This window comes from Telopea speciosissima, chromosome 2, assembly GCF_018873765.1.
Source record: "Telopea speciosissima isolate NSW1024214 ecotype Mountain lineage chromosome 2, Tspe_v1, whole genome shotgun sequence".
Taxonomy (NCBI): Eukaryota; Viridiplantae; Streptophyta; class Magnoliopsida; order Proteales; family Proteaceae; genus Telopea; species Telopea speciosissima.
In genome coordinates, this window is record NC_057917.1 from 24,270,073 (window position 1) to 24,414,251 (window position 144,179).

At 40.3% G+C, this 144,179-nt stretch overlaps 1 protein-coding gene across 1 annotated transcript; it reads right to left on the minus strand.

Moving 5' to 3' along the window:
- Positions 1 to 21,021: 21,021 nt before the first annotated feature.
- Positions 21,022 to 98,635, minus strand: LOC122651875 (protein transport protein SEC24-1). Its single transcript, XM_043845437.1, has 14 exons — positions 98,186 to 98,635; positions 98,026 to 98,091; positions 85,613 to 85,666; positions 85,348 to 85,520; positions 78,132 to 78,318; positions 77,821 to 77,966; positions 77,590 to 77,744; positions 77,311 to 77,392; positions 77,066 to 77,181; positions 57,061 to 57,159; positions 47,243 to 47,366; positions 22,637 to 22,914; positions 21,720 to 21,934; positions 21,022 to 21,612 (listed from the first exon to the last, which is right to left on the minus strand). Exons 1-14 carry the CDS (start codon positions 98,511 to 98,513, stop codon positions 21,398 to 21,400), a joined length of 2,238 nt encoding a protein of 745 aa, XP_043701372.1. The 5' UTR covers positions 98,514 to 98,635; the 3' UTR covers positions 21,022 to 21,397.
- Positions 98,636 to 144,179: the final 45,544 nt, after the last annotated feature.

The following is a 144,179-nucleotide window of genomic DNA, read 5'->3' on the forward strand; positions in this document are numbered from 1 at the left end:
TCAGCATAGCAATTTCAATTACACAAGTTCATCAAGCAAAGGCCTACAATAAAGCAAGCATGTACACAATGTAAGCAAATACCAAAATCTGAGCATGAGGAGCCTAATTCTTACCCTGGGTGGTTTCCATGCATTGCTACATATATGTGTGGGTGTGTTTCTGAGGAGATGGCCCTTGTACCACAAAGCCCTTGACGTCTCCCCACAGTCACTCAACACATCCTCATTCGGATCGATCTCCTAACAATGAGCGGAGTTGTCTCCCTCTCGCAACACGATGCCCTAACTCCTCCGTCTCTTGGGAAGAGGTGTATCCTCAGACAACATGGGCCTCTTGCCCCTATCTTGGCCAAACATGATCAAAAGGAGAACAAGGAAAACTCACAAGATTGGGGTTTCTCTTAAAATCCACACGGATAGAAATGAAGAGGAAGAGAATGTGATCGTTTCAAGCCCAAAAAGGGAGGATTTGGTGCACAAATGGTCACACGACCTCAAATCCCCAAAAATTTGCAAGGAAACCCTTAGAGCTTGAAAATGGAAAGAAGAGAAATGAAATCAAAAGGTACCCCCCAATATCGATGCACTATCGATGGTAATACCTTGATGTCGGCACTAGCTCTCACTATCGAATGAGACATTTTCACTGTTGAATTGCACATTCTGCCACCAAATTCAAAATTCGAACAAGTAGGTCCACCCCCATAGTGACTTGGCACCCCTAGCACGCCAATATGCCTTCCACGTGGCCCACGACCGTAATCAAGCAAGATTCCCAATCCCCAATCACACTAGCACAGTTGGCGATTACCAACTTGGGATCTCAATCAGCATATCCCGCACGCCCTTACATTGGTAAAATTCCCAGTCTGCCTTCACCATGGCCAGAGCTGTTCAAGCTACTTGTGGCAATTACAAAATTATCCCTACACTAAGCCCTATTAACGGTGAATTACCTAAAGCGCCCATATTATTGGCGATCTTCAACTGCACCATGCCCTATCAACGGCAATATTCTCAATACACCCGTACCATGGCGGCTACTATTTACAACCTCGATGGAAGAGCCCATACTATTGGCCAATCTCATCACCAAGCCAGTGCAACCCATACTATTGGCCGCCAAAGTATTACTACTAGTTCAACCGATGGAGCCACCTGCATAGGTACACCTCTATCTCCTGCACTCTAGTGTCTCTAAGTAAGGCACTAACAGGTTTTTGCTCAACCCAACGAAATGAAGTTTTCACAAAATTACTTCTTGGGTAATTTACACATACCACCCCTGAGGTTTGACGAAAGGATGATTTTACCCCCAGTTTTGGAAAATTCTGCGTACCCTCTGAGGTTTACAAACAGTAACAAATAAACCCATTCCGTTAGTTTATGACTAACACTGTTAAAATCAAGAGGTAAAGTGACAAAAATGCCCCTTTAAGGGGAAAAAAAAAACCCTGCAACTCATCTTCCCCAAATCGATTGGGGAAGATGAGTTACAGGTATCCCCATCGATTGCTCCATCCATGGCTTCTAATGGAACATCTCCAGTGAGCTTCCGGTGTTAATTTGGATTAACAAAATCAGGGTTTTCTTGGTTTTTAGCATATTTCCAATGATTCAAGGCAGATTCCAATCTGGATCTGATTCATGGGTTTTAAACCTAATGAGATGCAACTATTTTCGGTCAAGGGAGGGGAAGGAAATTTCTGTGGTCCTGTATCAAAAGCAACAATCCAAACAATGAAAGAAGAGAAGAGAAAAGTAGATATCACCATCACCGTCATTGTCATGAATCATAGTGGGGAGTTTCCAAAAGAAGCGGCTGGTTTATGCGGTCTTTGCATTTATGTCTGAAGACAACAAAGATGGGTTCATTCGGTGAACGGTGACTTGATGAGAGCAAAATATGTATATGTATATATGTGTATATATATATATATATATATATATATATATATATATATATATATATATATATATATATATATATATATATATATATGCATATTTAATATTTGTGGGTTTTCTAGGATTCTTATCAACTCTTTATCATAAATCTAAAAGAAGTCTTACTATCTTATCGAATCCAATTACATCTATAGCATGCCCAGAAAACAGAGATTCCTCTTTTTCCTTTGGTGGGTGGTTGAGAATTGAGGCTTTCTTCTTCCTACTTTTCCTTCTCATAACGATTTCAATTTCTTTAGGAACAAAAAAAGGAAAGATGAAAGAGCATGAGTGGAATCTAAATTTTGAAATGTCACTGTGCAGAGGCTTTTGCAGCAAGGGTAATAAGGGTCTCAGCATCGACGTTTCCGGTCACTGTAACTTTCTATTGAGGGGAATCAATCGTCGTTGTATAAACCCCTAAAAAAGTAGTATAACCATAGTGTAACAGCAAAAAAATCCGAGTTATGCTTAATTTAGGAGAGAATATAGAAAACCCAGATGGAAGAAGTTAAAAAAGTGAAATTTTGAGTTGAAATTGGACTGCAATACGAAACAAACTGTAGATTGAAAAAAGGGTTTCGTCGTTCGTACCATCGATACCCTGAAGCACCTTCTTCACCTTTCTCTTGCAGCGTTCATAGTGGATCGATACTTTCAACACCCATGTCTAGAAAAAAAAAAAAAAAAAACTCAAGCAGTGTTTAAGAAACAGAGACGTTGAGATTGGTGAACATGAAAAAGCATGAATGAGAGCTCTCAGTGCATCAGCCATGGCTGTGTTGGTGCAGGTTGAAAGAGAGTTGCAGGTTTTTTTTCTATTCAAAGAGAGATTGAGATGATACCTATTGCTCATCTTCCCCAATCGATTTGGGGAAGATGAGTTGCAGGGTTTTTTTTTTCTTTTTTGTTTTTCTTTGCAAGGGCAATTTTGTCATTTCAGCCCATATTTTTAACACCGTTAGTCATGAACTAACGGAATGGACTTATTTGTTACCATTTGCAAACCTCAGGGGGTACGCAGAATTTTCCAAAACTGGGGGGTAAAGTTATCCTTTTGTCAAACCTCAGGGGTGGTATGTGTAAATTAACCTTACTTCTTTGACCTACAACTGTTGCACAGTTTCAGTTAAAGAGGGGCACTCTGTAGACACATCATTTTGTCCTTTCCACTAGAGGTTTCCCGTAACGATGATGAGCACCTTCTAAGGCCTAGAGGCAATGTATTTGTGAATGTAGCGTCAATGTGCACTGTCCGATTTCATTCACCGATCATCGATTCCCTTTGCGGAGCCCAAACTAGAGCCTCCAAGCCTTCCAAGAACCCCTAGAAAGCCTGGCCCTGACCCAGACCCCTTGGAACTAGCTTGGACCAACACAGAACCTGGCCCAAATAGCCCAAACCATCCCTGTCGACATCGAAACTAAAGTCGACACTCAAAGACCCCTAGTCAACATTGACCCAACCTTCCATCGACATCGAGCCATGCCCTTTGACTGTCGAGCAGAACATCCCTACTATTTAACTTGCCTCAACATTCAGAAATTTAACATTGACATCCAAGCCATTTCCCCTGATGTCGAGTATTTTTCATCGACAGCCACTCGATGTCAACCTGACCCCTCCTAGATGTCGACTCGACCCTAGTCCACTGTAGAATCTGTGCAAATCCGAGAAGCTAAAACTTACCATGTTTAGCTCTGATTTCGATTTCGTTTGCAACCAAGCCTATTTTTGGCACCTTGAATGTGTATTATGGCTTCCTTAGACCCCAATAAACGTTGCCTAAGGCAACTAACCACTTTCTATCATCCCATTGACCAGGAGTTTGTTTTTGAGTCTTTTATATAAAGGTTGAAGGGAAGCAAGTATTGAATATGAATTTTTATATTAGTGAAAAGCTTTTTGTTGCTCTTCTTCTCCATTGAAGATTTTTGTCATGTGTTTGATCAAGGGCTGGTAGGATTGGTGTTTGATCCAATCAACACTTTGCTGTGTGAAGCCTGGGTGGTTCGCTCAAGTTCTCTTTGTTCTTTTGAAGTCCTACTTTCAAGTTCAATTCAAGTTTTGATTTTTATTCAACATCTACAATCAAACAAGCTGCTACCAAGTAAATTCTGCAACAACAGTGAGTTTGAATCATCCCCATCCCCAACAATTCTTCTAATCCTCTCACAACCCAAACCCTAAATTCTCCTTTTTTGTTTTCAATTTTCCGAAGACCTAAATTCTGCCAGACCTAACCAACTAGCCAAATCACACCAAACTTTGATCGAATTCTCCTCTCATACTAGGGAAATCTCAGTCCAAGTTACTCCTCATCTGACTATTATAAACCCTAAAAATCCATATTTTCTCCTCTTTTCAAAAACCCCAAACTCTAACCCTAATCCTAACCCTAACCCTAACCCTAACCTTGCTGCCGATTCTAATTAAAATGCATAGACTTGTTAAAACTTAACAAGACCTTCACTGGAAGACTCCCGTATGTCAACTTAGCATAACCCTACCATCAAACCCTAGGTCCCAATAAATCCTAACCCTAATTTAACCAAAACAGATATTTTGACCTATTCAAACTACCCTGTTCATGGTAGATCCTGGTTATTGGCTTCTAGTTGGTTTCCTACCAATCTAGAACTACATTAAGGAGCATGCACTGGAGATTTGTGTTTGATTAAAGAAAATAGTACAATCTTTCAATTAATGTCTCCAGTTTAGGGGTTTTCCTTTTAGTAATTTTTATACTTGTATTTATTTTCATAGTGGTGTACAATTGTTAAGCTTTAGAGGGATAAACAATGTTGTAGCCACACAAACTTGGTAGGAAGATGAATATCCAATTGAGAGAAGAAAATTGCAGGGCCTGGTTTTTCTTATGGCATTGCTGCACTGTGTTCAAGAGATGATATTTTTGAGAGGGGAGGGGGGGGGAAGTAAAATTCCCAAGTAATAGCAAAGAGATTTACCATAACCAGGGGCTTTGCAGGGGTTTGATTGTCAATCCTTTCCTTAATAGACTACCCAGTGAAGTTAAAATTGAAGAGTTAGATAGACAGTTAAAACCATATCCATTATCTATGTCATGAGCTGCTATTGTCATTATTTATTCACTCCTTTCTTGCTTGCTTCTTTTCCTTTTTTGTAACTCATGTTCTTGTTTCTCTACTTTTAATTCATGAATTATGTCTTGTTTTGATAATTTAAGTAACACCTCATGTTTTTCTAAATAATTTGGTTGTTTCAATAATTCTATTTCTGTTCATGGTTGTAAACAGGGATTAAAAAAAGGGCGTACCTAGTGCACGAGGCTCCCGCCATTGCGGGGTCTGGGGAGGGTCATAGTGTATGCAACCTTACCCCCGCTTCGTATGGGCCTGCCACTCAGGGGGCAGGATGGTCATTGCGCCCACCCGCATGTGCCTGGGTGCAGCCTGTGCTGCGGCACAGAGAATAGCGCCCCTATATATATATATATATATAGAAAAAGTTCTCTGTCCGGGAGTGTGGCCTACACCAACACTCCCATGAGTCTATCTCTCTCCTCCCCATGTGAAAAGACACCTTTGCCCCCTTGATTTAAGGAGGAGAGAGATAGGCACATGGGAGTGCTAGTAATTTTAGTTTTTGTAGTTGTTTTAAGTTTGTGGGTTTAGACCCTCTGTAGCATGCAATTTTTGTAATCCTCTCACAGACTGCATCAGTGAGTGGTCCTCATGTCCCAAGAGATGTTATTTCATAGGAAATTCACAAAAGTTGTGGGGTTTAGGAATTAATGGTCCTTAGTTTGTCTATGATATCATGTTTTCCCAATTTACCTACAATTAAAAACGGTTGGTATGAGCAACTGAGATCAAACCTAAAAAATGGATTTGCTTGTTGTTATTCCTGGTTGAGGATTCTCAAAGTGAGCTCATGTTTGTGCATTTCATCTTGGTCTTAGTATTTATCACCTGAGTTAAATTAACTTGTTTTTCTTGTTGTCAAATTATCATGGCACTAACTTTTGAATGTTAAATACAGTGTTATTAGATGCAGTGGAAAACAACTAAAGGCATTATAGTACATGATTAATTGATAAAATTTTCTCTTTACCTTGTCTTTCTCCAGATTAATGGATCATTGGCACATAGAGCTATTAAGGATTTGATGGCATGAGGTTCCATCAGGATGATCTCTTCACACTCTAGCCAGCAGATCTACACAAGAGCTACGAATACCTAAAAGCCCATATGTGTCTTTTAGCCAACCAACAGATGAATGGATGAGCTAATTTTTTATCCACTGAAGGACCTTTAATTTTGATGTTGATTATATTTTCAGTTTTCTCTGCCCATACGGTTCAAGTAATCTATTAATATTGTTAGTGTAGGTGGTTTGCAGGTTTTAATGTGGTCTCAGGATAGATACCAAGTTTACAGTCTCTTGCCCTTTGGATCCTCTCCTCACTCCTCTATTCTTGTGATAGCATCTATTTGAAGAGTTGTAATATGGTACTGGATTATAAGTAAATCTATGGGGGAAAATAGGGATTCTTTAGAAAAAGGAATGGAGAAGGCCTATGCATGATTTGTTGTATGGTAGATAATTGAGATATGCCCTTGAATTTGACATGCGACGTACAAACTTTGCAAGTTTACTTAACAAGGTTTTTGAATTCACAAGTAGTCTTACTGTATATCTAGGATATCAATGTTGGAGGCACTGAGATCTGACCTAAAGATGTAGTGTGGCCATATTGACAAAGAAAGTTGTTTTGCATCTTTTTTCCTTGAGGCTGGCTCAGGTTCTCACACGAGGACCATTCTCATACGGGCCTGAGCCGCACCACTCTTTGATTCCACCTGTGTAGCTCAGGCCATTCTCCTTTTCCTTGCCTTGCAATAATTACTTGCATGCCCCTATTTCAAAATTCAAAGCAAACAGTTCAATGAGCACAGTTTCGGATGTGAAATACAGGAATGGCCACTACAAGAAAAATGATCTATACCGGCGTTTCTTAAACGCCGCTCAAGGGTAAAAATGTGCCGCTATTTTGTTTTCCAGTGTTTATAGTAAATGCCGCTAAAATGTCGTGATATGTAATGCCGCAAATATACAGCGGCGTTTATACCATATGCCCGAGTATATATATTTTTCACGACGTTTCCATGGAAACGTCGTAATATGGTAATTTACAACGACGTTTAACATAATGTCGCTATAGTATAAAAGTCCTTGTTTATTAACGACGTTTATACATAAATGCCGAGGGTAAATATACTTCATCGGCGTTTAGTTAATGTCGGTATATTGTTTGGAATTCTGCCGTTTCGTGGCATTTGTAGATAAACGCCGCTAACATTAGTTTTTTATTTTTTTAAAATTGGTTTCATATACTACTCCATCCACATTAAGCCTATCACCTGTTTCATATATAATATACATCCATCCACTTAAAATAGTACTTTAAATAATGCCCAACATTCACTAAATATGAAATGCACGTATCAAAAGTACTTAAAGGAAGTTCAAAGTACGTAGTACATCCATTAAATAGGAAATAAAGAACAGTATCAAAAGCACTAAAAGGAAGTTCAAAGTACTAGCTACAAGCACTAAACGTAAAATAACGAACAATAACAAAAGTACTAAAAGGAACTTCAAGGTACTACATCCACAAAATATGTTCAACATCAATTTCAGCCTTGACTTGACAAGAGAAAAGATAAGCCTCAAAAAGCTTCATCAACACCACCACCCATTTGGGACCACACCAATTCAACTGCATGTTGTCAATTTCTGCATATGAAGTTCTCTGCATCTCATTATTTCAAGTCCGACTGCTATCCCAAGAATGAAAACTGCAATAGGCACTGCAAGAGACAAAACAAGTAAAATCATAATCTTTAATCTCATGGTAAGTAACAAATATAGCATACAATCGTTTGACATCACTACTGCTCAAGTCCTAGTGGGACTAAGACAGATCAAACCCCGCCAAAATGGGAATCATATGGACGAACAGAAAATAGTTCAAAATGGCCTACAGGAAATTAAATTATGTGGTCAATCTCAAGCCAAATTGATCAGTAAAATATGCATATCCATTTCATTAAATTATGTGGTCAATCTCAAGCAACCTGTCTAGCGATACGTGTCAGAGTGCTTTTGAGAGCCGGGAACCTTTTGAGCAAATAGACCTTAGCCAAGGTGAGTGGATATGAATCATTCTAGTAGGTGTAATGCTGCAAAACATTGTAAAGATAATTAAATGCTTTTTCTTTCTATTAAATTGCTATGAACTCATGAAATCAATGATATAAATATGAAAATGATTATGTTATGATTGAAATGCTGCAATATGATGAAATGAATGATATTGAACTACTAGACTAGATGCCATAGTCGGTTTGAAAATGAGGAGTGTGGTGGCCCGTAGAATGGGATGCGGACGACACCACTAAACTCATACGATGTCATATAGAAACATGCGGCTAGGGCTTATCACTACCCGTACTATGAACCCTTACCAACAGGGGTTAAGGTGTTGAATACCACAAATGTGCAAGGCCAATGTCCTAAGGGGCATTGCTCGGTCGGTTGCGTCATCGGGTCACTAGGACAGGTGATGTCTGTTTGCCCATCAGTTAATAGGGTTGGTGGTACCACAGTGGTAACATAGGGGGCTGGTTGGGCTGACCTTAGGAAGGGATGCCGGAGCCAACTTGTAATACCCTAATTTTGGACTAGGGGTAATTTGGTTTTTTACCTAATGTAGGATTAGGGCAAGCTGAAGTGTAAGAACTTGGACTAGCTGGAGGTACACACATGCATGCATGGTAAATAGTGTGCCCTAGTGTAACACCCTCATTTTGAGTTTATTCCTTGCCTAAATGTAGAAATAGGATTTTATTTATAATATATATAATTTGATTTAAAAAATAATTCATAGTTAGTAATCTAGCCTAGTGCTTAGGCATTTTATTCAATTTGTTAAAGGTCTAAGGTTCTATTCTTTATAAGTGCAATTAAATATTTTATTTTTTTTATAATTTTATAGGGCTTAGAAGGAGCTTCCACGATTCTAACTTGGGAGGTCTTAGATTTTAACTAGGGAAGAATTATGGATTGATAAGGAAGGTGAGGTGGCAATCTCCAATTGACTAGAAACCCAAACTTGGAGAAAGAAAGTCTTCATAAAATAAAATCCTAACAAAAAAGGAATTTTAACTAAAATTAAATTACCTAATCTAAAATTTTAAGTCAAAAATCTTAAGTCAAGATTCTTTTTGAAATATTTTCATTGGAGGACAAGTAAATAGATGTAGTTAGAGATAAAATTGGATTCTTCCCACCTTCTTTCTTTTAGGATTAAATCACCATAACTAAATCACAATCCTCATTCCCTTTATCATAAATTGGAAAGAGAGAGAGAGGGAGATAGGAAAATTCGTACACTATAGAGAGGAAGAGAAGAAGAAGAAGAGGGAAAAAGAAGAAGGAAGGAGAAGAAGGAGAAGAAGGAGAAGGAGGAGATTCGGACTATGCAAGACCTGCAACTTAGCGTCCAATTTTGATCAATTTTAGAACTGAATTGGAAAATCTTATTTCACAATAAAACGTAGCCTCATCTTTTATCTTCGCAACCCAACTTGAATCAGCACAAACGGAGATCAGAGCAGAGAGATATCTCTAATTTACTGAAGGTAGGTTATTCTGTCAAAAATCTGTGTTTCCCAAATCCGAGTTTATGCAATATATTGATGTTGATTTTATCATTACCTTAATCATAGGACTCCATTAGAGTGGTTCTGAATTAGGAAGACATATATCAATATTATTGAAGTATTGATTTGAGGTCACTTATAGAAACCCTAATTGCTTTACACAAGGTGAGTAGATCTTCAACCATTATACTTGATATTTGCTCTTCATATAAAATTTGTTTTAAAATAATTTTTAAATCTGAAATTTAATTTTAGATTGAGATTTATCATATCAAAAATATATTTCCTTCATACGTTCTACTCAATTAAAGTGTCACACATGATTGTTTGCAAGGAATGGTGATTTCCTTATGATTTAATTTACATATGTGTGAGCAGAATTTTAATAAGGTCATGTTTATAGACTAATGAATCCAATGTTTGATTGTTGATAGTATGAGGAAGGTCTATTAATTATTCTTCATGATTATAACTTAATGCATGATATTTTTGGATGATGCATTTAAATCTGATTCTTTATTGGATTTATCGATTTATGTTCTATTGAAATTGAAGATGCTTGATGACAACTTTGTGCGAAAATTTTGCCAAATCTTCTCGATTTATGTATTACAATCTATGCCATGATATATTGATGAAACTCGATTTATTTCTAAATTCTTTTTACAATTTTTGATTAAACGTTTTAGTGTTTGGAATATAGGGAGTTGCAAACCCTAAGTTCTGGACTTGTTGTATAGCTTTATGTATAAGCATGGATGTTCTTCTCTATTACCTTACCGACATGGGTTAAAGTGTTGGGGTAAAGATAAGTCAGCGGGTTTTTGAGCTACAGGCTTACCCTTATTGGAGGTATATGGGCTACTAGAAAGAGGAGTGATGATCAAAAAACTCTCCAGGAGGGTTGGGGCAAGTTTGGTCACTAGTTTCTTGATGTTGAGAGGGGATAGTGGTGTTGTAGTTGATCATAGATGGAGTTCATACGCCGCTATCATGAGGGCATTGACCAGTATATGGTAACTAGCTCACACTAGTCCATTAGGGAGTGATGTGTTTGTTATTTTACGTTCTTTCGATATATCTTTCATTGATTGTTGTCTTATAGACTTTTCATTACAGTAGTGGTGATAAGCATATATGGTTATGATCATTTTGTTTTGTTTTTCGGATTTATATATACATATTATTGTATGTCTTTACATTTTGTATTACTTGTGCATGTTTTCACACCTGTATAGTTGTTGTGGATTTACTTGCTAAGCTTTTTCCGAAGCTTACCCTCACCGCTTTTCAAATGAACAACTTTATGAATACGAACCTGGATGTGGGGATGTAATAGAGGAGGAGGTCCAAGAGGACGAAGCATTTAGAGTAGAAGATGACAACTACTATTTAAAACTTTACAATTTCTTTCAATTTTAGAAGAACTTATAGTTTGTTTGAGTTTAATTAATTTTGGAGATTGTAACCTTTATTTTAGAATTTTAAGTTTAATTTGGAATTTGTAATAGTTTTGTTTAATTACTCTACTTTATTTGAAGTCTTAATCTATATTTTTTTAGACATGTGTTTGTGTTTTGGTTCTACTCCGATTCATATCTCCTTGACATAAACGATCTTGTGGACCGTCAATGTTCCTAAACTGCTAGGGTGGTTTTGGGGGCAGTACACGACTGGTCTTCTCCGACAACCAATGGATGTATCACGGGAAGAGGTTAAAAACTCGCACCAGGGATACATGTATTGGGGATTGTAATACTACTTATTTACCTAGTGACTTAGTTTTATTGGTAGGTGGACTAGAGAATAAAACTGAATGCCATGCATATAGGATCATGTTGTGTTACATCTGCATGCATGATTTATTATTCATTTGTTGGGCTCAGTGGAGTTCATCCCTCATGAAATCTTTCTTTTTAAGTGATTTTGCAGGTACTGGTTTACATATGAGCGATGAAGTTGTTGATGGAAATGTTGACCTTCCATACTCTACGATCTTGTGAAGACCTTATGATTATATAAGCTTTCTTCTGTTAGATATGTAATTATCTGGATATTGTACTTTGAGCATAAATAGATATGTATATAGTATAACATAGGCACTTGGGATTTTATTGTAATTAATATTATCCATCTATGGGTAGTTGTTGCCTTTCGTTGCTCTTTGATAAACTTTCTTTATATATCTACCCTTATTGGTGGTTTGTGACATGTAAGTACTGTTTCTGGATCCTGGAGGATTGGCAGATATCGTGGGATATCCGGATCGTCAGCTCAAACTTCCTAGGGTGTGGTTTGGGATGTGACATAGTGGTATCAGAGCGAGAAGTTTTATTTACATTCACAAATAGCAAAAGTAGGATGCTGGGTAGTCTAGAGACAAGGAAACAAAAATTTTAAATAAACATACAAATAAAGAAATAAAAGAACATAGTAGGAGACTAACTAGGTGCTAAAGCCGATAACCTCATAATTTAAAGGGCATAAATTATTACATTCAAAGAAAGTGGAAGTATTACTTCCAAACACAACATAAAAGAAGAGTGCTACTGATAAACAGAATCAAACATGAACATAAACCGAGAAATTCTAAATTTTAGAAAACATTAAGACCTAGGCCTACTCTTGAGCTGAACTAAGAGCTTGAAATGATGATCAACAACTATAGATACCTACAGACCCAATTATACCAAAATTGAACCTTGATAGCCAAGGATTTCTATGTAATTGAAGGGAGAATAGATTACCTCCAAGACCAAACCACCAATATTGAGAAGTTACTCAATCAATGGTCGAACCAAATCCAGTGCTTAAATTAAGACACACAGATGCATGTTTTACTAACTCTATCTCATGATCACTGCACCCATGCATTTCAAACTTCTTGTTCCAAATTATTTCATTCAAATATTTCACGTACGTAAATGTTGTCTCAATATATGAAATATGTTGAATCTTCCTATTGCATCCAATTAATCATATTTATTTAATCTCAAATCTTTCAGAAAGTAAACATGGTCCGAACTCGAGCCAATAGTAATGTTCCTCATGAAACATGTCTTCCTATTATCCCTCTAATTGATCCGCTCAATGAACCTGTAACTCAAAACATAGAAGTTCCACCGGTACAAGTACCTGAGGCTCCTATTGGGGTATTCTAACTCCACCTCCATAAATATTTTGATGATAACAAACATGTAGACATGGCCTTGTAAGTGTTCTTATGTCAACAGGAAAATAAGTCACACAACTAGAAGGCACAAAGTAAAAGAAATTCAAGAGATCATTAAAGTTCAAGACCTTGACGATGTGACAAAGCTTGACAAGCATAGAAAACATCTAAAAAACTTTTGAAGGTTGAAGAACGTCACGTGAAGCAAGAAAGACAAGATGCTCGTGTGCACATACTTAGAACACTCACACTGCATACTTGTATTGCATTTGCATAAATTAAATGAAAAATCACTTGCATCATTTACGGACTTTAGGAGGTTATAAATGAACCCCGTGTGACCTTAGAATAGGTTAAAATTGGTTGAAAAAAGTCCCCGACCAATCCCCTCGGTCAAACGGTCAAAATCATGCCTTGACTGTGATCCCGTCTGAGCATCCGGTCGATCGGATCTCAGGGTACACATCGACCGGGTCTCACAGTGGGCTCTTGGGTACGTTCCCATAAGTGATCCGGTGGACCGGATCAAGTGGGACGATGATCCAATCGACCGAACATCGACCGGATGCCTATACTGCCTTCAAACAGCTAGTTTTTAATGGCTAGTTTTTCCAACAGTTAGGATCCGGTCGACCAGATCAATCTTCAGGTCGATCGGATTGGTAAAAAATAGATCCGTTAGAGTACATTTTGCACATGTTCTAAAGGCCATTAATGAGCTTATAAAGAGAGAACATGTCAGTCCTTTTCACCTATCCACTACAGTCCAAATTAGCAATTTTGTGAAAAGTAAAAAGTCAATTTAAGCTCTCATTTATTGAAGTTTTCTTGTTCTCATCAAGTCTATTCCAAGGTTGACTTCAAAGCTTTAAAGACCTTCATATCTTTACACTCTAAAGAATAGTCTTGAAGAAGGTCATCATTACAAGCATTCTTGCATTATTTTGACACTTGCAAGGAGTACACATCACACTCCTTGCCTAGGTAACTCTTACCTTTATTCTCTTTGTATTAGTTTATGCTTTTAAGTTTATAAAGCATTGTTTGCATTGGCCTAGACTGTAATTAGGTATTGCAAGGATTCTCTTATCCTTAGAAGATTGGGATCATCTTATCCCGTGGAAAAATATTGTAAAGGTGTTCTTCCCACCTACTGTACTGAAAGGAAGTAACTAGTGAAATTCTCTAAAGGTTGAGAGGAGTAGATGTAGGCTAGTTTAGTCGAACCACTATAAATTATGTGTGTCCTCTATTTGCGTAATTTCTCTCTCTATCTTGTTTTAATTTAAAGAAAATTTTAAAAGGATAACATTTCATTAGTGGTAACCTATTCACCCCCCGCTAAGTTATCCCATAGCTCCTCCAACTCATACAGCTGCACCTCCCTCCGTTATGACTGCTGGAGAAGTGGTTGCCACCGTGGCTAATATGGTACAACCCATGCAACAGGAACAGCAAACCTTCATACAAACCATAAATGCTCAATCCAATCTGTGGTGTGAGATAGGGAGTCAACCATGACAATTGGTCAGAAATGGGTCAAACCTTTCAGCCTCCTCACCCAGCACTAAATCAAGTAGGCCAGGCTTCTTCTCAGTCTATCCATCCTGTACCTGCCTACCCACCTCCTGGACCTGGTCACTGCTATATGTGCAAACTGCCCGGACACATGTTTAGAGATTGTCCTCATTGCAGTTCCAATACACCTCCACAATTCCAATTTGCTGGTCAGCCTTCCAGCCCCACAGAGGCAAAGTCCAAGGGCAAGTATATGCCTTGACCACAGAGGACGTTGATGCAAATTTGGATGTGATGAAAGGTACTCTATCTGTATCATCCTCCCTAGTTCGAGTGTTATTTGAATTCAGTGCATCACACCCTTTTATTTTTACTACTTTTTGTGATTAGATGAATTGTGTTATCGAAGAACTTAGAACACAAATTAGGGGTTAGAACTCCTATTGAAAATATTGTGAATTTAAACGAAGTATGGAAACCTTATTCAGTGGAAATATGTAGGTGAAACATGATAGCTCGTTTGACCTAGTTGGACATGAAAGACTTCGATGTGATCCTAGGCAGGGATTGGTTGTCCGCCTACGGAGCTAATGTCATGCGAGCGGAGAAATAAGTTTTGTTTAGGCTAAAAGAAGATGATGAACCCACTTGTAAGAATCTGTAACCGATAGAAGAATGGAATCGAAACTGAAGGATTTGACAAAACCTTGCTCAATGAAAGGTATGGGTGAAGTAATGGATCCCTGAATGTCCCCTCCGTTATTGGTAGCGAACAATAAGGAACCCAAAGTGAAAGTTTTCATTGGACTGAGTCGTGTAAGCTCAAATAGTTCAGATTTATGCCTTACAACCAAATACTATAGAAGTATACGGTACTGGACGAAATGCACAGAGATAATTGGATCGTTAGATTTCTTGAGGGTTTATGTATGAGGTTCGATTCCCTTTGGACCTTTATATTAAGCAGAGCCTTAGATCAACCAAACCCGGAAGTGATTTAGATCACCTGTTATTAGGTGGATATGTTTGAGAACCAAACCTTGATAGCTCAATCGAAGCAATGAGTTGTGCTGGTACAAGACGGGACTTGAAGTACACCTTGGGCAATTAGGTATTTCGTTGGGTATCACCAACCAAAGGGGTGATGTGGTTCAATAAGAAAGGGAAATTGAATTCAAGAATCACGAACAGAGACGTACTGATTGGCAGAAGTCCATGACGTATTCCATATATCGGTGTTAAAGAAGTACCTCCCGAACTCGACTGATGCCTTGACTCAGGAACCACCTGGGTCGCTGCCGCCATGACCTATGAAAAGAAACCCGAAGGGATTGTGGGGTGTAAGGAGCACAATCTCCACAACTGGATTATCTTATTGTAAAGGTACTGTGGAGTAGTTGCCCCGAACAAAGAACGTCTGGTTGACGAGAAGATGAAAGGCGATAGTATCCCCATCTACTTGAATCCCCAGACACGTCAAATTTTGAGGACGAAATTCTGATTGAATCCCCTAATTTATCTCTTAGAGATGAGGTAGGCTTCCTCACTCAAGCCATAAGCCCTTGATTCGTCCGTAAAGCATATTCTCTCTCTCTCTCTCTCCCCCCCTATTATTTCTCTATTTTATTTTATTTTTAGATTACTTTGCACATAACAAATAAATGTTAGGTACTTGATCGATATGCCAAAAGCTCCAGAGCTGATGGAACACGTTAAATCAATCCCTTTAACCTATCTCATACTAGGCTGGTAACGCCCATACACTAGAGTGGGCCCCATTAGGTACATAACAGACCAGCATGTTTGCATAGTTATCGTCCTCGGTGGGTCTCACTCTAGACAGCTTTCACTCTAGTGATAGGTAACCCTTTCTAAACGGCTCCACTCTGCTCCAGGGTTTTTAGCCTAGCGGCAGGTAGCATTTTCTTGATGGCTTTCACGCTACTCCAGGTAGCCCTCTCCTAGGTAGTCATTTCCATGACTCGAACCCGTGACGTGATGCCCAGCTCTGATACCAAATGTTAAGTACTTGAGCAATACGCCAAAAGCTCTAGAGCTGATGGAACACATTAAATCAAGCCTTTTAACCTATCTTATACTAGGCTGGCCCAATCTAGCACCCATACACTAGAGTGGGCCCCATTAGGCACGTAACACCATATCAAGCTTCAGTTCCTTAATCTTTCCCTCTATGCTACCCACTTTGAATTTCCATGTTTTAATATGTACAGAAGTAACTTTGTTTTTTTCTTGTAAGAGAAATTTTATCGAGGATAATGTGAGAAACTCATGGTTGAGATGAACATAGATCTCGTAACCATGGATTGGAAATAGGCCACACCATTGTACACGTCACCGATAAGGCCCTCTTTGCAAGGGAGTCAGCCAAGCTGTTAATCTCCTTTAGAACATAAGTGAAAATACAACTAACAAAATAGTTAGTGTCACACCCCTATCCCAATAAGGAATATAATACAATAGAAGGGGTGACTAGGACGACACACATCATCCTAAGCTACTAGGATCATAGATACAGTATCCCAATACACAGTCATTAAACGGAGAAGGAAATATAACATCTCACATTGATCAGAATGTAAGTGGACGCGTAATAATTAATAGTTTCAAGATGTTCACTAGCTAAATGATAATAAGAACTGTAGTTATACATTTTTCTATGACCATCAAGTAATTACAAAAGCAATAACATAAATGTTTATACAAGGGCATCAAGCCCCAAAATAATCAAAAGAGGGAACAAGTCCCAAGTATCAATACGGCCCGTAGGCACAGTCGTCACAAGGACATCTATCGTCGTGCTCCTCAGTCATAATCTTAGGGTCCTCGGTGCTGCTATCATCATACTCCGACGCCTGAACCTTGAGTCCAGCAAAATAGGCATTACCTGCAACCACATTTAAAAGAATGTGCACAAAGGGGGTTAGCTCCACTGAGCCAGTGAGGGGATTGGGATGCACATACACACAAAATCACTGATAGTCCATGGTGCACAATATTTTTAACCATTTGCCACCTAACATACAGTTCTAAGTCAAGGGTATATGCTACTACAATAACTCAAGAGATACTGTGGGTCCTTCCATTCTCACCACAGGGAAACCCCAGTTATTACCTTGGGGCCCGTGCCACCCGTAGCCTCATACCACCCAAAGGCAGACATCGATAACCATTATTACCCCTAGCCTGACCTCTCAAACTCTCCACAGACGACAAGTGCTCTGGCTGCCCAACACCTAAACCCATTTTGGTAAAGGTCGTAGCATAGGGAATTGATCCTAACCACAGATATACTACATGAATCCTATCGTGTTGAGAGGTATTCCAGGTGTATCAACGTCTCATTCCATCTAACACCCGGGTACCAGCACAACATGGCGCATACAGGCAAGAATGACATACAATTTACAAGTTCACATAATCCTGGGGTTCCGGCACCGGTACATCCCATCACCGTAACCCGACACAATCCACATAATCATTATCATCATCATCATATAAGAAGAAAATGCAATATGCAATCATGCTTGAATGATAATGCAATTATCATGATATATATGAGTAAACAATAGTAAACAAACCCAAACAGTCACCTAAACCCACTCACCAAAGATTCGCACATCGTTCGAAGTGTCTAGAAGAGGTTGCTTTGGTACATGTTCCCCCGTACTAGTTAGACTACCTAGGGATGCGTGAATAAGGTGTTAACAGGTATAGGTGGGTCCCATAAAGGGTCCCCTAGGTTTACTATTCAATTTAGCAAAACAGAACATGAACGGATTTACGGAATTAACCCACACTCGGTTAATCCTTCTGTGGTTCCGTCCTTAGTTAAGAGAAGCAGAAGCTTCAACATTTGGGACGGATTATCGAAAGTAACCCACTCCCGTGGTTCCATCCGTAAATCCGTCCAAGCCAAGCCTTAAGGGATCGAGTAAGTATATGGAACAGATTCTCGAATGTAAGCCCCGATACTTGGGCCCATCCGTAAATCCATTCGAGGCAGAACATGTGTTCCTTAAGCCCTCGATTTCCAACTTAGTTCCTTGTATGTTTTAAGGTCTTAGGGCTTAGGGAAGATCATTCCAAGGTCCCTTAAGGTCACTATGACCTAGTCTAAGCTTGGTCTTAGGGATTCAAGTATTGGTTTCTCCCAAGGTTCCATTTCTAGGTTAAGTTTGCAAATGGTTAAGAGTCCAACAGGGAAGTATGAATAGGGTGTTTAGTTGTCCAAGGATGAGCATCAACCCACCCATGAGCTAAGGTAGGTGTCCCATTAACAACACCCTTGGGTTCCAAGTGGAACCCTAGGCTAGGACCGAACTCCATAGAAGGGTCCTTAAGAACCAAAGGTAGAGAAAGGAGAGAGAGGATATATGCTTACCTACCCCAATAGAGGTCCTCCAAATCAGCAAGCCCCAAAGCCTCCACCTTCTTCTCCACCTTCAACAATCTCTTTACTCCTTCTTCTCCTAATCGGTTGTTAGGTTAGGATAGTAATGACCAATAAATGGTCTCCAAGGTGTATTTATAACTAGTTGCTCCCTTAAGGTCTGTTTGGCTAGGTCCCTGAGTCATAACCCATTTTAGTATAGTTTAAGCCTTGTGGGCCCGCCCAGTTGCATAGCCCAACAACACATGGGGTAGGTAAGGGTGGGGTCCACCATGTCCGGAGACATAGCCATTATATTTGGAACACGGGTATGTGGGTCCCACACAAAAAAACATACACAAAGCACATAATAGCACAAATGGATTTACGGATGTAACCCACCCTTGTGGGTCTGTCCATAAATCCGTTCTAGCCAAAAGGGCTGAAACAGCAAAAGAAAAGGTCTCGGACCTTGGCCCCCACTTCAAGGACTAAGGAGAGGGTAAACAAGCAAAACAAGAGGTTAGTAACTTACCCCTTGTCCATCACGTTGTGTCCTCCACGATCCCGAAGAATTTCCCCACTGTGATGCCGACCTCATCAGTGAGCGAAGTGTCTAAATGGGGCGATATAGGGTATTTTCTCCGGTACTCCTCACTCCTAGGGCTTGTACTAGGAGAATGGTCGACACAATCGCCATCGATAAATTTCCCCCACTCCTGGTTGAGGAACCTTTCCTCGACGGGCAAACCCGTGCCAAAGTCAATGATCTTGTAACTGGGCTTAACCATCATTGTGAACAGCTCACGTCATACATGGCAACACCATCTACACGTCACAAGGATAACAATAAAATATTAAGATCTCGGGTGTGGGTATAACAGTTAGACAGATGTTTGATATCCTCTGAAATAGATCTTAGATATGAAGGAGAAGTACCAACTCCGTTCTGTAGGTAAGAAACCACATCCTTACAATTTGACTCAATAACCAACTTCTCAAAATCTTTAGATAGTGCATCTAAAAGAGCACCACGGAGGGCCATGGCCTCACTTGCTGCTACAATAGAGAACTTTTCTGGAATTGATACAACAAGGAGAGGACCTTTAAATCCCGACAAATCAATCCTAAACCACCGGTTGAAGTATTGAGAATCAAACTTGCATCACAATTTATCTTTATGTACTTGGTTCCGAAGCAATCCATCCAGTAATACTCGGTGGCTGGAAAGGTTGGGAAGAGTGTTGCAATCCCGGTGAAGATAAGGAAACCATAAACTCCAGGAAGCTTTGTTTGAGGCAGCAATAACCTCTTCAGGAGTATCTAATCACATCTTAAAATAGACCTGGATGGGCTTATGGCATTTTATACCACTGCCACTTTCAGCTTATTGCTATGGGGTTTTTGTTGAATAAAAAACAAATAGATGATGTCGCTAAGGGTCTTTTGAATAGCTTGTCTAGGGGATGGTCGATTGTGGAAATTTGATCAGATGTGCAAGAGTTGACGCAAGAGTTGACGCAATGGTTACTAGAGCCGAGTATTGAGGTATGGCCTTGGGATTTGGTTCTTTTTTTTTTTTGATTTATTTCAGAGTATGCTAAAGGAATTGTTTTTTATTTCTTTTTTTTTTTTTGGTGATAAATCTGATGATGTTGTTAAGATGTTCAAGTGGCTGACTAGCAAAGTATTGCTTTAGAAGTTAAATTTCATTGTCTCTGGGGATGATGTAAATATTAACAGTTTACTTTCTTAATGGATGATTTTCATTTCATAAAAAATAATAAGAGCTGCAAAAGATATGTATAAGCAAGCATTTGAATTGCATTTTAGTAAGTAAAGCAATTGGATTGCAATGTCTACATGATACGATAAGGCCAAACTTAAGTGATCAGGCTCAACCAACTGGAATCTGACAATTTCAAATGGATCTGCTTGTGATATACTGGGCATGATTCCAACTTGAGGTAGAGTTGGACCACTTCTAAGCTTCCAACTGCAAAGAGTATAAACAAGTAGTATACGCCAAAGTCATTCCCTAAATGTCCATTGTCCATGTAAACTCATGTCTAAGATAGTTTCTGAAATCAAGGTATTTCAACAAAGTGAATTGTGACATCCTAGTCCTATCAAATGGTTGTGAGCTAGAATTAAAACTCTTTGTACTATCACAGCACTTGCCCAACTCAATTCAGCTGAATTCAATTAACAAATATAGTATTATACCAACTAATGGGGTCAATTACTATCCCACCATTCTATAACTAATTGGACCAATATCAAATTCGCTCTAATGCCTCATCCAATGTGACTGGTCACATTAAGTTAACATTGATGCAATAACGTTGACTGATCCAGACTCTGCCCCAATTTGCCACACCAAGAATGTTCTCACTAAAACTTTTGTCCTTACGCCAACAAGCATGCTATGATAATATCATAAAAACTTCTGCCCAGAAATGCATCTGGTGTATCAGAATACGCTCTTGTTCTCTATCCAACTCTCTAAATGCGGAATTTCTCAATATCTATCAAGTTACATTGCTACATATGATTGTTCCTATCAAAGGCCCTCCAATCTCTTCCATGTCTTGGCACTGTAATAGGTTAATAAGTTGTATTTTTCTTTCTAAGTTATGTTGAGGTTTGATTATGTGACATCAAGTCTTCATGTATTCCAAAACATTCTGGCTGATATCTTCAAGGAAGGAAACGAAACCCATGGCACTAGTGAGACCACTCCCATCAACATCTTGCTCTTCAATAAGGTAGTTTTCAAATGGAGAGGCATCATCGTGTCCTCCCCGGATAAATATAAGCTTTGGTGTGATACTTCTCTCCTGCTTCAGTTTGTTAATTGTAGTCCGAAGTAGGCCTGAACAGATGACATCATCTTAGCAAAATTAGTATAACTTTACTTTCTTAGTCATGAACACCAAACATACACTCGAAGATTAAAAAAAGACAAACACAAGGGCTTACAATCATGTGGAGGAGGAAAAGGAATGGTTGGGTCTGCAGTTGAAGAATAATAAACAATGAGAGTGGTGAAGGCATCCAGAAAAAATATTGGACTTCCGCTAGTTATAAGGGCAGCATGACTCAATGAGTGGCGAGGATATGCTTGCTTATCTGGGGTAGCATATGATGTCAGTACAGGATACACCGCACAGTGAAGAGAACTCGGTTCCAAGGCACTGCATGGAAACATCAATCAGTCATATTGCTCACATAATTTTCTTTCCAAGACTCAAAAAAAAAAAAAAAAAAAAAAAAAAAAAATAGAAAGTGAATGGTGCATACATGATATTATACTGTGAACCAATTAACCAAACCAAACCAAAGCCCCACCCCACCCCACACCCAAAAGGGGGGGGGGGGCACAAAAAATGTGCACACGCAGGGAGTGGGGAGGAAAGATGAGGCAAAGCTCAGCCAGCAAAAAGGAGCCAAGTGTGCAGAAGTGGAAAATGAGGGTGATGAAATTTGCCAGCTAATATAACAATGACACAGATCCATAAGCTATGGTAGTAGTGAGGTGAGTTAAGAAGGCAACCTGCCTCATATCATTCTTACAGTCTTACCCTAACAAACTCCTCCCCCTACCTACCCTTTTTCCATGCCATATCAAGTTTTATTCAATTCTGGGTTCCATCAGGATGGATTTCACTCCCCAAAGTATAGACACAGAACAGGAAAGATAGTGAGAAAAATGAGCTCTGTTTCTAAACCTGACCACCCGCTGCCATCCTTACCTCCGCAGTTAACCAGACACAAAAGAAATAGGCAATAGGTTCTTAGTTAGTAGGGTAAAAAAACTTGCATCTACATTGCATAATATTGTATGACATGATCCTATGCAAAAGACGCATAGTGCTACCTACTGAAGTATCAAATACCTGAAAAGGCATTGCAGGTATATACGATAGTCTGGATGAACACCTTCTTCATGGAACCGAAGAAGGGGATTTCTGAGCAAAGCAAATACAAGGCGGGGTAAAGGTTGCAGTTGTGGACATTGTGCGAGTGTGACATCAATCGGAGAACTTGCTACGCTTTCATTCCCATACTGAACAACTTTGCAAACATCATTGTATTGAGCTGTGAGAATTACTAGCCAGTCATGGAGCAACATCCTCCCTTCCCGGACTCCTTGCTCCAAAGATGCTGAAATAACCTGGACAATTTTGAATGCTATCAGACACATAAGTTGAATATTTAGCCACACAAAGTACACAAAAACACACAAAACCTGTGATGCAGTTGCATTTGCGTGGCTGGACCAGACCCAATCTGGAAGCACAGACTGAGGCAAACTCAGCACAAAAAAAGATTCTGATCCAATGAGGGCTGGTAGGGTTTGATATTGTAATCTTTTATTTTATTCTGTTTTATTTTGGAAGATACGTGACATTAAGATAGTTTCCCAGTTTTTGTTAAATTCAGTTTCTATTAGAAGTCTTCTTTTTATATATATGTCTAAGCAATAAGCAACCATCGATTAGCCTTGAATATGGAATGAATGGGAATGACGGCGCTCCCGGGTTCGGAAACATAATTCGGAATCATTATGGGCCCACAAGAAGAGTAAAAAGCTCAAATCAAAGGATTAGTGGCAAAACAGTAAATAAATTGAAGTTTATAAGAGTGGCAGGGCTGCAAAGGAAAAAATTCTTAAAGGGTACATTAGTAGTTAGATTGGGGAAAGTATTAGAAGGGAATTAAAATAAAAGGGGCAAGGACAACCTTGGAAGTAAAGTTAATTAAAGGGTAATACAGAAGAAAGGGAAAAGAAGGGTAATTTGGGAAACAAGGGAAAAAAAAGAAATAAAGAGACAAAAGGGGAATCATGGGAGGGGATATCGTCTCCTACCTCACAACACCAAAACCAAGCGACTGCAAAGGAGAAATCTCCTACACGATATATCGGATCACGCCCTAGAGTTTTGGGACTGGATTCTCTGCTACGGATCCTCTAAAAACCAGGCATGTGCGAACTCAATCTTCAACCTAGCAACTAAATTGGGGTTTTCGAAACTTGCTGGCGGATGTTGCAGAACCAGGTAGAGATTCTGTTTAAATCTCACAGAAGGGAGAGTATTAGGTTCGAGGATCTAAGGATGGAATCACCAAGGAGATGTGATTCAACCCTTAGTTCATGGAGTGCCTTGGTCACGCTAGCGTTTAGCAGATGAGGAAGAAGAGAAACAGGAAAGAGTAAAAAATAATGAACAGCAAGGATGAGAGAGAGAGATTAATGGGGAGGGGAAATTGGAAAACGGAACAGCAGTTGACCAACTCGACATGAACACTCATGACTCAACAACGTAAAAGAACTCTCGATTTCATTCCATATCTCAAATCTGTAGAAATATATAAAGGGAAAACAAACACTTCTATTCAAACTCTACAATTGTGATAGAATATGAGGTAAACTCCACTCTTTACCCATGACATGCTACCAATAATTTAAATGAAAAAATAAACTACTGCTGCCAGCCCTAATTAGACAAAAAACTCAGGTGGGACTGGTTAAGTCTGGGCTTTGGTTTCCAAACCCGATTGTGTTGGTCCAACCACTCTTAAGGCCACAACATCAATTCTCCTCCTTAGAAAAGAACTCGACTCTGTTGAGTTTGGACAAGGGCCAAGGAGGCCATTTAGATCAACACACTGGAGGAGAAATGATCCTGTTGTCCATAAAAGATTGATCGCCAAAAAGTCCTTAGCTGGAAGGAACTTCATCTCAAGTCCACCGTGTTCATAGTACAAAAACTCGTTATATCTCGGTCGAGATTTCGAAAATTTCGAGTATCTTGACCTTCTCGAAATGAAATGCTAGTTTTTTTTTTTTTGGTAGAAAACGAAATGCTAGTTCAATATGAAAAAATGCAATATTTCGACTGAGATTTCGGTCATCTCGGGAGATTTTGAGCCATTGTAACATCTCACCAAAATATCGGCAAGATGTTACAAACACACCTTATAAAAAGACCGAGTCTCGAGACTCTCGGTCGAAATTCGAGCTCACAAGACTGCTATTTTTCGAGTTTTGGTCCTATTTCTTCATTCTTCACTCTTTTGGTGATTTTTAGTTTGTTCTTCGAATCTTCGCCCCATCTTTTGTGAATGACATCTTCTCCTACTCAACCCACCAACCGTACCCGTACATACTCCCAGAATCGTCATATCCAAGTGGATCAATGGGTAGTCGTGGTTCTTCATACTTTGGTGACCCATATCCTAGGATAGGTTACCTTCCGCACGTTGATGATGCAATTTACATGGCAACTGTGGATGACTACACTCATTTCTTCACCCAGACTATGACAAGGCATTCATATGTCCAATAGTCGGAGAACAATGCACATCAGCTCCATCGGACTATGAGTGGGGTCCTGGACGACGGAGTAATTATTATTAGTACACATTTGAGTCACTGGATGTCGATGACTACTTTGACTTGTATTGGGAATTTGGGATATTGATGTCATCCTGTTATTGACTTATTGTACTTAATATTATGACTTAAGTTATGAGTCATTGACTTTATGTTTCCAAGTGAATTACTTGTTTAAATTGCTTATTAATTATTCATTTATTATGTCGTCTAGTACTTAAAGTCTTAAACAATGTGTATGTGTAACTAACTAAGTTATACATTAGGATTCGACTGTATATTGCCAATCAAGGGTGCAAATCCAAAACACCACTTTGGGTGACTATTTTTACAGTTTGAACATATATAGGTGTTTATATAGCCTAAAATAGGGTTTCCATAAAATTTCAGGCCTTAATTTGGCCTGACACCTACCGAAATGACCTACCGAAATCTACCAGAAAAATACAATATTTCGACTGAAATACCGAAACGAAACGAGATTTTAAACCTTGACCATGTTTAAAGGAATAAGTGTTCTCATAACCACAATGTTATGCCTTCTTATCAAATAATCATGGTCCCAGGAGGATGTAATACCCCAAATTTTAGTTTTAGAAATTTGAAGTTATTGTGAATGTCCTGATGATTTTGCTTAATGGTGGATGCTCATTGATGTCTTACTCCCAATTAAGTGACAAATGTATTAATTTAATTAAGAGTGGCATTTTCGTAAATTCGATCATGGCCAACCATATAACTTACCCTTACGTCAAGTATTATAAAATTCTATTGTTTACTTCACAAGTTTTGTAAGTATAGGATTTAAATATAGTATTTGACATATATATGTATATATAGTGAATTAGACTAAAGGTCCTAAGGTTGGTAAAGTAATGTGATTTATGAGTTGAGTCAATTTGGTTCAACATGAGGGTTCACATAAGGGACTGAGTTGGGTCTATGTTGAGTCATGGGTTGGGTCAACATGGCTCATGGTTGGGTCTGCATAAAGACATATGTTGGGGCTAAGTTGAGACTTACTCAACATTCCTTTTGAGAGAAAAGAGAGAGGTGAAGAAAAAGAGAAAGAAGAAAGAGTGAAAAACAACCCCAGCAAGTTGAAGGTCCATGGAGGACTAAAGTTGAGTTGGGATTCAAAAGGTAAAATGAAATCTAAGTCTTGGCGAGTGATTTGAGCACCACAACTTCACCTATTTCAAGCTTGAAGGAAATTTAGAGGTAAAACTACCCTAGAATTTAATTGGTTTCTAACCTAGGTGTTAGATAACGAGTTTGATGTTTGTATAGAGTGATTTAGTAAGTATTGCATCATGTTTCAGCTTTTCATTTGAGGAAAACGAAATGGGTTTGTAGATTCTCGGATTTGAACCTGGAAGAAAAGGGGAAAACATGGTAAATGTCTCAAATCATAAAATAGAGTTTAATTTCTTGTGTGATTTGAGTTATAAAATATTATGGGTGATGGATTTTAATGTTAAAGGTGTTCAATCTCTGTGCATGAAGGTTTGACTGTAAGGCCCCTTGAAAACCCCTATATCCTTTGACCAAAACTGCTCTCGAGCAGGCACTGTAGCACAACTGGATCACCGGAAAAACTAACCAGTGACCTGGCAGAATAACCAGAGGGCTCCGGTTGCCTCCATAGTTGTCACGGCGTCTAGGTGCCCCAAGGCATCGGAGAGGGTCCAAAATTAAGGCGAAGCAAATTTGGCGATCAAGGCGCCTGGACGCCTAGGCAACGCTTTGACAACTATGGTTGCCTCCAGAGTTTTATGTCTGTTTTTATTTTGCTTGGCAGAGACAACCGGCGAGCATGCCTTCGACCTGGCAGTGGATCCGGCTGGTATCCGATGAGTCCGGCGGGGATACGAGTCTGGATAACCCCAGTTTACTCATTTTGCCTATTTTGGCAGGCTTGACCAAATGAGGATGAAATAATTGGCTCTTTTAAGTGTTATACCAAATGTTTGGTGATTGTTTGACGACAGGTTATTAGTGGTTTGAAAACCCCGAGCATTCAAGTGTGAGCAATCAATCCTTGATTGTTAGGGTTTATGTAATAAGGGTAGTTTGGGCACTAGTCTAGTATCTTATTTTCTTCTGTTGTATTTATCTTGTTTTACCGTGTACCTCCCTAGAGAAATGGCTGTAATTATTATTTCATATTAGTAAATCAAATAAGGGGGAGAAATCATCTCTCTCCATCATTCGGTTGCCATCTCTTTCTCTCTTCTTCTATTCTTCTTCCTACCTTCTCCTCTTATCTCTTGGATTAATCTTTACACCATTTCCAACTTGGTATCAGAGCACTCTCCGATTCTGGTTTGAGAGTCGTTCTACAAGCTCACTGCCTTCTCTCTCTCTCTTTGGATCCCTAGGTTACAAAGGGGTTCCAAGGAAGGGGCTGCTATGTGAAAACATTGAAGGAATCATGCCATATGTCTTGATAAAGACCATGGAAGCACCAAGATAGGTATTCAGGTGAAGATTTGACTATTTGAATCTCAAAATCTGAAATCAACAAAGGAATGCTCAGACTTGGTTACTGCCAGCCCCTGAGTTTGTAGCTTGTCTCTCCTTCATCCTACATTTGTTGGAGTTCAATCTTGGCTCATTGAAGTCGTCCTACGCTCCCCTTTCAAGCCCCCAAAAGCCTGGTTGCAAAAGAAGAAAACTCAAGGCCTGCAATTCATGTTTATGCTGCTGCTACACTACCACCAACTTCTCCCTCCTTTTTTCGATTCTCCCTTATTCCACCATATTTTGCAGTGGGGGCAGGCTCATTAGAATCGCCCAGAGGCACCCTTTAAAGTCCCTAGGGACTTGGTTGGTGATATGAAATGGTTGAAGAACATAGCTCACTTCTTTACAGCTTCACAAGTACCGCCAGCTTCTGGTTTACTTCTCTGTTTCATCTTTACAGCCTTTGTAGTGTGTTGAATAGTTGATGTTGGTTGAAGGAGTACCTTATTTGAGTATTATTGATTATTATGGAATGAAGCTAAGGTGCAAATGGTGCATTTGATTCAGCTATTTTCAAGAAACTGTTGCTTGTTTGTGTATTGGTGGTGGATTTGATTACTGTTTTGTTTTCACTCTTGGGCTGAGTATACTACCCATTTGGTTTGGGTATCATCCCCACTTTCTACGTGTGGTCTTACATTATATCAGAAGTCAGAAGAAGGGCCAAGGGCCACCCCGGGGGAATGACAAAGATAAATTCAGTTGTGATCACTGCGGGAAATCTGGGCACACTAGAGAGAGTTGTTGGATGCTTTATGGTTGTCCCCCTGGTATGCATGGCTGCAGGAGGGGGGGAGCCATAGCACATACTATGATGACTGAGGTTGAACCCATGGGATATCTATCTGGACTACAGACAAACACCAGTTCTTTCACTCAGGATGATATTGCAGGGTTTAAAAGGGTTATGTCATACTTGGATAGCTCTTCTTCTACACCTACAGTGCAAGATTCTTCAACTTCCACCTTACAAGCTTCGACATCTACTTCTTCCACTACTCCTTCGTGGGTCATTGACTCTGGAGCCACTGACCATATGACCGGCATATCCCAGTGTTATGACTCCTACTCTATTTGTTCAGGTAAGGAAAAGGTTAGGGTCGCTGATAGTTCTCTTTCTTCTATCTCTGGTATGGGTCGTGTCCATGTTACTTCTTCTATTTCCCTTGACTCTGTTCTTCATGTTCCTAAGTTCAACACTAACCTCTTATCTGTGAGCTACCTAACCAAATCCTTGAATTGTTGTCACTTTTTTTTCATCTCATTGTGTTTTTCACAGGATTTGGTGACGAAGAGGATTATTGGTAGTGGACGTTAGGAACAGGGACTCTATCTTCTTGATCCAGGGACATCCCCCTTACCTACTGCTCAGTCTTATGCATGTGGGCATAATGATAACAGTACTGTTGACTCTGTGATGTTGTGACATCAATGTTTGGGCCGCCCTTCTTTCGGTGTTATGAGGTCAAAATTACCACACTTGTTTTCTTCTATTCCTTCTTCCCATGTGTTTCAGTGTGGACCATAATTCAAGATCTCATCTCGTCTCGTCTCGTCTCACCATTTCGGGCAAGTCAAGATTTCCGAAATATCCGAAATTTACCAAAATTTTGCCGAAATATGGTATTTTTCTGCCATATTTCGGCAGTCCATCTCGGTGGGTTTTTGGTCATATTAACGCCCGATACTTTATGTACACCCTTATTTAAGCTAAATAAACACATTTAAACCTTCATTTTGCAAAAAAAATGAACTCAAAGTGGTGTTTTGGGTTTGCACCCTTGATTGATAGTATATGGTCGACCCTGAAGTATAAATAGTTAAATACACATTGTTTCAGTAATATACCGAAATTTAATTTCACGAAATATACCGAAACTTGGACTTTTTTCATTTCGTATGGTCATCTCGTCTCGACAGTGTCGAGCTATCCGAAATATCGGCCATATATCGCGAGATTTTGAACCATGGTGTGAACCATGTTTGTTTGCCAAACATTGTCGTTCTCTTTATCCTTATCATGGTAATAAATCCAATGTTCCTTTCCATATTGTGCACTCTGATGTTTTGGGGCCTTCTCCCACTACTTCTTTGTTTGGTTATCATTATTTTGTTTCCTTTGTTGATGACTATTCCTGGTCAACTTGGACTTTTTTGATGAAACAAAAAAGTGATGTCTATGATGCCTTTAAAAAATTTTATCAGCTCATTTGTACCCAATTTGGTACTCACATTCAAATTGTTCGTTCTGATAAAGGGGGAGAGTATATGTATGGGGGGACTTCAACAATTTTTTACTAATCATGGCATTATCCATCAAGTTGCTTGTGTTGACACCCCTCAACAGAATGGGGTGGTTGAAAGGAAAAATCGCCATTTGTTGGAAGTCACTAGGAGTCTCCTATTTGGCATGCATATTCCCAAGACTTTTTGGTCTGAAGCCCTTCTTATTGTTGCATTTTTAATCAATCGCATGCCCACTAAACTTCTTGGCTCCAAACCCCCTTTAGACATATTGTCTCCTCAAACTTCTGCTTTCTCTCTTCCTCCCAAGGTGTTTGGGTGTGTCTGCTATGTCCATGTCATTAAATGTGCTAGGACTAAGCTTGACCCCAAGGCACTCAAATGTATTTTCCTTGGATATTCCTCCTCTACCAAGGGATATAAGTGCTACCATCCCTCTTCCCGAAGGCAACTCCTCTCCCAAGATGTCACCTTCTTTGAAGCTATACCTTTCTTTACTCCTTCTCCACATCCTCTTCAGGAGGAGGATAGTGGAAATGAAGAGGCTGTTGATATCCCTTTCCTCCCACCAATTAGTGGAAATGAAGAGGCTGTTGATATCCCTATCCTCCCACCTTTTCCTACTTCTCCATTTCTATTTGAAATTGGGAAACACAAAGAAGGGGCTGTTGTTGTTGATATTGATACTCATTCAGGTGTTGATGCTAGCAATGAAAAAGAGTTAGTTGCGTACAAAAGAGGTGAATGCTTGAAGGGAAAGGGAAAGAGGACCTGCCAAGAGTCCTCTTTGGATCCACATCCTGAGATACATCCTCCTTAGTCAACTAACATCCCTTTCGTTCCTTCTGATTTAGACCTTCCTATTGCTGCTAGAAAAGGAAAAGAGCTCGCACTAATCCTGTAGCCCAGTTTGTTTCCTATGATGCACTTTCTTCTACAGGTGTTGCTTTCACTACTGCCCTCTCTTCTATTTCCATTCCCAAAAATGTCAGTGAGGCTATGTCTGATCCAAAGTGGAAGCAAGCCATGTCTAAGAAAATGATGGCACTTGAGAAGAACTGTACTTGGAAACTGGTTGATCTTCCCAGGAGGAGAGTTCCAATTGGATGCAGATGGGTCTACATAGTTAAGTACCGATCAAATGGTACAGTCGAGAGATACAAGGCCAGGTTAGTGGCCAAAGGATATAGTTAGGTGTACGGGAATGATTATCAGGAGACATTTGCTCCTATGGTGAAGCACAACTCAATAAGAGTTCTTTTATCATTGGCGGATAATAAAGATTGGCCATTGTATCAGTTGGATGTGAAGAACGCTTTCTTTCATGGTGATCTAGAAGAGGAAGTTTACATGCAGACTCCCCCTGGCTTCAAGTTTCCCTCAGCTGAAGGGCAAGTATGCCTGCTCAAGAAGGCACTATATGGTCTCAAACAATCCCTGAAGGCTTGGTTTGAGAGGTTTAGACAGGCAATTTTGAAGAATGGGTATTCCCAGAGCCAAGCTGACCACACTTTATTTACCCGGCGAGGCAATGGTACCATCACAACCCTTATTGTATATGTCGATAATATTATAGTAACTGGAGATGACAGGGCTGAGATAGCTACGCTGAAGACCTATTTGGCTAAACAGTTTGAGACTAAAGATTTGAGTCCCTTAAAGTATTTCTTAGGGATTGAAGTGTCAAGGTCTAAGAAGGGAATAAATATATATCAAAGGAAGTTTGTCCTAGACTTGATGGAAGAGACAGGGATGTTGGGTTGCAAACCAGCAAACTCTCCCATTGATCAGAATCATAAGCTAGGAGAAGACTGTAGACCTTCCCTTGTTGATGCAGGGAAATATCAAAGGCTTGTAGGGAAGTTGATTTATGTCTCTTTGACTCGTCCAGTTATCATCTATGCAGTTGGGGTGGTGAGTCAGTTTATGCATGCCCCCAAGAGAGGACACTTGGATGCTGTATACCGGATCCTCAGATACTTGAAGTCCTCTCTAGGAAAAGGTCTTCTATATGACAAGTACAACCATTTGAGAATTGAAGGCTACACTAATGCCGATTGGGCTGGTTCAGTTTCTGACAAGCGATCTACATCTGGTTATTGTTCTTTTGTGGGTGGTAATATGGTCACATGGAGGAGTAAAAAACAACCAGTTGTGGCTTGATCAAGTGCAGAGGTAGAATTTAGAGCTATGGCTCTATGGAGTATGTGAACTCCTATGGTTGAGACGGCTGGCCCAAGAGTTGGGATTTGATACTGAGGCACCTATGAGACTCTATTGTGGTAACAAGGCTGCCATTAGTATAGCACACAACCCTGTGCAACATGACAGAACAAAGCACATTGAAGTGGACCGACATTTCATTAAGGAAACGATTGACTCCGGCTACATTTGTACTATTGTTAAGACAGGCGATCAATTGGCTGACATCTTTACCAAGGGGCTCATCCCTCATCAGTTTAGTACCTTGTTATGCAAGTTGGGAATGTATGACATTTAGTCTCCAACTTGAGGGGGGAGTATTAGAATTTATGTAATAAGGGTAGTTTGGGCACTAGCTTAGTATCTTCTTTTCTTCTGTTGTATTTATCTTGTTTTACCTTTTACCTCCCTAGGGAGATGGCTGTAATTATTATTTCATATTAGTAAATCAAATAGGGGAGAGAAATCATCTCTCCATCATTCGGTTGCCATCTCTTTCTCTTCTTCTCGTCTTCTTCCTACCTTCTCCTCTTATCTCTTGGATTAATCTTTACATCATTTCCAACTGTACCGTGGTGTATGCTCTAAGTCGATGATATCGTTTTGGTAGATGAGACAAAAACAAGAATTACCACTAAGTTAGAGTTGTGTAGATCAACCTTGGAAACAAGAGGATTTAAGATCAGTAGATCAAAGACAGAGTATATGATGCGTAACTTTAGTCACACTATACGGGATGATGACATCATGAAAATTGAGGAGAGAGAGAGAGAGAGAGAGAGATACCGCCAAGTGACTATTTCAGATATCTGCGGTCTATCATACACATAGAAGGTGACATCATAGTTGTCAAGGCGGTAAAGCAACCCAAGGCATTGGAGGGGTGTCTAAGCGCTTAGGCAACAAGGCGCCCCCAAGTGTTTTTTTTTTATTTCCCCCTTTTCTAACATTATTTAGTATGCTAGAAATATTTTAGTATGCTACAATATATACCTTATATCATCACAAATCAACATTAAGCCTTCTCAAGTCATCAAAAATCAACATTAAGCCACATTAAGTCATCAAAAATCAATATTAAGCCACATCAAGTCATCAAAAATCAACATAGAACCATATTTATCAAGGCATTGCCTTGGGCGCCATGGCGGTGTCGCCTAGCTTTTTTACCCTCTAAAAAGTCATGGTCGCCTACCCGCCCTGATAACTATGCATAGAACTAGAAGACAATAGAACTGAAGAAGCAAGCTATTGGAAGTTTGAAACAATCAAACATACATCTGGTTTATACCAGTCTCACATTTCGTTTATACTGTTCTTAGAAAATATGATCTTATATAAAAAGTAATTAAATTGTTCTTGATTTAGAAACATGTTCTTGTTCTCCAAGAAGTTTGATTAGTCAGATGATTTTAATTTTACATGAGACTTTTAGTATTAGGTAGAGCACAAAACCAGCTTTCCAACAAATCCAAAATTGCTTAAATCTGATTTATATTGAAGAAGTTATGTTCCGGTCAAACCTTATTTGGTATGCGTGAATGCTGTCAAAATCGCTTAGAATGAAACTATTTGAGATATCAAAACAAATGAATATTTTACTATTCTTTTGGATTTTAGCAATGTCTTACCATATTAAGATTTATAGAATTTTTAGATTTGAGAAAAACCCCAGCATTAGAAAGTTGAAAATTTTACCTATCATCAAAAATCCAATTTTTGTTCTTGAACTTGAGGGTTGACTTTTTAGCGTTTTGGAATTTTATTTTTTACCAATTTTTATTGGATTCAAATAGGGGGGTATTTGCTTATTTATGAATAATATCTTAAGTACTTAAATGATATTTGGGACAAATAAGGGTCAATACCGGGTTCGATACCAATTAAAACCAGTGCAAGGCGCCTTGCAATAAGGCAAAGGTCGCCTAGACGGCTAAGCCCCAACAAAACAGCCTGGGTGCATTCCCCTAAAGCTTAAAAGAAAGCTCTATAGGACTGTTGTCCGACTTGCTATGATGTATGGGGCAGAATATTGGGCAGTTAAGAAGTGCCATAAAACGAAGTTTTGTGTTGCAGAGATGACGATGTTAAGATGGATGTGTGGAAAAACTAGGAGGGATAAAGTGAGGAACGAATGTATTAGAGCTGATGAGGGAGTTGCCCCGATCAGCGACAAGCTCCGAGAATAAGCTCCGAGAATGTCGTCTGAGGTGGTTTGGCCATGTACAATGGTGGCCTGGGACGCCTCAGTAAGGAGTAATGATCTAATTCCGATTGAAGGAGCTAAAAGAGCTAGGGGCAGGCCTAAAATAACAATAGGTGAGGTTATGAAGAACGACATGCATATTCTGGCTCTTATGCCAAGTATGACCTCAGATAGAGCCTATTGGACGGCAAGGATCCCCGTTGTCGACACCATGTAGCTGAGATTCTCCTGATTTCCTAGGCTATCCTCTTGCCTCTTATTTTTATCTTTCATCTTTTATTTTTCATTTTCCATTACTCACTTTTTTTTTCTCTCATTTCTTCATTTTTATTCTTCATTCCTCTTACTTTCCTTTTCTTTTTGTGGATCTTTGTTTTACTTAATTTGTTCTGAATGGATCCATGTAACCGACCCCATTTAATTGGGATAAGGCTGAGTTTGTTGTTGTAGTGAAATGACTTGAGTGACCTTTGGTCATGTAAGTAATGGGATTGGGCTTGGCTGGGTTCACTTGAGCCGTAGGTTGGACCCATGGTTGGACCAGCTTGTCCCAAGGGGTGGTCTATAAAAGACAATGAGTAGGATTAAGTGGACACTATTCACATCACCAATTGGGAAGAATGAGAGAGGAGAAGAAGAAAAAGAGGAAGGGGGGGAAGGCCTTCACCGACCAAGCTTGGGAGACCGATCATGACATGCTCGGAATGGGTGGCATCGGAAAGAGTCGAAGCTCAATCGACCTTGAAGGATGGTGGGGAAATCTTCATTTGTGAACTGACTTGGTTTTCCCAAGTCAAAACTAAATTAGGAGTTTCAAAACTTCACTGGTGGATGTTGCAGAACCAGGTAGAGGTTCTGTTTAACTCTCATAGCAGGGAGAGTATTAGGTTCGAGAATCTAAGGATGATAACCAGGGAGATGCGAATCAACACTTTGTTCACAGAGTGGCCTGAGTTGTTCTATTGAAACCCACGAAACCAATTAGGTCACGCTAGGGTTTAACAAATGGGGAAGAAGAGACAGGAAAGAGGAGAAAACAATGAACAGAAAGGAAGAAAGAAAAAAAAAAGAGAGAGGAGAGGTCGTACCTTGGCGGAAGAGAGAGATTGATGGGGAAGGGAGATTAAGAAGGGGAACAGCGGTCAACCAACGCGATACGAACACTCACAGCGTATACCAACTCACAATTTCATTCCATATCTCAAATCTTACTTCCCATTGTTGGGTACAAATATTGATGCAGATAAGTCACTTGGGGCTTATTTTATTGAAATAAGCCTTAGGTTGGGCTATGTATGTGTTGGGCCTTTGATCCCATGGGTTTACTTTGTAAACTCCGCCAGTGTTTGCTGCCGGTCCTAAGCCTGGATAAAGGAGGAGGGCTGGTATGTCAGGTTGGCAGTCGGTACCGAAAAAAAATCCAGCCAAACCTTTTTACATAGATTCTACAACCTTATATGATAAAAGTTATGCTAGGGCGTTCCCCGACAAAATAAGTGGCGTGCTACATTATGACCCGGGAGTAGTGAAAAGTGAGCAAGGGTTAGCTAGGGCGTCCCCTCTAAGTGACACACTGCATTGGCGCCCGGATTCGGTGACAAGTAGGTAAGGATTCTCGCGCAGTGGACAAGTGCGGGTAAAGAAGCTAGTCCAAAAGCGTAGGATTAGATTAGCATCTTGAAACATTGGATCTTTAACAGGTAAGAGTATAGAATTGATAGATGTTATGAGGAGAAGCAGAATTAACATAGCCTGTATACAAGAGACTTGATGGATCGTAAAGGATATGAAGGTGTACATGGAGGATATGATTTTGGAGAAAGGAATGAGGGGATTTCAATTTTAGATTTTGTCGTGGCTTATGATTTATCCATTGTAAACACTTGCTTTGAAGAGAGAGAGTAGCATTTATTTACCTTCAAAAGTGGACATCAGTGTAGCCAAATAGATTTCTTCCTAACTAGAAGGTCAGATAGATTGCTATGTAAAGACTGTAAGGTTATACCAGGGGAGAGCCTAATCACACAACATAAATTAGTGGTTATGGATATGTACCTCACTACACAAAATTGTAAGAAAAGTGAGCTTATTTGCCCTAGGGTAAGGTGGTGGAGCTTAAAGGAGAAACTTTGAAATCATTTACTAAAGAAGTGGTTAAACAAGGAAAGTGTAATGCAAAAGTTGACCTCGAACCAGGGTGATGCAGATTCATCATCAAATAGGGCTTGTTTCATTGGGAATAAGTGTAGGGTTGGGATATATATATGTTGGGCCTTTGTTCCCAAGGGTTTTCTATGTATTAGGCCACTTTAGTGAGCCTGAAATAGGGGTATATAGGTTGCATATGGGATTAGCCCAATACTTAGTTTTTATTTTGTGTTTTTAATTGAACCGGTTTAAATTGGTTGCATCCAATTGGTTCAATTGGTCTAATTTAAGTGAAGTGATCCTATTGGCTAAAAGGTTCTTATATCCTATTGGCTACTAGGGAATCTTCTTTATTTTAAGTAGTTTAAGCTGTTTTAAGTCATTAGGACTCTATTTTGAGTCTATTTGAGTTTCCTAGTCAGTTTAAGTTGCCTAATAGGTTAGGGATAAGGTTAGGCCATTCCTTTTTAGTGTCTAAGTCTATTTTTGAGTCTTCTATATAAGTTTGTAAGGGAGGCCAGCATTAGATACGAATTTGATTAATAAAAATTAGCTTTATGCTTGCTGCCTTTGTTGCTGCCTTTGCTCCATTGTGAGTGTGCCTTGTGAGTAATATCAAGGTTGCTTTGTGAGTAATATCAAGGTTGAAGGGATTGGTGGATCTCCAATCGACTCCTTGCATTGTGAAGATTGGGAGGGCTGCTACTTAGCTCCTTGCATTGTGAAGATCGGGAGACCCCATTGTTCATCTTCAAAGTTGTTGCCATTGAAGACCTGGAACAAGTAAGAAATTCTGCAACTATTCTTCTTCCTTCTAGAAGGTCACATACAAGGTGATTTTCGTGAGAATTCTGCCCAGCCAAATCTAACCATTAGAATCTGCTAAAAATTTGATCAAGTCTTCCTCAAACCCTAAGAGAGACTCGATTCAAATTTCAGCACCATCCACCCAGCCGATTGTCTGAAATTACAGTTTTACCCCTCTCTCCTACTTCTACTAGGAAACCTCCATAACTCCAAATCTGTCCATCAGTTTCAAACCAAACTTTCAGCATACATCCCTTACATCATTGTTGACACTCGATCCAAGTTTCAGCCCCAAACTCCCACTCTAACCCCTTCATCTCCTTGCTCCATTAAAACCCAAACCCAAAACCCTAAAATTCAATTCTGCCCAAAATTACAGAATTTCAAAACTCATCCAAATCCTAACCTTTTTATACCATATTAACCCCCTAGACCTGCCCATTAATACCCTATAAACCCCTTTCCCAATATCCAACCCAAACCCTAGGAATTGACCTAAATCCTAGTGATGTCCATTCGAACCAGCAGCCCCTTTTGTTATTTGATCCTGTTGTTTGGCTCCTAGTAGGTCTCCTACCTATATAGGACTACATTACAGGGAAACCAGCAGGAGATCGATTGCACCCAGGATCAACATGATAAGGAACAAAATAACTAAAACTCTCTTTTTTCTTTTTTGGGAAGTTTTCATGTACCTCTCCTGAGATTTGCCTTAATTACACTTTTACCCGTGAGGTTTAGAAAATTTCATTTACCACACCTGTTCTAATTGACAAAAAAGCCTAGTCCGTTATTGCAGCTGAGTACATTACATTTTCTTGGGTCATGCCTGGTTTATTGGTTTAGTAAGAAACAGAATTGTGTTGCACTCTCTACTACCGAAGCTGAGTATATTGCAACTGGTAGATGTTGTGCCCAAATCCTTTGGATACAACAAACTCTTACTGACTATGGGGTAAAATTCAAAACCTCTAAAATCTTTTGTGATTGCAGTAGCGCTATCAATCTCAGTAAAAACCCTATTCTTCACTCAAGAGCTAAACATATATCGACACTGCTAAGCACATCGTAGACATTTTCACTAAACTACTACCCGAAGAAAGGTTTTCACCCTACAGCGTGAGTTGGGCATTTGCAATCCATTTGAGTGATCATTAAACACTTTGAGGATCATGAGAAATGAAAACAAATTGATCCCTAGTTGGCCAGATTTAAAATTCAAATTTCAAATCTACCGATCAACTGGAAGGCGGAAAGTCAGTTTTTTTAAACCCAACTATGTGTCATTTTCCCTCATTTGCCTTCCATGCCCAAACCCTCTTCTCCTCTCAAAAACCCTTCTTTTCAAATTCTAGGGTAAATGCTTGCCAAAAAGCTTTGGATTTGGGTTCTCTTGGCACCATATCCCATTTCCCATTCTTATTTCCTATTTCCTTCATCCAAATCTCATACTTCAAAACCCTAATCTCTACAATGGCTCCCAAGCAAGATGCTTCAAAGAAAAGGAAGAAGATTTTGGCTTCAAAAAGGACATCATACAATGGAGACCTCTTGATGCAGATTTATCACCAAACTAGGATTCTTTTAATAGGAATAAGTCTAGGGTTGGGATATATATATGTTGGGCCTTTGATCCCAAGGGTTTTTTATGTAATAGGTCACTTTAATGAGCCTAAACTAGGGGTACATAGGTTGTATACGGGTAACAGGATTAGCCAAATACTTAGTTTATTTTTATGTTTTTTAATTGAACCGGTTCAAATTGGTTGCATCCAATTGGTTCAATTTAAGTGATCATGTGACTTGTTTAAGTGGTCATGTGATGTAAGTTGGGCTAGATTAGGATTCTATAAGTCCAACCATGTTTTGAGTCTATTTCCTTTAGTATTCTAGTTTCCTAGTCAGTTTAAGTTACCTAATAGATTAGGGATAGGGTTAGGTCTTTCCTTTTTAGTGTCTAAGTCTATTTTTGAGTCTTCTATATAAGTTTGTAAGGGAGGCCAGCATTAGATACGAATTTGATTAATAAAAATTAGCTTTATGCTTGCTGCCATTGCTGCTGCTCTTTGTGAGTGTATATCCTTGTGGATCTCAAGGTGGATAGGGTGGGTGGATTCCTGCGACTCCTTGCATCATGAAGATCGGGAGGTCTCTTCAAGATATCAAGCTGCTGCCATTGTCTCCGCAATTCAGTAAGTTTGAACCTGCACTTTGATTTTAAACCTTCTTCTTTTAATCTGTCCAGCCATTCCCCTTTCATTAGACCTACTCCACACCCCCCCTCCATCCATCAAACCCTAATCTCCATTAAACCTGCAACTCCTACCTTAACTAGGACTCCCTCATAATTACAGATCTAACCATCAATTTCGAACCACACTTCCAGCACACAACCCCCACACTTCTCCCTACACTCGATCGTAAACCCAGCTCATAATTCCCACTCTATCCCCTCCATTCCTTCACTCCATTAAAACCCAAAACCTATAACTCAATTCGGTCTAAAATTGGAGAATTTTAAAACCTTCCCAAATCCTATTATTTATATGTCATAAAAGCACCCTAGACCTGCACATTAAAACCCCATAAACCCCATTGCCATTGTCCAACCCTAACCCTAGTTTTGACCTAGATTTCTGAACCCTAACCCAATCGGCCAGCCTTTGTGTGTGACCCCATTACCCTGGTTCCTAATGGGATTACTCCTATCTAGGACTACATTATTTGGTATCAAAGCTATGGCGGAGGGAAGCTCCAACCAAGCCTCGAAAGACCCACCTCCCTTCGTTTGTAAGACCCGAGTTCATCTACCCAATGGGAGCACAACCATATTAATTGTTGATGAGAGGTTACGTAACAACATTATTTCACAATCCGTGATGGATATGTTGTCCCAACCAGGAGAGATTTGCATCATGCCTACAGGTAAAGTCTTTGTTGAATTTGAGCGTTCCTCATACTTTGACGGTGCTTGGTGTCAGCCGGTATCATTTCCAAAGAGCTTTATTGCAGTAGGTTGTGATTGGTTGGACGAGCGACAAGGTTGGATTGAACCTGAAAACAACTCGTGTGTCTTACCTGATCGACACCGTTTATACCATTTGTTTACTCTAAAAGGGTTACAACCAAAGGTGACCACATCGACTGTACAGCCACAGAGACTGCCGAACATGTCAACTCAAATGCAAGTAGCATCGACTGTGTTTGAAGTTTCACCAATGGCGGATGTACCAACAAAAGATTCTACTAAGGCAGTTTGTGTTGAAGAGATTCAAAAACCGATAGCTAAAGAAATTCAAGTAGACCAAGCTGCACCAGTAGTTGAGATCATAATTGAGAAGCTAGGCCATCAAATTGATGTGAAGTTCCAAAACATAATGGTAGAAGAAACTACTGAAGAGGTCTACACTGAAGAGAGCGAAGTAGACAAGGTTAAGGACATGGAAGATGAAGTGGTGGTTAAGAAGACTACACAAGAAATCATCGACATTCAAGATGCTGTTCTTGAAGAGGTACAGCTCGTGCCTCAAGTCCTAGGTAAGAAGGTTACCACTGCTGAAGACTCTATGAACATGACATACACTGTTGATATTGATTCAGAGGTCGAACACATAGAGTTTGTTATGCCACCATGGTTCTTTGAAAAGAAAGCTCCACGCCATGAAGAATTTATTCCTAATGTCCCTGCTTCATCGGAATTCTGTTTGGGGATGGTCAAAGCTGTTGATTCCCCCTCATCACTACAAAATTCGAGGACGAATTTTTTCAAGTTGGGGAGAGTTGATGCAGATTTATCGCCAAACTGGGCTTCTTTTATTAGGAATAAGTCTAGGGTTGGGATATATATATGTTGGGCCTTTGATCCCAAGGGTTTACTATGTAATAGGCCACTTTAATGAACCTAAACTAGGGGTACATAGGTTGCATACAGGTAACGGGATTAGCCCAATACTTAGTTTATTTTTATGTGTTTTAATTGAACCGGTTCAAATTGGTTGCATCCAATTGGTTCAATTTAAGTGATCATGTGACTTGTTTAAGTGGTCATGTGATGTAAGTTGGGCTGGATTAGGATTCTATGAGTCCAACCATGTTTTGAGTCTATTTCCTTTAGTATTCTAGTTTCTTAGTCAGTTTAAGTTACCTAATAGGTTAGGGATAGAGTTAGGCCTTTCCTTTTTAGTGTCTAAGTCTATTTTTGAGTCTTCTATATAAGTTTGTAAAAGAGGCCAGCATTAGATACGAATTTGATTAATAAAAATTAGCTTTATGCTTGCTGCCATTGCTGCTGCTCTTTGTGAGTGTATATCCTTGTGGATCTCAAGATGGATAGGGTGGATGGATTCCTGCGATTCCTTGCATCGTGAAGATCGGGAGGTCTCTTCAAGATATCAAGCTGCTGCCATTGTCTCTGCAATTCAGTAAGTTTGAACCTGTGCTTTGATTTTAAACCTCTTTCTTTTAATCTGTCCAGCCATTCCCCTTTCATTAGACCTAATCCACACCCCCCCTCCATCCATCAAACCCTAATCTCCATTAAACCTGCAACTCCTACCTTAACTAGGACTCCCTCATAAATACAGATCTGACCATCCATTCCAGCACACAACCCCCACACTTCTCCCTACACTCGATCCAAAACCCAGCTCATAATTCCCACTCTATCCCCTCCATTCCTTTACTCCATTAAAACCCAAAACCTGCAACTCAATTCTGTCCAAAATTGCAGAATTTTAAAACCTTCCCAAATCCTATTATTTATATGCCATAAAAGCACCCTAGACCTGCACATTAAAACCCCATAAACCCCATTGCCATTGTCCAACCCTAACCCTAGTTTTGACCTAGATTTCTGAACCCTAACCCAATCGGCCAGCCTTTGTGTGTGACCCCATTACCCTGGTTCCTAGTGGGATTACTCCTATCTAGGACTACATTACCTCTTCATTTCCAAAGAAGCATCAATCTATTGGGCGGTTTTCTCCACAAAGAAAATCATAAGAGAAAGGCATGTAAGCATATCCCACCTCAACAATCTTAGTTTTGAAATCAATATTTTCTTTGAACTTTTAGGTTGGGATTCCATTCTATATCATAGTGCTTTTGCATTTCCTAGACTAGTTCAATACTTCTATTGCAACCTAAGGGTTGAGGGTATGGATGATGACTACAGCATTACCTCTTCTGTCAAAGGTGTACCCATCTCTTTCAAAACTTTTGAGTTAGGAGAAATCCTTGGCATCACTGATACTGGTGAGAGAAAATATCTCTGCACCAAAACAAGTTTTGAAGATTTCATGAATGCTGAAACTGTGTATGGGTCTATCTTGAAAATTTTCTTGAGAGAAACCAATGGGGTAGCTACAGTCCAACTACATGATATCCCTAGGGTTATAAGCCTCATTATTTCCTACAATATCTTACCTCGCAGATCATAGGGATGCACTGATTCCCTTTCAAGCTTTCATTATTTGGTGTATCACCAATACCCATCATGTGAACCTTCCATACATCATCATGAAAACAATGGAGATTGCAGCAGAACGTAACTCCAAGGCTGGACCTCCCCTACGGTCGGATTTTAACTCAAATTTTTAGGTACTTTGAGGTCGATCTTTCTGATGAGATTCTAGATGAGAAGCCTTGTGACATTGATGCATCTACATTGAAGAAGATGACCATTCCTTATGTCACTGCTACTGATGTTGTTCCTCGCCAAGCTAGGCGGAAACAAGCCACCCCAGAAGCCCTCTTTGACAATGAAGAAGATAGTGATGCTGAGGATGATGACGACACCTATGTTCCACAGGCCTCTTCTCATGATTTTGTCTCCAGACTGAGTTTACTACATTTCAGCAGCAGCTTGACACTCACTTGCTACTCTTCATGCTGATAATCAAGCAATTATGGCCCAGCTTCACAAACTCACTCAACACTTTGGGCTCTCTGATCCTGCAGCTCCTTAGATATTATATGTTTAACTTCTAGACTTGTACTAAACCAATGTGTGTTTTGAATTCGTTTTGAACCTCTAAACTGCAACTTATCTATGTTTATTTAGAACCAGAACTATTTGTTATCTTATCTGCATATATTTTGGGGGAGTATGCATATGGTATTTATGTTATGCATGTCTACATATTTTTGTGGCTTAAGACTCTCAAATGAAGGGGGAGCTCTTCTACCCATTTTTATTGTTGACAAAAGGGGGAGAAGATCTTATATGATTTATGATCTTGATGTGGTTATATTTTTATTGATATGACTCTTCATTTATGATTCTTGTTCTATTTAGACATTATCTTGTGTTAGCAAAATCATATGTTTGTCATCATCAAAAAGGGGGAGATTGTTGAGAAAACACTTCTCTCCCAATCTTCTACGAATGTTTTGACGATAACAAACACATGAAAGAATCCTAATGTATGTTCAAGAATATTTAAAGATGACAGGATTGCTAAAAGAAAAGAGAAGTAGACAAAGCTTGAAGAATCACAAACAAGTCAAGATTAAGACTTGAAAGATATACCTCTTGAAGAACTCAAGCAAAGATCACTTGAAGCTTTCCAAAAGATGCTCGTGTGCACTAGGAACTCACATTGCATACGCATAATGAAAAATCATATGCATTGTGTAGAGACCTTAGGAGGCTTTTATAGAACCTCATTTGACCTTAGTATAGGTTGGAGAGTCGTTGGAACAAGACCCCCAAAAATCAGACCGACAAAATTAGGCAAAACAATTTGCCAGTCCGGTCAACCGGATCACAGAGCATTTTCGACCGGAACTGGCAGAAGCCTGCCGGATCATACCAGCAAGTCTGTCCAGTCAACCAGATTGTGCCGGTCAACCGGTTGGTCCTGTGCATTGCCATAACGGCTAGTTTTTTCAACGGTAACTTTCTCCAGTCGACCGGATGATCCTCAAGTCGATCGGAAGGAATAAAATATAGTCGTTAGAGCTATTTTGACACATGTCTTTTGAGCATTAATTAATGCTTATAAATACTAGACGTGTCACGTGTCAGACCTTTTTCATTATCACTAAAGTCCAAAATATCACTTTATTGTGAGGTGAAAAAGTCAGTTTGAAGCTCTTTATGCCATTATTGAAGTCGAGGAGTTCTTTCATTCATAGTTGTCATGGCGCCGCAATGGTGTCATGGCGTTGGAGAATTGTATATATCGATCAACGATCTGAGGAATGTAAGCATATTGGCCGATATGGTCTCCATGGCGCCAACATGGACGCCATACTACGAAATATGGACATATCGTCCGATATGCTTGTTCAAGTACTTATTATTATTTTTTTAAACCTTTTAAAAAAATATACTTTTATCCTGTGTATTGGAGGTGTAACTCGAAATACACATTAACAAAAACAAAAAACAAAATTTGACTCAAATCTCTAATACGGTAATACCCTAAATCCCAAATTGAAAAACCAAATCAAAGTTCTCAACACTCTCTCTGTCTCTTACTCAACACTGACCAGAGCATGACGGAAGTCACGGAACGACAACGACTTTGACTTCGACTCCAGTGCCTCCGTGACTCCAGCCCTACTTCATCTGCTCGAGGCTTCGACTCCGGCAGGCGGCAAGTTCTCCACTTCTCCTAGCTCCGGTGACTTCTCCTACAGGTAAGTAAATGTTTTTTTTTTTTAATTTGATTGTTCTTCTTCTTATTCTTCTCCTCCCATTCCTCCAACGAGAGACAAAGAGAGAGCGAAAGAGTCGTCTTCTTCACCTCCGACGACTCCTCTTCTCTTTTTTTCTTTTTTTTTAAATATGTAACACAGGCACCACTCTCAGTCTCTCATAGCCGACACTCAACACATACGCAGAGAGAGACAGAGAGGGGTTTTTTTTTCTTCTTCTTGTCTTGCAGATTTTTTTTTTCTTTTTTTTCTTCTTCTTCTTAAGTTGCAGGCTTGCCTGTGTTACGTGGGTAGCTACTCTTTGCTTATCTTTTTTGTTGGAATAATAAAATTATTTGATAGGCTAATCCATGTTTTCATACTTTCATATACATTAATGGATATTACACTTTCAGAAATTAAACCATACTAGATTAGTAGTACACCTTCATGTTGATTTTTGATGTTATAGGATATATATTATAGCATACTAAATGACATTAAAAATAGAGAAAATAAAAAATAAAACATGGTCGACATGATCGCCATGGCGGGCGACATGTCGATATATCGACATGACACCCCTCTACCGACTTGGATCGCCATGACGACGTGACAACTATGCTTTCATTCATAATTCTAGTTTGACTTCCTTGTTCAAGACCTTGCTCTATTGAAGATCATATCTTAAGGAGAACTCTTAAAGGTCAAGTATTTCTGCACTCATATTGCATATCATTATTCATAATGCAAGGAGTAATTGGCACACTCCTTGCCTAGGTAACACACTCTCTTTATTTTATTCATTTTTTCTCTTACTCTTGAGTTGGGTAAGCAAGGTTGTATTTGCACTTGCCTAGACTATACTTAGGTTTGTGTGAGGGATTTGTTATCCTTAAAAGATTATAGGATCCTCTTATCCTGGTAAAAACAGTTTGTAAAGGTGTTTTTCTCCATCTATTGTACTGAAAGGGAAAAAGTTATTAGAATTCTCTCAAGGTTGAGAGGAGTGGATGTAGACTCTTGAAAGAGTCAAACCACTATAAATGCTTGTCTCTTATGCTTTATTTTTATATTGTCTATTGTTTCTTGTCAATTTGAATAAATTAAATAAAATCTTAAAAAGGGACATATTCCACTAAGATAACCTATTCACCCCCCTCTAGGTTATCCAACAACTTTCATCGTTTAGTTGCTCCCATCTCTCTTCAACAGTGATAAAAGAGACCAAGTGTCCAAAATGAAGGCCATGGACAACATAGATTAGTTGAGTTGATGTCTTGATGATATGCCACATAAATCAATGGTGGCACATATTGATGAAAAAAAGAAAACTTTCAATTCAGACCGTTGCATTCACACTGTAGCATGTATTGCCCCATTTTAAAGTATACCAATTTTCAACAATCTTAGATATTGGGTTTTGATCGGTGTCTATGTCAATGGTTATGAGTTCTACATTCCATTACAAGCCAAAAAGTTTTTAAAAAAAAAAAATTTCATTTTATAACCTCATCCTGAAATTGATGCAATAGACTGAGACTTTATGATCCCAAGTGTGCCCTTATGCAAAACAATCAATGATTTTCTTTTTGGAGTGCCAAATAATCAGTGCAATAAGTCTTTTTTCTTCTATTTTTTGCATGTTAATTTAATTTTTAACTCTAGTCAAGAATGGAATTTTAATTCCTTTATCAAATTGAAATATTCTGAAGTGTTTCCCACATCTCTTTACTTTTTCACATATTGTTCAGCTTAATGGTCTATTTTCTAATATTCCTGAGTATTATGGAGGTTTCTTACCTGGTTTTTTTCCTGTTCTTAGCTTAAGTTGTCCTATGTAAACTTAATTAACTGCCCTCTTGTTTTTTTTTTCTGTTTATCTCACTAAAAGCTTGCTCTTTTCATGCTGAGAATTGCTCTTGTATATTTTACCTTAATATAATTGTATTTCTTAATTATTTTCGTTTTAATACTTTCTAATCTGAACTCCTTTCCCATACATTGCAAGGGTTTCTTGCTAGTATTACTCTGAATGGCCTACAGTATGACACTATTCATTTCCTTATAGAAGCAAACAATTTGTTCACTAAGAAGGCTCATTCACCTCAACTTTGCAGTCCAACACTAGTCACTAGAATCCTTGAGTTGAGAGGAATTTTTTTTTTCTCAAGAGTCTCAAACTAAAAAGGATTGGAGAAAATACTTTATCATGATTTAAAACTCTGAAAAAAAATCCTCAATCAGTTTACCTCCTCTAATGTTCCAAGCCATGACAATTTCTCGACAAAATACTTTTGACAGCTAAATCAAGGAAACTTACTAGCATACCTTGTGAACAAGGATCGATAAAATGACTTCAGAATCAACAGTGTCATACACTTCATTGATATTTCTAGCAGTTCCATACTGTATTGTCCGTATCCTTATTCGGCGTTTGAGGGAATGCTTGGATCTACATAAAAGCAAACCACATCACTGTAAAAATTAAAAAGTTAAGAAGCAATACCATAACCCAAGTAAGCAGAATGAGAAAAGAGGTAAATCCTATTTGTAATGTTATAACTTGTCGCCTGCTACAGCATGACATTTGCACTGATGACCTTGTTGTCTATGAGACACAATAGAAAGCATAAACAATTTTAAGTGAAAACATTATGTTGGAAAACTGGTTGGGCAACAGACAGTTGGTGTTGTCAACGACAACACAATCAGTGACAGTCAGATAGCATGTGTGATGTGGCACAGTATACATATGTGGTGGGCATATGTGACATGACAATACTGTGGTAGACTGAGGTGGACACATGTACAGAGTTCAGACGCAGATCGATACAAAGTACAGAGCACACTGGTGGTGCACATGTAATGATGCAGTACAAAGTACAGCGCAGGTTGTCAGTGAGATGACAGGTGTGTCAGAATAGTATAGTGTCAGCATGCAGTTAGCAGTGACAGTCTGATGACATGGCAGTCAGCATGGCAACCAGTGTGATGACATGGCCGCAGCAGTCAAAGTCAGATTCAGATGACACTGTTAGTGCACTGTGGCAAGGGACAATGCATATGTATACCTATGTCAGTATAGATGTGTACAGTGCATAGTTATCAAGACGATAGGCGAATCAAGGCGGTCGAGGTGTGGAAAACTAAAGGCGACACCAACCAAGGCGTCCCAAAATAAACTGCCAGGAATGATGCGGCTGTGATTGAACCACATCATCAGATTCAAAATCTATAGTTTGGATGTGATGTAGATCCCATGACTGGCCAGCATTACCAAAGGAAGAAGAAGAAGAAGAACCAAAGCACTTGGCCCATCGGACCAGGTTCTAATGGACCAGGACTGGACCAGCTCGAGCCAGCCTAGCAGGACCGGATCAAGCTGGCCTTCTAGAAGACCCAAGATTGTGCCCCACAATTTTGACAAGGCTGGTCTTTGACGAGTCAAACTCTTAGCTGCTTAGTTTCTAATTTAATTGTCCATGCATGTTTAGAAGGCTGGATTATAAAGCCTTTAGTAGTTTCTATTTCCAACTAGTTTCTAATTCCAACTAGTTAATATTTTCATTGGTTGCTAAGTTTTATTAGTTGCCGTTTTTTACTTTCTATTTTTTTGTAAGTTAGCCTGAGTCAAATAAATAGGCAGCCTTTGTAAGAGATTGACAGAAATTTGTAGGCCAATTGTTGCACTCGACCATGGGAGGGAATTCCCTGTTCAACAGCTGAGATAGCTGTGGGTGAGAGACAGATCTGAGAAACCCCAACCCCCACCCACCTCTATCTCGAGCTCTCTTCCTTCTCTGATTTTTCTTTTTGCTGCTGCTATTTGAAGATATCTGCTCCATCGAGTTTGACTGCTGCTAGTCCCTGATGCTGTGCAAGAAGACTCCTTATTTTCTACTGGAGAGTCATAAAACCTGTGTTTAATACAATCGAACCCTGCTGCAACTTCCACTCCTCTGCAGAACTCGATCCTCCTTTGGAGCGTATTCTGAGATTTATTTATTCCCTGCAGTGTTTTAGGGTTTTGTTCTACCCTTAGGGAAGACAACTCGATCTCTATTGTGGCTCCTTTCACTTGCTCTTGATGTTGCTTCTGCAACCCTACTCGAACCAGGTTTGGACCCCTTTTATGGTCTGCTGCTGCTTCTCCTATAATTCCCCTGTGACAACTAAGGTTCTCTCTATCACAGCCTATTGTTTGAGACTTCTATTTGTTGCTGCTACTTCTGAATCCCTAATGTGACTAGTCTAAGCTCTCTTCCTGTTCAAGCTTTATTCTAAGATTTGATTGCTTGTTACTCACCTGAGTTTATTGGAGTTTGAAGATTATTTTGGGACTGTTACATTCAGTATACAGTCTTACATTAGGATGAAGGCGCGCAAATGCGCGGGCCAGGTTGACAATAAAGATTCTATAGGGAGATTTTTAATTAGCCAGGCGCATCACCATCGGTAGACTGCCAATCCACTAGATTGATCCTATGATTTGATGGATGCGCACGTTCGGTCAACATTATGAAGATTCTATTTTGCAACATCTAATTAGATCTGCTAATTGTTGAGCTACGGTGCTACGCCGTAGTATGTGAGCCGTCATCCAGATTCCGATCTGAACGATCTAATGCTTCCTGCAAGCCTCTGATAGAGTAGCAATGATCCAACGGCCATCATCACGCCTGCCTTTTAGATTTTTAACCTGACGATCTCCATTGACGGACCAAGATGTCACAAAACCCAAATTTACTGCTGTGATGGGTTTTGGTTATTGAGACAACATTGTTCTATGTTTGAGTGTATTCGAGGCTACATGTGCACGTCAGGCAGACACGTCAATGGGAATACATGGTAGAGGTATTCCGTAATTACAAATCCCTGTTTTATTGTCTAGAGTAGTTTATTGCTCAAAAATACCTAGACCATGTATTGTACTAAGGGGATGCAATTATTTTGATCTTTCATTGTAAACCTAGCATGTTGGGACTTGTCTAGGTGTTGGGATAATAGTCCATCCCTTTGCGTTGTCAAGGGTTGAAGCAAGTTGGTGTTCTTGAGTCCTTGTTGTGGCTGAAATACACATTCGGGGTTGAAATCGTTGCGCATGTGTAGGCAAGTGTTGAAGCAGGATAGGCTGCTCTTGAGCTGTAGTTGCAGTTAAAAACACTAGTGACTGAGTAGATGCTAAGGTTAGTTTTACCCTTACTCCGTGGATGTAGGTACACTGCCAAACCACGTAAACCCTGTGTCCTTGCATTTGTTTATCTTTATTTCTGGATATTGGAGTGCTGTGGTGATGACAGGATGGGTATGCACCTCATGGTTGGCCTGACCATTTGTGGTTGCAAGGCAAGAGGGCATATGAAATTGTAGACAGGTAAAATTGGGGTATCCAAGCCAGTTGGTGTTTGTGCTAGTGCATAACAAAGTAGTTGTGGTTGCGCATCTACGTGTGTGTGACAATTGAGAGGCAACTACATCAATAGCAGTGTGTGTGTGCCAGTTGTGAGTGTCATGCCATTAATGTTATTTGAAATATTGCCATCAATATTGGGAATAGCAAGGGTGTTCCATAGGTGTGTTGGGATAAATTTGGAAAGAATTTGTGACACTGATTCACCCCTCTTTCAGTGTCAAACTGGGAATATCAAGTGGTATCAAAGCATCAGGTTACCCAGGTAGAAAAGTCTAACAGCTTTGGGTCAATGAACTGAGAGAATAATAGATGGCTGAAAATTACAGTTACCACATGTATACTGAGACACCGGTCTTCAAAGGATCCAACTTTCTATTCTAGAAGATCAAGATGCCAGCCTACTTGAAGGCTCTGAACTATTACTCACGGGCAGCAGTTAAAGGCCATGTAAAGGAGGGTTCAAAGTATGATTCACATGCCAGGGAAGTAATCTTGAGTGGACTAAGTGACAATGACAGGAACAAGTTTAGTTCTTGTGAATGTGACAGTGTGTGCAACTTCTTTGAGAGAGAGTAGAGTATGGATAAAAGCGGTGGCCAATCAACAACATGGCAATTTAGTGTCAGACATCCTTCCCAGGTCATCAGAAATGTGTACTGTTAGCCTATCAGAGGTTAAGGAGATAGAGAATCATGGTGAAGATTTGATTTGAACAGAATCACATGAAGAAAAATCTGATGAAGAGGAGCTTGAAGCACCAGTCAACTTGGAAGCAAAAATGCTCAGTACATTGGAAGACCTCAGGAATGAGAGGAGAAAGAATAAGATCACCAAGGAACTTGAGAACCTCGATCAGAAGTTCTTGAGTTGCAGGCTCAGTTGGATGATCAGAATTCAGAAAAACGAAAGTGCGGTAAATCAGAAAAGGAAAATTCTATTATGAGAGCACTTGTGTCAGAACTGAGGAAGATAAGCATACCACTTGAAGTTGACAGAGATAACTTGCAGTAGAATGAAGTCATCTTGAAGTTGAAATCTAAAATCAAAGAACTCAAGGTTATAGTGGAAGCACTCGAAGGTCAAATTATGCAGAACAATGAAAACTACTGTGAACTTGAAGAAAAGCGTGTAGCATTGAGAGCTCAGAGGTCTAATCATGTACAATGTCATGTGATCATCATGAACTTGAAGAGAAAAAAATCATAACCATGCACACACAACTGGCACAGTCACAGGAGGATATAAGTCTATTGCATGCACAGTTGAATGACCACAAAAGGATGACAACACTTCAGATGGGACACCCCACACTTCACCACCCAAGAAGCAAAGAAGAAAAGTCAGACAACCTCAGGCTCAGATATATGAAAGATCTAGATACAACAGGAAAGCCAACAATTATGGACTTGGGAGAAATTTACACCAGAGGCAGAAATGGCAGACTCCTACACTATGGCATAGATCCACAACCAGGTTTACATCTCACTTTCTTGGTTAGTGTTACAGTTGTGGTGCTTATGGGCACAAGATGTCAGACTGCAAACATGGTGTGAGACAGAGGAGGGTCACAGGAAGAGATCACAGATCTCCTGGATTTAACAAGACTGTTGTATGTTACAGATGTCAAAAGCTTGGATACCTGGATAGAAATTGCAGAACCAAATTTCCAACTGTTCAGTTTCAGAGACAAAAGTAGTTCAAAAGAGCTCCCAAGAAGATAGATAAACAGTATAATCTGAAATCCCAAACAACCAAGAAGAGGGTTTGGGTACAGAAGGGGAGTTCAAATGTTGAGCAAATTTCTTTCCTTGTGCAGGCAACCCCCAAGGCACAAGAGAAACAGAATGAGAAAGTGCAACAACAGAAGACCAAGGCAACAGTGAACAGAGTCTGGAAAGAAACAGGAAAAACGGTAAGAGATGTCAGTTCATTGATAGCACAGAAAGATTTCAGGAAAAAAAGATACATTAGTTGGTATGGCAATAGTGAAGTCTACAGTGGGTAAGCTTGGTCAGAGGCAAAGCAAGAAGCAACATCAGAGACAGAAAAAAGAAGAAGGTTGAGGCCAGAAAAGAGAAGAAGACAACTGAAAAGCAGTCACAACAGAGGCTCAGACAGAAGGCTAAGTCAGTTGGTCAGAGAATGTTGAGAGATAAACACACTGAGGTGTGTGGAGTAGCTATAGCATTTCCCACTTCCCAGTACCCTGTTACTACCCAAGGTGGGTATGGGTACTTCATCCCAACATTGAGATGTATGTGATAGGGGGACCAATGCTTACTGTTGATCTTTTGCACCCAGTTGAACTTAGGTAGAGTCAACAAGTCTCCTTTGGTACTGTTTCCAAAGTGGAGAGATACCACATGCAGGAAAAATAGAGTATAGATACATCTTTCACCATACGATAGGAAAGATGCGGTGGGCACTCATATGGGTGAGTCTATAGCTCTATGGTAGTCAAAAAGGGGAAATGAGATGTGTAGTGAGTACTTGTGTGGAGGAACTTTTTCTTATCTCTATGGGATTCAAAAGATGTGTATAGGCACAACCATAGTAGAGTCCGTTCCTCTAATGGCATATGTTTAGAGGGAGTTTATGGATTGTCACATCCTACTCCTATATGAACTCAGGGGGAGGTCTATGTGCACCCTTTGGATTTGTTGTCAATAGGAGGAGATATACATATGCAGAGAGAGACATATGTTGGAAAGTGTTTTACGCAGAAGACACACAGTTGTGTAGCGATAAGTTCTATGTTAGTGTGTTGCAGAAAACAAGAACAATATGGAATTGCATTTGCATGTTTATATTGCCAACAATTCCAAAGGGGAGACTGTTGGGCAACTGGTTGGGCAACTAACAGTTGGTGTTGTCATTGTTGTCAACACAGTTAATACAGTTTGACAGACACACAAATTCAGTGACAGTTAGATAGCATGTGTGATGTGGCACAATGTACATATGTGGTGGACATATCTGACATTGGCAATACTGTGGTAAATTGAGGTAGACACATGTACAGAGTACAGTAGCAGATTGATGCAAAGTACAGAGCACAGTGGCAGTGCACATGTAATGATGCAGTAAAGACTATAGTGCATGCAGTTTGTCAGTGAGATGACATGTGTCAGACTAGTACAGTGTCAACATGCAATTAGCAGTGACAATGTGATGACATGGCAATAGCAGTCAGATGTTATATGACAGTGTTAGTGTAGTGTGGCAAGGGACAATCAGATGTATACCTATGTCAGTATAGATGTGTACACTGATGTACAGTCATAGACAGTGACTTGGTAGTTAGTGACAGTACAGTCAAGTTGACAGAGTTACAAATGCTTCCAGACGTGTGTGGTAGTGTTTTATGATGTTTGGTGACATCACAGAGGTGTTCAGATGATTCACAGTTGCTGTGGCAGCTCTGGCAGTAACAGACAGTGACTGGACAGTGCAGACAGGCCAGATTCAACACGGACAGTGTTTGGGCATGTTACAGAGGTTTCCGGGCATGTGGGGCAGCTTTGGCAGCCTTATTACATGCTTACAGTGTTTGGCAGAAGGCCGAAGAAGCAGTTGATTAGAAGTAGCTATAAATCAACCATTTGACAGATCCAAGATAAGGCTAAAATGTTTTAGTAGATTGTCATAAAAGAATGGGAAGAAATATTGTAAGTGAGAAATGAAAAACGAGCAGTCAGACACTGAAAGTTCTCGGGAAATAAAAGTAAACTGCTATGTGAATCTTCAAACACCAGTCACAATGTTCCTTTAGAGAGCACCAAAGTTGGTCAACTTTATTTTACTAACTTTTTGAAATAAATATAGAGGAATAAACCATATGAGCCATTCTATGATTATGGGAGAAAGTAAATGAAAGCCACCCAAGAGGCTAAGACAAGAAATTAATATTTTGGATAACCAATTTGGGCCAGGAAGATTAACAGTGGAAGCTATTCATTTGCTTAGGAGACTAATGGAAAGATTTAGAGAATATAACAAAGATTTCTATATGATCTTCTATTGACATCGAAAAAGCTGATGATAGAGTCCCTAGAGAATTAATTTGGCAAATGCTATAGAAGAAAAGTGTTTCAGTAAATATATGGACATTGTTTAAGATATGTATAATGGTCTAGTGACTAGTGTAAGAAATGTAGGGAGCAAGGTAGTGAGTTCCCAGTTACAAATGGATTACATCAAGGATCAGCTCTAAATCCATATTTGTTTGGCTGGTGATACTCTTTTGGTGGATGAAACAAAAGCAAGAAAAAATGCAAAATTAGAATTATGGAGAACAACATTGGAATCATAGGGATCAACCTTGGAATCAAAAGGTTTTAAGATAATTAGAATAGAAGCAGAGTGTCTGATGTGTAACTGTAGTTACAATATGACTGAGTGGGGAGGTGAAAATTGATGATAGGGAGACACAGCAAAGTGAAAATTTTAGCTACCTACGTTCAACCATAAATAAAGGAGAAATAGAGGATGATGTTGCACAAAGAATTGGAATAGGGTGGATCAAGTGAAGGGGCGCATTACTTTAAAACTCAAAAGTGAAATTTATTTAGACAGTTATATGACTAGCAATGATGTATGGGTGGGGCAATGAAAAAATGACATAGCTGAAAAGAGGATGTCGAGATCAAGGTTCTAAAACTCTGTTTCGACATTGGTTTTTGACCAGCCAGAAACCGAGATATGGTCAAAACTAGGGATTTTTTTCTATCCAACTAGAGTTGGTGGTTTCGAGGCCCAAAAATGCTTTTTTTTGCTCTGGTTTTTGTATACAGCCTATTTTTTACTTTCTAAACACAATGCATGAACTATTTTCACAAAAAAAACACTCAAAATGGTATTTACGGTTAATGACCCAAGTTTACTAGTGTACTAAAAATCGTAGTTATCAAGGTCGACACTTACTCATGCAAAATATTATTTAAGTAAATGATTTCATTTACTTAAGTATTATTCATAAATAAGCAAATACCCCCTATTTGAATCCAATAAAAATAGTTAAATATCAAATTTCAAATCCAAGATTGCTTAAATCTGATTTATATTGAAGGAGTTATGTACCAGTCAAACTTAATTTGGTGTGCGTGAATGCTGTCAAAATCGCTCTGAATGAAAATGTTTTTTAAAATATCAAAACAAATAAATATTTTACCACACTTTTGATTTTAAGAAATGTTTTACCATATTAAGATTTATGGAATTTTTAGACTTGAGAAAACCACTAGCATTTAAAAGTTGAAAATTGCACCTACCGTCAAAAATCCAATTTTTGTTCTTGAACTAGGGAGTTGACTTTTTATCCTTTTAGAATTTGATTTTTCAACTATTATTATTGGATTCATATAGGGGGCATTTGCTTATTTGTGAATAATATCTTAAATGATATTAGGCATAAATAAGTGTTTGTCCTGGTTTCGAACCAAGTTTCGATAGGCATAAGTGTCGAAACTTGCAAAATTACCAACATATTGGTCGAAACTTGTCGAGTCAGGGGATTTTTTAAAGTAGCAAATCATCTCATCTCGGTTTCGCAAGAAACCGAGATTTAGAACCATGGTCAAGATAGATGAGTGGTAAAACTAGAAAAGACAAAATAACAAATGAACAAATTAGAGCTAATTTACGTAGCTGTGAAACAAAGAAAGTTGCTTAAGGTTGAATGGACATGTGGAACAGAGGCCTGTTGAATACTCTAGTACGGAGGAGGGGTAATTTGATTTAGACAGAAGGAGCTAAGAGAGAGAGGGGTAGGCCTAAAATGACTCTGGAGAAGTGGTGAGGAAAAATATGCATAGCATAGGGCTAACAAGTATAGCTATGAATACAGCTGATTGGAGAAAAATGATCCATGTAACCGACCCCATTTAGTTGGGATAAGGCTGAGTTGAGTTAAGTTGTTTTACAGAAAATGGCCAACACTTCAAGAGTTCTTTTTCCTTTTTCCCTCTACGTTAACATAGATAAACCAGTCAAATCAAACCTGACTGGTCTAATATCATTCGCAATTCTTTAAGCAAAATAACAGAAACTTCAATAGTTGTTATCCCCCTTTCCCTGTTTTTCACATGGAAAAATTAATGCTCTCCCACTCTCTATCTCTCTCATATATTTCTCCTAATAAAAACTTAGTTCCATATAATTTTCCAATTTTTCTCATAATCATTTCCTGACAAAACTAATTTCTCAAACAGTTTTTTTAATACTTTCCTAAATAAACCACCTTGGTTTCCCAGACGCTGCAACTAAGCTTAGCATCTATAAATTGCAGAGTCTGAAACAGAGGTATCATAGTTGCATTGCATGTCTCGCTAAAAACTGTCATGATTTATCCAAAAATGTTTGAGCCATCTAAAAGTTTATCGATTAAACTTCTGTAATAGATACAAAGGATCCCAAACGGAAGGTATATTTTTAATGGCATCCATATAAGTCGGACATTTCTGTAACTTCAAAATATTCCTAGAATGATGATGCAGAAGTGAAGGTTAGCCATCATGAACACACCAGGTGATAGTTGATCAACCCCTGCCAAGGATCTTACTATCTTTCGTTGATGAAAAAGAGAAATTATTTTATTTATGCTTCTGTTTTATTACAAATATTTAGATGATATAATCATTCCATAATTATAAGAAAAAACGAAAAACAACAGGAAAACAAGTCCATGAGGTCATGAATGAAAATTAGACCAAACTGTTATTTGATTGGATCATACCTATTAGGAGAAATCATTTCAAACCTTGCAAGGTCCTCTGGTGGCACAACAACAGTATATTGAAAAGCTATCTGTAGCACGGGAGGGTCTGCAGCATTTCTGCAGAAACACAGTCAGATTTTTTCATATCTAACTCATCCAAAGCATCATAAGCACAAATTGAAATCGCAACATACCGACACCAAGAAGTTTCACACAAAAAAATTTTGAACAGAGAGTGTGAAGTATAAACGAAACTGAGGCAAGCCAATCAGTGAAGCAGACAACCATAACTGTATCACTGTAGCCAAACAAACCAGCTCTTGAAAAATTCAAATAGAAGACGGAGAATTAAAATACGGAATGTGATTGAATCTTATCATCTGAAAATCCAATGCAGTCAAAACTTTGTTTAAACAAGATTTACTGCACAAATGTTCTACAAACGCTAATAATCTTCCAAGTGACTACAACTTATTTTCATTTTCATGAGAAATAACTATGAGAGATATACAAGCTCCCATACTTTAGAAGCCAATGTGTTTAATGAAGAAGTTTTTCTTCCTCTTAAATGGTTGTAAAGTGCAGTTATGGACATCAGAATCAAAGACAGATGCAAGGTGTCTGAACTGCAAACCTTGGGAAAAAAAAATCAGTACTGGGGTGTGCAGTTTTTCATTTTAAGTATTTTAAACTTATTTATATCGTATAATTGTTATATAAGTGATGAGGTTTCAAGTCTCCTAAAGACTGTTTCAGACTCCCCCAATAAACCAGAATGGCAGACAGGTAATTAAACCAGATTTGATAGAAGTTTAATAACAGCAGAACAGAAGATCAGGTGTGCACATGATTCTGAGCGAGTGTAGTTTTAATAATTGAGAATAAAATACAATGGCTGAATTCTAAGATTTATAAGAGTTTCATTCAAACCAAGGAATCTCAGAACAGAAGTTTAAAGGACTATTGGTAAATAAAGAAGCAATGAGACATGAAGGGAATTACTATTTGTAGAAATTAGTGAATGGCTTGATTGATCAATGAGATCAGTCAAGCTCTCTATTTATAATAATAATAATAAAAGAGATTACAAAGGGAAACACTGTTCACGACACTGTTCTCGTAAACAGTGTCACAGCCCAAATATAACTCTAATTCTAACTAGTTAAATATAGTTAGAATAGAACTAGGAAAGGGAAAATAACTAAAATAAAAATAATACCCCATGGGTCGATCTTATATCATGGATCGACCCATGTCACACGTAATACCCAAATACCCATATTCCAACACTCCCCCTCAGGTTGGTGCGTAGATATCAGTCATGCCCAACTTGCACACTAGAGGTTGAAAAACTTTTCCACTTAAGCCTTTGGTGAACACATCAGCCAACTATTCCCCAGATTGCACATAAGGAACACAAACCGTCCCATTATCTAGATTCTCCTTGATAAAATGACGATCAATTTCAATATGTTTCGTCCTATCATGCTGCACTGGATTATGGGCAATGCTTATTGCTGATTTACTGTCGCAGTAGAGTCGCATAGGCAAAGTAATAGGCATACTCAAATCTTGTAACAAAGTCTTGAGCCACAATAGTTCACAAATACCAAGAGCCATAGCTCTAAATTCAGCCTCTGCACTAGAACGGGCCACCACTGTTTGCTTCTTGCTGCGCCATGTAACACAATTTCCACCCACAAATGTACAGTAACCTGTGGTGGATTTTCAATCATGGGAACCAGCCCAATCTGAGTCAGTGTAGGCCTCAATCTGTAGATGATCATGACGAGAGAATAATACTCCTTTACCAGGAGCCGACTTCAAGTATCTCAAAATCCTGAATACTACTTCCAAATGATTAGACTGGGGATCATGCATAAATTGACTGATAAGACTCACAGCATAGGCAATATCAAGCCTAGTGTGAGATAAATAAATTAGTCGCCCAACTAGCCTCTGATATCTCCCTTTGTCCACTGGTTCACCATCAGTGTCTCGGAAACGAGCATTTGCCTCAATGGGAGTATCCACAGGAGAACAGCCTAACATGCCAGTTTCAGAAAGAAGATCTAGAGTATACTTGCGTTGAGATAAGAACAGCCCTTGAGAAGAATGGGCCACTTCAATCCCTAGAAAATAGCGAAGTATGCCTAGATCCTTAATCTCAAATTCCTTGGCCAAATAATTCTTCAACTTGGAAATTTCAGCAGGGTTATTTCCAGTTACAATTATATCATCGACATATACTAGGAGGAGAGTAATAATGCTGCCCGATGTCTTGATAAATAAAGTGTGATCTGCATTGCTTTGTTTATAACCAAATGTCAACATCGCTGCCTGAAAACAACCAAACCATGCACGTGGTGATTGTTTCAGACCATACAACGTACGCTTAAGTTTACAAACCTTGCCATGAGTTGCAGCAGATGAGAACCCAGGAGGGACATCCATATATACCTTTTCCTCTAATTCACTATGGAGGAAGGCATTTTTAACATCAAGCTGCTGTAGACTCCATCCTAAGTTCACAGCACAAGAGAGAATTACCCTGATAGTGTTCATTTTGGCAACAGGTGCAAAAGTCTCCAAATAATCTATCCCATATGTCTGAGTAAATCCGCGAGCAACCAACCTTGCTTTAAAACGATCAACAGTTCCATCAGCTTTTTGTTTAATTACAAAGACCCACTTGCAGCCAGCAGTCTTCTTTTGTGGTGGAAGTGTGACAAGATCCCATGTACCACTCTTCTTTAGAGCTAGCATTTCTTCGATCATGGCCTCCTGCCACCTAGTATCTGCAAATGCCTCCTGCCAAGTCTGTAGTATGGAAACAGAGGATAAAGAGGAAACAAAAGCATGAAATGATGGGGATAAAGATTCATACGAAACAACCTGTGATATTGGATGTTGCGTACAAGACCTTTTTCCCTTTCTAAGAGCAATGGGTACATCAAGTGATGGATCAGAAGTAATAGGAGAAGTAGCAGCATCTAAAGGATTAGAAATATTACCAGAGGAGGTGTCATTCAATCCTAGGTCAGAGGACAACTCTTGGTCTGGTAATGTTGCAGTGGTGGGCTGTTATTGCCCTTTTTTCTTTCGATAATACTGCTGTGTGAAATCTTTCACTGGCTGTACCTGCTGCTCCCCTTGAACATCATTATCTAAAGGTACATGATAGTCATCAATAGGTTCATGTAGAGGAGGAATGGGAATCGGCACTTCTTCTAGAGTAGGAATGGACTCCCCCTGAAGAGGTGCCGAAGATGGAAAGAAAGCCACGGCCTCATGAAAAACGACATCCATGGAAACAAAAACACGACGAGATGTAGGATGATAACATTTATACCCCTTTTGGGTGGGAGAATAACCAATGAAAATACAGCGGAGACCGCGAGGATCAAGTTTGCCATGAGCATAGTGGTTTCAAACAAAACAAACACACCCAAAAATTTTGGGAGGAATAATATAAGAAGAAGACCCCTTCAAAAGATCAAGAGGAGATTTATAGTCAAGTACCCGAGAGGGCATCCTATTGATAAGATAAGCAGCTGTTAAAACAGCCTCCCCCCAGAAATGAGAAGGAACATGCATTTCAAACATAATAGAGCGAGCTACATCAAGAAGATGTCTATTTTTGCGTTCAGCCACTCCATTTTGGGGTGGAGTGTCAACGCAACTGGTTTGATGAATAATACCCTGAGTAGCAAGAAATAATTGAAAGGCTCCATCTAAATATTCACGACCATTGTCACTCCTGAGAGTTTGAATGGTAGCTTGAAACTGAGTTTGAACCATGCTATAAAAGACTTTGAAACAGGAAAAAACTTCACTCTTGTGTCGCATTAAGTAAACCCAAGTGGTGCGTGTGTGGCAATCAATAAAGGTGACAAACCACTTAAAGCCAGAAATAGAAGAGGTACATGAGGGACCCCAGACATCAGAATGAATCATAGAAAAAGGCTTAGAACATCTTTTATTTGAACTAGAATAAACAGAACGAGTTTGTTTTGCAAAAACACAAGCCTCACATAATAAAGAGTGAGGGTTACAATGCTGAAATAAAACAGGAAAAATCTTAGCTAAGGTTCCTAAAGGTGGATGGCCCAGTCGACGATGCCATCGGTGCAATTCAGATAAATGATGTTCAGCGGAAGTAGCAGTAAGAGCCTGGCCAGACATAGTAACAGCATGAGAGATAAGAGCATCGTCAAGCAAGTAGAGACCACCACGCATTTTACCAGTTCCAATCGTTCTCCCTGTCCCCAAGTCCTGAAAGACACAATGTGAAGGATAAAAAATAACTTTGCAATTGAGATCAGATGTCAAACTACTGATAGAAAGCAAATTAGAAGTTAACTTAGGAACATGTAAAACAGAGGACAAAGATAAAAAAGGAGAACAATGGATGGCTCCCTTCCCTGAGACAAAGGAAAGAGAACCATCGGCTATTTTAATTTTATCTTTGCCTGAACAGGGAGAATAACGAAAAAATAAATTGGATTGACCAGTCATGTGGTCACTGGCTCCGGAATCGATTATCCAAGGATGAGATAATGCCGAAGCACAATGACCAGCAAAAGAAATACCTGGTTTGGAGAAAACAACGTTCGATTCAAAAGAGGGAACCACAGTCGAGGTAGAGGCAGGTGCAGATGAAGAGGCGAAGGTAGTCATCATGCGACGAAAGGCAACAAGTTCCTCTGCAGAAAGTGTGGTAGTAGGGGCTGTTTCAATAGCTTCAGAAAGATGGGCCTGTGTGCGACCACGACCACGGCCACGGCCTCGACCACGACCACGACCACCATTACGACCATCAGAAGAGTCAGATGGTCGACCATGTAACTTCCAGCAAAAATCCACAATATGTCGTTCCTTTCCACAATGAGTACATTTAAGAGGTTCCTTCTCAGACGAGGAACGTGTACTAGTACTAGAAGAGCCACCTCTAGAAGAAATTAAAGCAGATCTCTCTGGCTGTGTAGTTGGTAACATGGTGGAACGACGAGTATCTTCCAATTGTATCATAGAGTAGGCTTGCTCCAAAGTGGGAAAAGGTGAACGACTCAGAACTTGAGACCGAAGTTGATCATATTCCACATTAAGGCCAGTCAAGAAAGTGTATACTTTGAATTTATCCTCCCTAAGCTGAAATTTGGTAATATCAGAAGGACAATCAAGCTGAAAGTTATCATAATAGTCATGCTCTTGCCACAGGCTACGGAGTTCACAGTAGTATTCAGATAAAGTAAGTTCACCCTGTTTGGTTGCATGGAGTTTTCGTTGAATATCATAAACTTGTGCATCATTCCCTACCTGGGAATAGGTACCGTTAGCAGCTTTCCAAATTTTTGCGGCTGAATCAAGTAGTGTATAGCCACGGGCAATGGATGGAGTCATTGCACCGAGAAGAAAAGCCATAACAAGAGAGTTGCTGGAACTCCACTTGTCTTGTAATGTACCAGCTTCACTTGGTTTGACAGTGGTACCATATATATATCCCTTATAGCCCCTTGAATCAATGGAAAGAAACATTTGTGTAGACCAAAGTAAATAATTAGTGCCATCGAGCTTTATCGGGCTGATTGGAAAAGAGGGATAATCATGATGGGTCCCTTGTGTAGAAGATTGGCCAGTGTTGGTGGTAGCAGTGGATGCAGCTGAATCAGGCATACTGATAGAATGTCAGTAATCGAGAAGTGCAGGAATTTGCAGAATGTTCTGCAATAGGCAGCAGTTCTTCAAAATAAACTCTGCAGGTTGTATAAAGAAACAACTACAGTGTTGTCAAACAAAGAGAAGCTGCAGATCTGTATACAAAATAAAATCTGCAAGGCTTCAAAAAAAAATACTGCACTCCTGCAAAAAAAAATCTGCAGAGCTTCAACAAAAAAGCTGCTGCAGGTCTTCAATAAAAAACTGCTGCAGGTGTTTTAAAACAGCTGCAGGTCTTCAAAAAAAGGAGGAAAGGAGTCTGCAGATCTTCGCACAATATGGATTTGCAGGTCTCGAAAAAAATTCTGCAGGTCTCGAGAAAAAAATCTGCAGGTCTCGAGAAAAAAATTTTCGAGTCTTAAAACATCTGCAGGTCTTCTAAATAAAATTCTGCAGTGCTTCAGTCTTCAAACATGGAGAAAAAAATACTGCAGGTCTTCGAGAGAAATAAATCTGCAGGTCTTCAATCTTCGAGAAAAATAAATCTGCAGGTCTTCTAAAAAAATCTGCAGTGCTTCAGTCTTCAAACATGGATCTCACTGTGCATGGAGATCATAAAATAGGATAAAGTAAATGAGGTAAACTCTAGGGCAAGTACTAGATCATATTTAGATCACCTCAAAGTACTGCCCCCATGAAATAATGGAAACGAGAGAAGGGAAGAGAGAAGGAGGGTCTCGGTTGATTTAGGGTTTTACGGTAATGGGTTAGTTGATCTAGGAGAGATCAATTGTGGAGGGAGACGATGGAGGAGAGCAGAATTAATTTCTCAGATATCGAGTTTAGGCTCTGATGCCATGTAGAAATTAGTGAATGGCTTGATTAATCAATGAGATCAGTCAAGCTCTCTATTTATAATAATAACAATAAAAGAGATTACAAAGGGAAACACTGTTCACGACACTGTTCTCGTGAACAGTGTCACAGCCCAAATATAACTCTAATTCTAACTAGTTAAATAGAGTTAGAATAGAACTAGGAAAGGGAAAATAACTAAAATAGAAATAACACCCCATGGGTCGATCTTATATCATGGATCGAACCATGTCACACGTAATACCCAAATACCCATATTCCAATACTATTTATTGAGGAGGGACAGATTTGGAAGCAAAGTTAAGATAAAAAGGCATATTTATCCTGTTAAAGCAGCATTTGGCTGGTGGCACAGCATAGTTGTCACGGTGGTTAGGAGACAAGTGTGGTCAAGAGGGCAAGACAAGTGAACACATTTATATATAACCATGGTTATGCTTTAGCCATGTTGAGGGAAAGATGCAATAGCGATTTAGTGAGGCCTGGTGTCACTCGATTTGCCACCAATTACATTGCATTGAAGAGCTTTCAAAAGAAGGTGGTAGGTCTGAGGTCTATGTTTGCAAGTGAACAATGGTTTGGTTGGCAAGGATCTAATTCAGAAGAAGGAGGGCAGCACAAGTGACTTATTCTGACGTGACTTGAATAAAGTTGTTTGCCATATTAGAGCCAGTGGTGGCAGTACTAAGGATGGTTGATACAAAGAAGAAGCCTACCTTGCCCCACATTTATGCTGCCCTTCAGAAGATGAAGGAAATGGTCAGAGCTGCGCTACCCCGAAGTGCAAGGGCATACACTAACATCATCGATGATCGATGGGAGAAGCACATGAGTCATCCATTGCATAAAGCTAGTGAGTTCAACACTTCAACATACTTTACACTTTACATTAGTTTTTCAATTTACATATTCAAAACTCAAAAGCATTAAGTCACTAACAAGTTATATTTGTGGTTTCCACTTTACCAGCACACTATCTGAATCCAAAGTATCTGTACTTACACGATCTTGGGCTAAACACAGAATTGCTAGAGGCAGTTCAAAATGTTATTGAGAAGTTGGAGCCCAATACATCGACACAGGCTAAGTGCAATGATGAGGTGAGAGTATGGCACTTGGTACTTTGGTAGTAAGTAAAGGAATGTAATTACTAAATAGTAAATACTAATGCCTCCAACAATGTTTGAAATTTGAAATGAAAACAGATCCAATACTTCAGAGAGGCTACAGCAAGTTCCAGTCAAAAAGCTACAGTAGAGGGTAGACAAAAGTCAGACCCTGGTAGGTGGCATGGCATTATATTTATGAATTATAATATATCCCTTTAAGATATACATATTCCTAATATTCTATATTTGTAATGCAGCGGACTGGTGGGTGCTTTATGGTACAAGTTCACCCAACCTAAGGAAGATAGTATTAAGAATGCTCGCACAAACTTGTTCATATGCGAGCGCAGCTAGAGTATATTCTCATTGATCCACTCGAAGAGGAGATTGGGTCACAAACGACTGGAGCAGCTAGTATATGTGCATTACAATATGAGATTAAGGATGAGACACATACGTAAAGGAATGGACACCAATGATAGAGAACCCATCGAGCTAGCAAACATTTTCCAGGAGGACTTTGATGATGATGAGGATCCCCTATTCCAGTGGATGAGGCATCGTGGTGCACCAAATATGGATCCACCTGAGAGTAGGCCCGACCCCACCATTGCGACCACAGCCGGTACAAATATTTAGTAATATATGTCGGAAGAGGGGCGTGTGTATTCAGAGTCACCGAGACCTTTTGAGGCTGCAGCAGGAAGTGTTGATGATTATGATGATGGTGATAATGATGATGGTAGTGATGGTGATGACCCTTCTGGTGGTGGTGGTGGCATGCGGAGTGGTGGTTATTATGATGATCGTCATGACAAGATGCATGAGCAGTACTAGTATGATCTGGGGACGCAGGTGGGACCTGTGCTTAACACAAGTGAGTCTCAGTTTACGCATGCCACACAGGATCAAGACCATGGTGCCCCCACTACATACAAGAGAAAGAAGGGTGGCAAACAATCACAGGCTCAGGATGATGACATGAGTATGAAGACCATGCTTGCAGGTTTCAGAAGCATGAGTATAGATACTACTAGTGAGCGTCAGTCGTGGCATTCATCTCAACCTAATCATGACTGATTATGGCCAGGAGAGTACCAGATCCGAAAATAGTGGCTATGGTCAGTTTGGACAGTTAGCACTTGAGTTCGACAATCAAAGCACTAGGTCAAGTTTTGTGAACATATTCCCAGTCCCAAACCAGCCACACCCATACATTCCTCAGTATGATAGTAGCAGCGGATCTCAAGCCTCATGGAAACCAACTCATCTACACCCTAAGATAGGGGACTTGGCATATGTTGATGACAACACTTATATGAGTACTGTGGCCAACTATGTGCAACACTACAGCAACATGATGACATGGGAAGAATATGTGGACCAACTCGTTCGGAAGGAGTGAATGCATCACATTTTATGGGATGATAGATTATAGATGTAATATGTTAAACATATTTATGTATTGTACACTTTAACATTTCTAATGCTTATTTAAGTTGATTTACATTAATTAAATGCTTTGATTGCTTTCTATTACTAAATTATGTGTAATAATAGGGTATTGTAGTACATCGTCACCTACCAACCTAGGGTCCAAAGTGAAACTCCGATTTGAACTTTGTTTTTGCAAAATCTAATAGTGTCATTGTGTTTAAATGATCTAAAATAGAGTCAGTACCAAGTTTCAGACCCAAACTAGGTCTAAAACCCACCGAAACCAGCCTTCGAATTGGAAAAAAAAAAATACCCAACTCGGAAACTTGGCATGTTGAAACCTGTACTCGAGACAAGTTCTCGTTCTTTGGTCTCAACTATTCAAACCTGAGGTACATGCGCTGCTTGTAGTCGGTAGGGAAAAATCTCCAGTTCATGGCTTCATTCATCTCAGCCCAAGTAATGACTAACCCAATGCCTCGGGTACGATTCTATTGTTGGTGTTTGATCCACCAGACTCGAGCCATGCCCTTCAGCTTAGCCTCCATCTGAAAAATATTCCAAACTGTGAGTCTAATCAAGATATTGCTCTGGGTTGTCCCCATAAAAATCTAGGATGTCCAACTTTGCACTTTTTTCAGCTCCATAAAGAGTCTCGTCATGTCGACCAATTTCATATGGTGGTGGTAGTAGTAGTGGTGATGCTACATGAGTCGGGCCCTGTGGGACAAAGTTGGAAGAATCCCCAGACTGCATGGGACTCTTTCCTCAATCTAAAGCTACCAGTCAATCAATAGAAGCTTGCATGGATGCCATCATCGTCTGGATGGAGCTGACAACTATGGTGAGGGTATCAACACGTTCAAAGAGGGTGTCAATTTTTGTATTGGTTTCATCCTTGTAGGAGTTGAACTGTTGGAGAACCTCCCTATTGACCATGATAGTTAGGACTTAGGTTATGGATAGAATCTCCAAATCAGTGGAGATCCCAGGGTTCGAAAACCCTATTCAGAATCGCTGTGAGCCTGAACAAATAAGAGAATACTCACATCAAAGAGTCAATGCCAAAACCTGTAAATAAAGTGAAGTATATGATAACAATGGCAGAATTGTAAATAAATTCAAATTTCTAATAGGGTTGCAGTACCATAATATTGGAAGTTCAACTAGAAAACATAGGAGGATTCTAACGCATAGGTAGAGAGAAAACTTGGAAGCTAAGTAAGAAAAAAAAAGGATGAACTAGAAGACGAAGAGAAGGGAGGGGTAAATCGGGAAAAGAGAGAACAAAAGATAAAAGAAAAGACATGGAAAAAAGGGGGAGGGGAAGGAATGAGAAAATGTATCGTCTTCTACCTTGGAGTCGAACCAGTGGGAAAGGATTTCAGTTTGACAGAGAGAGGCCCTCGACTTGAGGTTTCAAGCATGCGGGAGATGGTATCAATTCCAACTAACAAACCAGACAGCAAGTAGTTTGTTTGTGGATAAGAAGGTCGACCATCTTCAATCTTGGTCGCGATAGAAAACAAACTAATGTAAGACTAGAACCAGAATAGGTCTAATCTATGGCAGGATCAAATAGAAAACCCTCCAATAAACAAAATCATATGAGGGAACCAAGAGAACAATGGAAACTCAAATGAAGGAACAATTTCCTTGGTTGAAGTAACAAATAAAAACACACAAACTTGTAACCTGTGGAAGCAGCAATGACTTTGATGTGGTAATATTCAAGAAATCGATGGGACAATCAATTGAAAGAAATCCCAGCAGCTTGTAGCACTCTTGAGATCGATTTGAACAAAATTAGGATTTGGATTCAAGAAACCGATGGAAGGGGATGGGGGAATGGAATGGGCATCTCACCCTAGGCCTCTCACCTATCCTATCTCAGGATTTCAACATTGCATAAGCAACTTTTCTATTCATTCAAATTCGTGTATAATGCTGGCCTCCATTACAAACGTATATAGAAGACTCAAAAATAGACTTAGACACTAAAAAGGAAAGCCATAACCCAATCTTAATTAATAAGGTATCCTAAATTGACTAGGACAGTGAAATAATAAAGAAACCAGACTCAAAAATAGGACTCTAACTAAACTAATGAAGTAAATCCCGATTTCCTACTTTCTACCCATATTTTAGGCTCATTCAATTGGCCAATTACAGAGTAAACACATATAATCAAAGGCCCAATGCATACATAAATCCAAAGCTTATTTTCACTAAAATAAGCCCTCTAGGAGACTTATCTGCATTAATTCTCCCCTACTAGAAAACCCTGCTAGAAAAAAAACAACTCTTCCACGAGTTTGATAGAGATGCTTCATCAAACCAACAAAAGCCCGCCACATCATCAGACCAGGCTGCCTCTTATAGCAGTTGAATCCTACAACTACAATGGCCTGGTTTTGGGGCTTGTTCTTGCGGGCTACACATGGACCAACGATCTACATCAGCTAAGTAAACCTATGGGATCAAAACCCCAACACCTACAATGATGGAAGACTAGAACCAGAATAGATCTAACACAGACAGGATTAGAATCATCAAATAGAAAACCCTCCAATAAACAACAAATCATATGAGGGAACCAAGAGAACAATAGAACTCAAATAAGGGAACAATTTCCTTGGTTGAAGTAACAAATATAAACCCACAAACTTGTAACCTGTTGGAGCAGCAATGCTCTTGATGTGGTAATCTTCAAAAAAAATCGACGTGACAATCAGTTGAAAGAAATCCCAGTGGCTTGTAGCAGCCTTGAGATCGATTTGAATAAAATTAGGGTTTTGATTCAAGAACCGATGGAAGGGGATGGGGGAATAAAATTAGGGTTTGGATTCAAGAACCGATGAAACATGTAGTTTCGATCAAGATATCTCAGTTTCGCAAAAAAAGGAGACGAAACCCAGGTGCAATACAACTTTGTACCTGGTTTTGACTTAATTTCGGACATTTCGCAAGTTTCAACCTGAACTTTGTTGAACCACCTATATAAATTCACTTATCCCCATCGAAACTTGATGAAACCTGACTCGAAATGTTATCGAACCAGGTTTGGCACTTATTTATGCCAAATATCATTTAAGTAAATTATTTTTATATTTACTTAAGATATTATTCATAAATAAGAAAATACCTCCCCTATTTGAATCCAATAAAATAGTTAAAAAATAAAACCATTAAAGGATAAAAAGTCAACCCCCTAGTTCAAGGACAAAACTGAATTTTCGGTTGGAGTGATTTTCAACTTCCAATTGCCAGTGTTTTTCTCAAATCTAAAAATTTCATAAATTTTATTGTGATAAAACATTACTAAAAACCAAAAGAGAGGCAAAATAATCTTTTGTTTTGGTGTCTAAAAATTTATTCCATTCAAGACGATTTTAAACAACATTCGCGCACACCAAATAAGGTTTGACCAGAACATAACTCCTTCAACATAAATCAGATTTATGCAAACTTGGATTTGTTTGGGTACCTAGCATTTGAAAGTTGAAAATTGACCTTAATACCGAAAATTTCAGTTTTTGTTCTTGAACTGAAGGGTTGACTTTTTATCCTAATCCCAGATAGGATCACAACCAGCCATTATTTTCAAACTTAATACAGCAGTAAACCGGAAACTGAGATAGCAAGATATTCCCAAAATAGTAACGTAAGGAGAACACTGGTATAGTCCTAAGTTCACCTCAGATAAAGCCCAATTTCTAATTGTGGGTAGGGTATGGGATAACATTCAACTCTTCAAAAACTCAGCTCCAACTGATGGTTAGATCAGCAGTTATGAGTCTGGATCAAAATTAGAAAACTTTAGATCAGATTTAATAACTTAACAACAGAACTTGAAGCCATGGGATGGACCTCAAACTACTGTCGAAGATAGCTATAAATAGGGTGAATAAACAACAACCATAACCTTATCCCAACTAAATGGGGTCGGCTACATGGATCCAAAAGATGTTATGACAATAATGGAAGTAAGAGAAATAAAAGGAGTTTTTGGAGTCAGAATAAAATAAGTACAGGCAGAAATCGAAGCAGTAGTCAAAGCAGCATCCTGGGAATAATCCCCTACAAGGGGTCGGCATATCCAAGTCTTTGTCCTCCAAACAACTCTATCTGTGGTCATACTAGGATCGAGCCCTACCACCTGCATATCCTTTCTTACCACCTGAATCACATACTAAAATATAAGGTTTGAATAATAGAGGAATAAAGAGATATCACCACTTGGGATTTTTGCCAGAAATTTCCAGAACCAGAGTTGCCACAGGAGATGTTTGAACTTCAATCTTCAAATTGTTGATGAAGGTTGATAGGACTTGTTATGGAACATCAACAGTACCTCAAAAGTCTTGAAAGTTGGTCTTCATTGTCTCTCACAGAAAACAGATCAGAGTATTGAATAGAAATTGAAAATAAAAGAAAAAAGAATAAGGGATAGGAAACGGGGGAAGGGACTCTCACCCACGGCCTCCTCACCGTACCTCTCTCACAGCATCCCAGCATATTTTGCTTAAAACTCAAAATCTTGGGGTGTATGGAGACCCCTTCTCTTATTAATAGAATAAAAAACGATCAATGTCTTGCGTGGGGAGAGAATCCTTTACAAAATAAAATCCAAATAAGAATGAAAACTATTCCTAGATTGCTTTCTAAATCTGATTACATCATATATAACTAAATAAATCCTAAAATAGAAACAAAAACTAATTAAAACCTATCTAATAAGAATAGAAACTAATCTATAGTAGCGATAACAGTTCTCCATGCATGGACTAAAAGCCCATTACAGCTGTCCTCCAAATCTGGTGTGGACCAGAGTCTTGCAACAATCTTGTAACAGCATGGACCATATAATGTAGTCCTAGATAGGTAGGAGACCTACTAGGAGCCAACAACAGGATCAAATAACAAAAGGGGCTGCTGGTTCGAATGGACAGCACTAAGATTTAGGTCAATTCCTATGGTTAGGGTAGGATAATGGGAATATAGTTTATAGGATTAAACTAGGCAGGTTTTGGGGAGTTTAGAAAGCTAGGTTTGGTTAGGTTTGGATGAGAATTCAAAATTCCAGAAATTAGGATTAGGGTTTCGGGTTTTAGAAATAGGAAAACAGTCAAAACTAGGGTTTAGAGGTGGGATTTGGGGCAGGGTTTTGGATCGAGTATAGGGGACAGTGGGAGGGAGGTTCGACCAGAATTTGGGAGTTTTCTGATGGCTGAATTGGGTTTTACAGAATTTAGGGTGTTTTTGGGTTTCACAGAGACAAGGTCAGTTAGGGTTTAGGGTGCTAGGATGGGGCAACAAGCTAGGTCGAGTGTAGGGGTATAAGGAGAGGCTATGATTTGAATTTGAAGTAATTCTATTGGTTAAATATGGTTGGGCAGCAAGATCTAGGGTTCAGTGGAGTTAGGGTTTATGGGATTCAAACCAAAAATAAAGGAGATTGATTGTGAGAAAGGATTAGAGGGTTAGAAGAAGAAATTGGGTCTCAAACTTACTGGAGATTCCACTAGCAGCAGCTTGAACAGATGTCAAGGATAGAACCACCTTCGAATTGAAGAAGATCCTCCCAGCCATCACGGCGTAAGGAGTCAATCGGAGTCCATTCTCTCTTTCCACCTTGAGATCCACAAGAATGCACACACTCACAAGGGAGCAAGGAGTAGCAGCAATGGCAGCCAACAAATTCTTTTTTTAAACTCAAATAAAGAGTGCTAGGGGAACCAGTAGTTATTGCATGATCTTTCTAATGTAGTGCCAGGGGAACTGCCGAACGAGTTACCCCCATTGAGGGATATTTAGCATGTAATCGATTCAGAGGTGATTCTACAGGAGAACAATGACCTTCAAGATACTGTTCGTGAAGAGGTAGAGCTTGTGTCTCAAGTATTAGATGAGAAGGTTGCTAACACTGAAGACTCTTTGGATAGGACATTCACAGTTGGTGCTGATTCAGAGGTAAAGCATATAGAGTTTGTTATGCCACCATGGTTCTTCGAAGAGAAAGCTCCACGCCTGGAAGACTATATTCCTAATGTTTTTGCCCCATCAAAGTTTTGTTTGGGAATGGTCAAATCTGCTACTCATATGTTGTTTCCCCCTTACCACTACAAAATTCGAGGATGAATTTTTTCATGCTGGGGAGAGTTGATGCAGAATTATCACCAAACTGGGCTTCTTTTATTAGGAATAAGTCTAGGATTGGGATATATATATATATATATATATGTTGGGCCTTTGATCCCAAGGGTTTTCTAAGTAATAGGCCACTTTAATAGGCCTGGAATAGGGCTATATAGGTTGCATACGGGATTAGCCCAATACTTAGTCTTATTTTTATGTTTTTAATTGAACCCATTAAAAATTGGTTGCATCCAATTGGTTCAATTGGGTCAATTTAAGTTATTTAGCTTAGTGTCTTTTAATTTAAGTTATTAGGGGTAGATAGGTAAATTTACTGTTTTAAGTTATTAGTTTTAGTTTTAATTCCTTCCCTTCCACGATTTATCAAGGAAGAGGTTAAATTGTACTAGGTTTTGGCTATTAGCCTATTTTATAAATATTCAAATAGGAGGAGGCTCCCCACACATTACTTGAGTTTAAAAAAAGAATTTGTTGGCAGCCATTGCTGCTGCTCCTTGCTCCCTTGTGAGTGTGTGCATCCTTGTGGATCTCAAGGTGGAAAGGGACTGGTACAATCCGATTGACTCCTTACGCCGTGACGGCTGGGAGGATCTTCTTCAATTCGAAGGTGGTTCTATCCTTCACATCTGTTCAAGCTGCTGCCAGTGGAATCTCCAGTAAGTTTGATACCCAATTTCTTCTTCTAAGTTCTAACCCTCTAATCCTTTCCCCCAATCAATCCCCTTTATTTTTTGTTTGAATCCCATAAACCCTAACTCCACTAAACCCTAGATCTTACTGCCCAGCAATATTTAACCATTAAAATTACTTCAAATTCAAACCACAGCCTCTCCTTAATACCCCTTACACTCGACCTAGCCTGCTGCCCCATGCTAGCACCCCAAACCCTAACTGACATTGTCTCTTTGAAACCCAAAAACACCCTAAATTCTGTAAAACCCAATTCAGCCATCAGAAAACTCCCAAATTCTGGTCGAACCTCCCTCCCACTGTCCCCTATACTCGATCCAAAACCCTGCCCCAAATCCCACCTCTAAATCCTAGTGTTGTCCATTAGATCCAGCAGCCCCTTTTGTTATTTGATCCTGTTGTTGGCTCCTAATAGTCTCCAACCTATCTAGGACTACATTACCATATGCAGGTCCATCTTCTTGGTAGATCTTTCTTCTAACGCAATCTGTCATGGGGCTCACAAAATCTGTCAGAAATCTTCCAAAAATACAGATTTGATGGGGGTGGATGAACCTGGACAGATTCTTGCTGATTCCTCTTGACCACCATCGATCTACATCAATCTCAGTTTCGAGGCTGACCCAAACTGGCCTCTAACCGAAATTTCAAACCTTGCTCTAAAAGTGCAGCCCTTGTTCATGGATAGACCAAGAGATATGTGACGAAATCAAAGTTAATAAGGTTCAAAATTAGCAACTCAGTACCTTAGGAGAATCTAACCAATGCATGACCAAGAGATTACAGTTGAAGGAAGCCTAGGACTGGGGAAGTAAAATACCAAAAGTTGGTTTCAGGTTGCTAGTTGGATTTAAGGGAAAACCACCATAGAAGTTGCTGCCAGAAAAAATACCAGAACAGAAAGGTGCGGCAGGGTAGGATGTTGTCTTCCAATCTTCAGTACAACAAAAACTAAGCCTTATCCCATCTAAATGGGGTCGGCTACATGGATCCTTGCAAATCAAAGTAAGAGAAAAGAAGAAATGAAGACACAAGAGATGAGAAGTGCGAAAAGAGAAATGAAAGTAAGAGGAAATAGGCCCAGCCCAGGAAGTCAAGGAACTCTCAGTTATATCGAGTCGGCAACATGGATCTTTGCCCTCCAAAAGGCTCTATCCGAGGTCAAACTTGGTACAAAACCCAGACTACGCATGTCATTCCTCACAACCTCTCCTATGGTCATTTTTTGCCTGCCCCTAGCTCTTTTAGCTCCTTCAATCAAAATCAGATCACTCCTCCATACTGGAGCATTCTCAGACGACATTCATGCAGCTTGTCATTGACTGGGGGAACTCCCAAATCAACTCTAATACGATCATTCCTTACTTTATCAATCATAGTCTTTCTGCACATCCATCTTAACATCCTCATCTCTGCTACACATTGCTTCTCTGTATGATACTTAACTGTCCAACATTCTGCCCCATACATCATAGCCGGTCGGACAACAGTCCTATACAACTTTCTTTTAAGCTTTAAAGGAATCGTTGGTCACACAGTACTCCAGTCGCACCTCTCCACTTCATCCATCCCACTTTAATTCTCTGTAAAACATCATCATCTACGTCACCTTCTTTATTTATGGTTTGACCCCAAATATTTAAAATAGTCACTTTGCGGTACCTCTCTCCCTTAAATTTTCACCATATCATTATCCATCATAGAGTGACTAAAATTACACATCATATACTCCGTCTTTGATCTACTAATCTTAAAGCCTCTTGTTTCAAGGGTTGATCTCCACATCTCCAACTAAGCCAACTAAGCATTGATCCATGTCTTCCAATCTTCAGTACACCACAAAATATTTAAGGAGCATTCAGCAGCAAGTAATCACCTCCCAGTAGCCTCAGTACCACACAGTAGCACTCAGTTGCAGAGAATACTAAAATAAAAACTAGAGGATATGACCAAGGCCTCCCCCCACCTATGGCCTTGGTCAGTCTCTCACTAACCTAACGTATCTCACCTCACTCACTGTTTCACACAGCAATATGGCATAAAAACCAAGTTCTATTCATCATCAAAATCTTGGGGGGGGACTGATGTGGATTCTGGCCAGAGTAAGAGACAAAGGACCAGGCCCCTCTTTGGGCCAATGGACCAGCTCGAGCCAGCCTAGTAAAACCAACTCGAACCAGCAAATAAGGGGGCCTGAGATGCCCCGCGATTGTGTTCAAAATCCCCCTTCACTAGTCAAAGATGCTCCACAGCTTGAGAGAAGATGCTCCACGATGATAGGATTCCCCTTTGACCAGTCAATTGGATTTGGTGCACTTTAGTAGTTTCTATATTTAATAATTTCTAATTTGTGGCTGAATTATAAAGCCAAGTAGATTTAGTTACATTCTCTTAGGATTTAGAAGTTTCTATTTTATTGAGTTTCTATTTTAGGATTAGCTTTTATTTTGGAAGTTTATTGTAAGCTTGCCTATTAAAAAGGCCTCAGATCTTAATTGAAAATACAGAATTTAGAGAAAAGAATATTTTGGCCATTTAGCCATCGAGTATGGGAGCTTCTCCTTCGCTGCAACAGCTGAGATAGCTGTGGGCGAGAGACCCAGGGTGAGAGGCCCATTCCCCTACCCCCTTCTTCTATCTTCTCTTCTTTCCCTACCCTGCTCAATACCCATTGCTGCTTCTGTGTGTCTGCAACCATTAATTAAGAACTCGACCTGAAGATCAGAACTCACTTCCAATAAATTCCAAGACTGCTACTGCTGCAAGCCAATCAATTGAAGATTCCTGTTGCTCCTGCAAGCTATTTTGTTCGAGTGTATTTGCTGCTGATCCAAGTGCCAGCTGCTGTTGCTGATGATCCCTATACAAGGCTGAAGACTTATTTATTCACTGAGATTGTTGCTGCTGCTGTTGTTTCTCCCAATCAAGTGCAGGCTGTTGTACCCCTGTGCTTGGAAATCTGCTGCAACTTCTGAGTGTGACTTCTCCATACCCCTCCACCAAACCCTGCTGGGTTTTTGAACACCATACCATCCCTCTATCCACTCCACTCGAGCCCACTTTTCACTCCATTCCACTGGCTGGATCTGGCCTTCACCTTAACCTTCTATTTGGGTGTAATCTCTAGATCTCTCAATCACACCATCAGAATTGGCTGGGATTTTCTGCAGAGCTTCTCCCCTATACAAGCACCACTTGACCTGACTTTGGCTCTCTTCTATTGTCTGATTTGGCTTCTACAGATAAGTTCCTTTCACTTTCTAATTTGGTGTCCTGATGGTAACTTGTGATCTAGCCACCCTATTTCAATCCTGTTTGGAGAGCTTGCTGGTTATCCTAAGACTCACACTTGACTCTGATATTAGCCCCATTGAGTGGCTGGATTTGGATATTTAACCTAGGCCTTATTTCTGAATTTCGGCCTTTGTGTCACCCTGCTGTTGAGGGTTGTTTTAAGTTGACTGCTGAGTATTCCTGGGTTATTTGGGACTAAATCTAACCTAGTTAGTTCTACATTAGGGACTCTAAGGTGCCCTACATAAACAATAGCTGTTGTCAACACTAAAAAGGAACAAGAATAAAAAAAAAAGTCCTTCACAAAGAAAGAATAGGACTTGTACACCAAGTTACTTTGAATCTAATCTTTTAAACCAAAATAGAAACTTCCTACTAGCCTAAGATTACAATGACAAAGAAATAACTTAACATATATCCCCACAATTCTGGTTTTTGGTGAAACAGAAAACACCCAGCCCAATAGCTGGCTAGGCCTATAGGCCCATTAAGTAACTTAAGTGACTTAAAGTGAACCATGGCCCATTTAAGAGGTGAGGCTTTGGTTCTTTGGGTTCCAATGGCTGTACTGCTTGCCTAGGAACCTATCTAAATTAGACATCCTTCAACAACAATGGTACATTGGAAATGGAGCACCTCTCAGTCTCTTGAGAATCAAAGCAATCTATGAACTCTTCCCAAGTTCAACATTCTTTGACAGTTTGAATGAAATAAATCATGTATAAGTTATGCAGAATGAGATGACGATGACAGAAATTATTTGAAAATTATAATTATGCTCATTTCAAATATAAATATACCTTGAAAATCCAACAGCACTGGTGAAGTCAAAGTCGTAAGCATAAGTAGCATAAGAGTCGCAACAAATAATATGTTGAACATTTTCATACTGGGGATCTGGGAAGAAATGACCATACTGCAAAAGATTGAAAAAAGATTACAAAAGAAGAGAAAAAGAAAGAGTTAATAAACCAAAGAAATTATATACTGGTGAAAAGTGCTTCCATATAAAACAGACACTGAAGTTATTTAGGTTGACACATACAGAACGACCAGGTTTGAATTCAGTAGATGTCCTCAATCGCAGTACACAGCCAAATGCATATGGACGACTCAACATTCGATACCTGCAACAGAATGTTATGTATACTGGTACAATTAGTTCATAATTAAACTGCAACTAACCAAAACATTAATTCAGGGAGCAGTTAAATTTTGCAAGCAAATTATCAGTGAGACATTCAAGACTTGGCTACAAATTATTTAGCCTATAGATTTCGTATGAGGGCAGTTAACGACTAAAAGAAATATACTATGAACTTACATGTCTTGAGGAAGTGTCGAGTCATCAGTGTTGGAATACAAAAACAGAGACCCTCCACTCTCAATACTAAGAAACTTCAGTGATGCCAAATCAGTGTATTCGTTTGTAATGGCGAATATATCCACACAAACACCTGCTTGAACAGCGACAGCAGCCTGTGAAATTTTTTTAATATTCAGATTTCCATAAGTACCTCCTACTCAAATTAGCCTTTCCTCAAACCAACATTACCAGATCTTTGTAGAAAGGTGTCTGTGGAGGAAGTAAAGCACGGTCAGCATCCTCCCTTTTGCTAGCATACTGCTCACCATAACGTCTCGTATCTAATTGCCCAGCTCCATAATCAGGAGGACCAGATAAAAAGGCAAAGATCCTAGCTACATTATTTTAAGAAGAACAAACATTAATTAGTTTACAGATCATGACTTGTAACAGGCACAATTTGAAGAAACAAAGCAAAAAATTATCCAATTACAAACAAGTCTGTCGTAATTAAAACCCGAGCAAATGTGCAATCCAAAATCCATTGGACTTAATCACACCTAGTGCAAATGTATTTCCATATTCTGAGCCCAGGTAATTGATGATGGATTCCATTGCTACTCCAAAACCTCGCCCACCGAGAAACACACCATCTAGTCCTTGCCCTGCAGCAGTGGTTCTTTCCCAGGAAGTTGTTGGCTTTAGTGTTTCAAGAGCTGCAGCGATGCGGTCCTTACAAGTTTCTACCTGTTCCAGAATCGTAAAACCTTAGAAAAAATGGTCCTAGACGGACCACTACAACTGGTAGTCAAAGGAATTGTAACAGTCAAGACCACAAACAATTACATGTAAACTCAAATGTCAACCGTTAGAAGTATCGAGTGGGACCCATTTATGGGTCTCGGGATTAGCGCCTGGTGCTAATACCGAGATCCTTTATGGATCCAGACTTTGTGTGTTTTATTTTTTTGATCTTTTCCATATTTGCCCCTATCCCTATTTATATTGCATCTCCTTCATTATTGAGTGAATACAAGTTACAGCTGCAGTTCTATTCCTTTCTTCTCTTCTTCTCTGGTTTCATAGATTACATGGTATCAAAGCAGAGTTACTAGGCCTGGTACACAGCCGTGCGCAATCCCCTTTTCCCTTCTTTTTTCTTTTCTGCGATTTCTGGTTGATCTAAACAGAGGCTTGCGATCTTGAGAAAAGGGGAGGTTCCACCCCTCCTTTTTGTTGATTCGTTGGTTGTGGATTCAATTGCTGCAATTATGGATTAAATCTGCTACTTCTACAACCACAAAAACAAGAGCAAATTTCTAAATTTTTTTTTTTTTTTTTTTTGGGTGATGTTGTGAGAGGTTTGATGGCAGCAAGGGACTGATTTGCTGTTTGTTCGATTTATGGTAATTCGATTGGAGTTGGTGGTCGCATATCTTTGAGGTTAGTAGCAGCCAGTTACTATTTTGGTGCTTATCGATTTATTTTGGTGCTTCTCGATTTTTTGCTGGGTTCTGAAATTGGTTCTCTCTTCAAAGAACCAGCATGGGTTATGATAATAAAAAGAATGTGGTTACGGAAGTGGTTTCCTCATCCTCCATTGAATCACGGAGAAAAAACTTGAAGGTGTCACAAATTTCCAGCAATGGAGGAAAATTGTGAACCTTGTCTTGACAGGTCATGATCAACAGGCACATCTAACAGGCACCAAACCTGTTGATGATACGACTTGGGATACTATCGATGCTACTATTCTTGGTCAGATGTTGAACTCGATGGAGAACCATATAGTGAATTTGGTTACTCACATCGATACGGTTAAGGAATTATGGGAGCATCTTGGAGTTTTATATTTTGGTCAGAATAATTTGTCTCGAATTTATGAGTTATCTCAGGACTTCTATCAAACAGAGAGAAAGGGGCGGTCTATCACTCAGTTTGTTGATTTCAAGAGAATGTATAAGGAGCTAAATTCCCTCCTTCCTATCTCTTCTGATCTGAAGCAGATGCAGAACTAAAGGGAGCAATTGGTGCTTATAGGTTTTTTGGGCGGCCTTGGACAGGAGTATGAATTGGTTAGATCACAAATTCTTGGTGGTGAGACTCTTGCATCACTCACACATACATTTTCTCAAGTGCTTTGTGTATCTCATGAGAGTTCTCGTGATGCTACTCCTATAGTTGAGAGTTCAGCCCTGGAATCACAAACAGGGGCTGGTGGAATTGGACGACGAGAAGGTGGAAGTCGTAGGGGAGACCATAGCAGTGGAGGTGGCCATGGCACAGGAAGGGGTCAAATCAGCAAGGTTTTGGCTAATCTGGTACTTCTTTTGATGAATTGGGTACTGTCCGGACTTGTCACCATTGTGGCCAACCTGGACATATTTTAGAGGTTTTGTTGGAAGCTCCTTGGGAAACCAGCAAAACAGCAGCAGTTTGCTAATTCAGCCACAACTATGGATTCGGCCCCTCAGTCTCAACCATCTGAGGGTAAGGTAGTCATCATGTCAGAGACTCAGAGAAGGAGTTTGCCCGGTACAATCAGTTCCAGATCTCACAGCCCACTTCTTCCACTGCTACTTTAGTTAAGACAGGTAATGCCACTGCATGTCTCTCCGCTACATCTTGTCCCTGGATTATTGATTCAGGGGCATCAGATCACATGTCAGGAATGTCAGGTATCTTTTCTTCTTTGTCCCTATCATCTTCCAGTGTTACTTTAACCAATGGGTCTTTAACAAAGGTTAAAGGCACTAGTACTATTTATCCCAGTTCGTCTAATCCTTGCCTTCTGTTCTCTACCTTTCCAATTTTCTGTTTAATCTCATGTCTGTTAGTAAGTTAAACCAAAGCTTTAAACTGTTCAATGACCTTTTCAGGATCTTGCTATGAAGAAGACGATTGGTAGAGGACGGGAGTCAAGGGGGCTGTATTTACTTGAAGGTTCGGTTTTGTTGCTTGCTCCAGTGTTGCTTCTCACCACCAAATTCACTGTCATCTTGGTCATCGTTGGAGAGTCTTAAAAAATTAGATCCTAGTTTTGCTTCTATTTCTAGTCTTGAATGTGAGTTATGTCAGTGTGGGAAACTTCATCGTGTGAGTTATCCCCATAGAGTCCATAAGCGTTAAGCTTTTCCTTTTTCTTTAGTCCATTCTGATGTACGGGGTCCGTGTCCTATTATTTCCAACTTGGGATTCACATATTTTGTTACTTTTGTTGATGACCATTCGAGAATTACTTGGTTATATTTAATGAAAAAACGTTCTTAGTTGTTTTCTATTTTTTTTGCCTTTGTTTCTGAAGTTCGCACTCAATTTGGTGTTTGTGTGAAAATTTTGCGTAGTGACAATGCCAAAGAGTATTTTTCTGCACCCTTTTCTTCATTTATGGTTCAGCTTGGTATGGTTCATCAATCTTCCTGTTCTGACACACCTCAACAAAATGGTGTGACACAAAGGAAGAACCGGCATTTACTTGAAACTACTCGTTCTATGTTATTTGAGATGCAAGTTCCAAAAATATTTAGGGCTGATGCTATGATGACAGCCAATTATCTTATTAATCGTATTCCTTCCTCAATTTTTGGGTATGTTTGCTTCACTCGGGACCATCAGCCTGGTTTATTGAAGATAGATCCTAGAGCCCTTAAATGTATTTTCCTTGGTTATTCCTGTACCCAGAAAGGTTATCAATGTTATTCACCTGTTTTGTGTAAGTACTCGTAGTTGTATTCAGCATTCTATTTCCAACTTTGTTTCTTACTCTGGTTTGTCTTCTCCTTTCCGTTCCTTTTTGTCTACTGTTGAGGCCCATCCCCTTCCCAAGTCTATGACAGAGGCATTATCTAGTCCTGGCTGGAGAACAACTATGGAGGAAGAATTATCGGCTTTAGAAGTAAATCAAACTTGGGAACTTGTTTCGTTGCCCCCGGATAAGAAGGCTATTGGCTGTAGGTGGATGTATGTTGTGAAGGGTAATCCTGATGGTTCTCTTGCTCGTTTAAAAGCAAGACTCATGGCGAAAGGTTATGATCAGGTGTATGGTGTCGATTATTTAGAAACTTTCTCCCTTATTGCCAAGCTTACTTCTGTTCAAATTTTGATATCTCTTATTGCATCCAATTACTGGCCTTTGCTTCAGCTAGATGTCAAGAATGCGTTTTTGCATAGTACTTTGCAAGAAGAGGTATATATGGAGCAACCTCCAGGGTTTGTTACTCTAGGGGAGTCTGGTATGGATTGTAGATTAAAAAAAAACTTTGTATGAGCTGAAACAATCTCCTTGTGCGTGGTTCGGTCGCTTTACTAAGGTTGTTCTTGAGTTTGGTATATCTAAGTGTGGTGGTGACCATACCTTCTTCTATAGACACTCAAGTGTAGGGAAAATTTTTTATGATAGTATATGTGGATAACATTATTATTATTGGTGATGATTCAGCAGGTATCGTAGATTTAAAATCATATCTTCAACAGAAATTTCAAACTAAGGATTTAGGGAGTTGAAGTACTTTTGGGAATTGAAGTGGCTCAATCTAAAAAGGGAATTTTTCTGTCACAACGAAAGTATGTTTTGAATTTACTTACCGAGATAGGCATGCTTGGGTCCAAGCCTATTGGCTCTCCTAGGGATTACAATGTGAAACTTACCACCGGAGGGGGAGATGTTCTTGATCATCCTGAGAGGTATAAAAGACTAGTGGGTAAGTTAAAGAGCAAATTACATGCACCCCCTAGTGTTTGAAACAATAACAAAACACCCCCCGTAGTTTCACCATTTACGTGCACCCCCTGGATGATTGTGAGGCTTACAAATAAGCCCTTACCGTTAAGTTTAAACCATTAGGTGTACTTAAACATTTGAAAATGGCTATATTACCCTTAAATTTTTTACATGGACCACTTTACCCTTATTAGACATAACCATAGCCCAAACACATCTCCCCAAAACCAACGTTCCATTGTCATTTTCCTGTACCTCTCCCTTTCTTCTCCGGCAAAGGTCAGTTTAACTCATTATTTACTGTAACTGGAAGGGAAAGAACCAAAATTACTACCACATTGACGCAAATGCCGGAGGCAATGGAGGAATCAATCATAACCGGAGAATCAGTACTAGGAGAAAAGCCAAGCTTGAAAGCTACTGTTGACGACTCCTACAGAGATTGTGAGGTTGAGTACGACGAGTTAACGGCAATGGTCACAGGAAAAGGTTTTAATAGCTGATCTGGAAGAGGGAGTGTGGAAGTAGTAGTAGAGGTGGTGGGAATCGTATGGCGCTGCTACTGTTGTTGATGATGAGTTGGGGGTGGTAGCAGAGGTAGTGAGAATTGTCTGTCTGGCTTTTTCTCCCTTAAAATCTAGAAGGAACCAACCCAACCCAACCTCTCTCTCTCTCTCTCTCTCTATCTCTCTCACTTTTTCTACCTTAAAATCTAGAAGGAACCCAACACAACCATTCTTTTATATTGTGCCGATCAAAAGCAAGTCTCCAAAATTTGGGAGCTTCAATATCCGTTACTCAGTAAACTCTCATCTCCCTTTCTTCCCTGGTAAGAGATTGAGAGCCTTTACATCTCCGTTTATCCGAGCTCTCTCTCACTGCAATTGTGCTTTTGTTGTTTTCTTTTCTAGATCTATTAGGGCTAGGTCAATCCATTTTGATTCTCAGATCACAGATCTTGAGATTGGCTTTGAAATTTCGATTTTCTATTCTTTAGAGTTGTTATCTTTGACTGGTTATGTTTATAGGGTTATGATCGTTCTGATGGAAGGGAGACGGATTTCTCTTCATTTTTTTTTGCTCTTGGTCGTTACTGTTGCTTCGTAGCTTCACAAGTCGAGATCCGTTAACTACACTTCACTTGGGTTCTGCAACCTTCACCGGAACTGTTATTTTCTTCCATCCAAATCTTTCCAGCATTAACAACCTCACTGCTATCATATCTCAGTACAAGTCTAGGCATTAATAACATACCAAAGATAAGCCTAAAGTCCCCACTTTTTTAAGTGGAAGAGAACCGAATCCACAGCTTTCAGTTTCACAAATGTCAATTTCTTGCGACAATTGTTGATCAATGTTTGGCTTTCAAAGAATCAACATGTTCATTCTTCGCCCATTCTATAAACAACCTCCCAGAATTGGATGTTAACTGGCTAATTGGTACCTTTTATGGGAACTGTCAGGCTCTTGCTAATATTCGTGTTAGATCGATTCCAGGCGATTTGATTAAAGTAGCCAACTTTGGAATTACAAACTCTGAATCAATAGCAAAACCCTAAATTGATTTAGGGATTTCTCGTTTGGAGGAGAAGAAAGTACATAAGGGTAAAATGATACTCAAAATAAGTCACTAAAGTAAAAGGGTAAAACTATCTTTTTACTTTCAAAACTAACAGCTCATTAACACCGTGAGCCATCAGGGAGTTATACGTAAATGGTGAAACTACGGGGGGTGTTTTGTTATTGTTTCAAACACCAAGGGGCGCATGTAATTTGCTCTAAGTTAAACTATTCAACAGTTACCCGACCAGATATTGCTTTTCCTGTTAGTATGGTAAGCTAGTTTCTTTCTTCTCCTCAGACTTCTCATTAGGATGCTATTATCCGTGTTTTACGATATCTCAAGACGGCTCTGGGTAGAGGAATAGTGTATCAAGATCATGGTCATAATAGAGTTGAGTGGTTTTCAGATGCTGACTGGGCAGGATCTCTAGTTGATAGGAGGTCGACTACAGGATATTGTACATTTGTTGGAGGAAATCTTGTTTCTTGGAAAAGCAAGAAACAAAGTGTTGTAGCCCGTTCCAGTGCTGAATCAGAATATAGAGCAATGGCACATTTAACTTGTGATTTGATGTGGATACAGCAGTTGTTATCTGAGTTGGGTTTTAAAATCTTGGTTCCCATGCAGCTGTGGAATGATAATCAAGTGGCCATTCATATTGCTTCAAATCCTGTGTTTTCATGAGAGGACGAAGCATATTGAGATTGACTGTCATTTTGTTCTTGAGTAGATGCAAAGTGGTCTAATTCTTCAAAGTCATGTCAAAACCGAAGAACAACTTGCAGATGCGTTTACGAAGCCTTTGGGTAGTAGGCGGATCGATTATATTTGTAACAAGATGAGCATGATTGACATATATGCTCCAACTTGAGGGGGAGTGTTAGAAATACCCATTTATGGGTCTCGGGATTAGTGCCTGGCACTAATACTGAGATCCCTTATGGGTCTCAACTTGTGTGTTTTATTTTTTTGGTCTCTTCCATATTTGCCCCTATCCCTATTTATATTGTATATCTCCATCATTATTGAGTGAATACAAGTTACGACTGCAGTTCTATTCCTTTCTTCTCTTCTTCTCTTCTTCTCTTCTTCTCTTTTCTTCTCTGGTTTCATAGATTACACCAACGACAAAACAAAGACTGTTATAGCAGCCAGTATGATAGAATTTCAGAGAACAAAGATTTTTTTTTTTTGGAAGGGGGGGGATGGGAATTCCAGAGATTAATTACATTTAATAAAATTTATATTTTAATGTTTAAAAAGTAGCCACTGCTATAATGGACTTTCTAATAGTTGTAATAAGGAGGTAAGGTTCACCATGACATAGTTGACATTTTTGGCATTGAAACCTTGTTGAAGAATCTACCACAAATTATAACACCATTCCAAATAACTTCAAGTGGATAACTCGTAATATAACAAGCAAGAAAAAAAAAACTACAGTAAGAATTCTAGAAATAGCATATAGTGGCTGTATTTGAAAATTACATACAGGAGCCAAAAAGGATGACAAAGGCATAGCATCTTCAAGCTCAATTTGCAGGGTGCCATCCATATCTGGGGGAATGAAAATATTCTTCACTACTGGTATTGGCCCTTGAACATCATATAATCCTATTTTGTGGCTGAATGTAGCAAGACCAAACAGAGATCCTGGCCCAAGAGCTGCCAAGAGGAAAATAAAAAAAAATCAGTCTTCTGGAAGAACTCATGGACAGGAGAGCAGCAAAATCATTTTGGTCTAAGCAGCCACCAACCTTCCAAAGCTGCTAAAAGAGCGCTTTTGATAAGTTCTAAAAACTCTTCAGAAGCTGCAAAGGAGTTAAAGAAATCCACCATACATCAGTTCTCAACAAAACTAACACATGCGAACTCTTAATCAGTAATAAGTGCACACTTCAGAAATGAAGTAAATAAACTGGATGACAATGATTATGGCAAGGAGACCAATCCTTCTGCTGACTGCTTACTTCCCCTTGCGTTTGAAACTAGGCAAACCCTCGGGTTTCTCCAGGGCTGAGATAGTTTCAAATATAGTGGGCTCATGCATAAAAAGAGGGTAATATCTCCATCGTCACTCAATGAAAACAATAAGTTTAAGATGCACATCGCATAAATAGTAAAGAAATGGAACAATTTACATTCATAAAAATGAAACAAATAAACATGAGCAATGTACCATCATGCAAGGACATAAAAAAGGGAAAAGCTAGTTGTCACCTAGGTAGTTTGCAAAAGTATTGTAACCTATATTTAATTGCCTAATAACAAGGACATGATTGGTTAAAATAACAACCATAAAGTAATTTCATATGTCCATTAATAGGTCCCATTTTTCATACAAAATGTTAGGGGTGTCAAAACATGCACCGAACCGGCCAACCCAACCCGATCTGAACCGCTAAGGCCTGAATCAAACTGAGCCGATCCCTTATAGGGCAGGTTTCTGTTTCAACAATTTAAAACCCCTCGGTTTAGGCACGGTTTGGGCTACACCGATGGTCCTCCGATAGGCCCGAACCGGAAAACCCGACCCGGTAGAAACCGAAAACACCTTAAGTATATAATTACTCCCATGGCATTGCACTCTTTCAAACTTGTTTGGATAAATAAAAATGGAGCCCAGCCCATTTGAAAAGTTAAAAACTTAAAAATGAGCCCACCCATTTGAAAAGGTAAAAACTTAAAATGGAGCCCAGCCCATTTGACAAGGCCCCCATCAGGCAAATGAGTTTTGGTCTAAAACCAGGCTGCTAACGGTTTGATACCGGTTTTTAAAACCGACCCAAACCATTTCAAATCTGTTAACACAAACCGAGACCAACTCAAACCGAAACCGAAACCGACTCAACCCGAACCGAAACAGGCCCAAACCGACCAATTGACACCCCTACAAAATGTCATACCATTGGGATAGGAATGGAACTACATTGCCATGAAAACCCATTGTTGACATTTTGGTTGAAATCATTTGTGAGGTTGACTATGCCAACATTAACACATCATGCTAAAGCATGGTCATGTCTTAAGACTCTTAACACACAGCAGCTTTAATGGCATAGGATAAACACAGACAGCACAAACCCAGTAAACCTACCGGGTTCCCTATATATGTTTATAAGGACTCCACATGACTTTCGTAATGGAACTGTGGAAGAAAGATTCCATGGAATTGATTGTTACCTGAACCCCTTCAAGATCCTTTAAGCGAAGCCTGAGCTCTTTCATCACCCAATATTAGTACAATATTAACTCTCACAGAACAAGTCTCTCCCTCACTCTCTTTCTGTGTGCGAAATCTTTACTTCCCAATCTCCCTCGAAATTGAAAGACCAAGTTTTCAGTTCCTGCAAATTTCTTGTTATCCACTTTGATTTTTTTTTTTTTTTTTTTTTTTTTTGTTCTTGTGGTACCACAATTTGAAAGCAGGCATGTCTGGTCTCCCAAATGTTAAATAGACGGATCTGGTGGCCAGAGACCACTGTCTCCTGAACTTTAATCGGGAGATGTCATTGAGGGTTGAAGTGAAGCAGTTCTACAATGGCAAATCAATGTCGTTTAAGAACCTATCAGATTTTGCAGCTTGATCATGTGAGACCTTGGAAAGCCAGAGGACACTTACACAAGGAAGTGCAAGACGAATAGAACAACTTGAATGCAATGAATTTGTGATCATGGTGGCAGTAGTGTTCCTTCTTTGCAGCATCCAGAACCAAAAAATTAAGAAACTAGTTACCCATAAAAACCAGCACTATCTTTTCAAAGACGAGTCATTTTGGAGAGAGATTGGGAGTGGTGTTGGTTATTTGGAATCGGCGAGGAAGAAGAAGAGTTGCAGACTTACGGTTTTTTTGGAGAAGGCGGCTGTTATTTTATCTAATTGTTTGGAGTGAAAAACGGAATTTCAAAAGTAATATTAAAATGACATTTCAACCTTAAAAGTAATCATAACATGACAAAAAAAGAGGGTACCGCAAATTATTTTTTTTTGGGGGGGGGGGGGGTTAGAAGGGTATTGTAAATTAGGTTACAAATCATTTGTAACTGACTGAGTGACATTCAGACAGACTAATGTGGAGCTGGATCATGAAGGACCTAGCCCCAGGTAGTATCTTCTTGAACAAAGTTTAATGCTGATTTGGTCTTCAAAGACTGGGCAACAATTGATGAACTTGTAGCAGATCACACAACAAAATCGATTTGAAATAGAAACAAAAAAGAAATAGAAAATATAGAAGGATAGATTTGAATCGAGTATCCCAATCTCTTCCTGGTCTCTCACCCACAGCTTCTCACCGTCTTTTGGTCTCTCACCAATGGTATCTCACCATACTCTCTCACAGAGCAAACACAAGGCTATCTTTTTTTTTCCCCCCTCTCATTCTCATTAATCAAATTCATGTACAAGGCTGTAGCCCCTTATAAACTTACAGAGAAAACTCAAAAACAAACTCAAACACTAAAAGGGAAAGGCCTAACGCAATCCTTAACTAATAAGGTAACATAAACTAACTAGAAAACTAAAATAACGAAAGAAACCGACTCAAAACAAGACTCTAACTAAACTAATGAAGTAAATCCCGTTTTCCTACTTTCTACCCATATTTTAGGCTCATTAAATTGGCCAATTACAAAGAAAACCTATGGAATCAAAAGCCCAACACCTACATAACCCAACCCATGGCTTATCTTCAATAAAATAAACCCTTTAGGTGACTTGTCTGCAACAATTCTCTCCTACTTGAAAAATAAATTCTTCCACGAGTTTGATAGAGATGCTCCATCGAACCAACAAAAACCTGCCACATCATCAGACCAGGCTGCCTTCCACAGCAGTTGAATCCCACAACAATACTGGATTGGTTTTGGGGCCTTGTTCCTGCGGCTACACATGGAACTTTGATCTACATCACAGACCCTATAAAAAATGAATGGTTTTCATGCATTTCTAAGCACAGTATTTTTATGAGATATAGGAAATTACAAAAACTTCTAAAACATCAAACGTTAATTGCGGGTCTAAGGAAAATTAGATATTGACGGTATGTTCACTAAGATGGTTTATTTAGGCCAAGTATGTGTCAGAAGAAAAGATTAAACAAATACTTATTTAAGCAAGAATAACTTTCACAGGGGTGGAGAGAGAGAGAGAGAGGATAAAAGTAAAGGAAACATGAAATTTTTATGGCATTTGGTAGCATAGAGAAAATTTAGGAAGAAAGATGGAAGTGGGGAGCATAAATTCTCCATCCCTTGACCAGTCCAACTCCTTAGTCTCTGTGTTTCTCTCCACCCACCCCCACTCGGTCTCAATTTTCTCTCCACCACTCCCCACATCCCCCCCCCCCCTCTTTCTCTACTCCCATCATCCGTCACCTCTCCCCTCACCCAATCTCCTTTCTCTGTTTGCTCAAAAGCCATTCCCCTCCCCACTACACAACTTTCAACTTTGTAGTTTCCTTTATTTTAATTGTATTGAAAACAATAGACTATCTAGGTTTACTACTGGTGGTCGGCTGATTTTGATACAAAGTGTAATAAAATATGGGCTTTGGGCCCAACTTGATCGCCCACATCTGGGGGCTGATCGCAGGCCCAAGATGAGAGAGGAGGAACGATCACTTAAGTGATCGATTCCTTCCCCCCTTCTTATCCTTTGTTTAAGATTCCCAGAGGGAATCGGATTAGTGGGGGAGCCCTAGGGGTTTAGCCTATAAATAAGTTATTTGGCTCAAACCCTAAGAGATGAACACAATTAGAATCTCTCTCCCTCTGTTTCAAGTTCTGTGTTTTTCCTAGGGTTTCCATTCAATTGCCTAGGGTTTTGTGGTGTGGAGTTCTCAAGTGGAGAAACCTGTCGCGATCGTGATCTGCTCGTAACCGCAAGCCGCATTCGATCATCCATTCCGCTGCGATTCCATTCGGTTCAGGTAATCCCTAAACCTCTTTGTTTATGGAATAGGATGCATGTTTCCCTAACAGTGGCATCAGAGCCAATTAGGGTTTGCGGTTCACTTTCAATTTGAAATTTTTTTTGGGGGTTTCTTGAGATCTGCGCCCAACGGTGGTGCACGCTGCCATAGCAGTGCACGTGCACTACAACTGGCTGCCAGGAGCGCTGCCTTGCATGATGTGCTTTGCACACTCTAGCAGTTTCTGCCGACCTATTAGTCCCTGTGCGGCTGTGCGCTTTGTTGCTGCACTCGCGCGGCTGCATGATTGCGGCCTGCATTTTTCCTTTTGCACGCATGTCGTTTGTGGTGCTACTGTGGGTTGTTTTTTAAAAAAAAAAACACAAGGAGGCAAAGCATTAAATAAGCATGGGACTTTGCATTCATTACAGTTTGAGTATGCAGGTTGCTTTTTTGAATTAAAAATAAAAAAAAAGAGTTCTTTCTCAATCGTTGCTTTTTGAGTGAAGTTGATTCTGCATATTGGTTTTTGTTTTGGGTGCATAAGCCCCATCACCCACCGTAGTGAGTGCGTGGTTAACCAATAGAAGGGTAATCGGGTGTATGGGTTGGCAGAAGCTAAGGCAGCGTCGTGCATGTTGCACCGGCAGATCCATAACTACAATTAAAAAAAGAGAGGGAAACTAATAACCCTAATTTTAATTGTTAATTATATTTTTAAGGCTTTTTGGGAGAAGGAGATGGGTGAAGTGGGGATTCCTTCACCCACCCCTTTATTTTTTTCCCTAATGGGCTTATATGTGATATGATTTTATTGTATGCATATGCTTTATTTTTGTTTGTTATGCATTGGGGCTTGTTATTGAGTAGGTTATTATATGGTTTCTTGATCTAGGGATAAATCATTTTTTTTATATGCATGTAAATTGATATATGTATTGTTTGTGATTTGTTCTTGTGACCCTTAACAAATTTTGGGGATCTCCCCTGTTGGGTTTTTCGTTTTTGGGGGCATTTTATTTATGTCATATGCACCCCCCATTAATGAGAAATCATTTTGTGAGATCCATGAGAGAAAAATGGGAGATAGGGTGTTGTCCCAAATCGTCCCATATTTTTCCCATGTGTATTGGAGATCGCCCAAGGCCACTTTATTAATAAAGAAACATGTGATTCCCCCCATTGCGGTACAGACCTGTTTGATGCTGCCATTAGGGTATCGCTGTCAAACACCCCATCCCATGCAACCATGTGTTTTATTATTTATTTCTCATGGGATGGATTTGGTACTTGTCAAGTGATGTGTTTATTTGGATAGATGTGCGTTAGAGTTAGTGCCTGGAAGTGATACAAAGTGCAATGCTCGCTAGTAGTTTGTACTAGGATCTTAAATGTAAAGAGCCGGTTGTAATTTTAATATTTTTTGAGAAGCCATGCAATGGGAGCTATTGCACTCCGTATCACAACCCCGTACAGACTCGGCATATCACTTCAAGTACCAAATTTGGGTCTCTTGTGTGAGTCCCTTGCGCACCCGTATGTATGGCGCATTAAACTGTGGTTAGGAGATTCTTGTTTTGCTCCTACATTTATTCGAAATCAGTTAAAGTTATACGTCCTCAGACCCACACATTGTGAGATTTGATTACCAGCTGAGCGAAGTTTTTGGTCTCACAGTGTGGGAAAGGGTACCATTAATTTTAATTAGGGTTTCTTGAACAAATTTGTGGATTTATGGATGTGTACTAAATGTCCTCCCTTACACATTGTAGTGATGACTTCTAAGACTGTTGTGGCTGACCTTAACCAAAGCAACAAGTTGGATGGCACCAACTATGACATGTGGCACCGAAAGGCCAAGTTCTTACTTAATGAGCAAGATTACCTAGACCTCCTGACCACTGAGATAGCCCCACCCGAAGTAGGTACTACCGCCCGTCACCGTCAAGAAAAAGAGGCTTACGACAATTGGTTTAAGAGAGATCGTAGTGCGCGCTTTCTTATATTAAGCACGATGCACGATGATCTTATCGGCCAGTATGAGAAGTGCGAGACTGCCAAGTCCATGTAGGACCAGGTAAGACTCAACTGTGGCGGTACATCCACGACCAGACTTAGGTCTATGACCTTGAAGTTTGAGATGTACCGTAAGGACCCCAAGCACACTATGGTTGAACACCTCAGGGTTGTGAAAGACATTATCCGAAAATTAGATGATGCCCAGTACACCTTACCGATGAGCAGCAAGTACAGGCCGTCATCAGGACGTTGCCTAATTCCTGAGGGCAGATGAAGATAGTTCTGACACATAACGACACTGTCAAGACATTTAATGACATTGCCGCTCATGTGGAACTAAAGGCGGAGCGCCTAGAGGCGACCCAATCACATGCCCTTGTCGCCCAAGCGGGGCAGCGCAAGAATGGGTCTAAGCGCAAGAGACAAAGGACCACTGGGAATCAGGATCAAGCTCAGAAAGCTGCACCAACTGGGCGTAAGACCACCAAGCGCCGACGTGGCAAGCGAGGTGGAAAGAAAGATATCACCAAGGTCAAGTGCTATAACTGCCAGAAGATGGGGCACTTCGCTCGTGACTGCACTGAAGCGAAGCAGGTACCATTTCTGCCTCTCTCTCCTTGTACTTTTGTATATACACACGTTTTGGTTGCCCAAACCCAATCTGATTGGATTGTGGATACAGGTGCAACAAGACACATAGCGCGAGATCGAAGGGGGTTCGTAGATTATAGAAAGATTTCGGATGGCGCCTAAAGTATCTACATGGGGAATGGCACAAGTGAAGCAGTTCGAGGAGTTGGTACCTACCAGCTCACCTTTCGCACTGGGTGCATCTTGCTACTTCATGATGTACTATACGCACCAGAAATCCAGCATAATCTACTTTCAGTTACTGCATTATTGACTTTAGGATACTCATTATTTTTTTTGGTGACTCTTTTGAGATACGATTGGATGGTAGTAGTTTTGGACATTGTAGGCTTGAGAATGGTTTTATTAAATTAGATTTGATAATTTCTATTGTTTCCTCTTCATCTTTTGTAATTGATTCTAATACTAGTCCAGATTCAATTACTTGGCATGCTAGACTAGGACACATAAGTCGAGATAGGATGGGACGGTTAGCTCGAGAAGGCCTTCTTGGCTCACTCGCTAAAGTCAACCTACCGACATATGAGGCCTGTTTAGTGGGTAAGGCCCACCGGAAGCCTTTTGAAAAGGCTAAACGGGCAACCCAGACCCTAAAGCTTGTCCATTCGGACATCTGCGGACCAATGAACATGAAGGCACGTCATGGTGCTTCCTATTTTCTCACCTTTATCGATGATTATTCACGATATGGCTATGTGTATCTGATCGCTCACCGCTACGAAGCGCTAGATTGCTTCAAACGCTTTGTAGCAGAGGTTGAGAATCAGCAAGGCAAGAGGTTAAAAACTCTGCGCACTGACTGAGGATGTGAGTATTTGTCTGATCAATTTAAAGAGATGTGTGAGGAAAAAGGAATCACTAGGCAGCTGACTATTCCCCACACTCTATAGCAAAATGGTGTAGCAGAGCGGAGGAATAGGACGCTTTTAGATATGGTTAGATCGATGATAGCGCAGGCCAACCTCCCAAAATCTTTCTCGGGGGATGCTATGTTGACCGCTACCTACGTCCTTAACCGCATGCCGTCACAATCAGTTTCCTCCACTCCCAATGAATTGTGGAAAGGCGCAAAGACCACTTTGGGGCATATGCAACCATGGGGATGTGCAGGATATGTTCATAGTACCTCCCATAAGTTTGGAAAACTTGGCCCTAGAGCTAAAAATAATATCTTTATAAGATATTCTGATACCTCGAAAGGCTATGTAGTGTACGGTGAACATCAAGATGGAGGAATGACAGAGAGTGAGTCCCGCGATGTGGATTTTCTTGAGACCGATTTCCCTAGCATCAGTGATGCAGGTAGAGACCTTGATCTCTTTGAGATAGAGACTGATGAAAGCGTCTCACCTACTCTTGGCGAGGGTGAGGAATTAAACACTCATCATGAGATCGCCAGAGAGGGTGAGAGTGATCATCAGCCCAGTGGGAGTGCGCTTCCTAATAAAAGCGCACAACCCGTGGGTCAAGAACCCTCTGCCCGTAAGAGCGCACGCGGACACGGTCCCCGACGTTGTTTTGAGATTGAAGGGGACGTTGCCCTCGTCTATGTCCTGAGGGATGAGGATGAGCCAACCTCAGTAAGTGAGGCGCTCTCGTCTCCAACTAAGGAAATGTGGCAAGCTGCTATGGAAGATGAGTTGAGTTCTATGAGTAAGAACAAAGTCTGGGTGTTAGTTGATCTTCCACCTGAACGCAAGGCCATCGGGAACAAGTGGGTCCTGAAGGTTAAGCGAAAGGCAGATGGATTAATTGACAAGTATAAGGCATGTCTTGTGGCGAAGGGATATACCCAAAAGGAGGGTATAGACTATGATGAGACGTTCTCCCCTGTGGTGAGAATGGCCTCAATACGCCTCATTCTAGCCATTGTCGCAAAATTGGATTTGGAGCTCTACCAAATGGACGTTAAAACTGTTTTTCTCAATGGAGAACTAGACGAGGAGATCTTTATGGCTCAGCCTGTGGGCTTTGAGAAGGGACATGAGCACAAAGTATGCCGTCTCAAACGTTCCATCTATGGCCTTAAGCAATCGTCCAAGCAGTGGTACATTAGATTTCACCATGCCATTACCACTGCGGGTTTTGACATAATTGAAGAGGACCACTGTGTGTATGTTAAACTGTCCAAGGCGGGGTTTCTTATCCTATCATTGTATGTTGACGACATCTTATTGGCTGGGAATGACATTGGGATGATTGTCGCCACTAAAGAGTGGTTGTCCTCTACTTTTGAGATGAAGGACATGGGTGAGGTCAACTTTGTGTTGGGCGTGAAGATTGTGAGGGATCGCACTAGGAGACTTCTTAGTTTGTCTTAAGAGACTTACATAAAGAAAGTCCTGGAGCGGTTCCATATGAGCAACTCGAAACCCGTTAACACTCCAATGGACAAGGCATGCACTTTGAGCCTAGACCAATGCCCTAAGAGTGATGAAGAGAGAAACTTAATGTCCAAAATACCCTATGTAGCGGCAGTAGGCAGTCTGATGTATGCGATGATGTGCACGCGTCCAGATATTTGCTTTGCCGTCGGCATGGTGAGCCGTTACCAGAATAACCCAGGGCCAACTCATTGGCAAGCAATAAAGAGGATGTTTCGATACCTACGTGGCACTGCAGACCTCTCGCTCACCTTCAATGGTTTAGACTTGAGACTGAGAGGCTACAGTGATGCTGATTGGGCTAGTGATAGAGATGAGCGCAAGTCCACTTCGGGGTATGCGTTTGTCCTGGGAGGTGGGGCTGTCACTTGGAGTAGCAAGAAATAGACCTGCATCACCCTGTCCACGATGGAGTCGGAGTATGTCGCATGTTCGGCAGCAGTACAGGAGGCCGTTTGGCTCAGGAGGTTCTTGCAGAGACTTAGCGTTTCTGCTCACTTAGATGACGCTGTGCCTATACATTGTGACAGCACGACAGTGCTTACATTTGCGAAGGACCCCAAGTTCCATGGTAGAGCCAAGCACATTGACATACGGTATGTATTTGCTTTGAGAACACTTTGTTTGTAATGGACATTTATCTGTATTTCTCTTACATTTATTGATGAGCATATATTTGTTTGAGTAATCTTGTGTGTATACATTCATTGTTGTAAAGATGTCACCAGGCATAGAATCGACCCACTCACACGGGTGATACGCCTCGGCGCTGGGGTATAGCGAGCAAGATGAGCCCATGAGCATGTGTGCTCTATGGCGCCTTAGTTAGAGCTAAGATGAGACCCTTACTTGGTCCAACTTGGAAGACACCACACTTCCGAGTAGCCTGTTAGAAGCCAAATGTGAGCTTCTAGGCAGAAACCATGAAGGTGACTACGCTAGAGACTCAGGTTAGGCGCTTAGAGAAGCGACTAGACTAAGATCTGTATGGTGTTTATTTATTGCGAGTGACATGCCCACCCTAGTGGGTGTTACGCTATAGCATGCATATCATACTGCATGTGCTCATGACGACCGATTGTGAGAGTAACCGAATGGATCCATGCTTCGTCACTGTGTGAGCCACGTGGATTATATTAATCCCACAATACCCTTATCACCTGAGACGATGTCATGAAGAAGACACCCAATGACGCTACTTTGATGTTCTCCTTAGGACCATGGATGATGCAGTCCAACGGGAAGCGATTGGGAAAGCTGTTGGGGATATTTGGATTGACATGAGGGGCTCAGGGAAAACCATTGGACGTTACACCTTTGTTATGTGACTCATTGCCCGGGCGACGCGTCGTATTTGTGATCGACGCAGTCATGAGTACATTGCATACCAAGGATTAACACTACTCATCATGAGGGGTCGAGAGTGTTAGATCGGGTGCAAGTGGATCGTTTGGGGTATTTCGAGACTTTTGAGAGTGTTACACCTTTGTTATGTGACTCATTGCCCGGGCGACGCGTCGTATTTGTGATCGACGCAGTCATGAGTACATTGCATACCAAGGATTAACACTACTCATCATGAGGGGTCGAGAGTGTTAGATCGGGTGTAAGTGGATCGTTTGGGGTATTTCGAGACTTTTGAGAGTGATGTACTATGTTGGCTAAATGGAAGTTTGATATAGTACTCCTACCTTGTACCATCTCGTCAGGTTGCACGCCCCATTGCCTGTATGAAGGATAAACACGGAATGAGAGAAACTTGAATGCATAATTAAATTTATGCGCCCTATGTGGGCGAGTGGGAGATGTAATAAAATATGGGCTTTGGGCCCAACTTGATCGCCCACATGTGGGGGCTAATTACAGGCCCAAGATGAGAGAGGGAGGAACGATCACTTAAGTGATCGATTCCTTCCCCCCTTCTTATCCTTTGTTTTAGATTCCCAGAGGGAATCGGATTAGTGGGGGAGGCCTAGGGGTTTAGCCTATAAATAAGTTATTTGGCTCAAACCCTAAGAGATGAACACAATTAGAATCTCTCTCCCTCTCTTTCAAGTTCTGTATTTTTCCTAGGGTTTCCATTCAGTTGCCTAGGGTTTTGTGGTGTGGAGTTCTCAAGTGGAGAAGCCTGTCACGATCGTGATCTGCTCGTAACCGCAAGCCGCATTCGATCATCCATTCCGCTGCGATTCCATTCGGTTCAGGTAATCCCTAAACCTCTTTGTTTATGGAATAGGATGCATGTTTCCCTAACACAAAGCACTTTGATTAGCATCCCAGTTTTTTTTTATTGCTTATTCTTCAGGCTCCCACAGCAGTTTCTAAAAGGATGGAAAAGTTCATGACAAATTTTCTTCGTGATGGATGCAAAAGATAAAAAGAAGAAATTCCCATTGGTAAAATGGAAATGGGTTTGTAGGCATAAAAAATTTGGAGGACTCAGCATCAATACATATTAGTAAAGTTTTCTTCCATGGTAGCTTATATTCTTCAATTAATTAGAACCATAAGAACAACAGAAGTAGTTATATCAAGAAGAAAATTTACTGATGCACCCAAGAAAAGAACATTGATAATGATAAATTCCAGCATACCATAAAGGAGATATTCAGAGATGATAAATGTGGCTGTTTGAATGCTCTTGACAAACAAATTGAGTGTTAAACATTAAAACAGATCAAAGCCATACTGCAACTGAAATAAGTACTAAAGAAACATAGCATTCTTAAGATAATTATATACCATGAAAACAGATCGCTCCAACAAAATCATGACCAAATCCAAATGAACCCCAATTATTGACCTGCAAGAAAAGATGTATCATCTGGGAAAAGGATTGATGGATTTAACTGAAACTCGCTTGTTTCCAAGGAAGCTTAATTAAACAATGGATCTGGTTCGAAACAAGTTACTTAAAACTCCACCGCAATCATGGCGAGAATTTTGAGCTTATTAGGTGATTAAATCTCAGCCAATTAACATAAATAATGTCAAAATTTTGTGACCACGCTAGTAAAGAATAATTGTTAAGCCCCAGATATACTTGCTTGGAAGTGGTTAATTATTGCAAACAAACAACAAACGCATACAAGCAAAGATCCAGAGTACAGCTATCTAAGTTGAAAACACGGCCATAAACAAACCAGAAAAAGCTAGATCAAGAATTAAACAAAAGATTCACCAGAGCTCCCAATCAAATCTTACACGACAGATCCACCGCTGCGACATAGACCGGACATGCCTGTATTGCATCTTCACCGGGTCCATCCACTACAGAGATGGAAAACAGATATCAGATGACAGAAAAGCAAACAAAATTGAGAACTTTTACAGAGCCACTAAAACGCTACAAAAATTGAATTACCAGGCATTTCGAGATCAATGAAAGACGACATCATCTCCGCACAGGACAGTGGCTGAGAATAACGAGCGATAGCCTGCGAACTGAGACCATTAAGGGCTCCACAGAGGGAGCAACTCCACGCCCACTGCTCTAATTCGCAGTATGTATTGAAGTACGCCCAGCAGTTCTCACAGCGAGGAAGAAGATGACCATCAGCACCATATGCCGGCGGGTTTCCATGCTCATCAGTCGTCGCGAATGGTGTCACTGTAACCCCCCACGGCAATCCTCCAGCCTCTTGAGCATCGGCGTCTATTGGAAATCGCGAAACAGTTGCTCTAACCGCCATTGTTGAGAATTTCTGTGCTCCAGAGACGAGAAACCCAAAATAAATAGAGGTTTTCAGGCTTTCTTAGGAAACAACAGCAATGGCGATGCAATCATGGTGGATGAATAATCCAGTGTCTACAGACGCGCAATTAGCAAAAATAGGAATACAGACGCTATATCCTAACAGAATTACCAAAATACCCTCCTTGGATTATATTCTATACATGAAAAAACTAGGGGCAATTTCGTCATAGAAGACAGAAATTTCAGAGTTTCCATACTTCGCTTCAGAGAGGCAATGGTTTCGGTGCAAGTAAAACAAACCATTTTCTTACCCAAAAAAAACACACAAACCATTTTACGAAAATAAATAAATAAATAAAACAAACCATTTTAATCCTCTACAATTCTGTAAAGTTGTGCACTGCGGCAGTGCTAGGTGGAGGTGTCGCCACATGGCAGTTCAGACGTTGAGTTTGGACCATTGGATGTCCAACTTGCTAGGTGTCGAAATCTCCACCTAGCATTACCGCACTGCATAGCTTTAGGAATTGGAGAGGATTAAAATCCATTTTTAGTAGAGTAGATTAAGTGCCTAACTATGGATCTTTCATACACTTTTATAAGACTACCCGTTCTCCCACCTTTTCCAACAAGAAGAAACCCTTTCTAGTTCCAAAAAGGACCAAAACCAAGAGTACCTTTCCTCTCACTCCCCTAGACTCTATTGACAAGAATTGTTACGCTAACCTCGAAAATCAAAGTTGCTTAACAAGGGAAGACCCCACATTGCAGGGGAGAAGCACCAAGACTTCTGCATTCTGATCATAAAGCAAACTATTTTCAAGAAAAACAACAAACTCAGGTTCCGCTTTTTTTTCTACTAGTAATTCGTTTTTTCTTTGTTTGTTTCTTTTTATCTTTCTGAAATTATCAACTGGGTCATCGCGCTTGGTCAAAGGCAAAGCTCATAGAAATCACGCTTGGTCGGAAGCAGGTCAAATCATAGGAAACGTCATCGTTTGGGCAAAAGCGGGTACTTCAGGAGCACTCGATCGAGAGTGTCAAAGGCGTCACTGCTTGGTCAGGAACGTGCAAGGGGTCGTTGCATGGTCAAAAGAAGAACACAATTCGAAGAACATCCCACTTGGCCGAAAGCGAGGCAACAACTCTAGAGTAAATAAAATTAACGTCATTTACTCTGACAAACCCTAATGGCTCTGCCGGAGTGGGGGGCTTATAATATAACCTAAATCTAGTCATCCAACAACTTCTCGCCATATCACTGATTCATGACGACTAAAGGCCCATCGGGCCATATCCATACCTGCTCTGATAAGGAGTCCAACTACGAAATGGCACAGTCTGCCACATAGGGATGAGTCAACCCATTCCCGATAGTGACTCACTCCTATAAGGAAACTATCAGAATAGTGCTCACGATTCCTATCGCCCAGGGATCACATTCCTAAAAGGATTCCATAATCAATTCCCTACCAAGAATGGTGTGGTACCTCAAGGATCTATCGAAGGTGAAGACCTTCGACTGGGCTGGAGTGGGCTATGCCAATATGTTGAGGATGTTGGATTCCTTGGCCCTGCGGCGCACCCAATGCGTCGGCGGCACTTGGTTTGTACCAGAGGTAATTCGTTGGTCCTCCCTTGTATTTGCTTTGTCTTGATTTGTATCTATTTCGATCCGTTGCTTGTACTAATGTTCTTTATCTTAATTGTAGTGTTGGTGTTACGATCATTTGGGAGTACGCGCTCCTAGGCTAAGATCTCGAGACGACACTTACTTCCTGAGGGTGGGGATGTGGTTGGCTGACAACACCCGTCCCAAAGAGAGGAAGGTTCCGGTGTCGGTGGTGAGGGAAATGTTGGACCGGCTCTCCCCACAGGAGGTAAGGATTTATTCACTTTTGTCTGTTCTGTTTTCTACAGTCTCGTATTTGACTTGATATTGGTCCTAATTTGAATGTGTTTGTGTTGACAGATTGTATGGCAGCCTTTCGAGTCTGTCAAGTTGGGTGTGCAGACTCGACTAGAGGTGGCTAGCAGACTTGTGTCACGGTGCATGGTCTTTGCTAGCCTTCTGGTCATGCCTGGTATCTGGGGGACCGGGCCTATAGGTAGTGGCCTGGTATCGAGAGGTCATGTATTCCCATGAGGCCTCCTCGCTTCATGCTTGAGCCAGAGAGACTCTTCAAGAAGGAGATGAACCGGTTCATGAAGGGCGTCAATGCACAGTCCTTCATTGAGCCAAACTCATGGAGACGCTACCGGAGGTATAGGGAAAAGGAGTTAATGTGTGTGAGGCTCACTCCTTTGGGTCCGCAGGTAAGTCTCGAATTCTTTTGCTTTTCCTCTTGCTCTTCTCAATTTTCTTCTTTTTTGCTAACTTGTCTTTTGTGCTTAGGCTCCGACTCGTGTCGAATCTTATGAGGCTAGGGAGGCCACTGGTGCTACCATCATTGGAGCTGGTACCTCGACTAGTGAGGCTACCTCATTTGAGTCTACTTCTAGGATGATACCCCCTCCATTGGCGATACTGGGGCTAGATCGTCTTCAGCAACTTCGTGTTTGCACAAGGTTCCAGATGCTTTCTTCCAGGTGCCGAGGTGGTCATTCATTAGTCAAGACAGGGAGGTGCCCATCTTTCGACCTTCTTCATCCGTCCCTGGCTTTCCATGTGGCTTCTATTGGATTTATGTGTCCATCAAATCCGGTTCGTTCTGGTTCAATCTGGTTTTATTTTGTATTGAACCTTTATACATTTTGGTTTAATATTATCACATGCGATATAAACTTTTTGAGCATTATGTGTCCATAAGTATTACTTAAAATGGTAGTCACGACTAGGGTATGGGCTGGGCACCCTTATCATATGGTTGTCGCATTGGGTATGCCTAGACATGTTATGTCAGGGTACGAATGCCAGTGCTCACATGTTCGATGTGTGTATTGGTGAAGAATCTACTTTGTCGATTCCCTCATGTATTACTGCCAGATGTAGGAAGGGACAGACATAAATCACCGAGACCCTGTACCTGAGGGAGCCCTATTACTGCGAAGTGTGACCGCATTCTTTGGTTCATCAACTCAAGTGCGTCAAAGCCAGTGTGCTAGGAATGCGCAAACACTTTGTGAGTGAAGGAGTTACTCAACATGGTCACCACTGCCCTGATTAGGGAACACCAAGATTGAGATTGTCTGTGAATGGTCGGATTAGAATCTAGATTCAATGTCATTTTGGAAATGGTTTTTGCAAAACCTATTTTACATAAAATAATAGATTATATATAGTTATTTGATTAAAGTGTTTTGTCGAGTTTTGCGGGACCCGATCAGATACACAAACACTCTTATGGACATGTACTATGGAATGGGGTTTGGTGGTACAAGTGTACATGTCCTAGATTCCATAATGATGATGTTGATTAGTGGGGGGTTGTACATGATAATTTATTATCATGTAGGGAGTTATTTAGAATTTGTTAAAGTAATTGGTTATTTATTTAATTAATGAATATGATGCTAATTGTAATTATCCATAAATTAAAATAATTAATTAATTATACATTCCCTATTAGATTCTGTTTCTTCACCAATTAGAAGCACTTTGAGTTTAAACAGAAAAGCTAACAAGGAGAGAGAGTGTCAAACTCTTACTGGGATTGATCTAAGTAGGGTTTTAGAAACCCTATTATATATTCACACCAAGGGGAGGGGGCAGCCTTGGACGAATCTGGCTGCCTCCCCCCCCCCCCCTTGGATGAATTTGGTTCTGCTCCTCTCTCTCTTGCTCTCTCTCTTGTGATCTCTTCTCTTCCCTTCTTCTAGCTCTCTAGACTTTTGAGAGTTAGGACTTTGGAAACCCAGATCTATGACTGAGGAATTGAAGAGGATCTAGGATTGGCTTGAAGAACCTTGGCTGCACCATTGGAGGTTCAGATCTGCTTACGTGGAGTGCTCATCGGAGGAAGAACCATGTCTATTAGAGGATCAACACTTGAGGCTCATCAGGTTAGAAAATTTATGTTAATTCCTATTGATTTAATTTTATGATTATTCATGGGATGTGAAAGTAACCCGAATCGATTGTTTTTCACTACACATTCGGGTATGGGATGGATCCCTCTTTCCATGGGGATGGAATAGAGATGTGTTTTCTCTATGACATGGATCCCATTAATTTTATGGGACGTCATAGAAATGGGCTAGACATTGGTTTAACATACCAAACCCTAATAGGGTTCCAGTAGGGCACCATGGGCGATCATGAAAAACCCTAAAAATTGAAATAGGATGCCCAAGCCAGTTTAGAGTGCCCTAGAGCAACCCTAGGGACAACCCTGGAGATCCCAAGGATTGGGAACTCACAGTATATTGTTTATTGGTTTACCATGGTGAACCATCATGATCCCATGGACCGTAGCATTGCCTACAGCTTCGACTTCGTAAGTGTCTTGATCTTACTTTGGTTCTCATTTCCTTCCTTTTATAATAGCTGACCATTGGTCTTGGAGTCGGTTCCCAGCTATAGGTACAATGACCTATTGGGTATGGTCACCGTCTGAAGGAAGTCGCAGCCCCACAGAGCGAGCGGATTCTTCAGTTGGTAGGTTGCTTCTTTTTTTTTTTGGGTTGTTTCCTGCAAGGTTAGTATATAATAGAAGTATAGTGATGCTTATGCTTGTAATGGAATGCAGGAGGGGGACATTCTGGGGTACGAGGCACTGCAAACCGTCTTCAGAAGAAAAGGGACGAGGCCTTAGCTGCTACGCAGCCTACCCAGCTATAGAGGCTCTGATGCCACAGTCCCCGATGATCCCGTAGATGGCCAAGGTGGCAGGGTCGAGGAAGAACTGGAAGAGAGTGACAAGGACGACGAGGATGAGGAGGAGGATGGTGAGGACGAGGGGGCCAGAGAGGACGAGGATGATGGAGAGCAGTCCGATGGTGGAGAAAATGGTAATGGAGAGCAGTAGTTTGTTTCTTTTTTTCTTCTTTTTGTTTGGTTTTATGGATGTATGGATGATGGAATAGCTTTGAGCCTTTTTAGCCCTGTAAATATTTTTGCCTAATTTTAATCCAAGTTTAATTGATTCAAATTTAGAATTTTTTATCAAATGTGTGATTGGATAGGACTGAACATGATGCATGGATGTGAGTATTGTATTGGATAGTCCATCGTGACCCTAGGGTATAGGATGATGTGTCGGGACGACAGGGACCCACTGATGCAGTGCAGACTGCCCAAAAATGTGTAGTCTCAACTTGAGCTATAAGGTTATAGCATTGACATCGAGCTACAGTCGATCGACAGTGAAGGGACTTCTCTCGACATCGAGTTTGGGTATGTGAATGTCGAAGTTTGAATTCTGACTGTCGAACAAACTTAGAGAGTAAAAATACATTGCCCGATAGTGAGCCATCTGAGATCGACATCAAAGTAAAATCTTCGACAGTGTGTCGATGTCGATGGTGCCGTGGTTCGCTATGGAATCGTGGAATTTCAATGTTGACTCCGCATTTCTAATTTGGATTTGTTTCCTTTTTGGAATGCCTAATTGTGAGATCTTTTGATTCCTCTTCCCTTTTTAAGCCTTTGCTCATCCCTGGGGCTTTATTAAGGGCCATAGGGAGTGTAGAAACTCCTTATTCCTTTCTTGCTTTGCTCCAGGGGATTCTCTTTTCTTCTTCCCTTTGTTTGATATTTCTTCAAGCAATGGATAAGAATTTGAGTTCGTGGGTGGATTCCATGTTGAAGGACGATCATGAAGCCTTGGGGAGAGTGCATCTCCAGCCTCTGGTGGGTATAAAGAACATGGTGCTTGCATGGGACTTGCTCCGAGGTGTTTCTTGCTATTGGGTCCTAGAGGTACATGTGTTTCGCTTTGCTACAGCTGAGGTATGTCCGATTTATGAAGAATTTTGTACATGCTTTCTCTTTCCTCGTCATTATGCCATTATACGTCCCATCCTAAAAGATGACTATTCCAAGGATATCATGTCCTTCTTTGGATTGGAAAAGGGACATCTTCCCTACTTTATGCATGGTCATCGTATCGATGTCTTGGCAGTTATTTGCCTCTTTGCGGGTCAACGTAGAGGTGACCATGGTTTTATGGAGTGTAGGAAGAGAGCTTTATTGTTTTGTGTGATTGCTTAATTCCTTCTATATTCCAGTGCTCGTGGGGCTTCCCCTGTGCTGATGGAAGTCGTCAGACAAATCCAGCAGGGTGGTGACATTGTCCCTACCGTCTTGGCAGAAACGATGAGAAGACTAGATATCTTGAGTGGGAGTCACACCCCTCGTAGCGAGGAATTTTTGGGTACCCCATACTTGCTACAGGGATTCTCTTTTTCCTCATTATGATTTTTCTTTCTTTCTGCCATGCGTTTAGAACTATCCTTGCTCTATTTGTATGGCGGATTTGGCTTTGTGAGAGGCTTTAATTTGTGAAGTCGATGAGAGGAGATTTCAAGATTAAGCACTATCGCCTAGTGATGGAGTATCATCATTGGGATTCTTGGGGCATGCCCTTTCTCACATTTCTTCCGATGATATTTGTTGGCGGTGTTCTTGGTGGTCTATTGATGTCCCAGTGTTGAACTCTTCAGGGTGTAACTATGTGCACCTGATGGGGTTAGGCCACACTTCTTTCTACATACCCAATCGATTGCATTGATAGTACGGACTAATCTAGGATGTGCCTGGGGAATTGGTGAACTTCTATCCACCAGAACAGCATGACATGGAATTGGTGGCAAAGATTGCCATATTGTGGCAATCCAAGACAATATTGAAGAATGTGGGGGTTGTTGATGATGGTGGGATGACTGTTGACTACGGGATTGGGTGAAAACCCAAGGAAAGAAGAAAGAGAAGACTGTAAGGAGGAGGTGTGAGGATCCGTTCCCAGATCCGCGTGTTCCAATGCTTGGTTTAGAGGGTTTGGGTTATGCTCCTCGGTTGGAGAGAGAAGGAATGCATCTTCTCAAAGATTATGATTTATCGGGGGATGGGGGTCATACAATCAAGTGGAATGGAGTCGCCACCTAGGATTAGGGGCTAGGACCCATTGGTGTAGCCCTATGAAGGTCTACATGACTTTGTTTGATCTGGTCAGAGATTCGGGGTAAGTTGGAAGGTGTTAAGCACCCACCTCACCCAGGAAAACTGGTCTTTCTATTAGATGCTGGTTTTCAAATATTCTCCCTTTATAAATGTTCGATTCCCACATGTATATCTAAAATGATGCACAAACTGTTTAAAGTTAAACTAATTTAAATTAACTACTGTACACTACGCGAGAGTAATTTAAAAGTTTATATTGTTACGAAATTAAAATGCAATGAAAGAGATGTGTAACTGTATGCTTTAAAACAATATAATAATATGGGACGGATCGCGTCCCCCAGCTCAGGTGGAGGTAAAAGACTGGCTTTGCCCTTCGTCAGACAGAGTAACGACTTACGGATGTCAGGTAAGAGGACCTCGGACAGAGTAACGGCATCGGAAAATCTTTGAAAAGTAATCACCCTGATGTCAGGCAGAGTAATGGCTCACACAGGGCAACCAAAGAAGGGTGGTCTCTATGAGATCAATCCAACTGTAGATATGACTGCTGAGGTTGATATGCTGTCCAAGAACTTGGACTATTTGACGTCTGTAGGACAACATTCTAGGTCCCCTTTCCCAATGAGTTTTCCTCCACCCAATCAGACTGAAGCCTGTGCCCTATATGCTAGCCCTAGTCACTATGTGACGAACTGCCCTTCGGCTGCACAATACCCTGAGTTTGTTCAGGAACAGGTGCAAACGGCTCAAAGTTTCCCTACACCGGGTGATGATCCCTTGTCCAATACTTATAACCCGGGATGGCAAAACCACCCAAACATTTTATGGAGAAACTCAGTACCTAATAACCCTCCAAACCCACCATATAGGCTACCATTTAATGTTCAAACCAATGCCTATATGGGTGGACAACCACCATATCCTCAACCCCAACAGAATCATTCCTTTGAGGAAAAGATGCTAAAAGTATTAAGTTGACTCAAGTAGAACACACAGCTACTTCACTCACATACTTAGTCCATTAATAAGCCAGATAACCGACTGGATCAACTAACCGATGCTACAAGTAGGAGGGAACTAGCAATTGCCAAGTTAGCCAATAGGTAACCCAAATAGTCAAACGGGTCCAAGGGAAGAGCAAGTCTAGTCGGTCACAATGTCACGCCCCATCCCGGTGAAAGATATTTTACAATAAAGGGGGTGACTGGGATAACAAGTGTCATCCCAATTCCTACCAGGATCACAGATACAGTGTCCCGAGCCATAGTCCACCCTGTTATCAAGTTGCGATAAGCAAGGAATGTATCCAAAGGAGTAAATCGTCCTAAATACAGACTTAGCGGAAGCGAAATTTGATTAAATCATGTGAATATAGAGCATCGATTCTCTAATAAAAATACATAGTACAATTTTAATATCCCGTAACCATTCATTTCTCTTCTTATATTTAAACATAAAGTTTATACATGTATGAAAATGAATATAGAAATTACATAATAAATCACGCCACTAGGGCACCATCCTTGGGTGTACATTGACATCCAAGTCCCATCCACCGGTTTCTCTTGATTCACATCCACGGGTGTTCATCAAGAGGTTACCTACATATCAACCAAAAAGGGGTTGCGCAACGGGGTTAGCTCCATAAGCTAGTGAGAGAGCAAAGGGGAATGCATATACATACACGTAATTTCAAACAATTCATGATGCATGCTAATGTTATATTTATTTTTCATTTAGCACACAAATTCTAAGTCAAGTGTATGCTACTATGATAACTCGGGAGACATTGAGGGTCACTTAACTTATCGCCCCAGGGAAACCTCAGTTATCACAAGGGAGCCTACGCTGGTAGAAGACATCAGACCACCCAGTGTCAGACCCTGATAGCCGTCACTACCCTTGACCTGACCTCTCTCCTCCACAGGCAACATGTGCTCAGACTATCCAACACATAAACCCATGTTGGTAAGGGTCGTAGCATAAGGGAGCAAGAATCCTAGCCACAGATATACTATATGTAAGTCCTATCGTCCCGAGAGGTATTCTGGGTGCATCAACGTCCCATTCCATCTAGTACCAGAGTACCAGCACGGTACGACGCATACAGATCAGGATGACAATTAACAAGCTTCATAATTAAAAATTGGGGTTCCGGTACCGGTACACCCAACACCGTAACTCAATATAATAGTGAGAATAACATCACATCACAATCATCGCAGTTCACATTTGAGATAAATAATGAAATGCGCACAATACTTATATTTTATATAATAGCATGATCAAGATTGCTACACACACACACACACATACACACACATATATAATATATATATATATATATATATATATATATATACCAACAAAATCACCCAAAATTCACTCACGGAACTCGGGTGTCACTCGGCGTGGTTGACATGAATCTCACCGGTGCACCAGCTATCCATCGAGTTGGGTAGCCTAAAAATACAAAAGCAATCGTCAAAAGATGTATAGAGGGGTCCCATGTTATGCCCCCAAAGTTAAAACTGAGTTTCAACCAAGACAACACAGACGAACTCATGGACGGAAGCAACAGGGTGAGTTCGTCCCTGACTCCATTCAGGCCAACAGGTCAAACATAGGGATGGATCCACGGACGGAACTTCCACTTGGATCCGTTCTTGCATCCGTTCAATTTCTGAGACACACCCGAGAACGAACAAAACCACGGATGGAAGCGCCATTTGAATCCGTCATTGCATTCGTTTGATCCCTGAGACATTCCCGAGAGGGAACGGACCCGTGGACGAAGGCAACAGAGTGATTCCGTTCCTTCATCCGTTCGACTCCAGTTACTAGTGTTTGCAAGAAATAATAACCGTAAGCGTACAGATCAATCGTAGCTACTGGTCGAACTCAAGGAGATGTACGCCACTCTATTTTACTCACTTTAAAGCAATGCAAAGTGAACCAAATTGATTAAAGGGTTGAATTAAACTAACGTGTCCTAACTCACAAGCATTTAGCGAATTGAATTGGCATCCTAACACATAAGCATCTAACCTATCAATACTAACGCAGATTCGAAGGAATAAATTGCAGCCACACACCACAACCACATAAAAAAAAAACAAAAGAAAGAGATTAGAGTGGGAGAATGAGACTAAGAGATTAGAGATGTAAAACCAGAAGGGGTTTGAACCGAATTGTAATTGCTTGCTTCTCACACTTGAAATGGCGCTACCAAATCTGAAATTAAAACAAAAATAATTAAATTAAAATCCTAACATAATGCATAATAAAATTAGTGAATAAAAAATAAAATCCTAAAAGCATAATTGAATTAGAGAGGTAGAGAATGAGAATAAAAAAAAAAAGTGGAGAATGAGAGTCCTACTAGAATGGATGGAATGGAAAGGATGAGAATAAAATAAAAATAATAGAAGAAGAAAGAGATAGAGAATAAGAAGAAGAAATTAGCAACTAGAAGAATTAAGAGGTTAAGAAGAAGAAGAGAACAAAAATAAAATTAAGAACTAATACTCCCTTCTACCAAAGTTGAAAGTGCATGAATGTAATTGATGAAGCTTGAACACTTGAATAATCCTTGGATGGCTTCTTCTTCTAAATCTCCAAGTCTTCTCACAAACTAAGGAACTTAGACTAGAAATAAAGCTTTAAAATTAAACTAGAATTAAGAGATTACAACCATATTGAAGACATAAATTGATATTAAAGCTTGAATCAAAAGCATTACAACAACGAAATTAAACTCATAAAATCAAACTAAAACTTAGAAAGCCAAAAATTAGAAGGAGAAAAGAAGATATTTCATTAATAAATTAATTGCACACTTACAAGCCCCAACCCTAGGGGTATTTATAAGAGAAGTAGGAGAAGAGAGGGAGAGATCCCACGGTTTTGGGAGGCTCTCTCTCTCCTTCTAAAACCGTGGAGGGTGGTTAGGTGGGAGAAATAAAAAAAATTAAAAGAATAAGAGAAAAGAGATAAAGAGAATGTGAAAATCTAATTAGAGAAGGGGGGGGAGAGAGAGAAAAGAAGAAGTTAGGAAAGAGGGAGTGAGAACCCGTGAGAGAGATGGGTGTGTGTGAGATAGAATGGTGAGAGAGAGAGAAAAGAAGAAGTTAGGAAAGAGGGAGTGAGAACCCGTGAGAGAGATGGGTGTGTGTGAGATAGAATGGTGAGAGAGAGAGAGGCCGTGAGTGGGAATTGGGATGGAAGAGAGAGAAAAAATAGGGGAGAGGTGGTGAGAGCCGTGAATGGTATGGAATTGTGAGAGAGAGATTAGCAAAGAGGGAGAGAGAGGCCGTGAGTGGGAATTGAGATGGAAGAGAGAAAAAAAAAAATAGGAGAGAGGTGGTGAGAAACGTGAGTAGGATGGAATTTCTTTTTTTTTTTTTTTAAATTTATTTTTCTCCTATCTCTCCTACTCTTTCTCCTTTCTTTCTTGCGCAAATCCCATCTTGGTCGATCCTTGTGTGCAGCCCACTTTCTAGTCAAACTTCTAATTTGAATATGAAATTCCTCTTTTGTCCTTAGTTGCTTCAGTGAGAATTATTCTCATCCTACCCTTGGTCACATGTGAACAGGTGTAGGTCCCATGTGGCTTTTCTCTCTCCTCCAATAGTGAAAAATGCAAAAAGAGGGTAAATGCTTGAGAGGATCTCAACCCTTGATCATAATTGTCTTCCTTGATGCCAAATATAACTCTCAAAAATGCGGACTGGCCCGGGCTTGCATTTCAGCTCATTTCTGGCCCATTAGTCTTTTACGGCCCAAAAATGATAATTGCTCGCATGATGGCCTAAACGAATGTGTACTCGAATTTTGTCACGTCCATCTAGCCTAACTTTTAGCTCTGAACACAGCCATGCAAAAACATTGGGTAGCTTTTATTAGATGATGTTGTGACTGATCACACTTCTCATGTGCCTATTGATGACCCTTTGCAGCACTATGTGATGCTTGGAGATGAGTCTGAGGCATACACTGAAGAGGTGCATATTTTGCTAGATTCCTCACCTTCTTCAAAACGGCCACCTTGGACAGTTAGGTTTGAGCCGCTTCCCCCTTTGGTTACATCTCCCCAACCTTCTTCTAAACTGGCTTCTTGGTATGATTTGATCCTTGACCCTCCGCGAGTCAGTCTGAGTCTGGCTGAAGACTCTAAACTTAGCGCTCTGTGGGAGGCAACCCACTATTTTTTCTTTAGTACTTTTTTTTTTTTTTTTTTAGGGAGCTACTACTCATTGCTAGATGCACTGTTCTGCCATATATTGCTGATTTCTGGTACTCTCCTTCCCTGATCCCTATTTTTATTCTTCTGCATGCATTGAGGACACTGCAAACTTTAAGTGTGTAGGGGGTGTGAAATCGATTGGCAGATTTTTATATTTTGGCTTTTAGTAAGTTTTACATGTCTCTCTGTTACTTTGATGCGAAACACGGGAGAGAGAGACTTAGGAACCCTAATTTGAAGTAATGAAAACCCTGTTGAGAGGACAGTAGCTAGTATGTGTCCTAAGGTGGGTTTTGACTCAAACAATAAGAGCTCCATCTTGTTTAAAGGGATGGACCGCCTGTCTATTTTGTGATTCCTTGAGCTTTTGGTTAGGAGTTGAGACCAAGTTTAGTTTTGGCATGACATAAAAATTAAAAAAAAAAAAGAGAGAAAAAGAAAAAGAAATAAATAAAAGTAAGAGTTGAATTCCTTGGAGCTAGATAAGGCACTCCGCCTCAGGAAGCCGAAGTGACTTGATCGACACTCCTTGGGGTGAAAATTCTGAAAAAGAACTCTAGCATCACTATCCATGTGGGTATATGTAAGAAGCAAAGCTACCAAGTAGCTCGGGTGTCTTGTGTAGTGACCCTGCATGGCATTTGAGGAACAGTAGTGGAGTAACAAATGGAGTTCATTGTGAAAAAAAAAAAAAAAAAAAAGAAGAGAAGGAAAAAATGTCATTGCCTTGGTAACAATTGTATGGTAAAAAATGCTCCGAAGGCTAAAGTCCTTGGTGCCCTTGACGTCATGAATGGTCTTACCTTAAGTGAGGTGGTGTTTGGAAGATATGGGGAGATTCCCTAATTAGGATGTGTACCTATTGCTAGAATCAATATTGGGTATTAAGAGCTTAAGTGTGGGGGTACCTTTGTCTTCTTGATCTTATGTAGAACATCTTAGTTTCGGGTTTGGTGTGTTCTTCTTACCCATTGTCAAAATTTAAACTTGCAATCATGAATTTTGTATGTATATTCCCCGCAAACACTCACAAGACAAAACTCGTCCACTAGAGGTAAACTAGGGGTTTAAAGGCTTGTTGCACATACTAAGTGCAACCGTGATTCCTCCGAAAGTGAGTTACGATTTTTGTTTTCTTTATTTTCTTTTTGCTCGAGGACTAGAAAATCTAAGTGTGGGGGTATTTGATGAGCACATTATGTGTGAAATTATTCCATTTAATTATGCATTTTTATCTTCTTAGAATGGAGCTACCTTGGGTATTTTCTGTAATTTTTAGGTTTAGGTCATTTTTAGCGATTTCATGCTATTTTGGACTATCAGGCATCGTATCTTCAGATTTGCATGTAAAGTGGTCCAGTTTCTTTTCATGGTTGCGAAGAGGGTTGAATTTTGAGCAAGATAGACGTGTTGCATTAAAAGAACGCATCAGCCCATACATGTGATTATTCTTTTTGGACCAAAAAAGAATAATGGGCCAGAAAATGAGTTGAAATGCAAGCCCGAGCCTAGAACCAAGGAAGGATTTGATGCATTCTAGGCACCAGTCTACCTATGGATTGACTCACATGTGATCAAGGGCAAGATGGGAAGAAGTTTCACTGAAGACCCAAGGGCATAATTTTAATTTTAGAAAATTGGGAAATTTTCAGAAGATATTCAATATTGGGCTCATATCGTCCGGAATATTAATTGGAGCAACTTTAATTCTCGGATTGGATCCATCCGGGGCCAGGATGGAGAGATATTTTCAAAAAGAGAATTTTGATCAAATTTATAATTTAGATTAAATTCTCTATTCTCTCTCTCTCTCTCCCTATCAAATTCCTCATGGGTCCCACCTTTCCTAATTCTATTCCACTTTTCTCTCTCTTTCCTCTTATATCTCTACTTTCTAATCCCTCACGGTCTCCCTCTCTCAATTTTCCCTCCTTGGAGATATATATATACTAGTAAAAATGCACGTGCAAATGGACGTGTGATCATTTGTGGGGTGTGCAAGAGTCCAAGGAAAGAGCCATCAATTATGGATTGCGAAGAGCCAAAGATCTAGACCTCGCAACCGAGACTATTTGGGTTGATAGTCAAAATATGGTGGATTGGTTGATAAATGATTGTGAGGAGGGACTCTAGGAGATATTTTCAGTCTTATAGGATATTAAAACTCTAACCAAGTTTTTCTCTAAAGTATGTTTTATCAAACAATCTTATGATGTAGCATGTATAGTTAGAATAGAGAAGATTGGTCAACCTGTAAACCCAGTCATGCTGATCCAACCAATCTGAGTGCTACTGCAGTACATACAAACCATTAGATGGTAGAGAATAGGGCTGCAACAGGGTCGGGTTGGGCCGGGCTTTATAGAACCCTAGCCCAACCCTAAGTCCCCTTAGCTGGGCCTAGGCCCGACCCGACCTTGACTCAAGGCTAGAAAAATCCAACCCTGACCCGCCCTCTAGGTCAGGCCGGGCTGACCCTGATGGGCCTTGACCATGGGGAGGGGAAGGAAACGCGTGGGTTGGAATGGGCTGAGGAGAAAATTATCAATTTTACGTAGAATAACACTGTAATAAAATGTATTATATCACTTATTGTGTTCATATATAATATATTATATAACAAAAATGTGGGTGACGTTTAAAGATTATAACATATATATATATTATATCAATATTTATTTTCTAGTATAACATATAATAGGGTCGGGCCGGGCCAAGCCAGGCTTCACCCGAGGCCTCAACCCTAGCCCGACCCGACCCGACCCTAACTCAGGGCCAGAAATTTCCAGCCCTGACCTGCCCTCAGATTTAATGCATTTTTTTGTTTAACGCAACCCACGCCAATAATTTTGTAATTTTAGTTGCTACCTACCAGTTTTAAGTTAGGCAGGTTGAGTTTAAGTAGGTTAAACATGTTTGGCTATAGAAAGATGTCTTGTTTTGACTTTTCAAATGCAAGATCAGATAGAAGTCCAATTAAAAGAGCAAGGGACCTAGACATCCCATACTCTGTTTAAACCATACATTCTTTTCCCTTAAAAAAAAAAAAACTATTTTATGTTGGACAATTTTCTCAGCACTTCCTAATGAATTGTGATGATTCATTGGTACCTATCAAACTCAAGGTGTATTAGATAACTATACTAAGTATGGTTTGAGACCATTTTTGTTTCTTTTTCTTTTCCCTTTCTTTCAGGGTTTACTGTTGCTGTTTCCTTCATAAAAAAAGTCTCAACAAAGACTACTCTCATAGTCTGATTCCTTTATTCTCAAACCCTAATACCCATAGCCGTCAATTCTTAATTTTCGTATCAAATCCTAGCCTAAACCTGGCTAGTTTCAGCCCAGTAACCTAAAAACTCACTTTTCTGAATTGAATAAAAAAGAAATTGAACTCCTCTACGCACACACTAATATTTTTTTGTACCAATGATAACCAAAGACCTTAGACAACATAAATATAAGGAATGTCACACTTTATGTTGGCTGCTACAAACAATGTATGAAAGAGGGGGGGGAAATTCCCAATTAATCATATCGAGTACACAATTTTTTGTTGGTATAAACATAGCAAAGCTTGCTAAGTAAAACTATGGTGGACACCAATCACGACAACATTAGCAGCATAAAGTGGGAACACTTAATAACCCATCCCCGTAGCAAGGCCATTGTCGAGAAACATTAATAGCCGGAAAACAAAGACAGTTATATAGTCAACCTGTAACAACAGTAGAAGAAAATACAAATGTAACCGATCAAAACTTATGTATCCTCTGAAAAGCCCAATAAGAAAATCTTCGATGATTGCAGAAGTGAATAGTGTATCTTTAAGAGCCGAAAGCTCACCACAATCCATATATGCAAAAGGATATGAACAGAGATGATAAAGCTTCCAATTGATCGAAACAATGATTCTATTAACAAATAGTTAAAGAATAAAACACAAGCAAAAAGAGAGACAAAACAATACCAACAAACCTGAAGGGCAATTCCATAATCAATTCATTTTTTAGTGTAACATTAGTGAACGTGTAGTACATAATCAGATTGGGCAATAAATTTTGAATTAAGTACACACAACATCGATAAAGTATAGACAATGTGAAAATTGAGAAAAATTGCAAGGATACCTAAAGATAGAGAGGTAATGGACTCTCAGTTTCTACCATTTACATTTCACATATAATGCATAAGCTGCAAAATCAATGCAGTTATTGACCTGTTACATTCATTTATAAGCCCCAATATTATACAACATGTCATCCAATAAAGCAAATAATTGTAAAAAATAAAAATAAAATTCCCTTTGGTGAGCTTGTCAACAATTTTTGTGCCTTGTGGACCCTCTATAACAATAGATCATATATGATGTTGCTTTCCAACACTATACTCTGAAATGGCAGGCAAACACATTCATTTAGCAGAGAAGGTCAAAGAATGCATTTCAAATACATGCCCCCAAAGTTTCAAATACTTGGGATAAACCAGATTTTGAAAAATTGAAAGGAAAATGACAATGTAAAGTAGGAAACAACACAAGATAGATAGAGAGAAAAAGATAAAAAATAAACAAAAAAGATCTTATTAACAAAAGTCATGCTACATTTTTGCACTAAGAGAATGATAAATCAAAATAGAAGTCAAGAATTTTCCTCCATAAGTCAAATATCAGCATGAGATCCACCAAACCTCACGGTAATCTACCAAAAATAAAATAATAGAAAGGTTATTATGAATAGCATCCTAAGAGAGTGCCACCGAAGCTCAAAAAAAAAAAAACTTCAGAATGTGTACTTTAATCTGAATCCATGACAACTTTCAACCAAGTGAATACTTTTAGAGAATGCCAAAATGAGAAGAATACCTCAGGTATCACTCGTATATACTTGCTTAGCCTTTGCATATGGAACATTAAAAGTTTATCAAACAGGGGTTATGTGGAAATCCTGATGAGCTTGATTGCTAGTGAGTTGAGGAATTGGAAAGATTACTTACAATGATTAAAAGTAGTTCAGGCACACACCACGTCCATGGATGGAAAAACTGGTCAACACAGTATTAACGACTCAGTGCTCAAATTCTGGGCACACACACCATGTCCACAGAATGTCCCTGCATTAGCGATTCAGTGCTCAAATTCCATTTTACAGTTTTCAGCAAATAGGAACTAAACAAGAATTAACATCATACAAAAACATACCTGAATTGCCTGAAACTGTAGTTTGAATACAGCTTTGGTCTTACTACCAAAAAAAAAATACGGCTTTGATCTTGTTCTTCTCGCTCCTCCATCTCGTAGACTTGAACATCTTCGCTCACAGTTTCAGTTAGGCATTTCCCTGTCAAATCGAAGCTTCTGGTCTCACAACCAAAATATCTTCGGTTGGGATCTTACTTCTCAACCAGAATATGGATTAGGAGTTTTTTCTGGATAAGGAAACTAAACAATGCAAGATTAGGAAAGCAATTGAGGGGAAAGAATTTAGAAAGTTTTTTTTTTTTTTGTAAGGAAAGAATTTAGAAAAATACAGATTCGAGCAATGAAGATGAAGGAATAAGGTATTAATGGAGAAAATATATCATAAAAGATATTTTTGAGAGAATGTGTGTTTCAAAAGAAAAAGGAAAGTAAGGAGAGAGAGAGAGACGTGGAATGGAGGGAGAATCTAGGCTTTCCTAAAATTGAAATGTTATAAGACAAATGTATGTCAGGCAGTCATGCATGTATAAAATGAATATCCAGTTGATCCATTTAGTGATAACTATTGGGCAGTAGACTGAAAAGGGGTTGATAAAAAGAATAATAAGAAGACAATCTGACGCCTATAACACATAATGAAGTTCTAATTGCTTAGAATTATAAGCAATCACCATGGACAGAGTAAGAAAATTTTAAGTAAAATTGTCAAGGCAGAAAGAACAACAGGCCTACACTGTGATAGAGGTGGAGTTATCCGAAAAATGTTACTATTTACGGCATCAACAACAAAGAGTTCTACCATCATGGGAGACCCGGATGGAATATTGCACGACCCCCAGCTCATTTCCCTCCATGACAGTCTCAACCAAGTACCCATTCTCAAACTGAACAACATTTCCATCTATTGGAACAACCACAAAAGAGACAAACAAACACACACACACACACACACACACACACACACACTCAGTGTCTTGGTTTGGCAAGTACCCATTAAAATATAAGCAAACCAGTCATCTGGGTTCAACAAATATCACCAATCTCTCTTTCCAATTACCTGTTTGGGGCGTTTTTGTGGAAGACCTCGTCTATTTGAGAAATGAAGACTAGTGTTGAATTAAGGGTCCTGAAGAAAAATAAAATAGATAACTAAACAAAACAAAACAGAAGAAAATAGAATGGTAGAAATTTAGCATGTTGATTAGCAAAACATATCAAAGAAAGATGTGAGAAAAGAAGGGGGAGGGGGGAGGGGGAGTGGCTTGAGAATAACCTGACGGAGCAGCTTCAGCTCAAAATTGAATGATATAGAAACTGAAGAGTATGTATCAATAAGAGATCAATCTCCCATGGCAGTTTTGTGTTTCCTTTTGAAGTATTGCCCCTGAATGGAAGAAAGAGAATTTATTGAAAAAAATAGAAAAAAGAGATCGATAGAATATTTGGAGCGGAGAGAACATGATATCATACTATTATATAAGTGCATGAACTCTTGTTTCGTGGCTGCTTTTTCACTTGACTATTTTATCCTTATTTTTTATTTAAATATAATTTCTCTCTTGCTATCTTTCTTGTCATTTTTTCTTGTTCCTTAAAATTTTTGGTACCCTTTTGTATTATTTTATATTAAATAATCTTTAAAATTTTAGATCCTTAATTATCTTTCACTTTGTCCCCATTTCCGTTTTTCCCTCTCTCTCTCTCTCCCCCTCTAAAGTATCTTTATAAGTTATATTCTCCATCCCTCCATCTTCCTTGCCTCAATCTCGCTATTAAAAATTTTCCAATCTAGGGTTCTTGCAGTGTGATGGCAGAGACTGAAGGATTTGGAAGCATCATCTCTTTCCAGCTTCTACCAAAAAAAAAATCTCTTTCCAGCTTCATCCTTTTTCTTTTTGAGATATGAAACTCTCACCCATTGCAATCTGTATACCGCCTTCATCTTCTGGTTTTATCTGCTTGTGGATTATCTCATTCTCCCTTTCCCCTTTCTTCCCTAGACCTGTGGAGAGTTCAAAGACCTGGATGCTGAGAGAAGGTGTGCTCTCTCTCTCTGTCTCTCCAAATCCATATTTCCCCTTAACATCAGTAAGATATGTCCTATACGTGAATAGGAAGAATTGAGAGCCTAAGCAAACTTGGTGTGCTTTCCCCTCCTCTCGGTTCCCTCTTATCACTTTTCTTCTCTTTCTCCAAGTTCGTATTTCCGTCTTACTTAGCGGGCTAAGTAATGGAGAAACACTCCTCAATCAAACGAAACACCATTCTTTGCAAAACTTTGCTTCTATTTCCTGTGAAACCTCCATCTTCGCAAACCCTAACATCAGCAAGTTGTGTCCTCCAATGGCAAGGTCGTTCTATATGTTAATAGGAAGAAATTGAGAGCCCAATCAAATATTCTAGGAATAAATCTGTTTCTACTATAACAAAATCAGAGGTACCCACTTACCTCCATTTTTTGTTCTTTAGCTTAAACTTGGTCTCCTCATTGTTTTTTGCTTATTTATTTTTTCTTTGCTGATCGATTTGGGCTTGTATTATTACTGATTATTACTTGGGCATTCTTTTTGTCTTTCTAACTTGATAGATTCAGAATGAGTTTATGAAACTTATGCCGCAGTTGGTGTTTTGAAAATTGAATGCCCACCTTGAAGATGGGAAAAAAGAAGAGAAATTTGAAATATAGGGTTGTGTGTGTGTTTCAGTTTCCACCATGGTTGCTCCTCACTCCCTTGGACCAATGCACCCCTCAAATGACCCATATCATGGTTTTTTCCTGTTCTACTTCTTTATTGTTCCCTTAGCTTTTGAATTTTCTCCAGAAGAAGTGGTGAATGTCATTGTGAATGTCGTTGCAGTCCTTGACTTAGGAAAGCCATTTTCAATTGCTGTGATCTTGTAGAAGTTGTTCCATCATAAGGTCGAAATAAGGGGGTGCTCTCTCCTTGGACTTTTCTTACTTATTATCTATTTATGACCTGTTGTATTTGTATAAAATGAATCAAATGGTCTCATTAGGTAGAGAAAATGATCATGTATTGTATGGAATGCAGTACATTGATTGTTATTCCTCCCCAGGGTTAGTTTTTAGGTTTAGGGATTCCTAGATTCTGTTGGGGTATTCTACCCCTAACTCCATAAGTGTTTTGATGATAACAAACATGTTAGAAATGGTCTTGTGTGTGTCTTTGTGTCAACAAAAAAGTAAGAGAAGTTCAAGAAGTAACCATTGAAGTTCAAGACCTTGAAAACATGACAAGCAAAGAAGATCTCAAAAGGATTCTCTGAAGATTGAATAACATCATATGAAGAAAGAAAGACTAGATGCACAAGATGCTCGTGTGCACATACTTAGAACACTCACACTGCATACTAGTATTGCATTTGCATAAATTAAATGAAAAATCACTTGCATCATTTAAGGACCTTAAGAGGTTACAAATGAACCCCTTATGACCTTAGAATAGGTTAAAATTGATTGAAAAAAGTCCCGGACCAATTCCCTCTGTCAAACGGATAAAATCTAGCAAAAACTGGGATCTAGACTGAGATCCGGTCGATTGGATCTTAGGGTATGGATCGATCGGGCTTCACAGTAAGCTCACGGGTATGTTCCCATATATGATCCAATCGACCGGACATCGACCGGATGCCCCTTCAACCTTCAAATGGTTAGTTTTTCCAATGGCTAGGATCTGGTCGATCGGATCAATCTTTAGGTCGACCGGATTGGTGAAAAATAGATCCGTTAATGCTCATTTTACACATGTTCTAAAGGCCATTAATGAGCCTATAAATAGAGAACATGTCAGACCTTTTCACCTATCCACTACAGTCCAAAATCTTACTTTTGAGAAAGGTGAAAAGTGATAATTGCTCTCATAATTGAAGTCTTGTCTACATCAATCAAGAATTGACTTCAAAGCTTAAAGGACCTTCCCAAGCTTACTCTCTAAAGCATAGTTCTTAAAGAAGGTCTGCATTGTGCAAGCATTTTATTTGCATCATTTGGCACTTGCAAGGAGTACACATCACACTCCTTGCGTAGGTAATTTTACTTTTATTTTCTTTTGTACTAATTTATGCTTTTAAGGCTATAAAACATTATTTGCATTGGCCTAGACTGTACTTAGGCATTGCAAGGATCCTCTTATCCTTAAAAGATTTTGGATTCTCTTATCCTTACAAGATTGGGATCCTCTTATCCCATGAAAAAAGATTGTAAAAGTGTTTTTCCCACCTACTGTACTAAAAGGAAGGAACTAGTGAATTCTCTCAAGGTTGAGAGGATTGGACGTAGGCTAAGTTTAGTCGAACCACTATAATTTTGGTGTGTCCTTCTATTTGCGTATTTTATTTCTATCTATCTTGTTTAATTTTAAAAAAAAATTCAAAAGGACATAAATTCACTACAGATAACCTATTCACTTCCCTCTAGGTTATCCGACACGTGGTATCAGAGTGGGAGTTCATTTTATTTGAGACTTAAAGATCTATGAGATCACATTACACCAATCCTCTTGAGGGACTAAATATCTCTAGCCCTCCCTTGTTCAATGGAGATAATTTTTTATATTGAAAGATTAGATTCAGGAACTTTACATGTACCCATAATCTTGAGGTTTGACATATAATTGAACACGGACCTTATTCCTTTACTAAGATTGGAGAAGGTGAGAGTGTTCCTAAGAAAACCTCTAAATTAACTCCTGTTGAAAATGAGAAAATTCAATATAATTTTAAGGCTATCACCTTTCTACAATATGCCTTGACTGATTTCGAATTTAACAAAATAGCCATGTGTGAAACGGCTAAAGAGATTTGGAATACACTTGTGGTCTCATATGAAGGAACCTCACAAGTGAAGGAATCTAAAATTGATAAACTTGTGCATGAGTATGAATTATTTAAAATGTTAGAAAATGAGAGTATTTCAAGTATATTTTTGTGTTTTACTAACATCATCAACAAGTTGAAGGGCTTGGGTAAAACATATACCAAGCAGAAAATGTAAGAAAAATTCTCAGGTCACTTCCCCCTAAGTGGAGACCTAACAACTCCTACGCACCCCTCTGCCTCCACACCCCACCCTAGCAACCCTACTAATGTTTCATTGTACTCCCCTCCCCTACTCTCACCCATGCACCCATCCCCTCTTTCGACAACTTAGCAAGATCACCCTCGCACCGCTGTAACCCCGACCCACCTCCATCTTCTTCCCCGGTTCTCATCACCCCAACCTCTGTCCACAGTCTACGCATAGTCCCTGCACAATAACCTATAAAAAAGACATGAAATCAAGGATTAGAGAGGTCAAAAATTTTTTAAAAAAACTTGAGGTCAGAATTTAAAAAAAAAAACAAAAACTTACAGTCTTCTTCTCCGATTCTCACTACCCACCCTCTACCCAGACTCTGTGTGCAACCCTTGCCAAACAATCACCGGTAAACAAAAATGAAATCAAGGATTAGAGAGAGAGGTCAAAAGATTAAAAAAAAAAAACTTGTTGTGAAAGTGCTCGACCTTGATCGGTTTCCTCGATCCTTCTGCGTGCAGCCCCTGCCAAGCAACGTTTACAGAAATGAAATCAAGGGTTAGAGAGAGGTCAGAAGATTTAAAAAAAAAAAACTTACTGTAAAAGTGCTCGACCTATTCGATTTCCTCGATCCTCTTCTTTTTCTTCTTCCTCTTCTTCTTCCTTAATCCTCCTCCTCCTCTCCTGCGCTTATTAAAAAGAAATTGATAAATGAAGTAGAATGGCGGGAAGTGAAAAGTTGGGCGGGTTTTTTAATTCTTGAAATTTCATCATTAGTCGCGGTTATTTATAAACGAGGCCATAAATAAATATATGTGCTCAACTCTGATTAGAAAGATGACTAACGTTCTACCGCGGTTGAGAAAAACCGCAGCTACATGTTTGTATATAGCCACAGTTTAAGGGAAACGTGGGTATAGTCATTTGTTTATTATATATACAAGAGTTATATAAATAATCCAAGAAAAATAAAGTAATAAAATAAATGTTTGTTTAAAAATAAAAAAATATATATATAGAGAGAGAGAGTTATATTTATAGGTATATATATATATATATATATGAGTTATATAAATAATCCAAGAGAAATTAAATAATAAAATAAAAGTTTGCTTAAAAATAAAATTATATATATATATATATATATATATATATATATATATATATATATATATATATATATATATATATATATATATATATATATTAGGCTTATTATTAATAGAATTTTGTCTGATGCTATTGGATTTTATTAATATATATTTTGAATGGGGGATTCGTTGACATTGAAATCAGATTAATTGGAAATCCAAGAAAAAGATTCCATTTCAAGGACCCTAATTGCCTGACAATGATATGACCTGGAAAATTGTGTTGGGACCAAGGAAAATGGATAAACCTAGGTCTAAACTATCTAATTTTGAAAGTGGGATCTGAGGACATTGAAACGAGGTCAATGAGAGTTTCAGATGAAAAGATTCTATTTCGAGGGCCCTCATTAACTATCAATAATGCGACCTAGAAAATTTTAAGGGGAGTATGAAAAATTGAAAAATTATTAATAATAATATTATCACTAGTGGCGATTATACCGTGTAGATAATATATTTTTTAATTAAAAAAATAATAATAAAAGTATACATAGCTATATATATATATATATTACGATATGTCTATTTAAATATATATATATGGATGAAGAAGACTTGGGGCGAAAGTCCAGTCATGCAGTCGTAAAGGACTTTCCAATGGTAAAGTGACTACTAGGGCTGTTTCAATTGGCCTTGTGGCGGTCCTTGGATCACCGACATATATATATGTACATAAATGTAAATATATAGTATATGTCATAATATTTATTTGTAAATACATACATATATGACCACGGTTCGTAGTAATTGTGAATAAAGTAGGGCATATAACCACGAGTTCTAGAAACCGCCGCTAAAAGGGTGGTATTTAACCGCAATTTTTAGGAACCGCGGCTAAAATAACGTATTTGACCACGGTTACAAGAAACCGCGGCTAAAGAGTGATATATTACCACGCTTTCTACAAACCGTAGCTAATAGTATGGTATATGCCTACTGTTTCTAAAACCGCTGCTATATAGTGTTTTTTGCTGCGATTCTCGGCAACCGCGGCGAAAGAACTCCTCCTAAGTGTGGTAAATGAGCGCTTTTTTTATAGTGTGTTCCTCAAAGACCCCAAAGGCCCCAAAGGGAATATGTTCCTCAAAGACCTCAAAGATCCTAAGGACAATATCATAGACCATATGTTCCATACTCAATGGAAAGAAGCTGTAGACTGCAACCAAACCATAGGTCATATAGACTTTATGACCATCAAAGATTCCAAAGAGGTAGAAGGACTCAAAACTCCTTTGATTGGCAAAGGTCACAAAGGCAGAAAAGGGCACCATCTCCATTTGACATTTGTGACCGTACCAACGACCTAAGAACTATGTTCTGGACACAAACTATAGTCCTAAATACAAGATAGTTTGGGTACCTAAGGAATCTCTCAACTTTAACAATGGTGGACCCAACAGATTGTGGGGACCAATGCATGTGTAAACTCTGTTTTGTAGGTATGCTTGAAGAGCAAAGGACAAGTTGAATGGTACATCGACAGTGGATGCTCCAAGCATATGACGGCAAATACAAAGCTATATACAAAGTTGAGAAAGTATGATGGAGGATGGGTGACCTTTAGAGATAATGGCAAATGAAAGATAATTGGCATTGAAAACATCAATATAGGAGGTACTACCATCTCAAACGTCTATCTGGTAAACAAACTTGCCTACAACCTACTTAGTGTAAGTCAACTATGTAATGTTGGATATAAAGTAAGTTTTGATATTTCACATTGCCTAGTTATGATACGAATAACAAAGTAGTATTGAAATGAACTAGGAATAATAACATATATACCTGCATCATTGATGAAGCCAGTTCTAGCAGTACTTGTTTGGTTTCCTATGAAGATTCAAGTGTTTGGCATAGAAAACTTGGACATACAAATATCAAATTGATTCAATCAATAGCTTCCAAGGATCTTATCCTAAATTTACCCAAACTAAAGTTTGACAAGAATTATTTTTGTGATGCATGCCAAAAGGGTAAACAAGTTAAAGTTTCTTATAAATCTAAGAACTTTGTTTCAACTACTAGACCACGTGAACTTCTCCATTTGGATCTTTTCGGCCCTATTCCTACTCCAAGCCTGAGTGGTAAAATATATACTCTTGTGATTGTTGATGATTATTCTAGATATACTTGGACTTGTTTTCTTAGACATAAAAATGAGGCTTTTGATGAGTTTTCAAAACTGTGTAAAAAAATTTAAAACCAAAAGGGCTATTTGGTCACTACAATAAGAAGTGATCATGGTGGTGAGTTTGACAACTCAAACCAGTTTGAAAAATATTATGATGATGAAGGCATCACTCATAATTTCTCTACTCCAAGTACTCCCCAATCCAATGGAGTTGTTGAAAGGAAAAATAGATCTCTTCAAGAGATAGCCCAGACTATGCTTAATGAATATTCTCTAACTAAATATTTTTGGGCTGAAGCTGTAAATACTGCATGTTATATTTTAAATCGTGTTTTGATTTAAATTTTTTTAATCTAAAACACCTTATGAGTTATATTTTGGAAAGAAGCCTAAAGTTGATTATTTTCAAATTTTTTGTTGTAAATGCTTTATTTTGAATACCAAATACTACAAAGGTAAATTTGAAGAAAAATCAGATAAAGGCTTTTTTCTTGGGTACTCTAGCAATAGCTGTGCCTATAGAGTATTCAATAAAAAGACCTTAGTTGTAGAGGAATCTATGAACATTAGATTTGATATCTCTCCTCCAAAAGAAAAATATAAACCTCTAGTTGATGAGGATGAGGATGTCATTTCTGAAATTTTTAAAAAGGTTGAGACCACTTCTTTGAAAGAAGATGAAGATTCCAATGTAGAAACTTTTAAAGAAAACCCTTTGGAACTTCCTAAAGAAGTTAGACTTTTAGGAAGTTAGACCATTAAAGAATCATCCATTAGAACAAGTCATTGGTGACTTGGCATCTGGTGTTCAAACTAGGTCTAAACTTCAAAACACTTGCAATTTTGCTGCATTTCTGTCCATGGTAGAACCTAAGAACATAGAAGAAGCTCTTTTGGATAATGATTGGATTTTGGCCATGCAAGAAGAACTACATCAATTCAAAAGAAATAATGTTTGGGAGCTTGTGCCAAAACCCAAAAATAAATCCATAATTGGGACAAAATGGGTGTTCAGAAATAAATTAGATGAAAATGACATTGTGGTAAGAAATAAAGGTAGACTAGTGGCTCAAGGATACAATCAGCAAGAGGGAATCGATTTTGATGAAACATATACCCCTGTTGCTAGATTAGAAGCCATTAGAATGCTCCTAGTATTTGCTTGTCATAAAAATTTTAAACTTTTTTCATATGGATGTGAAAAGTACTTTCTTGAATGGTTTTATTGAAGAAGAAGTGTATGTCTCTCAACCTCCAGGTTTTGAAAGTTCTTCTCATTATGATCATGTTTTTAGATTAAAGAAAGCCTTGTATGGACTTAAACAGACACCAAGAGCATGGTATGACAGACTGAAAACCTTTTTGATTAAAAATGCTTATATCATTGGTAAAATAGACACTACATTGTTTGTTAAACGTAAGGACTGTAATCTAATTATAGTACAAATATATGTAAATGATATTATATTTGGTGCTACTGATGAATCTTTATGTATTGAATTTAGTAATTGCATGAAGAGTGAGTTTGAAATGAGTTTAATGGGTGAACTCGACTTCTTTTTGGGCCTTCAGATCAAACAAACTGAAAATGAGATTTTTATCAATCAATCTAAATGTATCAAAGAGTTGCTAAAGAAATTTGATATTAACTCCTAAAAGGCCTCTAACACTCCCATGAGTACCCCAATAACTCTCTTAAAAGATGAGAATGGAACTCCAGTTGATCTTACTCGTTATCGAGGTATGATTGAAAGTTTGTTATATTTAACTGCAAGCAAATCAGATATCATGTTTAGTGTTTGTGCATGTGCTAGGTTTCAAGCTAGTCCTATGCAATCACATTTGAGGGCAGTTAAAAGAATTTTCAAATATTTGAAAGGGACAATTTATATAGGATTATGGTATCCAATGCACAATAATTTTGAATTACTTAGCTTTTCTGACGCTGATTTTGCTGGTTGTCATAATGATCGCAAGAGCACAAGTGGGTCTTGCCACTTTCTTGGATCATGTCTCATTTCTTGGTTCAGCAAGAAGCAAAATTGTGTGGCAATCTTAACTACCGAAGATGAATATATTGCAGACGGCAGGTATTGTGCCCAAATCTTCTGGATGCGTCAGACTCTTCAAGACTATAGACTCCAATTCAATCCTTCCAAAATATTCTACGACAGCACTAGCGCCATCAATCTAAGTAAAAATCCCATTCTTTACTCAAGAGAAAAACATATAGATGTTCACCATCACTTTCTTCGTGACACTGTCTTAAAGGGAGAAGTAGTACTCGAACATATTGAGACTAAAAAATAAGTTGCGGATATCTTCACCAAACCTCTGTCGGAAGAACGATTTTGCAATCTTCGACGAGAATTAGGTATGTGTAACCCTTTTTGACTGAGTTACTTCCCCTAAGCCTGCCCAAATAGGTTTTACGATCAAAATCTGGGGCTGACTGGCTTGAAAAGCACATTTTAAGTCATCCAGTCGACCGGATAGCGGAAAAGTTAGATTTAAACCCAAACCGTGGGTCTTTTGGCACATTCCTTATTTCTCAAAACCCATCTCTCTTCTCTAAAAAATCCTTCTCTTAAGTTTCTAGGGCAAAATCTAGCAAAACCCTTGCAGATTCTTGCACTTTTGGGGATCCAAATTCATTTTCACCATCAAATATCTAAGTTTTCACATCTTTCTTCTCAAAAAACCTTTCAAATCTCTCTTTCTCCAAAACCCTTGTTCTAAATGGCTTCTAAAGGTGAATTCTCAAAGAAGAGAAAGACTGTTGCTTCAAAGAAGGATGCTTATGATGGCACTTTGTTCATCTCAAAGGAGGCTTCGATTTGGTGAAAGCAATTTCAACTTAAGAAACTCATTAGGGAAAGGTTTGCAAGTATCACTGAACTTAACAATATTCTTCCTTGTTTGATTATTACTTTCTTTGAGATGTTAGGCTGGGATTCCATACGCTATCCCCAAGAGAAAGCCTATCCTAGGCTAGTTCAACTGTTTTATTGCAATCTCCAAGTGGTTGGAGTTGAAGGAGACTATACCATTACCTCTCTTGTCATGGGAAAACATATCTCTTTTGATACTGTGGAACTTGCCCCAATTATTGGTGTGGATGACTTTGGAGACCGCAAGTATCTCCGTACCAAGACTTCTTCAGAAGGGTTTATGAATGTTGATGAAGTATATGGTGCAATTTTCAAGGACTATATGGGGGAAACCAAAGGTCTTACAGCTATAAACCTTGGAGACATTCCTAGAGTAGTAAATTTGATTTTAACTTACAATATCCTACCTCTTGGTGGGCATAGATATGTTGTTACCCGCTTTCAAGCCTATCTGATTTAGTGTTGCCAATACCCATCAAATCTGTCTTCCATTTGTGATAATGAAGACCATGGAGTTGGTTGTTAAAAGAGACTCCAAGGCTAGCGTTCCTTATAGTCGTCTCCTAACTGTCATTTTCAAGTATTTTAAAGTTGATCTCTCAGATGAAGTTCCAACTTCAAACCCAACTGCAATTGATTCTTCTACCTTGAAGAAGATGGCTATCCCTACTAGTGAAGTTGATGCTCCTCCTCCTCTTGTCAGTCGTCAAGCAAGGCGCAAGCAAGCCTCTTCATCCATTGTTGGCAGTAGGGGTGTCAAAAAAGCCCGCTCGGCCCGAACCGGCCCGAACCCCCCCTGAGCCCGGCCCTAACCCGACCCTGATTTTTCAGCCTGAAGGGCGGGTTAGGGTTTAGAAATAACTTGACCCTGACAGGGTCGGGTCGGGATCGGGTTTAGGCCTCGGGTTGAGCCCGGCCCGGCCCTTCCCGACCCTGTATTGTTTTATAAGCATATATATAATATATATATAGATATATACTTTTATATATACAATATTTAATTATATTATATATAATAAAAAACACTCAAAAGCGTCAAAACTGAAAACCCTAAAAGCAATTCTTTTAATTCATCCCCATCTCTCCTCTTTCCCTTTCGAAGAAACCCCATCTCTTTTCCTGCGGACTGCAATGTCACTCTTGAAGACTTTGGATTAGCCTCAATCGTTTTCGTTTGGACTTCGGAGTTTGGAGAAGGCTGACGAGCAGAATTGCAAGGCGAGTTTGGACCAACCAGGTATGTGCGATTGTTCTTCTTCTTCCATATCTCTCTCTTGGTTCTGTCTCTCGCTCTCTTCTCTTTGCTATTTCTCTTTTTTATTTGTGTTCCTTTTCACTGGCTCGAACCCTAGAAGGGGTTAATCAAAGTTTCAGAGGGAAAAAAGGGGTGGTGGGCATTTTCGTTGGAATCGGCAGTGGTTTTTTTTTTTTTTTAAAGTCAAATGGATGGGGTGATTTTCAGTGAAAATTGAAGGGGTTATCTAGTTTGGGGTAAGGAATTGGATGGGAATGACTTTCTTAGTGAACATGAATGGAGTGTTGATTTCAGTCTGGTTTGTAGACTTGCAGTACGTGGTATGGAGTATGCATTTGGAGCCCATGAGTACCCAACAAGTGGAGTGTTTGAGGTGGCCGCCACTAATCCCAATCGTCTCCATCTTCATCTTCTCCTTATTCTTCATTCTGGTTTCACGGTGAGCAATTTTATGAGTTTTTGTTGTGTGGATTTGTTTGTTTTTTTTGTTTAGATGAAACTGTTGTGTGAATTTGATAGTTATCGGTTTAATTATAAGTTTAATTAGCGTTTTATTTTGCTGTCTTTTGATTCATTTGCTAGAATATTTCATTTGATTGAAGAATTTTTATGCTTTAGTAGAAGATTAAAGTCAGGGACAGGGTCAATCAGGGTCAATCAGGGCCAACCCGACCCTGGCAGGGTCGGGTCAGGGTTGAGGGTTTCTTGGCCCTGCCAGGGTTGGGTCAGGGTCAGGGTTTAGGTTAAGGCCTCTAGGGTCAGGGTCAGGGTTTAGGCAGGCCCGGCCCAACCCGACCCATTGACACCCCTAGTTGGCAGTGATGCTTCTGATGAGGATGATAATGAGGATGAAGAATATATGACAAGGGCAGAATTTACTGCGTACAAGGAGAAGCTTGACTCCCGCCTACAGGGATTTGATGATCAGTTCGCAGCACTTCGTGGGGACAACGAGGAGATCATGGCTCAGCTTCGGATGATCACTCAGTATTTCCACATTTCCACCCCTCCTGCAGATGATTAGTGTCGTTTCTCTATGTTTTCTTTTAAAAGACAAGTTGGTTTGTAGTACTTTAAAACATGTGCTTTTACATTTGGAGTAACTATTAACTGCTGCACTTTTTTAGGGGGAGCGTGCTTTTGTTTTGGACTATTTGGTTTAGAACTTTCCAACTACATAATTTCTATGTGCATGGTTGATTTGTTTATATCGTTGCAATCCTTTCTTTATATGACTCATTATTGCAGGGGGAGCCTTCTCTAACCCTTTTTGGTATTGACAAAGGGGGAGAAGATATATGATGATTTGGATTTTGACTTATATAATTTGGTTAGACTTTGGATTATATGCATGATTTACGTTTGCTTGAGTTTATACATTGCACTTTATTTAATTGCTTGATTGTTGTACATGCTATATATTGCTATCAAATCATATGTTTGTCATCATAAAAAAGGGGGAGATTGTTGGGGTATTTTACCCCTAACTCCATAAGTGTTTTGATGATAACAAACATATTAGAAATGGTCTTGTGTGTGTCTTTGTGTCAACAGGACAATAAGTCACAAAAGTAAGAAGGCACAAAGTAAGAGAAGTTCAAGAACTAACCATTGAAGTTCAAGACCTTGAAGACATGACAAGCAAAGAAGATCTCAAAAGGATTTTTTTGAAGATTGAAGAACGTCATGTGAAGAAAGAAAGATAAGATGCACAAGATGCTCGTGTGCACATACTTAGAACACTCTCACTGCATACTTGTATTTCATTTGCATAAATTAAATGAAAAATCACTTGCATCATTTAGGGACCTTAGGAGGTAACAAATGAACCCCTATAACCTTAGAATAGGTTAAAATTGATTGGAAAAAGTCCTGGACCAACCCCCTCTGTCAAACGGACAAAATCTAGCAAAAGCTGAGATCTGTACTGAGATCCGATCGATCGGATCTCAGGGTATGGATCGATCAGGCTTCACAGCAAGCTCACGGGTACGTTCCCATATATGATCCGGTTGATCGGATCAAGTGGGACGATGATCCGGTCGACTGGACATCGATCGGATGCCCCTTCAACCTTCAAACGGCTAGTTTTTCCAATGGTTAGGATCCGATCGACTGGATTGGTGAAAAATAGATCCGTTAGAGCATATTTTGCACATGTTCTAAAGGCCATTAATGAGCCTATAAATACAGAACATGTTAGACCTTTTCACCTATCCACTATAGTCCAAAATCTTACTTTTGAGAAAGGTGAAAAGTGATAATTGCTCTCATAATTGAAGTCTTGTCCACATCAATCAAGAATTGACTTCAAAGCTTAAAGTACCTTCCCAAGCTTACTCTCTAAGGCATAGTTCTTACAGAAAGTCTGCATTGTGTAAGCATTGTATTTGCATCATTTGGCACTTGCAAGGAGTATACATCACACTCCTTGCCTAGGTAATTTTATCTTTATTTTCTTTTGTACTTGTTTAAGCTTTTAAGACTATAAAACATTGTTTGCATTGGCCTAGACTGTACTTAAGCATTGCAAGGATCCTCTTATCCTTAAAAGATTTTGGATTTTCTTATCCTTAAAAGATTGGGATCCTCTTATTCCGTGGAAAAAGATTATAAAGGTGTTCTTCCCACCTACTGTACTGGAATGAATGAACTAGTGAATTCTCTTAAGGTTGAGAGGAGTGGACGTAGGCTAAGTTTAGCCGAACCACTATAATTTTGGTGTGTCCTTCTATTTGCGCATTGTATTTCTATCTATTTTGTTTAATTTCAAAGAAAATTTCAAAAGGACATAAATTCACTAGTGATAACCTATTCACTCCCCCTCTAGGTTATCCAACAGATTCTAGATATTCAAGGAGAACGGGTTATCATGCTCAAATTCAGCCCTCCCAAATCACTGCCAATACATGGGGACAACGATTATCATGTTTGATAGAAAAAACTTTGTTGCCATTTCCTGAGAGACGAGTGAATGTACGGAAGCTGTCTTTCATTCTACATTATTTGTGTATATGAACCTGAGATACTAAATTTTGAGACCAATGTATTGTTGCTCCAGTCATATGTCTTTCCCTGATTTGTTCCTCAAATTAGTGTATTAAGTTTTTTTCCTTCCCCCCCCCCCCCCCACACACACAAAAAAAACCCTGATGTATTAAGTAGCCTAATTGTATTTTATTGATTTTATACTTATCTACGAGTCTATTATATTCTAGGATCACTAATTGAGCAGCATCAACTTATTTTAGTTGCCTTCCTGTGCGTTTTACATTGTTTGGTTTTCCCGCAAATCTTGCATCATCACTATTGAAATCTGACATTCAATGAAGGCTACTCTGCAATTATCATGATCTTTCACAAAATCTGTACTTGAACAATTAAGTTAGTTTCAAATTTTTGAAAGTCAAGTTAGTCATAGTACTCACATGTCTCTCTTTCTCTCTCTCTCTCTTTACTCTTATCTGAACTCTCACACATCTGTCTCTCTCACCCCATCCTTCTTCAGTTCTTCTTCTAATTTAATGGCTCAATTGATCTCACAAAGTTTTGTTTTGTCTTCTGTATGGCTACCTAGGTTCCTGGTTTATGTATTTTTTTTGCTTCCGATTTATGGTTTTCAGCAAGTTAGCAAATACAACTTACTCTGAACGGCCCAAACATAACCATGGATTAGTAAGAATCTTAGTTTTAGTATCTTGACCCTTGGTTTTAGTGAGAAGGGACAGGTATCATATTCTGTATTTCTGAGGTTCTTCATTATTTAGGATTTTTTTCAAAGTTTTCTTACTGTGAACTTATTTATTTATTGGTCTTGGTTCTAAATATCTGATTCTAATGAACTTAGTTTCAGTCACAGTAGGAAAAAAATGTGATTTTGTGTTTTTGGTGGTGTGGAAGAAAATGAAAAGGAGAAAGTGCTTCTTCCAGACACAATGTTTTCAACCATTTTTCCTACTCCTTACTCTCTAGCTGCCCAAGCGTCTGATGAAATTGTTGTCGATCCTAAACCTCTAGATTAAGTGCTACATCCAAGAATACAGAATACAATTTTTTTTTGTTAAATTGATGGCAGAGAAACCTTCTTGTAGCTTTTTATCTTGGCCGAGGGCTTCCAAATACATCATAAGCTAAACCCTTGCTGACGAATAAGCAACCCGCAATGAATAGGGAGCATTTACAACATGGCTCAAATAAGCCTCGCTGACTGGTATCTGAGCAATTCTTCCTGTTGCTTTTACAGAACTTCCTTTCTGTATCATCAAACTGTCATCCATTAATACAACACCAACATTACTTGAATCCAAATTCAGAGCAATACCGATTGTACCCTCTTGAAATTCTAATAATTCACCTGCCATTACTTCATAAGACCATGAATATGAGCAATGTCGTTGCCTTACTTCTTTCAGTTTTTTTTTTTTTTAATTTCTTTAAATCACAGTGCACTGTGACTTATGGTCCACAATAGTCGTCTTCTTTTTTCCAAGCTGCATGGTTTTCCTCCTTTTAAAGATGTGTAAGATTTAGTTTCTTAAGGAGGAGAGGCTAAAGAAGTTCAGTAAATTCTTAACGTTAAGTTTAGTGATTAAACAATAGGATTTTGTCTGTGTGATCCAGATGTATCATTTGTTAGAAGAAGTAAGCTTATTGTAACTTACTGGTTTGTTTCATTTCTTATTCTTTTAGCAAATATAAAATTAGGGAGTTTTTCCTTTTTACCAAGTCAAGAGCAATATGTCGTGTTTAAACTAATAGTTCAGATATTGTCTGTATATGAATATTTGAATATAAGAGTAGAAGCAGCTATTTACCATCTAAAAGGTAAGGTTTGGAAAATATAGCCAGTGATGAGGGCTAGATAAAAATTCTGTATTAATAATCAATTAAGAAAATTTAGTGTATACCCTTTGCTTGCCAGTAAAAGTTTGAACCCCTATTTCTCCATCAAGGATGAAATTGGAAAGACTTCATAGAGAACACAGTCCATTCGGGATACTTCAATATCAGTCACAAATTAGCAAGCAGATCTGGAATTTCTAAATATAGCTTATTATAAACTTGTGAGTACACTCTAAACATACCGTAGTTTTCCACAAGGGCTCTTTATATCTGCAGGGTAGAAAAAGAAACCTCCATGAAGCAATGTGCAATGGAATACAGTGAGTACACCACCTGTTTCACTTGAGGTTTTATTGAACTTTCATTTGTATGACCTGCAATGAGATACAGTCAGTAATTTTATTCTATTTCAATCGAGGTACTAGCTTTAGGTCCAGTTAGAAGACTTTGAATTTTGGTCAAACTTGAATAGTTGAGAGTAGTTCCACATCTGAGGCTAAGTTTGGATGCTAAATCGTGTATAATCAATGGTTTGTAAATTGCATATGGTGGGTAAATATTGGGTCGGGCAGGGGAGGGGAGGGGAGGAGAGTTGACAATTAAAATTCCTTTGTTTTTTAGTTGAATTTCTCTTGCAATACAGAGGTTCTTATCATTAGCAACCTATGACCTATCACAAATTATATGACTATTTAATCATTTAATAAACCCATTTTCCAAAGAGAGTATTTATCAAATTTGTATAGCTTCTTTTAAGTGCTAAACTTGAACTACAAAGGTCTGGAAAAAGTTATCCAGATTTTCTCAATTACTCAATTTTCCTTCATAATTTCTCTCATTGGGTTTTGTTCACTTTATACAACGGTACTCAGGTCCTTGTCATGCTTATAGTAATAGTTGGAGGATTTATTGCTACTATTCTTGTTGTTATGGTTGTTGCATTGTTTTGCTTCATGTGGACAATGCTTGCAGCATTAGGCCTTGATACATCCAAGATTCACCGACAGCGGCTGCCACGTGTCACAAATGGACCCGCTCCAAAACCAAGGAGAACCAACCAGGGGTCCCACCAGGGCACGGCCTATACCCAAGCGCAGCCTCACCCAGGCACGGCCTGCACCCAGGCGCCGGCCTCACCCAGGCGCGGGCCTCACCCAGGCGTGGCCTCACCCCCAGGAGCGGCCTCACCCCCAGGAGCGGCCTCTCACCCAGGCGCGGCCTCACCCAGGCATGGCTTCACACCCAGGCGCGGCATCGTGGACACAGACGTGATGTACACGGACACTGAGGCAGCTCATCTATGACCCAATCGTGTCACTATAGACTTATGCCACCACCAGGACTCTGGGCCACCGCTTAGAGGTCACGTCACCCAGACGGATTCAAGCACCAATGACGTTATCACCACATGCGAGTATCTATCCGCCAAGGATCTTGATACCACCAGGACACTCCCTCCCGCGGGGAGATGACCAATCGGGATAGCGCCCTACTACCCAGGGCCTCTATCCACTCAACGGCACACTCGCCATCAAACTGGGACTCTCCACACTGCCATACACTACTATAAAAGGAAAGGTACACCACCCTTAAAGGGGACATCTAAACTCATATTAAATAATCACTATTCATCTATTTGCTCAGGAGATCTAACTTTGGCATCGAAGAGCCCTAGGCCGGAACACACTGGTTCTCTCTGTTGACCCCTTGGTCCACTTGCAGGTGACGGCACTCGCAGGACCACTCGACGATTTCTTGACGCAACAGATTGGCGCCGTCTGTGGAAACGACGCTAGCCATTATAGCTACTAGCTCGCTTCCATATACATCCAGTGGAACGAAGGAAGACTACCACCACCAACAACGGAGCGAAGAATGGATCACCACCCCCAGAGTGCTCTCACCGCAGAGCCAACGACCAGGACCATGTCCCTTTGGAGGAAGAGCTCCCCCTTAATGACTAGTTTGTGGTCGACGAGCCCAACAATGACGAGGCAGACGATGTGGTGGTGGAGGTGATACCTTACCCCAATGCACCAGCCACTGTGGGTCAGATCAACGACCTACAGCGATAAATTCTTGATGAACAACGACTCTTTCGAGAATACTTGACACAGCGTGCGACGTCTCACCGTCGAAGGACGTTGCCATCAGCAAGGGTGGAGTCTGTACCTCGTCAAGAGCCGAACCCTAGGAGATCATCTCCTAGGGGCGTGGGATTAGAGAGACTTGCGCAATGGGCAACCCCCACTCCGCAGCGGGGGGAGCCTTCCTAGCGTCCCAGGAGAACAAGAGACCTCTCGCTACGGTCAGAACGTGGGAGGCCACCAACACCCAGGGCGAGGGTGCCTAGCCCACAGAGATCGGTCCGGAGGTCTGTGTTCGACGGACGACTTGAACAAGGTCACATACCACGACGAAGCTGGACCTACAGAGAGGAAAGCCCCTCACCTTCGCGACAGGGTTCATCACGGCGTGACCATTCACCATCCCACCAACACTCAAGGCGGGAGGGGACATCCAGGAGAGAGTGTGAACGAGGTCATAGCGAACGTCCTGCCAGGCGTGAGGGACAGACACGGGACGAAGAGCTTGATCGAAGACTCCGTGACCTGGATGAGAAGCTGGAAGGGCTGAAGAAGCAGACCAAAGGCGAGACACATTCCATACCTGGACAATACCCATTCTCGATAGAGATCATGTCAGCCATGCTACCTTCCAGGTTTCGACTACCCACCTTTGAACTTTATAGTGGTACCACTGACCCTAATGACCACATCAACTACTTTAATGGCATGATGACATTATATGGTGGGTCGGACGTGGTCTCCTGTCGAGCATTCCTTGCATCCCTCAAGGGAGCAACCACATCATGGTTCTCCAGGCTACGACCGAGATCTATATGCTCGTTCGCAGAGCTATGCGAATAGTTCATCACCCGCTTCCAAAGCAGTGTCAAGCAAAAGAAGACCACCGTCAATCTATTGAACGTGGTACAGAATCCTGGGGAATCTCTCAGGGAGTACATTAGCAGGTTCACCAAGGAGTCCCTAGAGGTTCGAGACTTGGACCACCAAACACAGCATGCAGCCCTAGCAGGAGGTATCAGGGACCTAGACTTGATCAAGGACCTGGCACATCATGAGACCAGGACTATGAAAGAGCTCCTGGAGCGGTGCAACGAGTTTACAAATATGACCGAGGTACTACAAGCTAGAACGAAGATAATCGAGGCCAAGCCGTAGGACAATAAGAGGTCAACACCTGATGACCGCAAAGAAGGTAAGAGGTCGAGGACAGAGCGTCGACAAGAGAAGGGGGACCGCCCATCTGGGAGGACAGACCATGACCTACTCTATTGGCCACGACCCATGCTAGCAGGATCAGAGAAGCGAAATCCTAACAAGTACTGTCTCTTCCACAAAGAGAATGGGCACGACACAGAGGAGTGCTATCAATTGAAGAGAGAGATAGAACAACTTGTAAGAGCAGGAAGCTTGAACAAATATGTGAAGGGGAGACGTGACAACCACTCATGCCAAGGAGATAGAGGTCGCGACGGAGACAGAGTGGAATCGAGATGAGAAGAAAGAAGAACAGATCGAGAGAGAGACTGCCTAGAAGAGCGGAGAGATGCAACAGAACCTAGTGGCACCAAGGGACCTCCTATCCTCACCATACTTGGAGGACCATGGCAAGAGTCCACCAGAAAAGCTAAAGCCCATGCCAGGTTCGTGGGAGTGGCAGAGAAGCCAAGCAAGATAGCTAAGACTGAGGCGGTGATCTCCTTCTCTGATGAAGACCTGGAAGGACTAAACTTCCCACATGAGGATGCCCTGGTAGTACAGGTGGAGGTAGCCAACCGACCTGTACACAGGGTACTGATAGACACAGGGGCGTCTGTAGACGTACTCTCCTTGGACGCTTATCGACAGTTTGGGTTCGGGGACGATCAGCTCAAACCAAAGCCACGTACCTCCATGGATTCTCAGGTGCCACCGCCTCCATCAGAGGTACCATAGAACTACCCGTCACCTTCGGGGTACACCCTCGACAAGTGACTATCATGGTGAATTTCATAGTTGTCAAGTTCGTGGTGTCCTTCAACGGCCTCCTAGGGTGACCATCTCTGACAGCCCTTAGAGGAGTCATATCGCCACTCCACCTGAAGATGAAGTTCCCCACCGAGAATGGGGTAGGCGAAGTCCGAGGAGATCAGAAGAAAGTAAGGGAGTGCTGCGCCTCCTTCATGAAAAAGAACAATGGTAACACCCGCGGAATGGCACTCTACCTACAGAACATGGTCAGTGACTAGAGAGATGAATTGACAGAGAGAAGAGGAAGACCAGTAGAAGACCTCATCCCATGGCCCCTCAGCAGGGACGACCCCTCCAAGGTCGTACAGGTTGGCTCGCTACTAAGCAAGGAACAGAAAGAAGGACTTGGACACCTCCTCCAAGCGAATATGGATGTCTTTGCATGGTCGACCTCCGACATGCTTGGAATACCACGTTCCCTAGCAGAGCACCGACTACATGTCGACCCAACCAGGAAGCCCATTCAACAGAAGCGGCGTAACTTCGCCCTCAACCAACAAGAAGCAATCAAGGAAGAGGTTGAGAAGTTGAGCCAGTCAGGGTTCATCAGAAAGGAGAAGTTCCCAACCTGGCTCGCAAACGTGGTCATGGTACTAAAGCCAAGCGGGAAGTGGAGGATGTGTGTCGACTACACTGACCTGAACAAGGCATGCCCAAAAGATGAGTACCCACTGCCCAGGATGATGCTGAGTTTCATGGATGCCTACTCCGGGTACAACCAGATCCTCATGCATGAGGGTGATGAGTCCTACACCGCATTCCAGACAGACAAAGAGAACTACTGCTACGACGTCATGCCGCTCGGGTTGAAGAATGCAGGGGCCACCTATCAGAGGATGGTCAACAAGATGTTCAAGGAGGAGATCGGGCGCAACATGGAGGTATATGTGGATGACATGCTCGTGAAAAGCATCCGCACCAACCAACACCTGACCGACCTAGAGGAAGCTTTCACAGTACTGAGGAAGAACCAGATGAAGCTAAACCCTGTAAAGTGCGCCTTCGGTGTAACGTTAGGAAAATTCCTGGGGTTCATGGTCTTAGTACATGGAATAGAAGCCAACCCGTCCAAGATCAAGGCCATCCAAGAGATGGCACCTCCTCGATCGGTCAGGAAAGTGCAGAGGTTGAATGGAAGGGTCGCTGCCCTTTCCAGGTTCGTGTCGCGGGCAGGTGACAAGTGCCTACCATTCTTCAAGACATTGAAGAACCTCCAAAGCCCTAAAGACTTCACATGGACAGAACAGGGCCAGAAGGTGTTCGAAGAATTGAAGGAGTACCTAGAGAGCCCACCACTGCTTGGGCGATCAGAACCTAACGAAGAATTGCAGCTCTACCTGGCTACCACCCCTGTCACGGTCAGCGCAGTACTGCTGAAGGAAGAAGACAAAGTCCAAAGGCCCATCTACTATGTGAGTCATGTTCTAATCGATGCAGAGACCAGGTACACCAGGATCGAGAAGGTAGCCTATGCATTGGTAATCGCGGCTAAGAAGCTACGACCATACTCCAAGCCCATACCATCATAGTCCTCACCGACCTCCCATTGAAGAAGGTACCACACAAACCAGACATCTCTAGGCGATTGATCGCTTAGGCTGTCGAATTGAGTGAGCATGGCATTAGATTCCAACCCAGGACTGCCATCAAAGGCCAAGCTTTGGCAGACTTCGTCGTTGAATGCACCTTACCAGAGGCCATGGCCAAAAGACCATGACCAAGAGGCCACGGCCAAAGGGTTATGGTCGTCATCAATGGACATCACCTATCAAGAGAGAGAAAAAAAAAATTCATGAATGGGTGTCATCCGTCAAAGGCCGTTGCCCAAAGCAAAGAAGAAAAGAGAGAAGAAAGAAAAATAAAAAGGGGGTCTTTGGCCATGGCGAAGGACCACGATCGACAGGCCATGGGCATGGACGAGGTTCGAGGTCAAGATCCAAGGATAAGGTTCGAGGTTCGAGGTCGAGGCCCGAGGTCTAAGGTTCGAGGTCGAAGTTCGAGGATTATGGTTCGAGGTTCGAGGTTCGAGTAAAGAGGTGTCTATGGCCAAAGACCAATTCAAAAAATAAATAAATAAAAAGGCTACAACCACTGACCATAGGCGTCAAACCATGGTAGAAGTTCGAGGTTCAAGGTTCAAGGATCGTGGTTCGAGGTTCGAGGTTCGAGCAAAGAGGTGTCTGTGGCCAAAGACCAATTCAAAAAATAAATAAATAAAAAATGCTACAGCTAAGGACTATAGGCGACAAACCATGGCCGAAGTTCGAGATGGTTCGAGTTCCAAGGATCGAGAATGCAACTGCTGATGCACTGTCCAGGCTAGCCAATGATGAACTCAGAAACCTGGCCAATGCAGTGTATGTGGAAATATTACATGAGCTAACATACTGGGAGAAGCAAGTTAATGAGATTGAGGAGGGGCCCAGCTGGATGGACCCCATACTCAAATACCTCCCGAATGACGTCTTACCAGAAGACAAGGCCGAGGCAAAGAAGATCAGGATGAGAGCTGCAAAGTACACCGTCCTAGATGGGGTACTGTACAAGTGGGGGGCAACAACACCACTACTTTGGTGCCTAGGACCCAAGGGGGCAGAGTATGCCCTAGCAGAAGTCCATAAGGGGATATGTGGAAGTTACATAGGGGGACGAGCCCGAGCCTACAAAATCCTCCGCCAGGGACTATACTGGCCACAAATGCAAGAGGAGGCCATCCAATATGCCAAGAAATGTGAGCAATATCAGTTGTTCGCCCTAATACCCCATCTACCCGCCACCAAGCTGACATCAATCCTCAACCCCATACCTTTTGCCATGTGGGGGCTGGACATCTTAGGAAACTTCACCGCAGCACTGGGAAATAGAAAGTACGTGGTCGTCGCGATTGGCTACTTCACCAAGTGAGTCAAAGCTAAACCCTTGGCCAAGATAACAGAGACAGAGATGGAGAAGTTCGTCCGCGACGATGTCATCTACAGGTTTGGGGTACCACAGATCCTCGTCTCAGATAACGACAAATAATTCAATAACCCCAAATTCCAAGCATTCTGTCACAGCTACAACGTCGACTATCGGCCTGTATTAGTAGCATACCCACAGGCCAATGGTCAGGTGGAGGTCACCAACAGAACACTGCTGGAAGGAGTCAGGAAAAGGCTAGAGGGAGCCAAAGAGAAATGGGTCGAAGAGCTACCAAGCGTTCTGTGGGCGTATCGAACTACAGTACGGACACCCACAGGAGAGAGCCCATTCCGCCTAGCATATGGCACTGAAGCATTGGTGCCAGTAGAGGTCTGCGCCATATCCCATAGGGTTCTACACTTCAACGAACATACCTATATCGACGGACTACGGGCGAACCTAGACTTTATAGATGAGGTCCGTGAGAGAGCACTCCTAAGGAACATCACCTACCAACAACGTACTGCCAGGTACTATAACGCCAGGGTTAAGGAAAGGCAATTCCACCAAGGAGATCTAGTCCTAAGGAGGGCAAGTGCATCACAACCACAGAAGGCAGGGAAGTCGTCAGCCAACTGGGAAGAGCCTTACATAGTCTCTAAGCAGATACGTCCAGGGACCTACCGCTTGAAGACTCCGGGGGGCAAGAAGGTAAACCGCACCTGGAATTCACTACACCTGAAGAAGTACTATTAGTAGAAGTAACAACAACAGAGTTTGGCACCACCAACAGTAGCAGTAGATGGCATTATAGTTTTAAGGATAAATTGAAAAAAATTTCGGGAATACTCGGCTTCTTCTGCTACTCAACCGAGGCTTTATGCCTAAGGCGTTATACCACCAAGGTCCACGGACTATCGAGATAAGACATCCGAGGCTTTATGCCACCTTTGAGGCTTTATGCCTAAGGCGTTATGCCACCCCCGAGGCTTCATGCCTAAGGCTTTATGCCACCACTGAGGCTCTATGCCTAAGGCGTTATGGCACCCCCGAGGTTTCATGCCTAAGGCTCTATGCCACCTCTGAGGCTTCATGCCTAAGGCTTTATGCCACCACTGAGGCTCTATGCCTAAGGCTTTATGCCACCACTGAGGCTCTATGCCTAAGGCTTTATGCCACCTCTGAGGCTTCATGCCTAAGGCTTTATGCCACCACTAAGGCTCTATGCCTAAGGCGTTATGCCACCCCTGAGGCTTCATGCCTAAGGCTTTATGTCACCACTGAGGCTCTATGCCTAAGGCGTTATGCCACCCCTGAGGCTTCATGCCACCACTGAGGCTTCATGCCTAAGGCTTTATACCACCTTTGAGGCTTCATACCTAAGGCTTTATGCCACCACTGAGGCTCTATGCCTAAGGCATTATGCCACCCCTGAGGCTTCATGCCTAAGGCTTTATGCCACCACTGAGGCTTCATGTCTAAGGCTTTATGCCACCTCTGAGGCTTCATGCCTAAAGCTTTATGTCACCACTGAGGCTCTGTGCCTAAGGTGTTATGCCACCATTGAGGCTTCATGCCTAAGGCATTATGCCACCATTGAGGCTTTATGCCTAAAGCGTTATGCCACCACCGAGCCTTTATGCCTAAGGCGTTATGCAACCACCGAGGCTCTATGCCTAAGGCGTTATGCCACCACTGAGGTGTCATGCCACTAAGGTCCGGGGACCACCGAGACAAGACATCCCTATGGACCGCCAACTACATGAGATTGCATAGATCAATATCAAAGCGACTAGGATCAAATCATATCAACATCTAAAGAAAGAGTCAAGTACATACAAAAGATAAAAAGCAAGCATCATAATCCAAAAGTTATCATCCAAAAAGTCAACATCCAGAAAGAACATCTATAAAATCAGGGGGCATCTAGTGGAGGAGCAGCCTCTGATCTAGAAGGAGACATCATATCAGCCTCAGCAGGACGAGCAACGCTCTCCTCTGGTAAGACCACACCCTTCTCTGTCACCACAACATCATCCTCAGGAGAGACACGAGCCACTACAGCAGTCTTAGGTAGCAGCGTAGTGACCTCAGGGAACCTTGAGAAGTCATAATCAGGGGTCTTCTCCAGAACGCGAACCGCCAAGTCCAAGGAAGTTAAGACGCTAGGAATGGGAGCCAACTTACTCCTAGGGTCACCAACAGAAATAGAACCTCTGGAGGCCCTACAACCCCTACTAGGGGTGGAATCTCCAGAAACCTCCTCCTCCCGTTCACTAGCAACAGGGGAAGGCAAAGAAGAAGAAGTATCCGCGGGGGAAGATGACCCCGAAGAAGACTCCTCAAGGGATCCAACCACGACCGCAGTCGGATCAGAGTCATTAGGTGATGACATGGACAAATAATGAAGCAGACTAGCTACTTGCTCAGAGCAACGATCTCCCAGACAAGAAGCTAGCAAGAAAAATGAAATGAAGACCACCTGCAAAGTATAAACAGCAGATCCATCACAGAAAGAAGAAGGAGAGTGGAGAAGCATGAGGGTCCATCGTACCCAAGGGCGCGGCCTCACACCCATAGGCGCGGCCACTCTAGGCGTGGCCTCACACCCGCAGGCGCGGCCTCACATCCATAGGTGCGGCCACACCCATAGGCGTAGCCACCCCAGGCACGGCCTCACGCCTGCAGGCGCAACCACCCCAGGCGCGGCCTCACGCCCGGAAGCACGGCCACCCTAAGCGCGGCTCTGCATAAAAAAAAAAAAAAAAAAAAAAGAAGAAGGGGTTGAACTTACCTTAGGGGGAAGGCAATCGCGTGAGGGGAGCAGACACACGACGACGCGACCACACCACAGGCACGATCAAGTGACAGAGACCACCAAATGCAAGGCACTCAAGCCAAGCACCTCTCAAGCCCTCCAAGTAAGCAAGGCACTAAATCAGCACAAGGCATGCACAGGGACCCAAAACCAAAGGAAGGAAAACCAAAAAGTTGACACTAGTCTAGATGACCCAAGGAAAAGCACATGGTGGGCACCAAAAAGAGGACAAAAGACAAAAGTGCAATGCAAAGGAGAAATTCAAGAAAAGCAAAAAGTGGGAGACAAAAGTAAGAAAGAGAAATGATGAGGAAAAATGAGAAGTGAAAAAAGAGAGAGTGAAGAAGAGGGACATATATCTACAAAAAAACAAAGCAAAAAAGAAGAAGGAAAAGTGTAGGAGGAAAGGTTTGAACCTCCAACCTCTCCTACCTCACTAACAGATTTACAGGCAAGCCCCACAAAAAAAGTTCATTCGCAATGGACCCCTTACTATATAAAGGCATCTACTCTCTTAGACATCCTATCTCAAGAGAGTGGGGGGCAAATGATACATCCAAGATTCATCGAACCAGTCAACGGTTGCCACGTGTCACAAAGCGACCCGCTCCAGAACCAAGGAGAACCAACCAGGGGTCCCACCCGAGCGCGGCCTGCACCCAGGCACCGACCTCACCCAGGCGCGGCCTCACCCAGGCTCCGGCCTCACCCAGGCGCAGCCTCACCAAGGCGGCGGCCTCACCCAGGCGCGGCCTCACCCAGGCGTGGCCTCACCCCCAGGCGCAGCCTCTTACATAGGAGCGGCCTCACCCAGGCGCGGCCTCACCAAGGCGGTGACCTCACCTAGGCGCGGCCTCATTTAGGCGCGGCCTCACCCAGGCATGGCCTCACACCCAAGCACGGCATCGTGGACGTAGACGTGATGTACACGGACACCGAGGCCGCTCATCTATGATCCAATCGTGTCACTATAGACTTATGCCACCACCAGGACTCTGGGCCACCGCTTAGAGGTCACGTCACCTAGACGGA

What these genes read in the sequence shown, in the direction of transcription:
- LOC122651875 (XM_043845437.1), bottom strand. Translation starts at nt 98,513, where the DNA reads ATGGCGGTTAGAGCAACTGTTTCGCGATTTCCAATAGACGCCGATGCT. An exon ending in TGTCATCCTTTTTGGCTCCT is followed by an intron (nt 78,319 to 85,347) that starts GTATGTAATTTT and finishes ATTCTGGAACAG; the next exon opens with GTAGAAACTTGTAAGGACCG. An exon ending in AATTCAAACCTGGTCGTTCT is followed by an intron (nt 77,182 to 77,310) that starts GTATGTGTCAAC and finishes AATCTTTTGCAG; the next exon opens with TATGGTCATTTCTTCCCAGA.